A 114,325-nucleotide genomic window follows, 5' to 3' on the forward strand; every position below is an offset into this window, starting at 1 on the left:
AATGTTGCAAACGGTCCAGTGAAACTGAGCAAATTGCTACATTTGCCACCTGAAACGTGCTTCTTTGACCCTGAAAAGAATTCTCAGAAAGTGTTAAATGACAACTTGCTGGGCTGATTTCAATTCAATCTGTTTTTGGAAACCGGATCAGAGAAGGGGTGCACTGTTCCCGGAGATACTGCAATAACGGGTCAATGCGTGGAGTGGACAGAGCAAGCTCCATTTCCAGCTCCCTGTTCTAAAAATCCATTTAATATATGGTCCCCAAATAGGGGACGTATCAGATATTAAACTGATAAGAACAGATACTACACTTGATCTTAGCCAAAAGGCCGAGAAGCGATAGCCTGAAATGGTTTGCCACTCCAGACGCCCCATGGCCCACAACCAGGACTCACTGTGGAGAGAGCCCAAAAGATGATTGCCCAGGGGAAGACATTTTTTTTCTAAACTCTGGATGCCTTCTCAAATGGCAGTTCTGGTGTGTGTGGGGGCGTGTGGGGGGTGTGTGGGGGTGTGTGGGGGTGTGTTCAATTTGGGCCCAACGCGTTTTTAAAAAATCTGCCTAACTCCGCCTAATCTGCATAACGCCGCCTGATCTGCATAACTCCGCCCATCTGAACACACCCTCCATCCCTTTGGCGCTCCAGAGTGCAACTATTAGTGCAAGTCTGCAAATTGCCCCTTTAAAAAAAAAAAAGACAATCCCCCTACCATGTGGTCTGCTGCTGTTCCAGCAGCAGACTGAAGACGGCGCCATTTTTCTCTGCCTTAGATAAGTCCAGAGCCCATTGTGACACGTGAGAGTTCCGGAGTCAATGGCTGAAGGCCCCATTGTGACAGCAGCAGCAGGTGAAGGTTCCGTGCATAGATTCTATCTACTGCAGGCGGGCAGGCAGCAGCAGCGCACCCAGTTGGTCAAAAGCATTAGAATACTACTCACACAGTACAAGACAAAATAGACAAGACTAGCACATTCAAGATCATCACAGACACCATTTTTCCTTCTTTATTGAAATACATATCATACACCACATAATTAAAAGTCAGTGGTCCACAAGAGGGAGCCAATGTTTTACAAAGGAATTTGTGCATGCGGTCACAAATGTAGTATGTATGGCCGAACTACTCGTAGGATACTTCAATTTAAACACTTCATGCTGACAGACAGCAGGCAGGCAGGCAGGCAGGCAGGCAGGCAGGCAGGCAGGCAGGCAGGCAGGCAGGGGCCTAATTTTGTAGATGGCACAATATATTAGCAACACTGTTACAAAGGCCTCATTCGGGCCTACATCTTAACACACCTGTTGCAACCAGCAAAGATTGCTTGATTGCTTGATTGATTGATTGCATATTGGATGCAATCCAATGCTGAACATGCACAGGTGAAAGCAAGGCACAGGAAATGTTGCAAACGGTCCAGTGAAACTGAGCAAATTGCTACATTTGCCACCTGAAACGTGCTTCTTTGACCCTGAAAAGAATTCTCAGAAAGTGTTAAATGACAACTTGCTGGGCTGATTTCAATTCAATCTGTTTTTGGAAACCGGATCAGAGAAGGGGTGCACTGTTCCCGGAGATACTGCAATAACGGGTCAATGCGTGGAGTGGACAGAGCAAGCTCCATTTCCAGCTCCCTGTTCTAAAAATCCATTTAATATATGGTCCCCAAATAGGGGACGTATCAGATATTAAACTGATAAGAACAGATACTACACTTGATCTTAGCCAAAAGGCCGAGAAGCGATAGCCTGAAATGGTTTGCCACTCCAGACGCCCCATGGCCCACAACCAGGACTCACTGTGGAGAGAGCCCAAAAGATGATTGCCCAGGGGAAGACATTTTTTTTCTAAACTCTGGATGCCTTCTCAAATGGCAGTTCTGGTGTGTGTGGGGGCGTGTGGGGGGTGTGTGGGGGTGTGTGGGGGTGTGTTCAATTTGGGCCCAACGCGTTTTTAAAAAATCTGCCTAACTCCGCCTAATCTGCATAACGCCGCCTGATCTGCATAACTCCGCCCATCTGAACACACCCTCCATCCCTTTGGCGCTCCAGAGTGCAACTATTAGTGCAAGTCTGCAAATTGCCCCTTTAAAAAAAAAAAAGACAATCCCCCTACCATGTGGTCTGCTGCTGTTCCAGCAGCAGACTGAAGACGGCGCCATTTTTCTCTGCCTTAGATAAGTCCAGAGCCCATTGTGACACGTGAGAGTTCCGGAGTCAATGGCTGAAGGCCCCATTGTGACAGCAGCAGCAGGTGAAGGTTCCGTGCATAGATTCTATCTACTGCAGGCGGGCAGGCAGCAGCAGCGCACCCAGTTGGTCAAAAGCATTAGAATACTACTCACACAGTACAAGACAAAATAGACAAGACTAGCACATTCAAGATCATCACAGACACCATTTTTCCTTCTTTATTGAAATACATATCATACACCACATAATTAAAAGTCAGTGGTCCACAAGAGGGAGCCAATGTTTTACAAAGGAATTTGTGCATGCGGTCACAAATGTAGTATGTATGGCCGAACTACTCGTAGGATACTTCAATTTAAACACTTCATGCTGACAGACAGCAGGCAGGCAGGCAGGCAGGCAGGCAGGCAGGCAGGCAGGCAGGCAGGCAGGCAGGGGCCTAATTTTGTAGATGGCACAATATATTAGCAACACTGTTACAAAGGCCTCATTCGGGCCTACATCTTAACACACCTGTTGCAACCAGCAAAGATTGCTTGATTGCTTGATTGATTGATTGCATATTGGATGCAATCCAATGCTGAACATGCACAGGTGAAAGCAAGGCACAGGAAATGTTGCAAACGGTCCAGTGAAACTGAGCAAATTGCTACATTTGCCACCTGAAACGTGCTTCTTTGACCCTGAAAAGAATTCTCAGAAAGTGTTAAATGACAACTTGCTGGGCTGATTTCAATTCAATCTGTTTTTGGAAACCGGATCAGAGAAGGGGTGCACTGTTCCCGGAGATACTGCAATAACGGGTCAATGCGTGGAGTGGACAGAGCAAGCTCCATTTCCAGCTCCCTGTTCTAAAAATCCATTTAATATATGGTCCCCAAATAGGGGACGTATCAGATATTAAACTGATAAGAACAGATACTACACTTGATCTTAGCCAAAAGGCCGAGAAGCGATAGCCTGAAATGGTTTGCCACTCCAGACGCCCCATGGCCCACAACCAGGACTCACTGTGGAGAGAGCCCAAAAGATGATTGCCCAGGGGAAGACATTTTTTTTCTAAACTCTGGATGCCTTCTCAAATGGCAGTTCTGGTGTGTGTGGGGGCGTGTGGGGGGTGTGTGGGGGTGTGTGGGGGTGTGTTCAATTTGGGCCCAACGCGTTTTTAAAAAATCTGCCTAACTCCGCCTAATCTGCATAACGCCGCCTGATCTGCATAACTCCGCCCATCTGAACACACCCTCCATCCCTTTGGCGCTCCAGAGTGCAACTATTAGTGCAAGTCTGCAAATTGCCCCTTTAAAAAAAAAAAAGACAATCCCCCTACCATGTGGTCTGCTGCTGTTCCAGCAGCAGACTGAAGACGGCGCCATTTTTCTCTGCCTTAGATAAGTCCAGAGCCCATTGTGACACGTGAGAGTTCCGGAGTCAATGGCTGAAGGCCCCATTGTGACAGCAGCAGCAGGTGAAGGTTCCGTGCATAGATTCTATCTACTGCAGGCGGGCAGGCAGCAGCAGCGCACCCAGTTGGTCAAAAGCATTAGAATACTACTCACACAGTACAAGACAAAATAGACAAGACTAGCACATTCAAGATCATCACAGACACCATTTTTCCTTCTTTATTGAAATACATATCATACACCACATAATTAAAAGTCAGTGGTCCACAAGAGGGAGCCAATGTTTTACAAAGGAATTTGTGCATGCGGTCACAAATGTAGTATGTATGGCCGAACTACTCGTAGGATACTTCAATTTAAACACTTCATGCTGACAGACAGCAGGCAGGCAGGCAGGCAGGCAGGCAGGCAGGCAGGCAGGCAGGCAGGCAGGCAGGGGCCTAATTTTGTAGATGGCACAATATATTAGCAACACTGTTACAAAGGCCTCATTCGGGCCTACATCTTAACACACCTGTTGCAACCAGCAAAGATTGCTTGATTGCTTGATTGATTGATTGCATATTGGATGCAATCCAATGCTGAACATGCACAGGTGAAAGCAAGGCACAGGAAATGTTGCAAACGGTCCAGTGAAACTGAGCAAATTGCTACATTTGCCACCTGAAACGTGCTTCTTTGACCCTGAAAAGAATTCTCAGAAAGTGTTAAATGACAACTTGCTGGGCTGATTTCAATTCAATCTGTTTTTGGAAACCGGATCAGAGAAGGGGTGCACTGTTCCCGGAGATACTGCAATAACGGGTCAATGCGTGGAGTGGACAGAGCAAGCTCCATTTCCAGCTCCCTGTTCTAAAAATCCATTTAATATATGGTCCCCAAATAGGGGACGTATCAGATATTAAACTGATAAGAACAGATACTACACTTGATCTTAGCCAAAAGGCCGAGAAGCGATAGCCTGAAATGGTTTGCCACTCCAGACGCCCCATGGCCCACAACCAGGACTCACTGTGGAGAGAGCCCAAAAGATGATTGCCCAGGGGAAGACATTTTTTTTCTAAACTCTGGATGCCTTCTCAAATGGCAGTTCTGGTGTGTGTGGGGGCGTGTGGGGGGTGTGTGGGGGTGTGTGGGGGTGTGTTCAATTTGGGCCCAACGCGTTTTTAAAAAATCTGCCTAACTCCGCCTAATCTGCATAACGCCGCCTGATCTGCATAACTCCGCCCATCTGAACACACCCTCCATCCCTTTGGCGCTCCAGAGTGCAACTATTAGTGCAAGTCTGCAAATTGCCCCTTTAAAAAAAAAAAGACAATCCCCCTACCATGTGGTCTGCTGCTGTTCCAGCAGCAGACTGAAGACGGCGCCATTTTTCTCTGCCTTAGATAAGTCCAGAGCCCATTGTGACACGTGAGAGTTCCGGAGTCAATGGCTGAAGGCCCCATTGTGACAGCAGCAGCAGGTGAAGGTTCCGTGCATAGATTCTATCTACTGCAGGCGGGCAGGCAGCAGCAGCGCACCCAGTTGGTCAAAAGCATTAGAATACTACTCACACAGTACAAGACAAAATAGACAAGACTAGCACATTCAAGATCATCACAGACACCATTTTTCCTTCTTTATTGAAATACATATCATACACCACATAATTAAAAGTCAGTGGTCCACAAGAGGGAGCCAATGTTTTACAAAGGAATTTGTGCATGCGGTCACAAATGTAGTATGTATGGCCGAACTACTCGTAGGATACTTCAATTTAAACACTTCATGCTGACAGACAGCAGGCAGGCAGGCAGGCAGGCAGGCAGGCAGGCAGGCAGGCAGGCAGGCAGGCAGGGGCCTAATTTTGTAGATGGCACAATATATTAGCAACACTGTTACAAAGGCCTCATTCGGGCCTACATCTTAACACACCTGTTGCAACCAGCAAAGATTGCTTGATTGCTTGATTGATTGATTGCATATTGGATGCAATCCAATGCTGAACATGCACAGGTGAAAGCAAGGCACAGGAAATGTTGCAAACGGTCCAGTGAAACTGAGCAAATTGCTACATTTGCCACCTGAAACGTGCTTCTTTGACCCTGAAAAGAATTCTCAGAAAGTGTTAAATGACAACTTGCTGGGCTGATTTCAATTCAATCTGTTTTTGGAAACCGGATCAGAGAAGGGGTGCACTGTTCCCGGAGATACTGCAATAACGGGTCAATGCGTGGAGTGGACAGAGCAAGCTCCATTTCCAGCTCCCTGTTCTAAAAATCCATTTAATATATGGTCCCCAAATAGGGGACGTATCAGATATTAAACTGATAAGAACAGATACTACACTTGATCTTAGCCAAAAGGCCGAGAAGCGATAGCCTGAAATGGTTTGCCACTCCAGACGCCCCATGGCCCACAACCAGGACTCACTGTGGAGAGAGCCCAAAAGATGATTGCCCAGGGGAAGACATTTTTTTTCTAAACTCTGGATGCCTTCTCAAATGGCAGTTCTGGTGTGTGTGGGGGCGTGTGGGGGGTGTGTGGGGGTGTGTGGGGGTGTGTTCAATTTGGGCCCAACGCGTTTTTAAAAAATCTGCCTAACTCCGCCTAATCTGCATAACGCCGCCTGATCTGCATAACTCCGCCCATCTGAACACACCCTCCATCCCTTTGGCGCTCCAGAGTGCAACTATTAGTGCAAGTCTGCAAATTGCCCCTTTAAAAAAAAAAAAGACAATCCCCCTACCATGTGGTCTGCTGCTGTTCCAGCAGCAGACTGAAGACGGCGCCATTTTTCTCTGCCTTAGATAAGTCCAGAGCCCATTGTGACACGTGAGAGTTCCGGAGTCAATGGCTGAAGGCCCCATTGTGACAGCAGCAGCAGGTGAAGGTTCCGTGCATAGATTCTATCTACTGCAGGCGGGCAGGCAGCAGCAGCGCACCCAGTTGGTCAAAAGCATTAGAATACTACTCACACAGTACAAGACAAAATAGACAAGACTAGCACATTCAAGATCATCACAGACACCATTTTTCCTTCTTTATTGAAATACATATCATACACCACATAATTAAAAGTCAGTGGTCCACAAGAGGGAGCCAATGTTTTACAAAGGAATTTGTGCATGCGGTCACAAATGTAGTATGTATGGCCGAACTACTCGTAGGATACTTCAATTTAAACACTTCATGCTGACAGACAGCAGGCAGGCAGGCAGGCAGGCAGGCAGGCAGGCAGGCAGGCAGGCAGGCAGGCAGGGGCCTAATTTTGTAGATGGCACAATATATTAGCAACACTGTTACAAAGGCCTCATTCGGGCCTACATCTTAACACACCTGTTGCAACCAGCAAAGATTGCTTGATTGCTTGATTGATTGATTGCATATTGGATGCAATCCAATGCTGAACATGCACAGGTGAAAGCAAGGCACAGGAAATGTTGCAAACGGTCCAGTGAAACTGAGCAAATTGCTACATTTGCCACCTGAAACGTGCTTCTTTGACCCTGAAAAGAATTCTCAGAAAGTGTTAAATGACAACTTGCTGGGCTGATTTCAATTCAATCTGTTTTTGGAAACCGGATCAGAGAAGGGGTGCACTGTTCCCGGAGATACTGCAATAACGGGTCAATGCGTGGAGTGGACAGAGCAAGCTCCATTTCCAGCTCCCTGTTCTAAAAATCCATTTAATATATGGTCCCCAAATAGGGGACGTATCAGATATTAAACTGATAAGAACAGATACTACACTTGATCTTAGCCAAAAGGCCGAGAAGCGATAGCCTGAAATGGTTTGCCACTCCAGACGCCCCATGGCCCACAACCAGGACTCACTGTGGAGAGAGCCCAAAAGATGATTGCCCAGGGGAAGACATTTTTTTTCTAAACTCTGGATGCCTTCTCAAATGGCAGTTCTGGTGTGTGTGGGGGCGTGTGGGGGGTGTGTGGGGGGGTGTGTGGGGGTGTGTTCAATTTGGGCCCAACGCGTTTTTAAAAAATCTGCCTAACTCCGCCTAATCTGCATAACGCCGCCTGATCTGCATAACTCCGCCCATCTGAACACACCCTCCATCCCTTTGGCGCTCCAGAGTGCAACTATTAGTGCAAGTCTGCAAATTGCCCCTTTAAAAAAAAAAAAGACAATCCCCCTACCATGTGGTCTGCTGCTGTTCCAGCAGCAGACTGAAGACGGCGCCATTTTTCTCTGCCTTAGATAAGTCCAGAGCCCATTGTGACACGTGAGAGTTCCGGAGTCAATGGCTGAAGGCCCCATTGTGACAGCAGCAGCAGGTGAAGGTTCCGTGCATAGATTCTATCTACTGCAGGCGGGCAGGCAGCAGCAGCGCACCCAGTTGGTCAAAAGCATTAGAATACTACTCACACAGTACAAGACAAAATAGACAAGACTAGCACATTCAAGATCATCACAGACACCATTTTTCCTTCTTTATTGAAATACATATCATACACCACATAATTAAAAGTCAGTGGTCCACAAGAGGGAGCCAATGTTTTACAAAGGAATTTGTGCATGCGGTCACAAATGTAGTATGTATGGCCGAACTACTCGTAGGATACTTCAATTTAAACACTTCATGCTGACAGACAGCAGGCAGGCAGGCAGGCAGGCAGGCAGGCAGGCAGGCAGGCAGGCAGGCAGGCAGGGGCCTAATTTTGTAGATGGCACAATATATTAGCAACACTGTTACAAAGGCCTCATTCGGGCCTACATCTTAACACACCTGTTGCAACCAGCAAAGATTGCTTGATTGCTTGATTGATTGATTGCATATTGGATGCAATCCAATGCTGAACATGCACAGGTGAAAGCAAGGCACAGGAAATGTTGCAAACGGTCCAGTGAAACTGAGCAAATTGCTACATTTGCCACCTGAAACGTGCTTCTTTGACCCTGAAAAGAATTCTCAGAAAGTGTTAAATGACAACTTGCTGGGCTGATTTCAATTCAATCTGTTTTTGGAAACCGGATCAGAGAAGGGGTGCACTGTTCCCGGAGATACTGCAATAACGGGTCAATGCGTGGAGTGGACAGAGCAAGCTCCATTTCCAGCTCCCTGTTCTAAAAATCCATTTAATATATGGTCCCCAAATAGGGGACGTATCAGATATTAAACTGATAAGAACAGATACTACACTTGATCTTAGCCAAAAGGCCGAGAAGCGATAGCCTGAAATGGTTTGCCACTCCAGACGCCCCATGGCCCACAACCAGGACTCACTGTGGAGAGAGCCCAAAAGATGATTGCCCAGGGGAAGACATTTTTTTTCTAAACTCTGGATGCCTTCTCAAATGGCAGTTCTGGTGTGTGTGGGGGCGTGTGGGGGGTGTGTGGGGGTGTGTGGGGGTGTGTTCAATTTGGGCCCAACGCGTTTTTAAAAAATCTGCCTAACTCCGCCTAATCTGCATAACGCCGCCTGATCTGCATAACTCCGCCCATCTGAACACACCCTCCATCCCTTTGGCGCTCCAGAGTGCAACTATTAGTGCAAGTCTGCAAATTGCCCCTTTAAAAAAAAAAAAGACAATCCCCCTACCATGTGGTCTGCTGCTGTTCCAGCAGCAGACTGAAGACGGCGCCATTTTTCTCTGCCTTAGATAAGTCCAGAGCCCATTGTGACACGTGAGAGTTCCGGAGTCAATGGCTGAAGGCCCCATTGTGACAGCAGCAGCAGGTGAAGGTTCCGTGCATAGATTCTATCTACTGCAGGCGGGCAGGCAGCAGCAGCGCACCCAGTTGGTCAAAAGCATTAGAATACTACTCACACAGTACAAGACAAAATAGACAAGACTAGCACATTCAAGATCATCACAGACACCATTTTTCCTTCTTTATTGAAATACATATCATACACCACATAATTAAAAGTCAGTGGTCCACAAGAGGGAGCCAATGTTTTACAAAGGAATTTGTGCATGCGGTCACAAATGTAGTATGTATGGCCGAACTACTCGTAGGATACTTCAATTTAAACACTTCATGCTGACAGACAGCAGGCAGGCAGGCAGGCAGGCAGGCAGGCAGGCAGGCAGGCAGGCAGGCAGGCAGGGGCCTAATTTTGTAGATGGCACAATATATTAGCAACACTGTTACAAAGGCCTCATTCGGGCCTACATCTTAACACACCTGTTGCAACCAGCAAAGATTGCTTGATTGCTTGATTGATTGATTGCATATTGGATGCAATCCAATGCTGAACATGCACAGGTGAAAGCAAGGCACAGGAAATGTTGCAAACGGTCCAGTGAAACTGAGCAAATTGCTACATTTGCCACCTGAAACGTGCTTCTTTGACCCTGAAAAGAATTCTCAGAAAGTGTTAAATGACAACTTGCTGGGCTGATTTCAATTCAATCTGTTTTTGGAAACCGGATCAGAGAAGGGGTGCACTGTTCCCGGAGATACTGCAATAACGGGTCAATGCGTGGAGTGGACAGAGCAAGCTCCATTTCCAGCTCCCTGTTCTAAAAATCCATTTAATATATGGTCCCCAAATAGGGGACGTATCAGATATTAAACTGATAAGAACAGATACTACACTTGATCTTAGCCAAAAGGCCGAGAAGCGATAGCCTGAAATGGTTTGCCACTCCAGACGCCCCATGGCCCACAACCAGGACTCACTGTGGAGAGAGCCCAAAAGATGATTGCCCAGGGGAAGACATTTTTTTTCTAAACTCTGGATGCCTTCTCAAATGGCAGTTCTGGTGTGTGTGGGGGCGTGTGGGGGGTGTGTGGGGGTGTGTGGGGGTGTGTTCAATTTGGGCCCAACGCGTTTTTAAAAAATCTGCCTAACTCCGCCTAATCTGCATAACGCCGCCTGATCTGCATAACTCCGCCCATCTGAACACACCCTCCATCCCTTTGGCGCTCCAGAGTGCAACTATTAGTGCAAGTCTGCAAATTGCCCCTTTAAAAAAAAAAAAGACAATCCCCCTACCATGTGGTCTGCTGCTGTTCCAGCAGCAGACTGAAGACGGCGCCATTTTTCTCTGCCTTAGATAAGTCCAGAGCCCATTGTGACACGTGAGAGTTCCGGAGTCAATGGCTGAAGGCCCCATTGTGACAGCAGCAGCAGGTGAAGGTTCCGTGCATAGATTCTATCTACTGCAGGCGGGCAGGCAGCAGCAGCGCACCCAGTTGGTCAAAAGCATTAGAATACTACTCACACAGTACAAGACAAAATAGACAAGACTAGCACATTCAAGATCATCACAGACACCATTTTTCCTTCTTTATTGAAATACATATCATACACCACATAATTAAAAGTCAGTGGTCCACAAGAGGGAGCCAATGTTTTACAAAGGAATTTGTGCATGCGGTCACAAATGTAGTATGTATGGCCGAACTACTCGTAGGATACTTCAATTTAAACACTTCATGCTGACAGACAGCAGGCAGGCAGGCAGGCAGGCAGGCAGGCAGGCAGGCAGGCAGGCAGGCAGGCAGGGGCCTAATTTTGTAGATGGCACAATATATTAGCAACACTGTTACAAAGGCCTCATTCGGGCCTACATCTTAACACACCTGTTGCAACCAGCAAAGATTGCTTGATTGCTTGATTGATTGATTGCATATTGGATGCAATCCAATGCTGAACATGCACAGGTGAAAGCAAGGCACAGGAAATGTTGCAAACGGTCCAGTGAAACTGAGCAAATTGCTACATTTGCCACCTGAAACGTGCTTCTTTGACCCTGAAAAGAATTCTCAGAAAGTGTTAAATGACAACTTGCTGGGCTGATTTCAATTCAATCTGTTTTTGGAAACCGGATCAGAGAAGGGGTGCACTGTTCCCGGAGATACTGCAATAACGGGTCAATGCGTGGAGTGGACAGAGCAAGCTCCATTTCCAGCTCCCTGTTCTAAAAATCCATTTAATATATGGTCCCCAAATAGGGGACGTATCAGATATTAAACTGATAAGAACAGATACTACACTTGATCTTAGCCAAAAGGCCGAGAAGCGATAGCCTGAAATGGTTTGCCACTCCAGACGCCCCATGGCCCACAACCAGGACTCACTGTGGAGAGAGCCCAAAAGATGATTGCCCAGGGGAAGACATTTTTTTTCTAAACTCTGGATGCCTTCTCAAATGGCAGTTCTGGTGTGTGTGGGGGCGTGTGGGGGGTGTGTGGGGGTGTGTGGGGGTGTGTTCAATTTGGGCCCAACGCGTTTTTAAAAAATCTGCCTAACTCCGCCTAATCTGCATAACGCCGCCTGATCTGCATAACTCCGCCCATCTGAACACACCCTCCATCCCTTTGGCGCTCCAGAGTGCAACTATTAGTGCAAGTCTGCAAATTGCCCCTTTAAAAAAAAAAAAGACAATCCCCCTACCATGTGGTCTGCTGCTGTTCCAGCAGCAGACTGAAGACGGCGCCATTTTTCTCTGCCTTAGATAAGTCCAGAGCCCATTGTGACACGTGAGAGTTCCGGAGTCAATGGCTGAAGGCCCCATTGTGACAGCAGCAGCAGGTGAAGGTTCCGTGCATAGATTCTATCTACTGCAGGCGGGCAGGCAGCAGCAGCGCACCCAGTTGGTCAAAAGCATTAGAATACTACTCACACAGTACAAGACAAAATAGACAAGACTAGCACATTCAAGATCATCACAGACACCATTTTTCCTTCTTTATTGAAATACATATCATACACCACATAATTAAAAGTCAGTGGTCCACAAGAGGGAGCCAATGTTTTACAAAGGAATTTGTGCATGCGGTCACAAATGTAGTATGTATGGCCGAACTACTCGTAGGATACTTCAATTTAAACACTTCATGCTGACAGACAGCAGGCAGGCAGGCAGGCAGGCAGGCAGGCAGGCAGGCAGGCAGGCAGGCAGGCAGGGGCCTAATTTTGTAGATGGCACAATATATTAGCAACACTGTTACAAAGGCCTCATTCGGGCCTACATCTTAACACACCTGTTGCAACCAGCAAAGATTGCTTGATTGCTTGATTGATTGATTGCATATTGGATGCAATCCAATGCTGAACATGCACAGGTGAAAGCAAGGCACAGGAAATGTTGCAAACGGTCCAGTGAAACTGAGCAAATTGCTACATTTGCCACCTGAAACGTGCTTCTTTGACCCTGAAAAGAATTCTCAGAAAGTGTTAAATGACAACTTGCTGGGCTGATTTCAATTCAATCTGTTTTTGGAAACCGGATCAGAGAAGGGGTGCACTGTTCCCGGAGATACTGCAATAACGGGTCAATGCGTGGAGTGGACAGAGCAAGCTCCATTTCCAGCTCCCTGTTCTAAAAATCCATTTAATATATGGTCCCCAAATAGGGGACGTATCAGATATTAAACTGATAAGAACAGATACTACACTTGATCTTAGCCAAAAGGCCGAGAAGCGATAGCCTGAAATGGTTTGCCACTCCAGACGCCCCATGGCCCACAACCAGGACTCACTGTGGAGAGAGCCCAAAAGATGATTGCCCAGGGGAAGACATTTTTTTTCTAAACTCTGGATGCCTTCTCAAATGGCAGTTCTGGTGTGTGTGGGGGCGTGTGGGGGGTGTGTGGGGGTGTGTGGGGGTGTGTTCAATTTGGGCCCAACGCGTTTTTAAAAAATCTGCCTAACTCCGCCTAATCTGCATAACGCCGCCTGATCTGCATAACTCCGCCCATCTGAACACACCCTCCATCCCTTTGGCGCTCCAGAGTGCAACTATTAGTGCAAGTCTGCAAATTGCCCCTTTAAAAAAAAAAAAGACAATCCACCCTACCATGTGGTCTGCTGCTGTTCCAGCAGCAGACTGAAGACGGCGCCATTTTTCTCTGCCTTAGATAAGTCCAGAGCCCATTGTGACACGTGAGAGTTCCGGAGTCAATGGCTGAAGGCCCCATTGTGACAGCAGCAGCAGGTGAAGGTTCCGTGCATAGATTCTATCTACTGCAGGCGGGCAGGCAGCAGCAGCGCACCCAGTTGGTCAAAAGCATTAGAATACTACTCACACAGTACAAGACAAAATAGACAAGACTAGCACATTCAAGATCATCACAGACACCATTTTTCCTTCTTTATTGAAATACATATCATACACCACATAATTAAAAGTCAGTGGTCCACAAGAGGGAGCCAATGTTTTACAAAGGAATTTGTGCATGCGGTCACAAATGTAGTATGTATGGCCGAACTACTCGTAGGATACTTCAATTTAAACACTTCATGCTGACAGACAGCAGGCAGGCAGGCAGGCAGGCAGGCAGGCAGGCAGGCAGGCAGGCAGGCAGGCAGGGGCCTAATTTTGTAGATGGCACAATATATTAGCAACACTGTTACAAAGGCCTCATTCGGGCCTACATCTTAACACACCTGTTGCAACCAGCAAAGATTGCTTGATTGCTTGATTGATTGATTGCATATTGGATGCAATCCAATGCTGAACATGCACAGGTGAAAGCAAGGCACAGGAAATGTTGCAAACGGTCCAGTGAAACTGAGCAAATTGCTACATTTGCCACCTGAAACGTGCTTCTTTGACCCTGAAAAGAATTCTCAGAAAGTGTTAAATGACAACTTGCTGGGCTGATTTCAATTCAATCTGTTTTTGGAAACCGGATCAGAGAAGGGGTGCACTGTTCCCGGAGATACTGCAATAACGGGTCAATGCGTGGAGTGGACAGAGCAAGCTCCATTTCCAGCTCCCTGTTCTAAAAATCCATTTAATATATGGTCCCCAAATAGGGGACGTATCAGATATTAAACTGATAAGAACAGATACTACACTTGATCTTAGCCAAAAGGCCGAGAAGCGATAGCCTGAAATGGTTTGCCACTCCAGACGCCCCATGGCCCACAACCAGGACTCACTGTGGAGAGAGCCCAAAAGATGATTGCCCAGGGGAAGACATTTTTTTTCTAAACTCTGGATGCCTTCTCAAATGGCAGTTCTGGTGTGTGTGGGGGCGTGTGGGGGGTGTGTGGGGGTGTGTGGGGGTGTGTTCAATTTGGGCCCAACGCGTTTTTAAAAAATCTGCCTAACTCCGCCTAATCTGCATAACGCCGCCTGATCTGCATAACTCCGCCCATCTGAACACACCCTCCATCCCTTTGGCGCTCCAGAGTGCAACTATTAGTGCAAGTCTGCAAATTGCCCCTTTAAAAAAAAAAAAGACAATCCCCCTACCATGTGGTCTGCTGCTGTTCCAGCAGCAGACTGAAGACGGCGCCATTTTTCTCTGCCTTAGATAAGTCCAGAGCCCATTGTGACACGTGAGAGTTCCGGAGTCAATGGCTGAAGGCCCCATTGTGACAGCAGCAGCAGGTGAAGGTTCCGTGCATAGATTCTATCTACTGCAGGCGGGCAGGCAGCAGCAGCGCACCCAGTTGGTCAAAAGCATTAGAATACTACTCACACAGTACAAGACAAAATAGACAAGACTAGCACATTCAAGATCATCACAGACACCATTTTTCCTTCTTTATTGAAATACATATCATACACCACATAATTAAAAGTCAGTGGTCCACAAGAGGGAGCCAATGTTTTACAAAGGAATTTGTGCATGCGGTCACAAATGTAGTATGTATGGCCGAACTACTCGTAGGATACTTCAATTTAAACACTTCATGCTGACAGACAGCAGGCAGGCAGGCAGGCAGGCAGGCAGGCAGGCAGGCAGGCAGGCAGGCAGGCAGGGGCCTAATTTTGTAGATGGCACAATATATTAGCAACACTGTTACAAAGGCCTCATTCGGGCCTACATCTTAACACACCTGTTGCAACCAGCAAAGATTGCTTGATTGCTTGATTGATTGATTGCATATTGGATGCAATCCAATGCTGAACATGCACAGGTGAAAGCAAGGCACAGGAAATGTTGCAAACGGTCCAGTGAAACTGAGCAAATTGCTACATTTGCCACCTGAAACGTGCTTCTTTGACCCTGAAAAGAATTCTCAGAAAGTGTTAAATGACAACTTGCTGGGCTGATTTCAATTCAATCTGTTTTTGGAAACCGGATCAGAGAAGGGGTGCACTGTTCCCGGAGATACTGCAATAACGGGTCAATGCGTGGAGTGGACAGAGCAAGCTCCATTTCCAGCTCCCTGTTCTAAAAATCCATTTAATATATGGTCCCCAAATAGGGGACGTATCAGATATTAAACTGATAAGAACAGATACTACACTTGATCTTAGCCAAAAGGCCGAGAAGCGATAGCCTGAAATGGTTTGCCACTCCAGACGCCCCATGGCCCACAACCAGGACTCACTGTGGAGAGAGCCCAAAAGATGATTGCCCAGGGGAAGACATTTTTTTTCTAAACTCTGGATGCCTTCTCAAATGGCAGTTCTGGTGTGTGTGGGGGCGTGTGGGGGGTGTGTGGGGGTGTGTGGGGGTGTGTTCAATTTGGGCCCAACGCGTTTTTAAAAAATCTGCCTAACTCCGCCTAATCTGCATAACGCCGCCTGATCTGCATAACTCCGCCCATCTGAACACACCCTCCATCCCTTTGGCGCTCCAGAGTGCAACTATTAGTGCAAGTCTGCAAATTGCCCCTTTAAAAAAAAAAAAGACAATCCCCCTACCATGTGGTCTGCTGCTGTTCCAGCAGCAGACTGAAGACGGCGCCATTTTTCTCTGCCTTAGATAAGTCCAGAGCCCATTGTGACACGTGAGAGTTCCGGAGTCAATGGCTGAAGGCCCCATTGTGACAGCAGCAGCAGGTGAAGGTTCCGTGCATAGATTCTATCTACTGCAGGCGGGCAGGCAGCAGCAGCGCACCCAGTTGGTCAAAAGCATTAGAATACTACTCACACAGTACAAGACAAAATAGACAAGACTAGCACATTCAAGATCATCACAGACACCATTTTTCCTTCTTTATTGAAATACATATCATACACCACATAATTAAAAGTCAGTGGTCCACAAGAGGGAGCCAATGTTTTACAAAGGAATTTGTGCATGCGGTCACAAATGTAGTATGTATGGCCGAACTACTCGTAGGATACTTCAATTTAAACACTTCATGCTGACAGACAGCAGGCAGGCAGGCAGGCAGGCAGGCAGGCAGGCAGGCAGGCAGGCAGGCAGGCAGGGGCCTAATTTTGTAGATGGCACAATATATTAGCAACACTGTTACAAAGGCCTCATTCGGGCCTACATCTTAACACACCTGTTGCAACCAGCAAAGATTGCTTGATTGCTTGATTGATTGATTGCATATTGGATGCAATCCAATGCTGAACATGCACAGGTGAAAGCAAGGCACAGGAAATGTTGCAAACGGTCCAGTGAAACTGAGCAAATTGCTACATTTGCCACCTGAAACGTGCTTCTTTGACCCTGAAAAGAATTCTCAGAAAGTGTTAAATGACAACTTGCTGGGCTGATTTCAATTCAATCTGTTTTTGGAAACCGGATCAGAGAAGGGGTGCACTGTTCCCGGAGATACTGCAATAACGGGTCAATGCGTGGAGTGGACAGAGCAAGCTCCATTTCCAGCTCCCTGTTCTAAAAATCCATTTAATATATGGTCCCCAAATAGGGGACGTATCAGATATTAAACTGATAAGAACAGATACTACACTTGATCTTAGCCAAAAGGCCGAGAAGCGATAGCCTGAAATGGTTTGCCACTCCAGACGCCCCATGGCCCACAACCAGGACTCACTGTGGAGAGAGCCCAAAAGATGATTGCCCAGGGGAAGACATTTTTTTTCTAAACTCTGGATGCCTTCTCAAATGGCAGTTCTGGTGTGTGTGGGGGCGTGTGGGGGGTGTGTGGGGGTGTGTGGGGGTGTGTTCAATTTGGGCCCAACGCGTTTTTAAAAAATCTGCCTAACTCCGCCTAATCTGCATAACGCCGCCTGATCTGCATAACTCCGCCCATCTGAACACACCCTCCATCCCTTTGGCGCTCCAGAGTGCAACTATTAGTGCAAGTCTGCAAATTGCCCCTTTAAAAAAAAAAAAGACAATCCCCCTACCATGTGGTCTGCTGCTGTTCCAGCAGCAGACTGAAGACGGCGCCATTTTTCTCTGCCTTAGATAAGTCCAGAGCCCATTGTGACACGTGAGAGTTCCGGAGTCAATGGCTGAAGGCCCCATTGTGACAGCAGCAGCAGGTGAAGGTTCCGTGCATAGATTCTATCTACTGCAGGCGGGCAGGCAGCAGCAGCGCACCCAGTTGGTCAAAAGCATTAGAATACTACTCACACAGTACAAGACAAAATAGACAAGACTAGCACATTCAAGATCATCACAGACACCATTTTTCCTTCTTTATTGAAATACATATCATACACCACATAATTAAAAGTCAGTGGTCCACAAGAGGGAGCCAATGTTTTACAAAGGAATTTGTGCATGCGGTCACAAATGTAGTATGTATGGCCGAACTACTCGTAGGATACTTCAATTTAAACACTTCATGCTGACAGACAGCAGGCAGGCAGGCAGGCAGGCAGGCAGGCAGGCAGGCAGGCAGGCAGGCAGGCAGGGGCCTAATTTTGTAGATGGCACAATATATTAGCAACACTGTTACAAAGGCCTCATTCGGGCCTACATCTTAACACACCTGTTGCAACCAGCAAAGATTGCTTGATTGCTTGATTGATTGATTGCATATTGGATGCAATCCAATGCTGAACATGCACAGGTGAAAGCAAGGCACAGGAAATGTTGCAAACGGTCCAGTGAAACTGAGCAAATTGCTACATTTGCCACCTGAAACGTGCTTCTTTGACCCTGAAAAGAATTCTCAGAAAGTGTTAAATGACAACTTGCTGGGCTGATTTCAATTCAATCTGTTTTTGGAAACCGGATCAGAGAAGGGGTGCACTGTTCCCGGAGATACTGCAATAACGGGTCAATGCGTGGAGTGGACAGAGCAAGCTCCATTTCCAGCTCCCTGTTCTAAAAATCCATTTAATATATGGTCCCCAAATAGGGGACGTATCAGATATTAAACTGATAAGAACAGATACTACACTTGATCTTAGCCAAAAGGCCGAGAAGCGATAGCCTGAAATGGTTTGCCACTCCAGACGCCCCATGGCCCACAACCAGGACTCACTGTGGAGAGAGCCCAAAAGATGATTGCCCAGGGGAAGACATTTTTTTTCTAAACTCTGGATGCCTTCTCAAATGGCAGTTCTGGTGTGTGTGGGGGCGTGTGGGGGGTGTGTGGGGGTGTGTGGGGGTGTGTTCAATTTGGGCCCAACGCGTTTTTAAAAAATCTGCCTAACTCCGCCTAATCTGCATAACGCCGCCTGATCTGCATAACTCCGCCCATCTGAACACACCCTCCATCCCTTTGGCGCTCCAGAGTGCAACTATTAGTGCAAGTCTGCAAATTGCCCCTTTAAAAAAAAAAAAGACAATCCCCCTACCATGTGGTCTGCTGCTGTTCCAGCAGCAGACTGAAGACGGCGCCATTTTTCTCTGCCTTAGATAAGTCCAGAGCCCATTGTGACACGTGAGAGTTCCGGAGTCAATGGCTGAAGGCCCCATTGTGACAGCAGCAGCAGGTGAAGGTTCCGTGCATAGATTCTATCTACTGCAGGCGGGCAGGCAGCAGCAGCGCACCCAGTTGGTCAAAAGCATTAGAATACTACTCACACAGTACAAGACAAAATAGACAAGACTAGCACATTCAAGATCATCACAGACACCATTTTTCCTTCTTTATTGAAATACATATCATACACCACATAATTAAAAGTCAGTGGTCCACAAGAGGGAGCCAATGTTTTACAAAGGAATTTGTGCATGCGGTCACAAATGTAGTATGTATGGCCGAACTACTCGTAGGATACTTCAATTTAAACACTTCATGCTGACAGACAGCAGGCAGGCAGGCAGGCAGGCAGGCAGGCAGGCAGGCAGGCAGGCAGGCAGGCAGGGGCCTAATTTTGTAGATGGCACAATATATTAGCAACACTGTTACAAAGGCCTCATTCGGGCCTACATCTTAACACACCTGTTGCAACCAGCAAAGATTGCTTGATTGCTTGATTGATTGATTGCATATTGGATGCAATCCAATGCTGAACATGCACAGGTGAAAGCAAGGCACAGGAAATGTTGCAAACGGTCCAGTGAAACTGAGCAAATTGCTACATTTGCCACCTGAAACGTGCTTCTTTGACCCTGAAAAGAATTCTCAGAAAGTGTTAAATGACAACTTGCTGGGCTGATTTCAATTCAATCTGTTTTTGGAAACCGGATCAGAGAAGGGGTGCACTGTTCCCGGAGATACTGCAATAACGGGTCAATGCGTGGAGTGGACAGAGCAAGCTCCATTTCCAGCTCCCTGTTCTAAAAATCCATTTAATATATGGTCCCCAAATAGGGGACGTATCAGATATTAAACTGATAAGAACAGATACTACACTTGATCTTAGCCAAAAGGCCGAGAAGCGATAGCCTGAAATGGTTTGCCACTCCAGACGCCCCATGGCCCACAACCAGGACTCACTGTGGAGAGAGCCCAAAAGATGATTGCCCAGGGGAAGACATTTTTTTTCTAAACTCTGGATGCCTTCTCAAATGGCAGTTCTGGTGTGTGTGGGGGCGTGTGGGGGGTGTGTGGGGGTGTGTGGGGGTGTGTTCAATTTGGGCCCAACGCGTTTTTAAAAAATCTGCCTAACTCCGCCTAATCTGCATAACGCCGCCTGATCTGCATAACTCCGCCCATCTGAACACACCCTCCATCCCTTTGGCGCTCCAGAGTGCAACTATTAGTGCAAGTCTGCAAATTGCCCCTTTAAAAAAAAAAAAGACAATCCCCCTACCATGTGGTCTGCTGCTGTTCCAGCAGCAGACTGAAGACGGCGCCATTTTTCTCTGCCTTAGATAAGTCCAGAGCCCATTGTGACACGTGAGAGTTCCGGAGTCAATGGCTGAAGGCCCCATTGTGACAGCAGCAGCAGGTGAAGGTTCCGTGCATAGATTCTATCTACTGCAGGCGGGCAGGCAGCAGCAGCGCACCCAGTTGGTCAAAAGCATTAGAATACTACTCACACAGTACAAGACAAAATAGACAAGACTAGCACATTCAAGATCATCACAGACACCATTTTTCCTTCTTTATTGAAATACATATCATACACCACATAATTAAAAGTCAGTGGTCCACAAGAGGGAGCCAATGTTTTACAAAGGAATTTGTGCATGCGGTCACAAATGTAGTATGTATGGCCGAACTACTCGTAGGATACTTCAATTTAAACACTTCATGCTGACAGACAGCAGGCAGGCAGGCAGGCAGGCAGGCAGGCAGGCAGGCAGGCAGGCAGGCAGGCAGGGGCCTAATTTTGTAGATGGCACAATATATTAGCAACACTGTTACAAAGGCCTCATTCGGGCCTACATCTTAACACACCTGTTGCAACCAGCAAAGATTGCTTGATTGCTTGATTGATTGATTGCATATTGGATGCAATCCAATGCTGAACATGCACAGGTGAAAGCAAGGCACAGGAAATGTTGCAAACGGTCCAGTGAAACTGAGCAAATTGCTACATTTGCCACCTGAAACGTGCTTCTTTGACCCTGAAAAGAATTCTCAGAAAGTGTTAAAATGACAACTTGCTGGGCTGATTTCAATTCAATCTGTTTTTGGAAACCGGATCAGAGAAGGGGTGCACTGTTCCCGGAGATACTGCAATAACGGGTCAATGCGTGGAGTGGACAGAGCAAGCTCCATTTCCAGCTCCCTGTTCTAAAAATCCATTTAATATATGGTCCCCAAATAGGGGACGTATCAGATATTAAACTGATAAGAACAGATACTACACTTGATCTTAGCCAAAAGGCCGAGAAGCGATAGCCTGAAATGGTTTGCCACTCCAGACGCCCCATGGCCCACAACCAGGACTCACTGTGGAGAGAGCCCAAAAGATGATTGCCCAGGGGAAGACATTTTTTTTCTAAACTCTGGATGCCTTCTCAAATGGCAGTTCTGGTGTGTGTGGGGGCGTGTGGGGGGTGTGTGGGGGTGTGTGGGGGTGTGTTCAATTTGGGCCCAACGCGTTTTTAAAAAATCTGCCTAACTCCGCCTAATCTGCATAACGCCGCCTGATCTGCATAACTCCGCCCATCTGAACACACCCTCCATCCCTTTGGCGCTCCAGAGTGCAACTATTAGTGCAAGTCTGCAAATTGCCCCTTTAAAAAAAAAAAAGACAATCCCCCTACCATGTGGTCTGCTGCTGTTCCAGCAGCAGACTGAAGACGGCGCCATTTTTCTCTGCCTTAGATAAGTCCAGAGCCCATTGTGACACGTGAGAGTTCCGGAGTCAATGGCTGAAGGCCCCATTGTGACAGCAGCAGCAGGTGAAGGTTCCGTGCATAGATTCTATCTACTGCAGGCGGGCAGGCAGCAGCAGCGCACCCAGTTGGTCAAAAGCATTAGAATACTACTCACACAGTACAAGACAAAATAGACAAGACTAGCACATTCAAGATCATCACAGACACCATTTTTCCTTCTTTATTGAAATACATATCATACACCACATAATTAAAAGTCAGTGGTCCACAAGAGGGAGCCAATGTTTTACAAAGGAATTTGTGCATGCGGTCACAAATGTAGTATGTATGGCCGAACTACTCGTAGGATACTTCAATTTAAACACTTCATGCTGACAGACAGCAGGCAGGCAGGCAGGCAGGCAGGCAGGCAGGCAGGCAGGCAGGCAGGCAGGCAGGGGCCTAATTTTGTAGATGGCACAATATATTAGCAACACTGTTACAAAGGCCTCATTCGGGCCTACATCTTAACACACCTGTTGCAACCAGCAAAGATTGCTTGATTGCTTGATTGATTGATTGCATATTGGATGCAATCCAATGCTGAACATGCACAGGTGAAAGCAAGGCACAGGAAATGTTGCAAACGGTCCAGTGAAACTGAGCAAATTGCTACATTTGCCACCTGAAACGTGCTTCTTTGACCCTGAAAAGAATTCTCAGAAAGTGTTAAATGACAACTTGCTGGGCTGATTTCAATTCAATCTGTTTTTGGAAACCGGATCAGAGAAGGGGTGCACTGTTCCCGGAGATACTGCAATAACGGGTCAATGCGTGGAGTGGACAGAGCAAGCTCCATTTCCAGCTCCCTGTTCTAAAAATCCATTTAATATATGGTCCCCAAATAGGGGACGTATCAGATATTAAACTGATAAGAACAGATACTACACTTGATCTTAGCCAAAAGGCCGAGAAGCGATAGCCTGAAATGGTTTGCCACTCCAGACGCCCCATGGCCCACAACCAGGACTCACTGTGGAGAGAGCCCAAAAGATGATTGCCCAGGGGAAGACATTTTTTTTCTAAACTCTGGATGCCTTCTCAAATGGCAGTTCTGGTGTGTGTGGGGGCGTGTGGGGGGTGTGTGGGGGTGTGTGGGGGTGTGTTCAATTTGGGCCCAACGCGTTTTTAAAAAATCTGCCTAACTCCGCCTAATCTGCATAACGCCGCCTGATCTGCATAACTCCGCCCATCTGAACACACCCTCCATCCCTTTGGCGCTCCAGAGTGCAACTATTAGTGCAAGTCTGCAAATTGCCCCTTTAAAAAAAAAAAAGACAATCCCCCTACCATGTGGTCTGCTGCTGTTCCAGCAGCAGACTGAAGACGGCGCCATTTTTCTCTGCCTTAGATAAGTCCAGAGCCCATTGTGACACGTGAGAGTTCCGGAGTCAATGGCTGAAGGCCCCATTGTGACAGCAGCAGCAGGTGAAGGTTCCGTGCATAGATTCTATCTACTGCAGGCGGGCAGGCAGCAGCAGCGCACCCAGTTGGTCAAAAGCATTAGAATACTACTCACACAGTACAAGACAAAATAGACAAGACTAGCACATTCAAGATCATCACAGACACCATTTTTCCTTCTTTATTGAAATACATATCATACACCACATAATTAAAAGTCAGTGGTCCACAAGAGGGAGCCAATGTTTTACAAAGGAATTTGTGCATGCGGTCACAAATGTAGTATGTATGGCCGAACTACTCGTAGGATACTTCAATTTAAACACTTCATGCTGACAGACAGCAGGCAGGCAGGCAGGCAGGCAGGCAGGCAGGCAGGCAGGCAGGCAGGCAGGCAGGGGCCTAATTTTGTAGATGGCACAATATATTAGCAACACTGTTACAAAGGCCTCATTCGGGCCTACATCTTAACACACCTGTTGCAACCAGCAAAGATTGCTTGATTGCTTGATTGATTGATTGCATATTGGATGCAATCCAATGCTGAACATGCACAGGTGAAAGCAAGGCACAGGAAATGTTGCAAACGGTCCAGTGAAACTGAGCAAATTGCTACATTTGCCACCTGAAACGTGCTTCTTTGACCCTGAAAAGAATTCTCAGAAAGTGTTAAATGACAACTTGCTGGGCTGATTTCAATTCAATCTGTTTTTGGAAACCGGATCAGAGAAGGGGTGCACTGTTCCCGGAGATACTGCAATAACGGGTCAATGCGTGGAGTGGACAGAGCAAGCTCCATTTCCAGCTCCCTGTTCTAAAAATCCATTTAATATATGGTCCCCAAATAGGGGACGTATCAGATATTAAACTGATAAGAACAGATACTACACTTGATCTTAGCCAAAAGGCCGAGAAGCGATAGCCTGAAATGGTTTGCCACTCCAGACGCCCCATGGCCCACAACCAGGACTCACTGTGGAGAGAGCCCAAAAGATGATTGCCCAGGGGAAGACATTTTTTTTCTAAACTCTGGATGCCTTCTCAAATGGCAGTTCTGGTGTGTGTGGGGGCGTGTGGGGGGTGTGTGGGGGTGTGTGGGGGTGTGTTCAATTTGGGCCCAACGCGTTTTTAAAAAATCTGCCTAACTCCGCCTAATCTGCATAACGCCGCCTGATCTGCATAACTCCGCCCATCTGAACACACCCTCCATCCCTTTGGCGCTCCAGAGTGCAACTATTAGTGCAAGTCTGCAAATTGCCCCTTTAAAAAAAAAAAAGACAATCCCCCTACCATGTGGTCTGCTGCTGTTCCAGCAGCAGACTGAAGACGGCGCCATTTTTCTCTGCCTTAGATAAGTCCAGAGCCCATTGTGACACGTGAGAGTTCCGGAGTCAATGGCTGAAGGCCCCATTGTGACAGCAGCAGCAGGTGAAGGTTCCGTGCATAGATTCTATCTACTGCAGGCGGGCAGGCAGCAGCAGCGCACCCAGTTGGTCAAAAGCATTAGAATACTACTCACACAGTACAAGACAAAATAGACAAGACTAGCACATTCAAGATCATCACAGACACCATTTTTCCTTCTTTATTGAAATACATATCATACACCACATAATTAAAAGTCAGTGGTCCACAAGAGGGAGCCAATGTTTTACAAAGGAATTTGTGCATGCGGTCACAAATGTAGTATGTATGGCCGAACTACTCGTAGGATACTTCAATTTAAACACTTCATGCTGACAGACAGCAGGCAGGCAGGCAGGCAGGCAGGCAGGCAGGCAGGCAGGCAGGCAGGCAGGCAGGGGCCTAATTTTGTAGATGGCACAATATATTAGCAACACTGTTACAAAGGCCTCATTCGGGCCTACATCTTAACACACCTGTTGCAACCAGCAAAGATTGCTTGATTGCTTGATTGATTGATTGCATATTGGATGCAATCCAATGCTGAACATGCACAGGTGAAAGCAAGGCACAGGAAATGTTGCAAACGGTCCAGTGAAACTGAGCAAATTGCTACATTTGCCACCTGAAACGTGCTTCTTTGACCCTGAAAAGAATTCTCAGAAAGTGTTAAATGACAACTTGCTGGGCTGATTTCAATTCAATCTGTTTTTGGAAACCGGATCAGAGAAGGGGTGCACTGTTCCCGGAGATACTGCAATAACGGGTCAATGCGTGGAGTGGACAGAGCAAGCTCCATTTCCAGCTCCCTGTTCTAAAAATCCATTTAATATATGGTCCCCAAATAGGGGACGTATCAGATATTAAACTGATAAGAACAGATACTACACTTGATCTTAGCCAAAAGGCCGAGAAGCGATAGCCTGAAATGGTTTGCCACTCCAGACGCCCCATGGCCCACAACCAGGACTCACTGTGGAGAGAGCCCAAAAGATGATTGCCCAGGGGAAGACATTTTTTTTCTAAACTCTGGATGCCTTCTCAAATGGCAGTTCTGGTGTGTGTGGGGGCGTGTGGGGGGTGTGTGGGGGTGTGTGGGGGTGTGTTCAATTTGGGCCCAACGCGTTTTTAAAAAATCTGCCTAACTCCGCCTAATCTGCATAACGCCGCCTGATCTGCATAACTCCGCCCATCTGAACACACCCTCCATCCCTTTGGCGCTCCAGAGTGCAACTATTAGTGCAAGTCTGCAAATTGCCCCTTTAAAAAAAAAAAAGACAATCCCCCTACCATGTGGTCTGCTGCTGTTCCAGCAGCAGACTGAAGACGGCGCCATTTTTCTCTGCCTTAGATAAGTCCAGAGCCCATTGTGACACGTGAGAGTTCCGGAGTCAATGGCTGAAGGCCCCATTGTGACAGCAGCAGCAGGTGAAGGTTCCGTGCATAGATTCTATCTACTGCAGGCGGGCAGGCAGCAGCAGCGCACCCAGTTGGTCAAAAGCATTAGAATACTACTCACACAGTACAAGACAAAATAGACAAGACTAGCACATTCAAGATCATCACAGACACCATTTTTCCTTCTTTATTGAAATACATATCATACACCACATAATTAAAAGTCAGTGGTCCACAAGAGGGAGCCAATGTTTTACAAAGGAATTTGTGCATGCGGTCACAAATGTAGTATGTATGGCCGAACTACTCGTAGGATACTTCAATTTAAACACTTCATGCTGACAGACAGCAGGCAGGCAGGCAGGCAGGCAGGCAGGCAGGCAGGCAGGCAGGCAGGCAGGCAGGGGCCTAATTTTGTAGATGGCACAATATATTAGCAACACTGTTACAAAGGCCTCATTCGGGCCTACATCTTAACACACCTGTTGCAACCAGCAAAGATTGCTTGATTGCTTGATTGATTGATTGCATATTGGATGCAATCCAATGCTGAACATGCACAGGTGAAAGCAAGGCACAGGAAATGTTGCAAACGGTCCAGTGAAACTGAGCAAATTGCTACATTTGCCACCTGAAACGTGCTTCTTTGACCCTGAAAAGAATTCTCAGAAAGTGTTAAATGACAACTTGCTGGGCTGATTTCAATTCAATCTGTTTTTGGAAACCGGATCAGAGAAGGGGTGCACTGTTCCCGGAGATACTGCAATAACGGGTCAATGCGTGGAGTGGACAGAGCAAGCTCCATTTCCAGCTCCCTGTTCTAAAAATCCATTTAATATATGGTCCCCAAATAGGGGACGTATCAGATATTAAACTGATAAGAACAGATACTACACTTGATCTTAGCCAAAAGGCCGAGAAGCGATAGCCTGAAATGGTTTGCCACTCCAGACGCCCCATGGCCCACAACCAGGACTCACTGTGGAGAGAGCCCAAAAGATGATTGCCCAGGGGAAGACATTTTTTTTCTAAACTCTGGATGCCTTCTCAAATGGCAGTTCTGGTGTGTGTGGGGGCGTGTGGGGGGTGTGTGGGGGTGTGTGGGGGTGTGTTCAATTTGGGCCCAACGCGTTTTTAAAAAATCTGCCTAACTCCGCCTAATCTGCATAACGCCGCCTGATCTGCATAACTCCGCCCATCTGAACACACCCTCCATCCCTTTGGCGCTCCAGAGTGCAACTATTAGTGCAAGTCTGCAAATTGCCCCTTTAAAAAAAAAAAAGACAATCCCCCTACCATGTGGTCTGCTGCTGTTCCAGCAGCAGACTGAAGACGGCGCCATTTTTCTCTGCCTTAGATAAGTCCAGAGCCCATTGTGACACGTGAGAGTTCCGGAGTCAATGGCTGAAGGCCCCATTGTGACAGCAGCAGCAGGTGAAGGTTCCGTGCATAGATTCTATCTACTGCAGGCGGGCAGGCAGCAGCAGCGCACCCAGTTGGTCAAAAGCATTAGAATACTACTCACACAGTACAAGACAAAATAGACAAGACTAGCACATTCAAGATCATCACAGACACCATTTTTCCTTCTTTATTGAAATACATATCATACACCACATAATTAAAAGTCAGTGGTCCACAAGAGGGAGCCAATGTTTTACAAAGGAATTTGTGCATGCGGTCACAAATGTAGTATGTATGGCCGAACTACTCGTAGGATACTTCAATTTAAACACTTCATGCTGACAGCAGCAGGCAGGCAGGCAGGCAGGCAGGCAGGCAGGCAGGCAGGCAGGCAGGCAGGCAGGGGCCTAATTTTGTAGATGGCACAATATATTAGCAACACTGTTACAAAGGCCTCATTCGGGCCTACATCTTAACACACCTGTTGCAACCAGCAAAGATTGCTTGATTGCTTGATTGATTGATTGCATATTGGATGCAATCCAATGCTGAACATGCACAGGTGAAAGCAAGGCACAGGAAATGTTGCAAACGGTCCAGTGAAACTGAGCAAATTGCTACATTTGCCACCTGAAACGTGCTTCTTTGACCCTGAAAAGAATTCTCAGAAAGTGTTAAATGACAACTTGCTGGGCTGATTTCAATTCAATCTGTTTTTGGAAACCGGATCAGAGAAGGGGTGCACTGTTCCCGGAGATACTGCAATAACGGGTCAATGCGTGGAGTGGACAGAGCAAGCTCCATTTCCAGCTCCCTGTTCTAAAAATCCATTTAATATATGGTCCCCAAATAGGGGACGTATCAGATATTAAACTGATAAGAACAGATACTACACTTGATCTTAGCCAAAAGGCCGAGAAGCGATAGCCTGAAATGGTTTGCCACTCCAGACGCCCCATGGCCCACAACCAGGACTCACTGTGGAGAGAGCCCAAAAGATGATTGCCCAGGGGAAGACATTTTTTTTCTAAACTCTGGATGCCTTCTCAAATGGCAGTTCTGGTGTGTGTGGGGGCGTGTGGGGGGTGTGTGGGGGTGTGTGGGGGTGTGTTCAATTTGGGCCCAACGCGTTTTTAAAAAATCTGCCTAACTCCGCCTAATCTGCATAACGCCGCCTGATCTGCATAACTCCGCCCATCTGAACACACCCTCCATCCCTTTGGCGCTCCAGAGTGCAACTATTAGTGCAAGTCTGCAAATTGCCCCTTTAAAAAAAAAAAAGACAATCCCCCTACCATGTGGTCTGCTGCTGTTCCAGCAGCAGACTGAAGACGGCGCCATTTTTCTCTGCCTTAGATAAGTCCAGAGCCCATTGTGACACGTGAGAGTTCCGGAGTCAATGGCTGAAGGCCCCATTGTGACAGCAGCAGCAGGTGAAGGTTCCGTGCATAGATTCTATCTACTGCAGGCGGGCAGGCAGCAGCAGCGCACCCAGTTGGTCAAAAGCATTAGAATACTACTCACACAGTACAAGACAAAATAGACAAGACTAGCACATTCAAGATCATCACAGACACCATTTTTCCTTCTTTATTGAAATACATATCATACACCACATAATTAAAAGTCAGTGGTCCACAAGAGGGAGCCAATGTTTTACAAAGGAATTTGTGCATGCGGTCACAAATGTAGTATGTATGGCCGAACTACTCGTAGGATACTTCAATTTAAACACTTCATGCTGACAGACAGCAGGCAGGCAGGCAGGCAGGCAGGCAGGCAGGCAGGCAGGCAGGCAGGCAGGCAGGGGCCTAATTTTGTAGATGGCACAATATATTAGCAACACTGTTACAAAGGCCTCATTCGGGCCTACATCTTAACACACCTGTTGCAACCAGCAAAGATTGCTTGATTGCTTGATTGATTGATTGCATATTGGATATGCAATCCAATGCTGAACATGCACAGGTGAAAGCAAGGCACAGGAAATGTTGCAAACGGTCCAGTGAAACTGAGCAAATTGCTACATTTGCCACCTGAAACGTGCTTCTTTGACCCTGAAAAGAATTCTCAGAAAGTGTTAAATGACAACTTGCTGGGCTGATTTCAATTCAATCTGTTTTTGGAAACCGGATCAGAGAAGGGGTGCACTGTTCCCGGAGATACTGCAATAACGGGTCAATGCGTGGAGTGGACAGAGCAAGCTCCATTTCCAGCTCCCTGTTCTAAAAATCCATTTAATATATGGTCCCCAAATAGGGGACGTATCAGATATTAAACTGATAAGAACAGATACTACACTTGATCTTAGCCAAAAGGCCGAGAAGCGATAGCCTGAAATGGTTTGCCACTCCAGACGCCCCATGGCCCACAACCAGGACTCACTGTGGAGAGAGCCCAAAAGATGATTGCCCAGGGGAAGACATTTTTTTTCTAAACTCTGGATGCCTTCTCAAATGGCAGTTCTGGTGTGTGTGGGGGCGTGTGGGGGGTGTGTGGGGGTGTGTGGGGGTGTGTTCAATTTGGGCCCAACGCGTTTTTAAAAAATCTGCCTAACTCCGCCTAATCTGCATAACGCCGCCTGATCTGCATAACTCCGCCCATCTGAACACACCCTCCATCCCTTTGGCGCTCCAGAGTGCAACTATTAGTGCAAGTCTGCAAATTGCCCCTTTAAAAAAAAAAAAGACAATCCCCCTACCATGTGGTCTGCTGCTGTTCCAGCAGCAGACTGAAGACGGCGCCATTTTTCTCTGCCTTAGATAAGTCCAGAGCCCATTGTGACACGTGAGAGTTCCGGAGTCAATGGCTGAAGGCCCCATTGTGACAGCAGCAGCAGGTGAAGGTTCCGTGCATAGATTCTATCTACTGCAGGCGGGCAGGCAGCAGCAGCGCACCCAGTTGGTCAAAAGCATTAGAATACTACTCACACAGTACAAGACAAAATAGACAAGACTAGCACATTCAAGATCATCACAGACACCATTTTTCCTTCTTTATTGAAATACATATCATACACCACATAATTAAAAGTCAGTGGTCCACAAGAGGGAGCCAATGTTTTACAAAGGAATTTGTGCATGCGGTCACAAATGTAGTATGTATGGCCGAACTACTCGTAGGATACTTCAATTTAAACACTTCATGCTGACAGACAGCAGGCAGGCAGGCAGGCAGGCAGGCAGGCAGGCAGGCAGGCAGGCAGGCAGGCAGGGGCCTAATTTTGTAGATGGCACAATATATTAGCAACACTGTTACAAAGGCCTCATTCGGGCCTACATCTTAACACACCTGTTGCAACCAGCAAAGATTGCTTGATTGCTTGATTGATTGATTGCATATTGGATGCAATCCAATGCTGAACATGCACAGGTGAAAGCAAGGCACAGGAAATGTTGCAAACGGTCCAGTGAAACTGAGCAAATTGCTACATTTGCCACCTGAAACGTGCTTCTTTGACCCTGAAAAGAATTCTCAGAAAGTGTTAAATGACAACTTGCTGGGCTGATTTCAATTCAATCTGTTTTTGGAAACCGGATCAGAGAAGGGGTGCACTGTTCCCGGAGATACTGCAATAACGGGTCAATGCGTGGAGTGGACAGAGCAAGCTCCATTTCCAGCTCCCTGTTCTAAAAATCCATTTAATATATGGTCCCCAAATAGGGGACGTATCAGATATTAAACTGATAAGAACAGATACTACACTTGATCTTAGCCAAAAGGCCGAGAAGCGATAGCCTGAAATGGTTTGCCACTCCAGACGCCCCATGGCCCACAACCAGGACTCACTGTGGAGAGAGCCCAAAAGATGATTGCCCAGGGGAAGACATTTTTTTTCTAAACTCTGGATGCCTTCTCAAATGGCAGTTCTGGTGTGTGTGGGGGCGTGTGGGGGGTGTGTGGGGGTGTGTGGGGGTGTGTTCAATTTGGGCCCAACGCGTTTTTAAAAAATCTGCCTAACTCCGCCTAATCTGCATAACGCCGCCTGATCTGCATAACTCCGCCCATCTGAACACACCCTCCATCCCTTTGGCGCTCCAGAGTGCAACTATTAGTGCAAGTCTGCAAATTGCCCCTTTAAAAAAAAAAAAGACAATCCCCCTACCATGTGGTCTGCTGCTGTTCCAGCAGCAGACTGAAGACGGCGCCATTTTTCTCTGCCTTAGATAAGTCCAGAGCCCATTGTGACACGTGAGAGTTCCGGAGTCAATGGCTGAAGGCCCCATTGTGACAGCAGCAGCAGGTGAAGGTTCCGTGCATAGATTCTATCTACTGCAGGCGGGCAGGCAGCAGCAGCGCACCCAGTTGGTCAAAAGCATTAGAATACTACTCACACAGTACAAGACAAAATAGACAAGACTAGCACATTCAAGATCATCACAGACACCATTTTTCCTTCTTTATTGAAATACATATCATACACCACATAATTAAAAGTCAGTGGTCCACAAGAGGGAGCCAATGTTTTACAAAGGAATTTGTGCATGCGGTCACAAATGTAGTATGTATGGCCGAACTACTCGTAGGATACTTCAATTTAAACACTTCATGCTGACAGACAGCAGGCAGGCAGGCAGGCAGGCAGGCAGGCAGGCAGGCAGGCAGGCAGGCAGGCAGGGGCCTAATTTTGTAGATGGCACAATATATTAGCAACACTGTTACAAAGGCCTCATTCGGGCCTACATCTTAACACACCTGTTGCAACCAGCAAAGATTGCTTGATTGCTTGATTGATTGATTGCATATTGGATGCAATCCAATGCTGAACATGCACAGGTGAAAGCAAGGCACAGGAAATGTTGCAAACGGTCCAGTGAAACTGAGCAAATTGCTACATTTGCCACCTGAAACGTGCTTCTTTGACCCTGAAAAGAATTCTCAGAAAGTGTTAAATGACAACTTGCTGGGCTGATTTCAATTCAATCTGTTTTTGGAAACCGGATCAGAGAAGGGGTGCACTGTTCCCGGAGATACTGCAATAACGGGTCAATGCGTGGAGTGGACAGAGCAAGCTCCATTTCCAGCTCCCTGTTCTAAAAATCCATTTAATATATGGTCCCCAAATAGGGGACGTATCAGATATTAAACTGATAAGAACAGATACTACACTTGATCTTAGCCAAAAGGCCGAGAAGCGATAGCCTGAAATGGTTTGCCACTCCAGACGCCCCATGGCCCACAACCAGGACTCACTGTGGAGAGAGCCCAAAAGATGATTGCCCAGGGGAAGACATTTTTTTTCTAAACTCTGGATGCCTTCTCAAATGGCAGTTCTGGTGTGTGTGGGGGCGTGTGGGGGGTGTGTGGGGGTGTGTGGGGGTGTGTTCAATTTGGGCCCAACGCGTTTTTAAAAAATCTGCCTAACTCCGCCTAATCTGCATAACGCCGCCTGATCTGCATAACTCCGCCCATCTGAACACACCCTCCATCCCTTTGGCGCTCCAGAGTGCAACTATTAGTGCAAGTCTGCAAATTGCCCCTTTAAAAAAAAAAAAGACAATCCCCCTACCATGTGGTCTGCTGCTGTTCCAGCAGCAGACTGAAGACGGCGCCATTTTTCTCTGCCTTAGATAAGTCCAGAGCCCATTGTGACACGTGAGAGTTCCGGAGTCAATGGCTGAAGGCCCCATTGTGACAGCAGCAGCAGGTGAAGGTTCCGTGCATAGATTCTATCTACTGCAGGCGGGCAGGCAGCAGCAGCGCACCCAGTTGGTCAAAAGCATTAGAATACTACTCACACAGTACAAGACAAAATAGACAAGACTAGCACATTCAAGATCATCACAGACACCATTTTTCCTTCTTTATTGAAATACATATCATACACCACATAATTAAAAGTCAGTGGTCCACAAGAGGGAGCCAATGTTTTACAAAGGAATTTGTGCATGCGGTCACAAATGTAGTATGTATGGCCGAACTACTCGTAGGATACTTCAATTTAAACACTTCATGCTGACAGACAGCAGGCAGGCAGGCAGGCAGGCAGGCAGGCAGGCAGGCAGGCAGGCAGGCAGGCAGGGGCCTAATTTTGTAGATGGCACAATATATTAGCAACACTGTTACAAAGGCCTCATTCGGGCCTACATCTTAACACACCTGTTGCAACCAGCAAAGATTGCTTGATTGCTTGATTGATTGATTGCATATTGGATGCAATCCAATGCTGAACATGCACAGGTGAAAGCAAGGCACAGGAAATGTTGCAAACGGTCCAGTGAAACTGAGCAAATTGCTACATTTGCCACCTGAAACGTGCTTCTTTGACCCTGAAAAGAATTCTCAGAAAGTGTTAAATGACAACTTGCTGGGCTGATTTCAATTCAATCTGTTTTTGGAAACCGGATCAGAGAAGGGGTGCACTGTTCCCGGAGATACTGCAATAACGGGTCAATGCGTGGAGTGGACAGAGCAAGCTCCATTTCCAGCTCCCTGTTCTAAAAATCCATTTAATATATGGTCCCCAAATAGGGGACGTATCAGATATTAAACTGATAAGAACAGATACTACACTTGATCTTAGCCAAAAGGCCGAGAAGCGATAGCCTGAAATGGTTTGCCACTCCAGACGCCCCATGGCCCACAACCAGGACTCACTGTGGAGAGAGCCCAAAAGATGATTGCCCAGGGGAAGACATTTTTTTTCTAAACTCTGGATGCCTTCTCAAATGGCAGTTCTGGTGTGTGTGGGGGCGTGTGGGGGGTGTGTGGGGGTGTGTGGGGGTGTGTTCAATTTGGGCCCAACGCGTTTTTAAAAAATCTGCCTAACTCCGCCTAATCTGCATAACGCCGCCTGATCTGCATAACTCCGCCCATCTGAACACACCCTCCATCCCTTTGGCGCTCCAGAGTGCAACTATTAGTGCAAGTCTGCAAATTGCCCCTTTAAAAAAAAAAAAGACAATCCCCCTACCATGTGGTCTGCTGCTGTTCCAGCAGCAGACTGAAGACGGCGCCATTTTTCTCTGCCTTAGATAAGTCCAGAGCCCATTGTGACACGTGAGAGTTCCGGAGTCAATGGCTGAAGGCCCCATTGTGACAGCAGCAGCAGGTGAAGGTTCCGTGCATAGATTCTATCTACTGCAGGCGGGCAGGCAGCAGCAGCGCACCCAGTTGGTCAAAAGCATTAGAATACTACTCACACAGTACAAGACAAAATAGACAAGACTAGCACATTCAAGATCATCACAGACACCATTTTTCCTTCTTTATTGAAATACATATCATACACCACATAATTAAAAGTCAGTGGTCCACAAGAGGGAGCCAATGTTTTACAAAGGAATTTGTGCATGCGGTCACAAATGTAGTATGTATGGCCGAACTACTCGTAGGATACTTCAATTTAAACACTTCATGCTGACAGACAGCAGGCAGGCAGGCAGGCAGGCAGGCAGGCAGGCAGGCAGGCAGGCAGGCAGGCAGGGGCCTAATTTTGTAGATGGCACAATATATTAGCAACACTGTTACAAAGGCCTCATTCGGGCCTACATCTTAACACACCTGTTGCAACCAGCAAAGATTGCTTGATTGCTTGATTGATTGATTGCATATTGGATGCAATCCAATGCTGAACATGCACAGGTGAAAGCAAGGCACAGGAAATGTTGCAAACGGTCCAGTGAAACTGAGCAAATTGCTACATTTGCCACCTGAAACGTGCTTCTTTGACCCTGAAAAGAATTCTCAGAAAGTGTTAAATGACAACTTGCTGGGCTGATTTCAATTCAATCTGTTTTTGGAAACCGGATCAGAGAAGGGGTGCACTGTTCCCGGAGATACTGCAATAACGGGTCAATGCGTGGAGTGGACAGAGCAAGCTCCATTTCCAGCTCCCTGTTCTAAAAATCCATTTAATATATGGTCCCCAAATAGGGGACGTATCAGATATTAAACTGATAAGAACAGATACTACACTTGATCTTAGCCAAAAGGCCGAGAAGCGATAGCCTGAAATGGTTTGCCACTCCAGACGCCCCATGGCCCACAACCAGGACTCACTGTGGAGAGAGCCCAAAAGATGATTGCCCAGGGGAAGACATTTTTTTTCTAAACTCTGGATGCCTTCTCAAATGGCAGTTCTGGTGTGTGTGGGGGCGTGTGGGGGGTGTGTGGGGGTGTGTGGGGGTGTGTTCAATTTGGGCCCAACGCGTTTTTAAAAAATCTGCCTAACTCCGCCTAATCTGCATAACGCCGCCTGATCTGCATAACTCCGCCCATCTGAACACACCCTCCATCCCTTTGGCGCTCCAGAGTGCAACTATTAGTGCAAGTCTGCAAATTGCCCCTTTAAAAAAAAAAAAGACAATCCCCCTACCATGTGGTCTGCTGCTGTTCCAGCAGCAGACTGAAGACGGCGCCATTTTTCTCTGCCTTAGATAAGTCCAGAGCCCATTGTGACACGTGAGAGTTCCGGAGTCAATGGCTGAAGGCCCCATTGTGACAGCAGCAGCAGGTGAAGGTTCCGTGCATAGATTCTATCTACTGCAGGCGGGCAGGCAGCAGCAGCGCACCCAGTTGGTCAAAAGCATTAGAATACTACTCACACAGTACAAGACAAAATAGACAAGACTAGCACATTCAAGATCATCACAGACACCATTTTTCCTTCTTTATTGAAATACATATCATACACCACATAATTAAAAGTCAGTGGTCCACAAGAGGGAGCCAATGTTTTACAAAGGAATTTGTGCATGCGGTCACAAATGTAGTATGTATGGCCGAACTACTCGTAGGATACTTCAATTTAAACACTTCATGCTGACAGACAGCAGGCAGGCAGGCAGGCAGGCAGGCAGGCAGGCAGGCAGGCAGGCAGGCAGGCAGGGGCCTAATTTTGTAGATGGCACAATATATTAGCAACACTGTTACAAAGGCCTCATTCGGGCCTACATCTTAACACACCTGTTGCAACCAGCAAAGATTGCTTGATTGCTTGATTGATTGATTGCATATTGGATGCAATCCAATGCTGAACATGCACAGGTGAAAGCAAGGCACAGGAAATGTTGCAAACGGTCCAGTGAAACTGAGCAAATTGCTACATTTGCCACCTGAAACGTGCTTCTTTGACCCTGAAAAGAATTCTCAGAAAGTGTTAAATGACAACTTGCTGGGCTGATTTCAATTCAATCTGTTTTTGGAAACCGGATCAGAGAAGGGGTGCACTGTTCCCGGAGATACTGCAATAACGGGTCAATGCGTGGAGTGGACAGAGCAAGCTCCATTTCCAGCTCCCTGTTCTAAAAATCCATTTAATATATGGTCCCCAAATAGGGGACGTATCAGATATTAAACTGATAAGAACAGATACTACACTTGATCTTAGCCAAAAGGCCGAGAAGCGATAGCCTGAAATGGTTTGCCACTCCAGACGCCCCATGGCCCACAACCAGGACTCACTGTGGAGAGAGCCCAAAAGATGATTGCCCAGGGGAAGACATTTTTTTTCTAAACTCTGGATGCCTTCTCAAATGGCAGTTCTGGTGTGTGTGGGGGCGTGTGGGGGGTGTGTGGGGGTGTGTGGGGGTGTGTTCAATTTGGGCCCAACGCGTTTTTAAAAAATCTGCCTAACTCCGCCTAATCTGCATAACGCCGCCTGATCTGCATAACTCCGCCCATCTGAACACACCCTCCATCCCTTTGGCGCTCCAGAGTGCAACTATTAGTGCAAGTCTGCAAATTGCCCCTTTAAAAAAAAAAAAGACAATCCCCCTACCATGTGGTCTGCTGCTGTTCCAGCAGCAGACTGAAGACGGCGCCATTTTTCTCTGCCTTAGATAAGTCCAGAGCCCATTGTGACACGTGAGAGTTCCGGAGTCAATGGCTGAAGGCCCCATTGTGACAGCAGCAGCAGGTGAAGGTTCCGTGCATAGATTCTATCTACTGCAGGCGGGCAGGCAGCAGCAGCGCACCCAGTTGGTCAAAAGCATTAGAATACTACTCACACAGTACAAGACAAAATAGACAAGACTAGCACATTCAAGATCATCACAGACACCATTTTTCCTTCTTTATTGAAATACATATCATACACCACATAATTAAAAGTCAGTGGTCCACAAGAGGGAGCCAATGTTTTACAAAGGAATTTGTGCATGCGGTCACAAATGTAGTATGTATGGCCGAACTACTCGTAGGATACTTCAATTTAAACACTTCATGCTGACAGACAGCAGGCAGGCAGGCAGGCAGGCAGGCAGGCAGGCAGGCAGGCAGGCAGGCAGGCAGGGGCCTAATTTTGTAGATGGCACAATATATTAGCAACACTGTTACAAAGGCCTCATTCGGGCCTACATCTTAACACACCTGTTGCAACCAGCAAAGATTGCTTGATTGCTTGATTGATTGATTGCATATTGGATGCAATCCAATGCTGAACATGCACAGGTGAAAGCAAGGCACAGGAAATGTTGCAAACGGTCCAGTGAAACTGAGCAAATTGCTACATTTGCCACCTGAAACGTGCTTCTTTGACCCTGAAAAGAATTCTCAGAAAGTGTTAAATGACAACTTGCTGGGCTGATTTCAATTCAATCTGTTTTTGGAAACCGGATCAGAGAAGGGGTGCACTGTTCCCGGAGATACTGCAATAACGGGTCAATGCGTGGAGTGGACAGAGCAAGCTCCATTTCCAGCTCCCTGTTCTAAAAATCCATTTAATATATGGTCCCCAAATAGGGGACGTATCAGATATTAAACTGATAAGAACAGATACTACACTTGATCTTAGCCAAAAGGCCGAGAAGCGATAGCCTGAAATGGTTTGCCACTCCAGACGCCCCATGGCCCACAACCAGGACTCACTGTGGAGAGAGCCCAAAAGATGATTGCCCAGGGGAAGACATTTTTTTTCTAAACTCTGGATGCCTTCTCAAATGGCAGTTCTGGTGTGTGTGGGGGCGTGTGGGGGGTGTGTGGGGGTGTGTGGGGGTGTGTTCAATTTGGGCCCAACGCGTTTTTAAAAAATCTGCCTAACTCCGCCTAATCTGCATAACGCCGCCTGATCTGCATAACTCCGCCCATCTGAACACACCCTCCATCCCTTTGGCGCTCCAGAGTGCAACTATTAGTGCAAGTCTGCAAATTGCCCCTTTAAAAAAAAAAAAGACAATCCCCCTACCATGTGGTCTGCTGCTGTTCCAGCAGCAGACTGAAGACGGCGCCATTTTTCTCTGCCTTAGATAAGTCCAGAGCCCATTGTGACACGTGAGAGTTCCGGAGTCAATGGCTGAAGGCCCCATTGTGACAGCAGCAGCAGGTGAAGGTTCCGTGCATAGATTCTATCTACTGCAGGCGGGCAGGCAGCAGCAGCGCACCCAGTTGGTCAAAAGCATTAGAATACTACTCACACAGTACAAGACAAAATAGACAAGACTAGCACATTCAAGATCATCACAGACACCATTTTTCCTTCTTTATTGAAATACATATCATACACCACATAATTAAAAGTCAGTGGTCCACAAGAGGGAGCCAATGTTTTACAAAGGAATTTGTGCATGCGGTCACAAATGTAGTATGTATGGCCGAACTACTCGTAGGATACTTCAATTTAAACACTTCATGCTGACAGACAGCAGGCAGGCAGGCAGGCAGGCAGGCAGGCAGGCAGGCAGGCAGGCAGGCAGGCAGGGGCCTAATTTTGTAGATGGCACAATATATTAGCAACACTGTTACAAAGGCCTCATTCGGGCCTACATCTTAACACACCTGTTGCAACCAGCAAAGATTGCTTGATTGCTTGATTGATTGATTGCATATTGGATGCAATCCAATGCTGAACATGCACAGGTGAAAGCAAGGCACAGGAAATGTTGCAAACGGTCCAGTGAAACTGAGCAAATTGCTACATTTGCCACCTGAAACGTGCTTCTTTGACCCTGAAAAGAATTCTCAGAAAGTGTTAAATGACAACTTGCTGGGCTGATTTCAATTCAATCTGTTTTTGGAAACCGGATCAGAGAAGGGGTGCACTGTTCCCGGAGATACTGCAATAACGGGTCAATGCGTGGAGTGGACAGAGCAAGCTCCATTTCCAGCTCCCTGTTCTAAAAATCCATTTAATATATGGTCCCCAAATAGGGGACGTATCAGATATTAAACTGATAAGAACAGATACTACACTTGATCTTAGCCAAAAGGCCGAGAAGCGATAGCCTGAAATGGTTTGCCACTCCAGACGCCCCATGGCCCACAACCAGGACTCACTGTGGAGAGAGCCCAAAAGATGATTGCCCAGGGGAAGACATTTTTTTTCTAAACTCTGGATGCCTTCTCAAATGGCAGTTCTGGTGTGTGTGGGGGCGTGTGGGGGGTGTGTGGGGGTGTGTGGGGGTGTGTTCAATTTGGGCCCAACGCGTTTTTAAAAAATCTGCCTAACTCCGCCTAATCTGCATAACGCCGCCTGATCTGCATAACTCCGCCCATCTGAACACACCCTCCATCCCTTTGGCGCTCCAGAGTGCAACTATTAGTGCAAGTCTGCAAATTGCCCCTTTAAAAAAAAAAAAGACAATCCCCCTACCATGTGGTCTGCTGCTGTTCCAGCAGCAGACTGAAGACGGCGCCATTTTTCTCTGCCTTAGATAAGTCCAGAGCCCATTGTGACACGTGAGAGTTCCGGAGTCAATGGCTGAAGGCCCCATTGTGACAGCAGCAGCAGGTGAAGGTTCCGTGCATAGATTCTATCTACTGCAGGCGGGCAGGCAGCAGCAGCGCACCCAGTTGGTCAAAAGCATTAGAATACTACTCACACAGTACAAGACAAAATAGACAAGACTAGCACATTCAAGATCATCACAGACACCATTTTTCCTTCTTTATTGAAATACATATCATACACCACATAATTAAAAGTCAGTGGTCCACAAGAGGGAGCCAATGTTTTACAAAGGAATTTGTGCATGCGGTCACAAATGTAGTATGTATGGCCGAACTACTCGTAGGATACTTCAATTTAAACACTTCATGCTGACAGACAGCAGGCAGGCAGGCAGGCAGGCAGGCAGGCAGGCAGGCAGGCAGGCAGGCAGGCAGGGGCCTAATTTTGTAGATGGCACAATATATTAGCAACACTGTTACAAAGGCCTCATTCGGGCCTACATCTTAACACACCTGTTGCAACCAGCAAAGATTGCTTGATTGCTTGATTGATTGATTGCATATTGGATGCAATCCAATGCTGAACATGCACAGGTGAAAGCAAGGCACAGGAAATGTTGCAAACGGTCCAGTGAAACTGAGCAAATTGCTACATTTGCCACCTGAAACGTGCTTCTTTGACCCTGAAAAGAATTCTCAGAAAGTGTTAAATGACAACTTGCTGGGCTGATTTCAATTCAATCTGTTTTTGGAAACCGGATCAGAGAAGGGGTGCACTGTTCCCGGAGATACTGCAATAACGGGTCAATGCGTGGAGTGGACAGAGCAAGCTCCATTTCCAGCTCCCTGTTCTAAAAATCCATTTAATATATGGTCCCCAAATAGGGGACGTATCAGATATTAAACTGATAAGAACAGATACTACACTTGATCTTAGCCAAAAGGCCGAGAAGCGATAGCCTGAAATGGTTTGCCACTCCAGACGCCCCATGGCCCACAACCAGGACTCACTGTGGAGAGAGCCCAAAAGATGATTGCCCAGGGGAAGACATTTTTTTTCTAAACTCTGGATGCCTTCTCAAATGGCAGTTCTGGTGTGTGTGGGGGCGTGTGGGGGGTGTGTGGGGGTGTGTGGGGGTGTGTTCAATTTGGGCCCAACGCGTTTTTAAAAAATCTGCCTAACTCCGCCTAATCTGCATAACGCCGCCTGATCTGCATAACTCCGCCCATCTGAACACACCCTCCATCCCTTTGGCGCTCCAGAGTGCAACTATTAGTGCAAGTCTGCAAATTGCCCCTTTAAAAAAAAAAAAGACAATCCCCCTACCATGTGGTCTGCTGCTGTTCCAGCAGCAGACTGAAGACGGCGCCATTTTTCTCTGCCTTAGATAAGTCCAGAGCCCATTGTGACACGTGAGAGTTCCGGAGTCAATGGCTGAAGGCCCCATTGTGACAGCAGCAGCAGGTGAAGGTTCCGTGCATAGATTCTATCTACTGCAGGCGGGCAGGCAGCAGCAGCGCACCCAGTTGGTCAAAAGCATTAGAATACTACTCACACAGTACAAGACAAAATAGACAAGACTAGCACATTCAAGATCATCACAGACACCATTTTTCCTTCTTTATTGAAATACATATCATACACCACATAATTAAAAGTCAGTGGTCCACAAGAGGGAGCCAATGTTTTACAAAGGAATTTGTGCATGCGGTCACAAATGTAGTATGTATGGCCGAACTACTCGTAGGATACTTCAATTTAAACACTTCATGCTGACAGCAGCAGGCAGGCAGGCAGGCAGGCAGGCAGGCAGGCAGGCAGGCAGGCAGGCAGGCAGGGGCCTAATTTTGTAGATGGCACAATATATTAGCAACACTGTTACAAAGGCCTCATTCGGGCCTACATCTTAACACACCTGTTGCAACCAGCAAAGATTGCTTGATTGCTTGATTGATTGATTGCATATTGGATGCAATCCAATGCTGAACATGCACAGGTGAAAGCAAGGCACAGGAAATGTTGCAAACGGTCCAGTGAAACTGAGCAAATTGCTACATTTGCCACCTGAAACGTGCTTCTTTGACCCTGAAAAGAATTCTCAGAAAGTGTTAAATGACAACTTGCTGGGCTGATTTCAATTCAATCTGTTTTTGGAAACCGGATCAGAGAAGGGGTGCACTGTTCCCGGAGATACTGCAATAACGGGTCAATGCGTGGAGTGGACAGAGCAAGCTCCATTTCCAGCTCCCTGTTCTAAAAATCCATTTAATATATGGTCCCCAAATAGGGGACGTATCAGATATTAAACTGATAAGAACAGATACTACACTTGATCTTAGCCAAAAGGCCGAGAAGCGATAGCCTGAAATGGTTTGCCACTCCAGACGCCCCATGGCCCACAACCAGGACTCACTGTGGAGAGAGCCCAAAAGATGATTGCCCAGGGGAAGACATTTTTTTTCTAAACTCTGGATGCCTTCTCAAATGGCAGTTCTGGTGTGTGTGGGGGCGTGTGGGGGGTGTGTGGGGGTGTGTGGGGGTGTGTTCAATTTGGGCCCAACGCGTTTTTAAAAAATCTGCCTAACTCCGCCTAATCTGCATAACGCCGCCTGATCTGCATAACTCCGCCCATCTGAACACACCCTCCATCCCTTTGGCGCTCCAGAGTGCAACTATTAGTGCAAGTCTGCAAATTGCCCCTTTAAAAAAAAAAAAGACAATCCCCCTACCATGTGGTCTGCTGCTGTTCCAGCAGCAGACTGAAGACGGCGCCATTTTTCTCTGCCTTAGATAAGTCCAGAGCCCATTGTGACACGTGAGAGTTCCGGAGTCAATGGCTGAAGGCCCCATTGTGACAGCAGCAGCAGGTGAAGGTTCCGTGCATAGATTCTATCTACTGCAGGCGGGCAGGCAGCAGCAGCGCACCCAGTTGGTCAAAAGCATTAGAATACTACTCACACAGTACAAGACAAAATAGACAAGACTAGCACATTCAAGATCATCACAGACACCATTTTTCCTTCTTTATTGAAATACATATCATACACCACATAATTAAAAGTCAGTGGTCCACAAGAGGGAGCCAATGTTTTACAAAGGAATTTGTGCATGCGGTCACAAATGTAGTATGTATGGCCGAACTACTCGTAGGATACTTCAATTTAAACACTTCATGCTGACAGACAGCAGGCAGGCAGGCAGGCAGGCAGGCAGGCAGGCAGGCAGGCAGGCAGGCAGGCAGGGGCCTAATTTTGTAGATGGCACAATATATTAGCAACACTGTTACAAAGGCCTCATTCGGGCCTACATCTTAACACACCTGTTGCAACCAGCAAAGATTGCTTGATTGCTTGATTGATTGATTGCATATTGGATGCAATCCAATGCTGAACATGCACAGGTGAAAGCAAGGCACAGGAAATGTTGCAAACGGTCCAGTGAAACTGAGCAAATTGCTACATTTGCCACCTGAAACGTGCTTCTTTGACCCTGAAAAGAATTCTCAGAAAGTGTTAAATGACAACTTGCTGGGCTGATTTCAATTCAATCTGTTTTTGGAAACCGGATCAGAGAAGGGGTGCACTGTTCCCGGAGATACTGCAATAACGGGTCAATGCGTGGAGTGGACAGAGCAAGCTCCATTTCCAGCTCCCTGTTCTAAAAATCCATTTAATATATGGTCCCCAAATAGGGGACGTATCAGATATTAAACTGATAAGAACAGATACTACACTTGATCTTAGCCAAAAGGCCGAGAAGCGATAGCCTGAAATGGTTTGCCACTCCAGACGCCCCATGGCCCACAACCAGGACTCACTGTGGAGAGAGCCCAAAAGATGATTGCCCAGGGGAAGACATTTTTTTTCTAAACTCTGGATGCCTTCTCAAATGGCAGTTCTGGTGTGTGTGGGGGCGTGTGGGGGGTGTGTGGGGGTGTGTGGGGGTGTGTTCAATTTGGGCCCAACGCGTTTTTAAAAAATCTGCCTAACTCCGCCTAATCTGCATAACGCCGCCTGATCTGCATAACTCCGCCCATCTGAACACACCCTCCATCCCTTTGGCGCTCCAGAGTGCAACTATTAGTGCAAGTCTGCAAATTGCCCCTTTAAAAAAAAAAAAGACAATCCCCCTACCATGTGGTCTGCTGCTGTTCCAGCAGCAGACTGAAGACGGCGCCATTTTTCTCTGCCTTAGATAAGTCCAGAGCCCATTGTGACACGTGAGAGTTCCGGAGTCAATGGCTGAAGGCCCCATTGTGACAGCAGCAGCAGGTGAAGGTTCCGTGCATAGATTCTATCTACTGCAGGCGGGCAGGCAGCAGCAGCGCACCCAGTTGGTCAAAAGCATTAGAATACTACTCACACAGTACAAGACAAAATAGACAAGACTAGCACATTCAAGATCATCACAGACACCATTTTTCCTTCTTTATTGAAATACATATCATACACCACATAATTAAAAGTCAGTGGTCCACAAGAGGGAGCCAATGTTTTACAAAGGAATTTGTGCATGCGGTCACAAATGTAGTATGTATGGCCGAACTACTCGTAGGATACTTCAATTTAAACACTTCATGCTGACAGACAGCAGGCAGGCAGGCAGGCAGGCAGGCAGGCAGGCAGGCAGGCAGGCAGGCAGGCAGGGGCCTAATTTTGTAGATGGCACAATATATTAGCAACACTGTTACAAAGGCCTCATTCGGGCCTACATCTTAACACACCTGTTGCAACCAGCAAAGATTGCTTGATTGCTTGATTGATTGATTGCATATTGGATGCAATCCAATGCTGAACATGCACAGGTGAAAGCAAGGCACAGGAAATGTTGCAAACGGTCCAGTGAAACTGAGCAAATTGCTACATTTGCCACCTGAAACGTGCTTCTTTGACCCTGAAAAGAATTCTCAGAAAGTGTTAAATGACAACTTGCTGGGCTGATTTCAATTCAATCTGTTTTTGGAAACCGGATCAGAGAAGGGGTGCACTGTTCCCGGAGATACTGCAATAACGGGTCAATGCGTGGAGTGGACAGAGCAAGCTCCATTTCCAGCTCCCTGTTCTAAAAATCCATTTAATATATGGTCCCCAAATAGGGGACGTATCAGATATTAAACTGATAAGAACAGATACTACACTTGATCTTAGCCAAAAGGCCGAGAAGCGATAGCCTGAAATGGTTTGCCACTCCAGACGCCCCATGGCCCACAACCAGGACTCACTGTGGAGAGAGCCCAAAAGATGATTGCCCAGGGGAAGACATTTTTTTTCTAAACTCTGGATGCCTTCTCAAATGGCAGTTCTGGTGTGTGTGGGGGCGTGTGGGGGGTGTGTGGGGGTGTGTGGGGGTGTGTTCAATTTGGGCCCAACGCGTTTTTAAAAAATCTGCCTAACTCCGCCTAATCTGCATAACGCCGCCTGATCTGCATAACTCCGCCCATCTGAACACACCCTCCATCCCTTTGGCGCTCCAGAGTGCAACTATTAGTGCAAGTCTGCAAATTGCCCCTTTAAAAAAAAAAAAGACAATCCCCCTACCATGTGGTCTGCTGCTGTTCCAGCAGCAGACTGAAGACGGCGCCATTTTTCTCTGCCTTAGATAAGTCCAGAGCCCATTGTGACACGTGAGAGTTCCGGAGTCAATGGCTGAAGGCCCCATTGTGACAGCAGCAGCAGGTGAAGGTTCCGTGCATAGATTCTATCTACTGCAGGCGGGCAGGCAGCAGCAGCGCACCCAGTTGGTCAAAAGCATTAGAATACTACTCACACAGTACAAGACAAAATAGACAAGACTAGCACATTCAAGATCATCACAGACACCATTTTTCCTTCTTTATTGAAATACATATCATACACCACATAATTAAAAGTCAGTGGTCCACAAGAGGGAGCCAATGTTTTACAAAGGAATTTGTGCATGCGGTCACAAATGTAGTATGTATGGCCGAACTACTCGTAGGATACTTCAATTTAAACACTTCATGCTGACAGACAGCAGGCAGGCAGGCAGGCAGGCAGGCAGGCAGGCAGGCAGGCAGGCAGGCAGGCAGGGGCCTAATTTTGTAGATGGCACAATATATTAGCAACACTGTTACAAAGGCCTCATTCGGGCCTACATCTTAACACACCTGTTGCAACCAGCAAAGATTGCTTGATTGCTTGATTGATTGATTGCATATTGGATGCAATCCAATGCTGAACATGCACAGGTGAAAGCAAGGCACAGGAAATGTTGCAAACGGTCCAGTGAAACTGAGCAAATTGCTACATTTGCCACCTGAAACGTGCTTCTTTGACCCTGAAAAGAATTCTCAGAAAGTGTTAAATGACAACTTGCTGGGCTGATTTCAATTCAATCTGTTTTTGGAAACCGGATCAGAGAAGGGGTGCACTGTTCCCGGAGATACTGCAATAACGGGTCAATGCGTGGAGTGGACAGAGCAAGCTCCATTTCCAGCTCCCTGTTCTAAAAATCCATTTAATATATGGTCCCCAAATAGGGGACGTATCAGATATTAAACTGATAAGAACAGATACTACACTTGATCTTAGCCAAAAGGCCGAGAAGCGATAGCCTGAAATGGTTTGCCACTCCAGACGCCCCATGGCCCACAACCAGGACTCACTGTGGAGAGAGCCCAAAAGATGATTGCCCAGGGGAAGACATTTTTTTTCTAAACTCTGGATGCCTTCTCAAATGGCAGTTCTGGTGTGTGTGGGGGCGTGTGGGGGGTGTGTGGGGGTGTGTGGGGGTGTGTTCAATTTGGGCCCAACGCGTTTTTAAAAAATCTGCCTAACTCCGCCTAATCTGCATAACGCCGCCTGATCTGCATAACTCCGCCCATCTGAACACACCCTCCATCCCTTTGGCGCTCCAGAGTGCAACTATTAGTGCAAGTCTGCAAATTGCCCCTTTAAAAAAAAAAAAGACAATCCCCCTACCATGTGGTCTGCTGCTGTTCCAGCAGCAGACTGAAGACGGCGCCATTTTTCTCTGCCTTAGATAAGTCCAGAGCCCATTGTGACACGTGAGAGTTCCGGAGTCAATGGCTGAAGGCCCCATTGTGACAGCAGCAGCAGGTGAAGGTTCCGTGCATAGATTCTATCTACTGCAGGCGGGCAGGCAGCAGCAGCGCACCCAGTTGGTCAAAAGCATTAGAATACTACTCACACAGTACAAGACAAAATAGACAAGACTAGCACATTCAAGATCATCACAGACACCATTTTTCCTTCTTTATTGAAATACATATCATACACCACATAATTAAAAGTCAGTGGTCCACAAGAGGGAGCCAATGTTTTACAAAGGAATTTGTGCATGCGGTCACAAATGTAGTATGTATGGCCGAACTACTCGTAGGATACTTCAATTTAAACACTTCATGCTGACAGACAGCAGGCAGGCAGGCAGGCAGGCAGGCAGGCAGGCAGGCAGGCAGGCAGGCAGGCAGGGGCCTAATTTTGTAGATGGCACAATATATTAGCAACACTGTTACAAAGGCCTCATTCGGGCCTACATCTTAACACACCTGTTGCAACCAGCAAAGATTGCTTGATTGCTTGATTGATTGATTGCATATTGGATGCAATCCAATGCTGAACATGCACAGGTGAAAGCAAGGCACAGGAAATGTTGCAAACGGTCCAGTGAAACTGAGCAAATTGCTACATTTGCCACCTGAAACGTGCTTCTTTGACCCTGAAAAGAATTCTCAGAAAGTGTTAAATGACAACTTGCTGGGCTGATTTCAATTCAATCTGTTTTTGGAAACCGGATCAGAGAAGGGGTGCACTGTTCCCGGAGATACTGCAATAACGGGTCAATGCGTGGAGTGGACAGAGCAAGCTCCATTTCCAGCTCCCTGTTCTAAAAATCCATTTAATATATGGTCCCCAAATAGGGGACGTATCAGATATTAAACTGATAAGAACAGATACTACACTTGATCTTAGCCAAAAGGCCGAGAAGCGATAGCCTGAAATGGTTTGCCACTCCAGACGCCCCATGGCCCACAACCAGGACTCACTGTGGAGAGAGCCCAAAAGATGATTGCCCAGGGGAAGACATTTTTTTTCTAAACTCTGGATGCCTTCTCAAATGGCAGTTCTGGTGTGTGTGGGGGCGTGTGGGGGGTGTGTGGGGGTGTGTGGGGGTGTGTTCAATTTGGGCCCAACGCGTTTTTAAAAAATCTGCCTAACTCCGCCTAATCTGCATAACGCCGCCTGATCTGCATAACTCCGCCCATCTGAACACACCCTCCATCCCTTTGGCGCTCCAGAGTGCAACTATTAGTGCAAGTCTGCAAATTGCCCCTTTAAAAAAAAAAAAGACAATCCCCCTACCATGTGGTCTGCTGCTGTTCCAGCAGCAGACTGAAGACGGCGCCATTTTTCTCTGCCTTAGATAAGTCCAGAGCCCATTGTGACACGTGAGAGTTCCGGAGTCAATGGCTGAAGGCCCCATTGTGACAGCAGCAGCAGGTGAAGGTTCCGTGCATAGATTCTATCTACTGCAGGCGGGCAGGCAGCAGCAGCGCACCCAGTTGGTCAAAAGCATTAGAATACTACTCACACAGTACAAGACAAAATAGACAAGACTAGCACATTCAAGATCATCACAGACACCATTTTTCCTTCTTTATTGAAATACATATCATACACCACATAATTAAAAGTCAGTGGTCCACAAGAGGGAGCCAATGTTTTACAAAGGAATTTGTGCATGCGGTCACAAATGTAGTATGTATGGCCGAACTACTCGTAGGATACTTCAATTTAAACACTTCATGCTGACAGACAGCAGGCAGGCAGGCAGGCAGGCAGGCAGGCAGGCAGGCAGGCAGGCAGGCAGGCAGGGGCCTAATTTTGTAGATGGCACAATATATTAGCAACACTGTTACAAAGGCCTCATTCGGGCCTACATCTTAACACACCTGTTGCAACCAGCAAAGATTGCTTGATTGCTTGATTGATTGATTGCATATTGGATGCAATCCAATGCTGAACATGCACAGGTGAAAGCAAGGCACAGGAAATGTTGCAAACGGTCCAGTGAAACTGAGCAAATTGCTACATTTGCCACCTGAAACGTGCTTCTTTGACCCTGAAAAGAATTCTCAGAAAGTGTTAAATGACAACTTGCTGGGCTGATTTCAATTCAATCTGTTTTTGGAAACCGGATCAGAGAAGGGGTGCACTGTTCCCGGAGATACTGCAATAACGGGTCAATGCGTGGAGTGGACAGAGCAAGCTCCATTTCCAGCTCCCTGTTCTAAAAATCCATTTAATATATGGTCCCCAAATAGGGGACGTATCAGATATTAAACTGATAAGAACAGATACTACACTTGATCTTAGCCAAAAGGCCGAGAAGCGATAGCCTGAAATGGTTTGCCACTCCAGACGCCCCATGGCCCACAACCAGGACTCACTGTGGAGAGAGCCCAAAAGATGATTGCCCAGGGGAAGACATTTTTTTTCTAAACTCTGGATGCCTTCTCAAATGGCAGTTCTGGTGTGTGTGGGGGCGTGTGGGGGGTGTGTGGGGGTGTGTGGGGGTGTGTTCAATTTGGGCCCAACGCGTTTTTAAAAAATCTGCCTAACTCCGCCTAATCTGCATAACGCCGCCTGATCTGCATAACTCCGCCCATCTGAACACACCCTCCATCCCTTTGGCGCTCCAGAGTGCAACTATTAGTGCAAGTCTGCAAATTGCCCCTTTAAAAAAAAAAAAGACAATCCCCCTACCATGTGGTCTGCTGCTGTTCCAGCAGCAGACTGAAGACGGCGCCATTTTTCTCTGCCTTAGATAAGTCCAGAGCCCATTGTGACACGTGAGAGTTCCGGAGTCAATGGCTGAAGGCCCCATTGTGACAGCAGCAGCAGGTGAAGGTTCCGTGCATAGATTCTATCTACTGCAGGCGGGCAGGCAGCAGCAGCGCACCCAGTTGGTCAAAAGCATTAGAATACTACTCACACAGTACAAGACAAAATAGACAAGACTAGCACATTCAAGATCATCACAGACACCATTTTTCCTTCTTTATTGAAATACATATCATACACCACATAATTAAAAGTCAGTGGTCCACAAGAGGGAGCCAATGTTTTACAAAGGAATTTGTGCATGCGGTCACAAATGTAGTATGTATGGCCGAACTACTCGTAGGATACTTCAATTTAAACACTTCATGCTGACAGACAGCAGGCAGGCAGGCAGGCAGGCAGGCAGGCAGGCAGGCAGGCAGGCAGGCAGGCAGGGGCCTAATTTTGTAGATGGCACAATATATTAGCAACACTGTTACAAAGGCCTCATTCGGGCCTACATCTTAACACACCTGTTGCAACCAGCAAAGATTGCTTGATTGCTTGATTGATTGATTGCATATTGGATGCAATCCAATGCTGAACATGCACAGGTGAAAGCAAGGCACAGGAAATGTTGCAAACGGTCCAGTGAAACTGAGCAAATTGCTACATTTGCCACCTGAAACGTGCTTCTTTGACCCTGAAAAGAATTCTCAGAAAGTGTTAAATGACAACTTGCTGGGCTGATTTCAATTCAATCTGTTTTTGGAAACCGGATCAGAGAAGGGGTGCACTGTTCCCGGAGATACTGCAATAACGGGTCAATGCGTGGAGTGGACAGAGCAAGCTCCATTTCCAGCTCCCTGTTCTAAAAATCCATTTAATATATGGTCCCCAAATAGGGGACGTATCAGATATTAAACTGATAAGAACAGATACTACACTTGATCTTAGCCAAAAGGCCGAGAAGCGATAGCCTGAAATGGTTTGCCACTCCAGACGCCCCATGGCCCACAACCAGGACTCACTGTGGAGAGAGCCCAAAAGATGATTGCCCAGGGGAAGACATTTTTTTTCTAAACTCTGGATGCCTTCTCAAATGGCAGTTCTGGTGTGTGTGGGGGCGTGTGGGGGGTGTGTGGGGGTGTGTGGGGGTGTGTTCAATTTGGGCCCAACGCGTTTTTAAAAAATCTGCCTAACTCCGCCTAATCTGCATAACGCCGCCTGATCTGCATAACTCCGCCCATCTGAACACACCCTCCATCCCTTTGGCGCTCCAGAGTGCAACTATTAGTGCAAGTCTGCAAATTGCCCCTTTAAAAAAAAAAAAGACAATCCCCCTACCATGTGGTCTGCTGCTGTTCCAGCAGCAGACTGAAGACGGCGCCATTTTTCTCTGCCTTAGATAAGTCCAGAGCCCATTGTGACACGTGAGAGTTCCGGAGTCAATGGCTGAAGGCCCCATTGTGACAGCAGCAGCAGGTGAAGGTTCCGTGCATAGATTCTATCTACTGCAGGCGGGCAGGCAGCAGCAGCGCACCCAGTTGGTCAAAAGCATTAGAATACTACTCACACAGTACAAGACAAAATAGACAAGACTAGCACATTCAAGATCATCACAGACACCATTTTTCCTTCTTTATTGAAATACATATCATACACCACATAATTAAAAGTCAGTGGTCCACAAGAGGGAGCCAATGTTTTACAAAGGAATTTGTGCATGCGGTCACAAATGTAGTATGTATGGCCGAACTACTCGTAGGATACTTCAATTTAAACACTTCATGCTGACAGACAGCAGGCAGGCAGGCAGGCAGGCAGGCAGGCAGGCAGGCAGGCAGGCAGGCAGGCAGGGGCCTAATTTTGTAGATGGCACAATATATTAGCAACACTGTTACAAAGGCCTCATTCGGGCCTACATCTTAACACACCTGTTGCAACCAGCAAAGATTGCTTGATTGCTTGATTGATTGATTGCATATTGGATGCAATCCAATGCTGAACATGCACAGGTGAAAGCAAGGCACAGGAAATGTTGCAAACGGTCCAGTGAAACTGAGCAAATTGCTACATTTGCCACCTGAAACGTGCTTCTTTGACCCTGAAAAGAATTCTCAGAAAGTGTTAAATGACAACTTGCTGGGCTGATTTCAATTCAATCTGTTTTTGGAAACCGGATCAGAGAAGGGGTGCACTGTTCCCGGAGATACTGCAATAACGGGTCAATGCGTGGAGTGGACAGAGCAAGCTCCATTTCCAGCTCCCTGTTCTAAAAATCCATTTAATATATGGTCCCCAAATAGGGGACGTATCAGATATTAAACTGATAAGAACAGATACTACACTTGATCTTAGCCAAAAGGCCGAGAAGCGATAGCCTGAAATGGTTTGCCACTCCAGACGCCCCATGGCCCACAACCAGGACTCACTGTGGAGAGAGCCCAAAAGATGATTGCCCAGGGGAAGACATTTTTTTTCTAAACTCTGGATGCCTTCTCAAATGGCAGTTCTGGTGTGTGTGGGGGCGTGTGGGGGGTGTGTGGGGGTGTGTGGGGGTGTGTTCAATTTGGGCCCAACGCGTTTTTAAAAAATCTGCCTAACTCCGCCTAATCTGCATAACGCCGCCTGATCTGCATAACTCCGCCCATCTGAACACACCCTCCATCCCTTTGGCGCTCCAGAGTGCAACTATTAGTGCAAGTCTGCAAATTGCCCCTTTAAAAAAAAAAAAGACAATCCCCCTACCATGTGGTCTGCTGCTGTTCCAGCAGCAGACTGAAGACGGCGCCATTTTTCTCTGCCTTAGATAAGTCCAGAGCCCATTGTGACACGTGAGAGTTCCGGAGTCAATGGCTGAAGGCCCCATTGTGACAGCAGCAGCAGGTGAAGGTTCCGTGCATAGATTCTATCTACTGCAGGCGGGCAGGCAGCAGCAGCGCACCCAGTTGGTCAAAAGCATTAGAATACTACTCACACAGTACAAGACAAAATAGACAAGACTAGCACATTCAAGATCATCACAGACACCATTTTTCCTTCTTTATTGAAATACATATCATACACCACATAATTAAAAGTCAGTGGTCCACAAGAGGGAGCCAATGTTTTACAAAGGAATTTGTGCATGCGGTCACAAATGTAGTATGTATGGCCGAACTACTCGTAGGATACTTCAATTTAAACACTTCATGCTGACAGACAGCAGGCAGGCAGGCAGGCAGGCAGGCAGGCAGGCAGGCAGGCAGGCAGGCAGGCAGGGGCCTAATTTTGTAGATGGCACAATATATTAGCAACACTGTTACAAAGGCCTCATTCGGGCCTACATCTTAACACACCTGTTGCAACCAGCAAAGATTGCTTGATTGCTTGATTGATTGATTGCATATTGGATGCAATCCAATGCTGAACATGCACAGGTGAAAGCAAGGCACAGGAAATGTTGCAAACGGTCCAGTGAAACTGAGCAAATTGCTACATTTGCCACCTGAAACGTGCTTCTTTGACCCTGAAAAGAATTCTCAGAAAGTGTTAAATGACAACTTGCTGGGCTGATTTCAATTCAATCTGTTTTTGGAAACCGGATCAGAGAAGGGGTGCACTGTTCCCGGAGATACTGCAATAACGGGTCAATGCGTGGAGTGGACAGAGCAAGCTCCATTTCCAGCTCCCTGTTCTAAAAATCCATTTAATATATGGTCCCCAAATAGGGGACGTATCAGATATTAAACTGATAAGAACAGATACTACACTTGATCTTAGCCAAAAGGCCGAGAAGCGATAGCCTGAAATGGTTTGCCACTCCAGACGCCCCATGGCCCACAACCAGGACTCACTGTGGAGAGAGCCCAAAAGATGATTGCCCAGGGGAAGACATTTTTTTTCTAAACTCTGGATGCCTTCTCAAATGGCAGTTCTGGTGTGTGTGGGGGCGTGTGGGGGGTGTGTGGGGGTGTGTGGGGGTGTGTTCAATTTGGGCCCAACGCGTTTTTAAAAAATCTGCCTAACTCCGCCTAATCTGCATAACGCCGCCTGATCTGCATAACTCCGCCCATCTGAACACACCCTCCATCCCTTTGGCGCTCCAGAGTGCAACTATTAGTGCAAGTCTGCAAATTGCCCCTTTAAAAAAAAAAAAGACAATCCCCCTACCATGTGGTCTGCTGCTGTTCCAGCAGCAGACTGAAGACGGCGCCATTTTTCTCTGCCTTAGATAAGTCCAGAGCCCATTGTGACACGTGAGAGTTCCGGAGTCAATGGCTGAAGGCCCCATTGTGACAGCAGCAGCAGGTGAAGGTTCCGTGCATAGATTCTATCTACTGCAGGCGGGCAGGCAGCAGCAGCGCACCCAGTTGGTCAAAAGCATTAGAATACTACTCACACAGTACAAGACAAAATAGACAAGACTAGCACATTCAAGATCATCACAGACACCATTTTTCCTTCTTTATTGAAATACATATCATACACCACATAATTAAAAGTCAGTGGTCCACAAGAGGGAGCCAATGTTTTACAAAGGAATTTGTGCATGCGGTCACAAATGTAGTATGTATGGCCGAACTACTCGTAGGATACTTCAATTTAAACACTTCATGCTGACAGCAGCAGGCAGGCAGGCAGGCAGGCAGGCAGGCAGGCAGGCAGGCAGGCAGGCAGGCAGGGGCCTAATTTTGTAGATGGCACAATATATTAGCAACACTGTTACAAAGGCCTCATTCGGGCCTACATCTTAACACACCTGTTGCAACCAGCAAAGATTGCTTGATTGCTTGATTGATTGATTGCATATTGGATGCAATCCAATGCTGAACATGCACAGGTGAAAGCAAGGCACAGGAAATGTTGCAAACGGTCCAGTGAAACTGAGCAAATTGCTACATTTGCCACCTGAAACGTGCTTCTTTGACCCTGAAAAGAATTCTCAGAAAGTGTTAAATGACAACTTGCTGGGCTGATTTCAATTCAATCTGTTTTTGGAAACCGGATCAGAGAAGGGGTGCACTGTTCCCGGAGATACTGCAATAACGGGTCAATGCGTGGAGTGGACAGAGCAAGCTCCATTTCCAGCTCCCTGTTCTAAAAATCCATTTAATATATGGTCCCCAAATAGGGGACGTATCAGATATTAAACTGATAAGAACAGATACTACACTTGATCTTAGCCAAAAGGCCGAGAAGCGATAGCCTGAAATGGTTTGCCACTCCAGACGCCCCATGGCCCACAACCAGGACTCACTGTGGAGAGAGCCCAAAAGATGATTGCCCAGGGGAAGACATTTTTTTTCTAAACTCTGGATGCCTTCTCAAATGGCAGTTCTGGTGTGTGTGGGGGCGTGTGGGGGGTGTGTGGGGGTGTGTGGGGGTGTGTTCAATTTGGGCCCAACGCGTTTTTAAAAAATCTGCCTAACTCCGCCTAATCTGCATAACGCCGCCTGATCTGCATAACTCCGCCCATCTGAACACACCCTCCATCCCTTTGGCGCTCCAGAGTGCAACTATTAGTGCAAGTCTGCAAATTGCCCCTTTAAAAAAAAAAAAGACAATCCCCCTACCATGTGGTCTGCTGCTGTTCCAGCAGCAGACTGAAGACGGCGCCATTTTTCTCTGCCTTAGATAAGTCCAGAGCCCATTGTGACACGTGAGAGTTCCGGAGTCAATGGCTGAAGGCCCCATTGTGACAGCAGCAGCAGGTGAAGGTTCCGTGCATAGATTCTATCTACTGCAGGCGGGCAGGCAGCAGCAGCGCACCCAGTTGGTCAAAAGCATTAGAATACTACTCACACAGTACAAGACAAAATAGACAAGACTAGCACATTCAAGATCATCACAGACACCATTTTTCCTTCTTTATTGAAATACATATCATACACCACATAATTAAAAGTCAGTGGTCCACAAGAGGGAGCCAATGTTTTACAAAGGAATTTGTGCATGCGGTCACAAATGTAGTATGTATGGCCGAACTACTCGTAGGATACTTCAATTTAAACACTTCATGCTGACAGACAGCAGGCAGGCAGGCAGGCAGGCAGGCAGGCAGGCAGGCAGGCAGGCAGGCAGGCAGGGGCCTAATTTTGTAGATGGCACAATATATTAGCAACACTGTTACAAAGGCCTCATTCGGGCCTACATCTTAACACACCTGTTGCAACCAGCAAAGATTGCTTGATTGCTTGATTGATTGATTGCATATTGGATGCAATCCAATGCTGAACATGCACAGGTGAAAGCAAGGCACAGGAAATGTTGCAAACGGTCCAGTGAAACTGAGCAAATTGCTACATTTGCCACCTGAAACGTGCTTCTTTGACCCTGAAAAGAATTCTCAGAAAGTGTTAAATGACAACTTGCTGGGCTGATTTCAATTCAATCTGTTTTTGGAAACCGGATCAGAGAAGGGGTGCACTGTTCCCGGAGATACTGCAATAACGGGTCAATGCGTGGAGTGGACAGAGCAAGCTCCATTTCCAGCTCCCTGTTCTAAAAATCCATTTAATATATGGTCCCCAAATAGGGGACGTATCAGATATTAAACTGATAAGAACAGATACTACACTTGATCTTAGCCAAAAGGCCGAGAAGCGATAGCCTGAAATGGTTTGCCACTCCAGACGCCCCATGGCCCACAACCAGGACTCACTGTGGAGAGAGCCCAAAAGATGATTGCCCAGGGGAAGACATTTTTTTTCTAAACTCTGGATGCCTTCTCAAATGGCAGTTCTGGTGTGTGTGGGGGCGTGTGGGGGGTGTGTGGGGGTGTGTGGGGGTGTGTTCAATTTGGGCCCAACGCGTTTTTAAAAAATCTGCCTAACTCCGCCTAATCTGCATAACGCCGCCTGATCTGCATAACTCCGCCCATCTGAACACACCCTCCATCCCTTTGGCGCTCCAGAGTGCAACTATTAGTGCAAGTCTGCAAATTGCCCCTTTAAAAAAAAAAAAGACAATCCCCCTACCATGTGGTCTGCTGCTGTTCCAGCAGCAGACTGAAGACGGCGCCATTTTTCTCTGCCTTAGATAAGTCCAGAGCCCATTGTGACACGTGAGAGTTCCGGAGTCAATGGCTGAAGGCCCCATTGTGACAGCAGCAGCAGGTGAAGGTTCCGTGCATAGATTCTATCTACTGCAGGCGGGCAGGCAGCAGCAGCGCACCCAGTTGGTCAAAAGCATTAGAATACTACTCACACAGTACAAGACAAAATAGACAAGACTAGCACATTCAAGATCATCACAGACACCATTTTTCCTTCTTTATTGAAATACATATCATACACCACATAATTAAAAGTCAGTGGTCCACAAGAGGGAGCCAATGTTTTACAAAGGAATTTGTGCATGCGGTCACAAATGTAGTATGTATGGCCGAACTACTCGTAGGATACTTCAATTTAAACACTTCATGCTGACAGACAGCAGGCAGGCAGGCAGGCAGGCAGGCAGGCAGGCAGGCAGGCAGGCAGGCAGGCAGGGGCCTAATTTTGTAGATGGCACAATATATTAGCAACACTGTTACAAAGGCCTCATTCGGGCCTACATCTTAACACACCTGTTGCAACCAGCAAAGATTGCTTGATTGCTTGATTGATTGATTGCATATTGGATGCAATCCAATGCTGAACATGCACAGGTGAAAGCAAGGCACAGGAAATGTTGCAAACGGTCCAGTGAAACTGAGCAAATTGCTACATTTGCCACCTGAAACGTGCTTCTTTGACCCTGAAAAGAATTCTCAGAAAGTGTTAAATGACAACTTGCTGGGCTGATTTCAATTCAATCTGTTTTTGGAAACCGGATCAGAGAAGGGGTGCACTGTTCCCGGAGATACTGCAATAACGGGTCAATGCGTGGAGTGGACAGAGCAAGCTCCATTTCCAGCTCCCTGTTCTAAAAATCCATTTAATATATGGTCCCCAAATAGGGGACGTATCAGATATTAAACTGATAAGAACAGATACTACACTTGATCTTAGCCAAAAGGCCGAGAAGCGATAGCCTGAAATGGTTTGCCACTCCAGACGCCCCATGGCCCACAACCAGGACTCACTGTGGAGAGAGCCCAAAAGATGATTGCCCAGGGGAAGACATTTTTTTTCTAAACTCTGGATGCCTTCTCAAATGGCAGTTCTGGTGTGTGTGGGGGCGTGTGGGGGGTGTGTGGGGGTGTGTGGGGGTGTGTTCAATTTGGGCCCAACGCGTTTTTAAAAAATCTGCCTAACTCCGCCTAATCTGCATAACGCCGCCTGATCTGCATAACTCCGCCCATCTGAACACACCCTCCATCCCTTTGGCGCTCCAGAGTGCAACTATTAGTGCAAGTCTGCAAATTGCCCCTTTAAAAAAAAAAAAGACAATCCCCCTACCATGTGGTCTGCTGCTGTTCCAGCAGCAGACTGAAGACGGCGCCATTTTTCTCTGCCTTAGATAAGTCCAGAGCCCATTGTGACACGTGAGAGTTCCGGAGTCAATGGCTGAAGGCCCCATTGTGACAGCAGCAGCAGGTGAAGGTTCCGTGCATAGATTCTATCTACTGCAGGCGGGCAGGCAGCAGCAGCGCACCCAGTTGGTCAAAAGCATTAGAATACTACTCACACAGTACAAGACAAAATAGACAAGACTAGCACATTCAAGATCATCACAGACACCATTTTTCCTTCTTTATTGAAATACATATCATACACCACATAATTAAAAGTCAGTGGTCCACAAGAGGGAGCCAATGTTTTACAAAGGAATTTGTGCATGCGGTCACAAATGTAGTATGTATGGCCGAACTACTCGTAGGATACTTCAATTTAAACACTTCATGCTGACAGACAGCAGGCAGGCAGGCAGGCAGGCAGGCAGGCAGGCAGGCAGGCAGGCAGGCAGGCAGGGGCCTAATTTTGTAGATGGCACAATATATTAGCAACACTGTTACAAAGGCCTCATTCGGGCCTACATCTTAACACACCTGTTGCAACCAGCAAAGATTGCTTGATTGCTTGATTGATTGATTGCATATTGGATGCAATCCAATGCTGAACATGCACAGGTGAAAGCAAGGCACAGGAAATGTTGCAAACGGTCCAGTGAAACTGAGCAAATTGCTACATTTGCCACCTGAAACGTGCTTCTTTGACCCTGAAAAGAATTCTCAGAAAGTGTTAAATGACAACTTGCTGGGCTGATTTCAATTCAATCTGTTTTTGGAAACCGGATCAGAGAAGGGGTGCACTGTTCCCGGAGATACTGCAATAACGGGTCAATGCGTGGAGTGGACAGAGCAAGCTCCATTTCCAGCTCCCTGTTCTAAAAATCCATTTAATATATGGTCCCCAAATAGGGGACGTATCAGATATTAAACTGATAAGAACAGATACTACACTTGATCTTAGCCAAAAGGCCGAGAAGCGATAGCCTGAAATGGTTTGCCACTCCAGACGCCCCATGGCCCACAACCAGGACTCACTGTGGAGAGAGCCCAAAAGATGATTGCCCAGGGGAAGACATTTTTTTTCTAAACTCTGGATGCCTTCTCAAATGGCAGTTCTGGTGTGTGTGGGGGCGTGTGGGGGGTGTGTGGGGGTGTGTGGGGGTGTGTTCAATTTGGGCCCAACGCGTTTTTAAAAAATCTGCCTAACTCCGCCTAATCTGCATAACGCCGCCTGATCTGCATAACTCCGCCCATCTGAACACACCCTCCATCCCTTTGGCGCTCCAGAGTGCAACTATTAGTGCAAGTCTGCAAATTGCCCCTTTAAAAAAAAAAAAGACAATCCCCCTACCATGTGGTCTGCTGCTGTTCCAGCAGCAGACTGAAGACGGCGCCATTTTTCTCTGCCTTAGATAAGTCCAGAGCCCATTGTGACACGTGAGAGTTCCGGAGTCAATGGCTGAAGGCCCCATTGTGACAGCAGCAGCAGGTGAAGGTTCCGTGCATAGATTCTATCTACTGCAGGCGGGCAGGCAGCAGCAGCGCACCCAGTTGGTCAAAAGCATTAGAATACTACTCACACAGTACAAGACAAAATAGACAAGACTAGCACATTCAAGATCATCACAGACACCATTTTTCCTTCTTTATTGAAATACATATCATACACCACATAATTAAAAGTCAGTGGTCCACAAGAGGGAGCCAATGTTTTACAAAGGAATTTGTGCATGCGGTCACAAATGTAGTATGTATGGCCGAACTACTCGTAGGATACTTCAATTTAAACACTTCATGCTGACAGACAGCAGGCAGGCAGGCAGGCAGGCAGGCAGGCAGGCAGGCAGGCAGGCAGGCAGGCAGGGGCCTAATTTTGTAGATGGCACAATATATTAGCAACACTGTTACAAAGGCCTCATTCGGGCCTACATCTTAACACACCTGTTGCAACCAGCAAAGATTGCTTGATTGCTTGATTGATTGATTGCATATTGGATGCAATCCAATGCTGAACATGCACAGGTGAAAGCAAGGCACAGGAAATGTTGCAAACGGTCCAGTGAAACTGAGCAAATTGCTACATTTGCCACCTGAAACGTGCTTCTTTGACCCTGAAAAGAATTCTCAGAAAGTGTTAAATGACAACTTGCTGGGCTGATTTCAATTCAATCTGTTTTTGGAAACCGGATCAGAGAAGGGGTGCACTGTTCCCGGAGATACTGCAATAACGGGTCAATGCGTGGAGTGGACAGAGCAAGCTCCATTTCCAGCTCCCTGTTCTAAAAATCCATTTAATATATGGTCCCCAAATAGGGGACGTATCAGATATTAAACTGATAAGAACAGATACTACACTTGATCTTAGCCAAAAGGCCGAGAAGCGATAGCCTGAAATGGTTTGCCACTCCAGACGCCCCATGGCCCACAACCAGGACTCACTGTGGAGAGAGCCCAAAAGATGATTGCCCAGGGGAAGACATTTTTTTTCTAAACTCTGGATGCCTTCTCAAATGGCAGTTCTGGTGTGTGTGGGGGCGTGTGGGGGGTGTGTGGGGGTGTGTGGGGGTGTGTTCAATTTGGGCCCAACGCGTTTTTAAAAAATCTGCCTAACTCCGCCTAATCTGCATAACGCCGCCTGATCTGCATAACTCCGCCCATCTGAACACACCCTCCATCCCTTTGGCGCTCCAGAGTGCAACTATTAGTGCAAGTCTGCAAATTGCCCCTTTAAAAAAAAAAAAGACAATCCCCCTACCATGTGGTCTGCTGCTGTTCCAGCAGCAGACTGAAGACGGCGCCATTTTTCTCTGCCTTAGATAAGTCCAGAGCCCATTGTGACACGTGAGAGTTCCGGAGTCAATGGCTGAAGGCCCCATTGTGACAGCAGCAGCAGGTGAAGGTTCCGTGCATAGATTCTATCTACTGCAGGCGGGCAGGCAGCAGCAGCGCACCCAGTTGGTCAAAAGCATTAGAATACTACTCACACAGTACAAGACAAAATAGACAAGACTAGCACATTCAAGATCATCACAGACACCATTTTTCCTTCTTTATTGAAATACATATCATACACCACATAATTAAAAGTCAGTGGTCCACAAGAGGGAGCCAATGTTTTACAAAGGAATTTGTGCATGCGGTCACAAATGTAGTATGTATGGCCGAACTACTCGTAGGATACTTCAATTTAAACACTTCATGCTGACAGACAGCAGGCAGGCAGGCAGGCAGGCAGGCAGGCAGGCAGGCAGGCAGGCAGGCAGGCAGGGGCCTAATTTTGTAGATGGCACAATATATTAGCAACACTGTTACAAAGGCCTCATTCGGGCCTACATCTTAACACACCTGTTGCAACCAGCAAAGATTGCTTGATTGCTTGATTGATTGATTGCATATTGGATGCAATCCAATGCTGAACATGCACAGGTGAAAGCAAGGCACAGGAAATGTTGCAAACGGTCCAGTGAAACTGAGCAAATTGCTACATTTGCCACCTGAAACGTGCTTCTTTGACCCTGAAAAGAATTCTCAGAAAGTGTTAAATGACAACTTGCTGGGCTGATTTCAATTCAATCTGTTTTTGGAAACCGGATCAGAGAAGGGGTGCACTGTTCCCGGAGATACTGCAATAACGGGTCAATGCGTGGAGTGGACAGAGCAAGCTCCATTTCCAGCTCCCTGTTCTAAAAATCCATTTAATATATGGTCCCCAAATAGGGGACGTATCAGATATTAAACTGATAAGAACAGATACTACACTTGATCTTAGCCAAAAGGCCGAGAAGCGATAGCCTGAAATGGTTTGCCACTCCAGACGCCCCATGGCCCACAACCAGGACTCACTGTGGAGAGAGCCCAAAAGATGATTGCCCAGGGGAAGACATTTTTTTTCTAAACTCTGGATGCCTTCTCAAATGGCAGTTCTGGTGTGTGTGGGGGCGTGTGGGGGGTGTGTGGGGGTGTGTGGGGGTGTGTTCAATTTGGGCCCAACGCGTTTTTAAAAAATCTGCCTAACTCCGCCTAATCTGCATAACGCCGCCTGATCTGCATAACTCCGCCCATCTGAACACACCCTCCATCCCTTTGGCGCTCCAGAGTGCAACTATTAGTGCAAGTCTGCAAATTGCCCCTTTAAAAAAAAAAAAGACAATCCCCCTACCATGTGGTCTGCTGCTGTTCCAGCAGCAGACTGAAGACGGCGCCATTTTTCTCTGCCTTAGATAAGTCCAGAGCCCATTGTGACACGTGAGAGTTCCGGAGTCAATGGCTGAAGGCCCCATTGTGACAGCAGCAGCAGGTGAAGGTTCCGTGCATAGATTCTATCTACTGCAGGCGGGCAGGCAGCAGCAGCGCACCCAGTTGGTCAAAAGCATTAGAATACTACTCACACAGTACAAGACAAAATAGACAAGACTAGCACATTCAAGATCATCACAGACACCATTTTTCCTTCTTTATTGAAATACATATCATACACCACATAATTAAAAGTCAGTGGTCCACAAGAGGGAGCCAATGTTTTACAAAGGAATTTGTGCATGCGGTCACAAATGTAGTATGTATGGCCGAACTACTCGTAGGATACTTCAATTTAAACACTTCATGCTGACAGCAGCAGGCAGGCAGGCAGGCAGGCAGGCAGGCAGGCAGGCAGGCAGGCAGGCAGGCAGGGGCCTAATTTTGTAGATGGCACAATATATTAGCAACACTGTTACAAAGGCCTCATTCGGGCCTACATCTTAACACACCTGTTGCAACCAGCAAAGATTGCTTGATTGCTTGATTGATTGATTGCATATTGGATGCAATCCAATGCTGAACATGCACAGGTGAAAGCAAGGCACAGGAAATGTTGCAAACGGTCCAGTGAAACTGAGCAAATTGCTACATTTGCCACCTGAAACGTGCTTCTTTGACCCTGAAAAGAATTCTCAGAAAGTGTTAAATGACAACTTGCTGGGCTGATTTCAATTCAATCTGTTTTTGGAAACCGGATCAGAGAAGGGGTGCACTGTTCCCGGAGATACTGCAATAACGGGTCAATGCGTGGAGTGGACAGAGCAAGCTCCATTTCCAGCTCCCTGTTCTAAAAATCCATTTAATATATGGTCCCCAAATAGGGGACGTATCAGATATTAAACTGATAAGAACAGATACTACACTTGATCTTAGCCAAAAGGCCGAGAAGCGATAGCCTGAAATGGTTTGCCACTCCAGACGCCCCATGGCCCACAACCAGGACTCACTGTGGAGAGAGCCCAAAAGATGATTGCCCAGGGGAAGACATTTTTTTTCTAAACTCTGGATGCCTTCTCAAATGGCAGTTCTGGTGTGTGTGGGGGCGTGTGGGGGGTGTGTGGGGGTGTGTGGGGGTGTGTTCAATTTGGGCCCAACGCGTTTTTAAAAAATCTGCCTAACTCCGCCTAATCTGCATAACGCCGCCTGATCTGCATAACTCCGCCCATCTGAACACACCCTCCATCCCTTTGGCGCTCCAGAGTGCAACTATTAGTGCAAGTCTGCAAATTGCCCCTTTAAAAAAAAAAAAGACAATCCCCCTACCATGTGGTCTGCTGCTGTTCCAGCAGCAGACTGAAGACGGCGCCATTTTTCTCTGCCTTAGATAAGTCCAGAGCCCATTGTGACACGTGAGAGTTCCGGAGTCAATGGCTGAAGGCCCCATTGTGACAGCAGCAGCAGGTGAAGGTTCCGTGCATAGATTCTATCTACTGCAGGCGGGCAGGCAGCAGCAGCGCACCCAGTTGGTCAAAAGCATTAGAATACTACTCACACAGTACAAGACAAAATAGACAAGACTAGCACATTCAAGATCATCACAGACACCATTTTTCCTTCTTTATTGAAATACATATCATACACCACATAATTAAAAGTCAGTGGTCCACAAGAGGGAGCCAATGTTTTACAAAGGAATTTGTGCATGCGGTCACAAATGTAGTATGTATGGCCGAACTACTCGTAGGATACTTCAATTTAAACACTTCATGCTGACAGACAGCAGGCAGGCAGGCAGGCAGGCAGGCAGGCAGGCAGGCAGGCAGGCAGGCAGGCAGGGGCCTAATTTTGTAGATGGCACAATATATTAGCAACACTGTTACAAAGGCCTCATTCGGGCCTACATCTTAACACACCTGTTGCAACCAGCAAAGATTGCTTGATTGCTTGATTGATTGATTGCATATTGGATGCAATCCAATGCTGAACATGCACAGGTGAAAGCAAGGCACAGGAAATGTTGCAAACGGTCCAGTGAAACTGAGCAAATTGCTACATTTGCCACCTGAAACGTGCTTCTTTGACCCTGAAAAGAATTCTCAGAAAGTGTTAAATGACAACTTGCTGGGCTGATTTCAATTCAATCTGTTTTTGGAAACCGGATCAGAGAAGGGGTGCACTGTTCCCGGAGATACTGCAATAACGGGTCAATGCGTGGAGTGGACAGAGCAAGCTCCATTTCCAGCTCCCTGTTCTAAAAATCCATTTAATATATGGTCCCCAAATAGGGGACGTATCAGATATTAAACTGATAAGAACAGATACTACACTTGATCTTAGCCAAAAGGCCGAGAAGCGATAGCCTGAAATGGTTTGCCACTCCAGACGCCCCATGGCCCACAACCAGGACTCACTGTGGAGAGAGCCCAAAAGATGATTGCCCAGGGGAAGACATTTTTTTTCTAAACTCTGGATGCCTTCTCAAATGGCAGTTCTGGTGTGTGTGGGGGCGTGTGGGGGGTGTGTGGGGGTGTGTGGGGGTGTGTTCAATTTGGGCCCAACGCGTTTTTAAAAAATCTGCCTAACTCCGCCTAATCTGCATAACGCCGCCTGATCTGCATAACTCCGCCCATCTGAACACACCCTCCATCCCTTTGGCGCTCCAGAGTGCAACTATTAGTGCAAGTCTGCAAATTGCCCCTTTAAAAAAAAAAAAGACAATCCCCCTACCATGTGGTCTGCTGCTGTTCCAGCAGCAGACTGAAGACGGCGCCATTTTTCTCTGCCTTAGATAAGTCCAGAGCCCATTGTGACACGTGAGAGTTCCGGAGTCAATGGCTGAAGGCCCCATTGTGACAGCAGCAGCAGGTGAAGGTTCCGTGCATAGATTCTATCTACTGCAGGCGGGCAGGCAGCAGCAGCGCACCCAGTTGGTCAAAAGCATTAGAATACTACTCACACAGTACAAGACAAAATAGACAAGACTAGCACATTCAAGATCATCACAGACACCATTTTTCCTTCTTTATTGAAATACATATCATACACCACATAATTAAAAGTCAGTGGTCCACAAGAGGGAGCCAATGTTTTACAAAGGAATTTGTGCATGCGGTCACAAATGTAGTATGTATGGCCGAACTACTCGTAGGATACTTCAATTTAAACACTTCATGCTGACAGACAGCAGGCAGGCAGGCAGGCAGGCAGGCAGGCAGGCAGGCAGGCAGGCAGGCAGGCAGGGGCCTAATTTTGTAGATGGCACAATATATTAGCAACACTGTTACAAAGGCCTCATTCGGGCCTACATCTTAACACACCTGTTGCAACCAGCAAAGATTGCTTGATTGCTTGATTGATTGATTGCATATTGGATGCAATCCAATGCTGAACATGCACAGGTGAAAGCAAGGCACAGGAAATGTTGCAAACGGTCCAGTGAAACTGAGCAAATTGCTACATTTGCCACCTGAAACGTGCTTCTTTGACCCTGAAAAGAATTCTCAGAAAGTGTTAAATGACAACTTGCTGGGCTGATTTCAATTCAATCTGTTTTTGGAAACCGGATCAGAGAAGGGGTGCACTGTTCCCGGAGATACTGCAATAACGGGTCAATGCGTGGAGTGGACAGAGCAAGCTCCATTTCCAGCTCCCTGTTCTAAAAATCCATTTAATATATGGTCCCCAAATAGGGGACGTATCAGATATTAAACTGATAAGAACAGATACTACACTTGATCTTAGCCAAAAGGCCGAGAAGCGATAGCCTGAAATGGTTTGCCACTCCAGACGCCCCATGGCCCACAACCAGGACTCACTGTGGAGAGAGCCCAAAAGATGATTGCCCAGGGGAAGACATTTTTTTTCTAAACTCTGGATGCCTTCTCAAATGGCAGTTCTGGTGTGTGTGGGGGCGTGTGGGGGGTGTGTGGGGGTGTGTGGGGGTGTGTTCAATTTGGGCCCAACGCGTTTTTAAAAAATCTGCCTAACTCCGCCTAATCTGCATAACGCCGCCTGATCTGCATAACTCCGCCCATCTGAACACACCCTCCATCCCTTTGGCGCTCCAGAGTGCAACTATTAGTGCAAGTCTGCAAATTGCCCCTTTAAAAAAAAAAAAGACAATCCCCCTACCATGTGGTCTGCTGCTGTTCCAGCAGCAGACTGAAGACGGCGCCATTTTTCTCTGCCTTAGATAAGTCCAGAGCCCATTGTGACACGTGAGAGTTCCGGAGTCAATGGCTGAAGGCCCCATTGTGACAGCAGCAGCAGGTGAAGGTTCCGTGCATAGATTCTATCTACTGCAGGCGGGCAGGCAGCAGCAGCGCACCCAGTTGGTCAAAAGCATTAGAATACTACTCACACAGTACAAGACAAAATAGACAAGACTAGCACATTCAAGATCATCACAGACACCATTTTTCCTTCTTTATTGAAATACATATCATACACCACATAATTAAAAGTCAGTGGTCCACAAGAGGGAGCCAATGTTTTACAAAGGAATTTGTGCATGCGGTCACAAATGTAGTATGTATGGCCGAACTACTCGTAGGATACTTCAATTTAAACACTTCATGCTGACAGACAGCAGGCAGGCAGGCAGGCAGGCAGGCAGGCAGGCAGGCAGGCAGGCAGGCAGGCAGGGGCCTAATTTTGTAGATGGCACAATATATTAGCAACACTGTTACAAAGGCCTCATTCGGGCCTACATCTTAACACACCTGTTGCAACCAGCAAAGATTGCTTGATTGCTTGATTGATTGATTGCATATTGGATGCAATCCAATGCTGAACATGCACAGGTGAAAGCAAGGCACAGGAAATGTTGCAAACGGTCCAGTGAAACTGAGCAAATTGCTACATTTGCCACCTGAAACGTGCTTCTTTGACCCTGAAAAGAATTCTCAGAAAGTGTTAAATGACAACTTGCTGGGCTGATTTCAATTCAATCTGTTTTTGGAAACCGGATCAGAGAAGGGGTGCACTGTTCCCGGAGATACTGCAATAACGGGTCAATGCGTGGAGTGGACAGAGCAAGCTCCATTTCCAGCTCCCTGTTCTAAAAATCCATTTAATATATGGTCCCCAAATAGGGGACGTATCAGATATTAAACTGATAAGAACAGATACTACACTTGATCTTAGCCAAAAGGCCGAGAAGCGATAGCCTGAAATGGTTTGCCACTCCAGACGCCCCATGGCCCACAACCAGGACTCACTGTGGAGAGAGCCCAAAAGATGATTGCCCAGGGGAAGACATTTTTTTTCTAAACTCTGGATGCCTTCTCAAATGGCAGTTCTGGTGTGTGTGGGGGCGTGTGGGGGGTGTGTGGGGGTGTGTGGGGGTGTGTTCAATTTGGGCCCAACGCGTTTTTAAAAAATCTGCCTAACTCCGCCTAATCTGCATAACGCCGCCTGATCTGCATAACTCCGCCCATCTGAACACACCCTCCATCCCTTTGGCGCTCCAGAGTGCAACTATTAGTGCAAGTCTGCAAATTGCCCCTTTAAAAAAAAAAAAGACAATCCCCCTACCATGTGGTCTGCTGCTGTTCCAGCAGCAGACTGAAGACGGCGCCATTTTTCTCTGCCTTAGATAAGTCCAGAGCCCATTGTGACACGTGAGAGTTCCGGAGTCAATGGCTGAAGGCCCCATTGTGACAGCAGCAGCAGGTGAAGGTTCCGTGCATAGATTCTATCTACTGCAGGCGGGCAGGCAGCAGCAGCGCACCCAGTTGGTCAAAAGCATTAGAATACTACTCACACAGTACAAGACAAAATAGACAAGACTAGCACATTCAAGATCATCACAGACACCATTTTTCCTTCTTTATTGAAATACATATCATACACCACATAATTAAAAGTCAGTGGTCCACAAGAGGGAGCCAATGTTTTACAAAGGAATTTGTGCATGCGGTCACAAATGTAGTATGTATGGCCGAACTACTCGTAGGATACTTCAATTTAAACACTTCATGCTGACAGACAGCAGGCAGGCAGGCAGGCAGGCAGGCAGGCAGGCAGGCAGGCAGGCAGGCAGGCAGGGGCCTAATTTTGTAGATGGCACAATATATTAGCAACACTGTTACAAAGGCCTCATTCGGGCCTACATCTTAACACACCTGTTGCAACCAGCAAAGATTGCTTGATTGCTTGATTGATTGATTGCATATTGGATGCAATCCAATGCTGAACATGCACAGGTGAAAGCAAGGCACAGGAAATGTTGCAAACGGTCCAGTGAAACTGAGCAAATTGCTACATTTGCCACCTGAAACGTGCTTCTTTGACCCTGAAAAGAATTCTCAGAAAGTGTTAAATGACAACTTGCTGGGCTGATTTCAATTCAATCTGTTTTTGGAAACCGGATCAGAGAAGGGGTGCACTGTTCCCGGAGATACTGCAATAACGGGTCAATGCGTGGAGTGGACAGAGCAAGCTCCATTTCCAGCTCCCTGTTCTAAAAATCCATTTAATATATGGTCCCCAAATAGGGGACGTATCAGATATTAAACTGATAAGAACAGATACTACACTTGATCTTAGCCAAAAGGCCGAGAAGCGATAGCCTGAAATGGTTTGCCAGCCACTCCAGACGCCCCATGGCCCACAACCAGGACTCACTGTGGAGAGAGCCCAAAAGATGATTGCCCAGGGGAAGACATTTTTTTTCTAAACTCTGGATGCCTTCTCAAATGGCAGTTCTGGTGTGTGTGGGGGCGTGTGGGGGGTGTGTGGGGGTGTGTGGGGGTGTGTTCAATTTGGGCCCAACGCGTTTTTAAAAAATCTGCCTAACTCCGCCTAATCTGCATAACGCCGCCTGATCTGCATAACTCCGCCCATCTGAACACACCCTCCATCCCTTTGGCGCTCCAGAGTGCAACTATTAGTGCAAGTCTGCAAATTGCCCCTTTAAAAAAAAAAAAGACAATCCCCCTACCATGTGGTCTGCTGCTGTTCCAGCAGCAGACTGAAGACGGCGCCATTTTTCTCTGCCTTAGATAAGTCCAGAGCCCATTGTGACACGTGAGAGTTCCGGAGTCAATGGCTGAAGGCCCCATTGTGACAGCAGCAGCAGGTGAAGGTTCCGTGCATAGATTCTATCTACTGCAGGCGGGCAGGCAGCAGCAGCGCACCCAGTTGGTCAAAAGCATTAGAATACTACTCACACAGTACAAGACAAAATAGACAAGACTAGCACATTCAAGATCATCACAGACACCATTTTTCCTTCTTTATTGAAATACATATCATACACCACATAATTAAAAGTCAGTGGTCCACAAGAGGGAGCCAATGTTTTACAAAGGAATTTGTGCATGCGGTCACAAATGTAGTATGTATGGCCGAACTACTCGTAGGATACTTCAATTTAAACACTTCATGCTGACAGACAGCAGGCAGGCAGGCAGGCAGGCAGGCAGGCAGGCAGGCAGGCAGGCAGGCAGGCAGGGGCCTAATTTTGTAGATGGCACAATATATTAGCAACACTGTTACAAAGGCCTCATTCGGGCCTACATCTTAACACACCTGTTGCAACCAGCAAAGATTGCTTGATTGCTTGATTGATTGATTGCATATTGGATGCAATCCAATGCTGAACATGCACAGGTGAAAGCAAGGCACAGGAAATGTTGCAAACGGTCCAGTGAAACTGAGCAAATTGCTACATTTGCCACCTGAAACGTGCTTCTTTGACCCTGAAAAGAATTCTCAGAAAGTGTTAAATGACAACTTGCTGGGCTGATTTCAATTCAATCTGTTTTTGGAAACCGGATCAGAGAAGGGGTGCACTGTTCCCGGAGATACTGCAATAACGGGTCAATGCGTGGAGTGGACAGAGCAAGCTCCATTTCCAGCTCCCTGTTCTAAAAATCCATTTAATATATGGTCCCCAAATAGGGGACGTATCAGATATTAAACTGATAAGAACAGATACTACACTTGATCTTAGCCAAAAGGCCGAGAAGCGATAGCCTGAAATGGTTTGCCACTCCAGACGCCCCATGGCCCACAACCAGGACTCACTGTGGAGAGAGCCCAAAAGATGATTGCCCAGGGGAAGACATTTTTTTTCTAAACTCTGGATGCCTTCTCAAATGGCAGTTCTGGTGTGTGTGGGGGCGTGTGGGGGGTGTGTGGGGGTGTGTGGGGGTGTGTTCAATTTGGGCCCAACGCGTTTTTAAAAAATCTGCCTAACTCCGCCTAATCTGCATAACGCCGCCTGATCTGCATAACTCCGCCCATCTGAACACACCCTCCATCCCTTTGGCGCTCCAGAGTGCAACTATTAGTGCAAGTCTGCAAATTGCCCCTTTAAAAAAAAAAAAGACAATCCCCCTACCATGTGGTCTGCTGCTGTTCCAGCAGCAGACTGAAGACGGCGCCATTTTTCTCTGCCTTAGATAAGTCCAGAGCCCATTGTGACACGTGAGAGTTCCGGAGTCAATGGCTGAAGGCCCCATTGTGACAGCAGCAGCAGGTGAAGGTTCCGTGCATAGATTCTATCTACTGCAGGCGGGCAGGCAGCAGCAGCGCACCCAGTTGGTCAAAAGCATTAGAATACTACTCACACAGTACAAGACAAAATAGACAAGACTAGCACATTCAAGATCATCACAGACACCATTTTTCCTTCTTTATTGAAATACATATCATACACCACATAATTAAAAGTCAGTGGTCCACAAGAGGGAGCCAATGTTTTACAAAGGAATTTGTGCATGCGGTCACAAATGTAGTATGTATGGCCGAACTACTCGTAGGATACTTCAATTTAAACACTTCATGCTGACAGACAGCAGGCAGGCAGGCAGGCAGGCAGGCAGGCAGGCAGGCAGGCAGGCAGGCAGGCAGGGGCCTAATTTTGTAGATGGCACAATATATTAGCAACACTGTTACAAAGGCCTCATTCGGGCCTACATCTTAACACACCTGTTGCAACCAGCAAAGATTGCTTGATTGCTTGATTGATTGATTGCATATTGGATGCAATCCAATGCTGAACATGCACAGGTGAAAGCAAGGCACAGGAAATGTTGCAAACGGTCCAGTGAAACTGAGCAAATTGCTACATTTGCCACCTGAAACGTGCTTCTTTGACCCTGAAAAGAATTCTCAGAAAGTGTTAAATGACAACTTGCTGGGCTGATTTCAATTCAATCTGTTTTTGGAAACCGGATCAGAGAAGGGGTGCACTGTTCCCGGAGATACTGCAATAACGGGTCAATGCGTGGAGTGGACAGAGCAAGCTCCATTTCCAGCTCCCTGTTCTAAAAATCCATTTAATATATGGTCCCCAAATAGGGGACGTATCAGATATTAAACTGATAAGAACAGATACTACACTTGATCTTAGCCAAAAGGCCGAGAAGCGATAGCCTGAAATGGTTTGCCACTCCAGACGCCCCATGGCCCACAACCAGGACTCACTGTGGAGAGAGCCCAAAAGATGATTGCCCAGGGGAAGACATTTTTTTTCTAAACTCTGGATGCCTTCTCAAATGGCAGTTCTGGTGTGTGTGGGGGCGTGTGGGGGGTGTGTGGGGGTGTGTGGGGGTGTGTTCAATTTGGGCCCAACGCGTTTTTAAAAAATCTGCCTAACTCCGCCTAATCTGCATAACGCCGCCTGATCTGCATAACTCCGCCCATCTGAACACACCCTCCATCCCTTTGGCGCTCCAGAGTGCAACTATTAGTGCAAGTCTGCAAATTGCCCCTTTAAAAAAAAAAAAGACAATCCCCCTACCATGTGGTCTGCTGCTGTTCCAGCAGCAGACTGAAGACGGCGCCATTTTTCTCTGCCTTAGATAAGTCCAGAGCCCATTGTGACACGTGAGAGTTCCGGAGTCAATGGCTGAAGGCCCCATTGTGACAGCAGCAGCAGGTGAAGGTTCCGTGCATAGATTCTATCTACTGCAGGCGGGCAGGCAGCAGCAGCGCACCCAGTTGGTCAAAAGCATTAGAATACTACTCACACAGTACAAGACAAAATAGACAAGACTAGCACATTCAAGATCATCACAGACACCATTTTTCCTTCTTTATTGAAATACATATCATACACCACATAATTAAAAGTCAGTGGTCCACAAGAGGGAGCCAATGTTTTACAAAGGAATTTGTGCATGCGGTCACAAATGTAGTATGTATGGCCGAACTACTCGTAGGATACTTCAATTTAAACACTTCATGCTGACAGACAGCAGGCAGGCAGGCAGGCAGGCAGGCAGGCAGGCAGGCAGGCAGGCAGGCAGGCAGGGGCCTAATTTTGTAGATGGCACAATATATTAGCAACACTGTTACAAAGGCCTCATTCGGGCCTACATCTTAACACACCTGTTGCAACCAGCAAAGATTGCTTGATTGCTTGATTGATTGATTGCATATTGGATGCAATCCAATGCTGAACATGCACAGGTGAAAGCAAGGCACAGGAAATGTTGCAAACGGTCCAGTGAAACTGAGCAAATTGCTACATTTGCCACCTGAAACGTGCTTCTTTGACCCTGAAAAGAATTCTCAGAAAGTGTTAAATGACAACTTGCTGGGCTGATTTCAATTCAATCTGTTTTTGGAAACCGGATCAGAGAAGGGGTGCACTGTTCCCGGAGATACTGCAATAACGGGTCAATGCGTGGAGTGGACAGAGCAAGCTCCATTTCCAGCTCCCTGTTCTAAAAATCCATTTAATATATGGTCCCCAAATAGGGGACGTATCAGATATTAAACTGATAAGAACAGATACTACACTTGATCTTAGCCAAAAGGCCGAGAAGCGATAGCCTGAAATGGTTTGCCACTCCAGACGCCCCATGGCCCACAACCAGGACTCACTGTGGAGAGAGCCCAAAAGATGATTGCCCAGGGGAAGACATTTTTTTTCTAAACTCTGGATGCCTTCTCAAATGGCAGTTCTGGTGTGTGTGGGGGCGTGTGGGGGGTGTGTGGGGGTGTGTGGGGGTGTGTTCAATTTGGGCCCAACGCGTTTTTAAAAAATCTGCCTAACTCCGCCTAATCTGCATAACGCCGCCTGATCTGCATAACTCCGCCCATCTGAACACACCCTCCATCCCTTTGGCGCTCCAGAGTGCAACTATTAGTGCAAGTCTGCAAATTGCCCCTTTAAAAAAAAAAAAGACAATCCCCCTACCATGTGGTCTGCTGCTGTTCCAGCAGCAGACTGAAGACGGCGCCATTTTTCTCTGCCTTAGATAAGTCCAGAGCCCATTGTGACACGTGAGAGTTCCGGAGTCAATGGCTGAAGGCCCCATTGTGACAGCAGCAGCAGGTGAAGGTTCCGTGCATAGATTCTATCTACTGCAGGCGGGCAGGCAGCAGCAGCGCACCCAGTTGGTCAAAAGCATTAGAATACTACTCACACAGTACAAGACAAAATAGACAAGACTAGCACATTCAAGATCATCACAGACACCATTTTTCCTTCTTTATTGAAATACATATCATACACCACATAATTAAAAGTCAGTGGTCCACAAGAGGGAGCCAATGTTTTACAAAGGAATTTGTGCATGCGGTCACAAATGTAGTATGTATGGCCGAACTACTCGTAGGATACTTCAATTTAAACACTTCATGCTGACAGACAGCAGGCAGGCAGGCAGGCAGGCAGGCAGGCAGGCAGGCAGGCAGGCAGGCAGGCAGGGGCCTAATTTTGTAGATGGCACAATATATTAGCAACACTGTTACAAAGGCCTCATTCGGGCCTACATCTTAACACACCTGTTGCAACCAGCAAAGATTGCTTGATTGCTTGATTGATTGATTGCATATTGGATGCAATCCAATGCTGAACATGCACAGGTGAAAGCAAGGCACAGGAAATGTTGCAAACGGTCCAGTGAAACTGAGCAAATTGCTACATTTGCCACCTGAAACGTGCTTCTTTGACCCTGAAAAGAATTCTCAGAAAGTGTTAAATGACAACTTGCTGGGCTGATTTCAATTCAATCTGTTTTTGGAAACCGGATCAGAGAAGGGGTGCACTGTTCCCGGAGATACTGCAATAACGGGTCAATGCGTGGAGTGGACAGAGCAAGCTCCATTTCCAGCTCCCTGTTCTAAAAATCCATTTAATATATGGTCCCCAAATAGGGGACGTATCAGATATTAAACTGATAAGAACAGATACTACACTTGATCTTAGCCAAAAGGCCGAGAAGCGATAGCCTGAAATGGTTTGCCACTCCAGACGCCCCATGGCCCACAACCAGGACTCACTGTGGAGAGAGCCCAAAAGATGATTGCCCAGGGGAAGACATTTTTTTTCTAAACTCTGGATGCCTTCTCAAATGGCAGTTCTGGTGTGTGTGGGGGCGTGTGGGGGGTGTGTGGGGGTGTGTGGGGGTGTGTTCAATTTGGGCCCAACGCGTTTTTAAAAAATCTGCCTAACTCCGCCTAATCTGCATAACGCCGCCTGATCTGCATAACTCCGCCCATCTGAACACACCCTCCATCCCTTTGGCGCTCCAGAGTGCAACTATTAGTGCAAGTCTGCAAATTGCCCCTTTAAAAAAAAAAAAGACAATCCCCCTACCATGTGGTCTGCTGCTGTTCCAGCAGCAGACTGAAGACGGCGCCATTTTTCTCTGCCTTAGATAAGTCCAGAGCCCATTGTGACACGTGAGAGTTCCGGAGTCAATGGCTGAAGGCCCCATTGTGACAGCAGCAGCAGGTGAAGGTTCCGTGCATAGATTCTATCTACTGCAGGCGGGCAGGCAGCAGCAGCGCACCCAGTTGGTCAAAAGCATTAGAATACTACTCACACAGTACAAGACAAAATAGACAAGACTAGCACATTCAAGATCATCACAGACACCATTTTTCCTTCTTTATTGAAATACATATCATACACCACATAATTAAAAGTCAGTGGTCCACAAGAGGGAGCCAATGTTTTACAAAGGAATTTGTGCATGCGGTCACAAATGTAGTATGTATGGCCGAACTACTCGTAGGATACTTCAATTTAAACACTTCATGCTGACAGACAGCAGGCAGGCAGGCAGGCAGGCAGGCAGGCAGGCAGGCAGGCAGGCAGGCAGGCAGGGGCCTAATTTTGTAGATGGCACAATATATTAGCAACACTGTTACAAAGGCCTCATTCGGGCCTACATCTTAACACACCTGTTGCAACCAGCAAAGATTGCTTGATTGCTTGATTGATTGATTGCATATTGGATGCAATCCAATGCTGAACATGCACAGGTGAAAGCAAGGCACAGGAAATGTTGCAAACGGTCCAGTGAAACTGAGCAAATTGCTACATTTGCCACCTGAAACGTGCTTCTTTGACCCTGAAAAGAATTCTCAGAAAGTGTTAAATGACAACTTGCTGGGCTGATTTCAATTCAATCTGTTTTTGGAAACCGGATCAGAGAAGGGGTGCACTGTTCCCGGAGATACTGCAATAACGGGTCAATGCGTGGAGTGGACAGAGCAAGCTCCATTTCCAGCTCCCTGTTCTAAAAATCCATTTAATATATGGTCCCCAAATAGGGGACGTATCAGATATTAAACTGATAAGAACAGATACTACACTTGATCTTAGCCAAAAGGCCGAGAAGCGATAGCCTGAAATGGTTTGCCACTCCAGACGCCCCATGGCCCACAACCAGGACTCACTGTGGAGAGAGCCCAAAAGATGATTGCCCAGGGGAAGACATTTTTTTTCTAAACTCTGGATGCCTTCTCAAATGGCAGTTCTGGTGTGTGTGGGGGCGTGTGGGGGGTGTGTGGGGGTGTGTGGGGGTGTGTTCAATTTGGGCCCAACGCGTTTTTAAAAAATCTGCCTAACTCCGCCTAATCTGCATAACGCCGCCTGATCTGCATAACTCCGCCCATCTGAACACACCCTCCATCCCTTTGGCGCTCCAGAGTGCAACTATTAGTGCAAGTCTGCAAATTGCCCCTTTAAAAAAAAAAAAGACAATCCCCCTACCATGTGGTCTGCTGCTGTTCCAGCAGCAGACTGAAGACGGCGCCATTTTTCTCTGCCTTAGATAAGTCCAGAGCCCATTGTGACACGTGAGAGTTCCGGAGTCAATGGCTGAAGGCCCCATTGTGACAGCAGCAGCAGGTGAAGGTTCCGTGCATAGATTCTATCTACTGCAGGCGGGCAGGCAGCAGCAGCGCACCCAGTTGGTCAAAAGCATTAGAATACTACTCACACAGTACAAGACAAAATAGACAAGACTAGCACATTCAAGATCATCACAGACACCATTTTTCCTTCTTTATTGAAATACATATCATACACCACATAATTAAAAGTCAGTGGTCCACAAGAGGGAGCCAATGTTTTACAAAGGAATTTGTGCATGCGGTCACAAATGTAGTATGTATGGCCGAACTACTCGTAGGATACTTCAATTTAAACACTTCATGCTGACAGACAGCAGGCAGGCAGGCAGGCAGGCAGGCAGGCAGGCAGGCAGGCAGGCAGGCAGGCAGGGGCCTAATTTTGTAGATGGCACAATATATTAGCAACACTGTTACAAAGGCCTCATTCGGGCCTACATCTTAACACACCTGTTGCAACCAGCAAAGATTGCTTGATTGCTTGATTGATTGATTGCATATTGGATGCAATCCAATGCTGAACATGCACAGGTGAAAGCAAGGCACAGGAAATGTTGCAAACGGTCCAGTGAAACTGAGCAAATTGCTACATTTGCCACCTGAAACGTGCTTCTTTGACCCTGAAAAGAATTCTCAGAAAGTGTTAAATGACAACTTGCTGGGCTGATTTCAATTCAATCTGTTTTTGGAAACCGGATCAGAGAAGGGGTGCACTGTTCCCGGAGATACTGCAATAACGGGTCAATGCGTGGAGTGGACAGAGCAAGCTCCATTTCCAGCTCCCTGTTCTAAAAATCCATTTAATATATGGTCCCCAAATAGGGGACGTATCAGATATTAAACTGATAAGAACAGATACTACACTTGATCTTAGCCAAAAGGCCGAGAAGCGATAGCCTGAAATGGTTTGCCACTCCAGACGCCCCATGGCCCACAACCAGGACTCACTGTGGAGAGAGCCCAAAAGATGATTGCCCAGGGGAAGACATTTTTTTTCTAAACTCTGGATGCCTTCTCAAATGGCAGTTCTGGTGTGTGTGGGGGCGTGTGGGGGGTGTGTGGGGGTGTGTGGGGGTGTGTTCAATTTGGGCCCAACGCGTTTTTAAAAAATCTGCCTAACTCCGCCTAATCTGCATAACGCCGCCTGATCTGCATAACTCCGCCCATCTGAACACACCCTCCATCCCTTTGGCGCTCCAGAGTGCAACTATTAGTGCAAGTCTGCAAATTGCCCCTTTAAAAAAAAAAAAGACAATCCCCCTACCATGTGGTCTGCTGCTGTTCCAGCAGCAGACTGAAGACGGCGCCATTTTTCTCTGCCTTAGATAAGTCCAGAGCCCATTGTGACACGTGAGAGTTCCGGAGTCAATGGCTGAAGGCCCCATTGTGACAGCAGCAGCAGGTGAAGGTTCCGTGCATAGATTCTATCTACTGCAGGCGGGCAGGCAGCAGCAGCGCACCCAGTTGGTCAAAAGCATTAGAATACTACTCACACAGTACAAGACAAAATAGACAAGACTAGCACATTCAAGATCATCACAGACACCATTTTTCCTTCTTTATTGAAATACATATCATACACCACATAATTAAAAGTCAGTGGTCCACAAGAGGGAGCCAATGTTTTACAAAGGAATTTGTGCATGCGGTCACAAATGTAGTATGTATGGCCGAACTACTCGTAGGATACTTCAATTTAAACACTTCATGCTGACAGACAGCAGGCAGGCAGGCAGGCAGGCAGGCAGGCAGGCAGGCAGGCAGGCAGGCAGGCAGGGGCCTAATTTTGTAGATGGCACAATATATTAGCAACACTGTTACAAAGGCCTCATTCGGGCCTACATCTTAACACACCTGTTGCAACCAGCAAAGATTGCTTGATTGCTTGATTGATTGATTGCATATTGGATGCAATCCAATGCTGAACATGCACAGGTGAAAGCAAGGCACAGGAAATGTTGCAAACGGTCCAGTGAAACTGAGCAAATTGCTACATTTGCCACCTGAAACGTGCTTCTTTGACCCTGAAAAGAATTCTCAGAAAGTGTTAAATGACAACTTGCTGGGCTGATTTCAATTCAATCTGTTTTTGGAAACCGGATCAGAGAAGGGGTGCACTGTTCCCGGAGATACTGCAATAACGGGTCAATGCGTGGAGTGGACAGAGCAAGCTCCATTTCCAGCTCCCTGTTCTAAAAATCCATTTAATATATGGTCCCCAAATAGGGGACGTATCAGATATTAAACTGATAAGAACAGATACTACACTTGATCTTAGCCAAAAGGCCGAGAAGCGATAGCCTGAAATGGTTTGCCACTCCAGACGCCCCATGGCCCACAACCAGGACTCACTGTGGAGAGAGCCCAAAAGATGATTGCCCAGGGGAAGACATTTTTTTTCTAAACTCTGGATGCCTTCTCAAATGGCAGTTCTGGTGTGTGTGGGGGCGTGTGGGGGGTGTGTGGGGGTGTGTGGGGGTGTGTTCAATTTGGGCCCAACGCGTTTTTAAAAAATCTGCCTAACTCCGCCTAATCTGCATAACGCCGCCTGATCTGCATAACTCCGCCCATCTGAACACACCCTCCATCCCTTTGGCGCTCCAGAGTGCAACTATTAGTGCAAGTCTGCAAATTGCCCCTTTAAAAAAAAAAAAGACAATCCCCCTACCATGTGGTCTGCTGCTGTTCCAGCAGCAGACTGAAGACGGCGCCATTTTTCTCTGCCTTAGATAAGTCCAGAGCCCATTGTGACACGTGAGAGTTCCGGAGTCAATGGCTGAAGGCCCCATTGTGACAGCAGCAGCAGGTGAAGGTTCCGTGCATAGATTCTATCTACTGCAGGCGGGCAGGCAGCAGCAGCGCACACCAGTTGGTCAAAAGCATTAGAATACTACTCACACAGTACAAGACAAAATAGACAAGACTAGCACATTCAAGATCATCACAGACACCATTTTTCCTTCTTTATTGAAATACATATCATACACCACATAATTAAAAGTCAGTGGTCCACAAGAGGGAGCCAATGTTTTACAAAGGAATTTGTGCATGCGGTCACAAATGTAGTATGTATGGCCGAACTACTCGTAGGATACTTCAATTTAAACACTTCATGCTGACAGACAGCAGGCAGGCAGGCAGGCAGGCAGGCAGGCAGGCAGGCAGGCAGGCAGGCAGGCAGGGGCCTAATTTTGTAGATGGCACAATATATTAGCAACACTGTTACAAAGGCCTCATTCGGGCCTACATCTTAACACACCTGTTGCAACCAGCAAAGATTGCTTGATTGCTTGATTGATTGATTGCATATTGGATGCAATCCAATGCTGAACATGCACAGGTGAAAGCAAGGCACAGGAAATGTTGCAAACGGTCCAGTGAAACTGAGCAAATTGCTACATTTGCCACCTGAAACGTGCTTCTTTGACCCTGAAAAGAATTCTCAGAAAGTGTTAAATGACAACTTGCTGGGCTGATTTCAATTCAATCTGTTTTTGGAAACCGGATCAGAGAAGGGGTGCACTGTTCCCGGAGATACTGCAATAACGGGTCAATGCGTGGAGTGGACAGAGCAAGCTCCATTTCCAGCTCCCTGTTCTAAAAATCCATTTAATATATGGTCCCCAAATAGGGGACGTATCAGATATTAAACTGATAAGAACAGATACTACACTTGATCTTAGCCAAAAGGCCGAGAAGCGATAGCCTGAAATGGTTTGCCACTCCAGACGCCCCATGGCCCACAACCAGGACTCACTGTGGAGAGAGCCCAAAAGATGATTGCCCAGGGGAAGACATTTTTTTTCTAAACTCTGGATGCCTTCTCAAATGGCAGTTCTGGTGTGTGTGGGGGCGTGTGGGGGGTGTGTGGGGGTGTGTGGGGGTGTGTTCAATTTGGGCCCAACGCGTTTTTAAAAAATCTGCCTAACTCCGCCTAATCTGCATAACGCCGCCTGATCTGCATAACTCCGCCCATCTGAACACACCCTCCATCCCTTTGGCGCTCCAGAGTGCAACTATTAGTGCAAGTCTGCAAATTGCCCCTTTAAAAAAAAAAAAGACAATCCCCCTACCATGTGGTCTGCTGCTGTTCCAGCAGCAGACTGAAGACGGCGCCATTTTTCTCTGCCTTAGATAAGTCCAGAGCCCATTGTGACACGTGAGAGTTCCGGAGTCAATGGCTGAAGGCCCCATTGTGACAGCAGCAGCAGGTGAAGGTTCCGTGCATAGATTCTATCTACTGCAGGCGGGCAGGCAGCAGCAGCGCACCCAGTTGGTCAAAAGCATTAGAATACTACTCACACAGTACAAGACAAAATAGACAAGACTAGCACATTCAAGATCATCACAGACACCATTTTTCCTTCTTTATTGAAATACATATCATACACCACATAATTAAAAGTCAGTGGTCCACAAGAGGGAGCCAATGTTTTACAAAGGAATTTGTGCATGCGGTCACAAATGTAGTATGTATGGCCGAACTACTCGTAGGATACTTCAATTTAAACACTTCATGCTGACAGACAGCAGGCAGGCAGGCAGGCAGGCAGGCAGGCAGGCAGGCAGGCAGGCAGGCAGGCAGGGGCCTAATTTTGTAGATGGCACAATATATTAGCAACACTGTTACAAAGGCCTCATTCGGGCCTACATCTTAACACACCTGTTGCAACCAGCAAAGATTGCTTGATTGCTTGATTGATTGATTGCATATTGGATGCAATCCAATGCTGAACATGCACAGGTGAAAGCAAGGCACAGGAAATGTTGCAAACGGTCCAGTGAAACTGAGCAAATTGCTACATTTGCCACCTGAAACGTGCTTCTTTGACCCTGAAAAGAATTCTCAGAAAGTGTTAAATGACAACTTGCTGGGCTGATTTCAATTCAATCTGTTTTTGGAAACCGGATCAGAGAAGGGGTGCACTGTTCCCGGAGATACTGCAATAACGGGTCAATGCGTGGAGTGGACAGAGCAAGCTCCATTTCCAGCTCCCTGTTCTAAAAATCCATTTAATATATGGTCCCCAAATAGGGGACGTATCAGATATTAAACTGATAAGAACAGATACTACACTTGATCTTAGCCAAAAGGCCGAGAAGCGATAGCCTGAAATGGTTTGCCACTCCAGACGCCCCATGGCCCACAACCAGGACTCACTGTGGAGAGAGCCCAAAAGATGATTGCCCAGGGGAAGACATTTTTTTTCTAAACTCTGGATGCCTTCTCAAATGGCAGTTCTGGTGTGTGTGGGGGCGTGTGGGGGGTGTGTGGGGGTGTGTGGGGGTGTGTTCAATTTGGGCCCAACGCGTTTTTAAAAAATCTGCCTAACTCCGCCTAATCTGCATAACGCCGCCTGATCTGCATAACTCCGCCCATCTGAACACACCCTCCATCCCTTTGGCGCTCCAGAGTGCAACTATTAGTGCAAGTCTGCAAATTGCCCCTTTAAAAAAAAAAAAGACAATCCCCCTACCATGTGGTCTGCTGCTGTTCCAGCAGCAGACTGAAGACGGCGCCATTTTTCTCTGCCTTAGATAAGTCCAGAGCCCATTGTGACACGTGAGAGTTCCGGAGTCAATGGCTGAAGGCCCCATTGTGACAGCAGCAGCAGGTGAAGGTTCCGTGCATAGATTCTATCTACTGCAGGCGGGCAGGCAGCAGCAGCGCACCCAGTTGGTCAAAAGCATTAGAATACTACTCACACAGTACAAGACAAAATAGACAAGACTAGCACATTCAAGATCATCACAGACACCATTTTTCCTTCTTTATTGAAATACATATCATACACCACATAATTAAAAGTCAGTGGTCCACAAGAGGGAGCCAATGTTTTACAAAGGAATTTGTGCATGCGGTCACAAATGTAGTATGTATGGCCGAACTACTCGTAGGATACTTCAATTTAAACACTTCATGCTGACAGACAGCAGGCAGGCAGGCAGGCAGGCAGGCAGGCAGGCAGGCAGGCAGGCAGGCAGGCAGGGGCCTAATTTTGTAGATGGCACAATATATTAGCAACACTGTTACAAAGGCCTCATTCGGGCCTACATCTTAACACACCTGTTGCAACCAGCAAAGATTGCTTGATTGCTTGATTGATTGATTGCATATTGGATGCAATCCAATGCTGAACATGCACAGGTGAAAGCAAGGCACAGGAAATGTTGCAAACGGTCCAGTGAAACTGAGCAAATTGCTACATTTGCCACCTGAAACGTGCTTCTTTGACCCTGAAAAGAATTCTCAGAAAGTGTTAAATGACAACTTGCTGGGCTGATTTCAATTCAATCTGTTTTTGGAAACCGGATCAGAGAAGGGGTGCACTGTTCCCGGAGATACTGCAATAACGGGTCAATGCGTGGAGTGGACAGAGCAAGCTCCATTTCCAGCTCCCTGTTCTAAAAATCCATTTAATATATGGTCCCCAAATAGGGGACGTATCAGATATTAAACTGATAAGAACAGATACTACACTTGATCTTAGCCAAAAGGCCGAGAAGCGATAGCCTGAAATGGTTTGCCACTCCAGACGCCCCATGGCCCACAACCAGGACTCACTGTGGAGAGAGCCCAAAAGATGATTGCCCAGGGGAAGACATTTTTTTTCTAAACTCTGGATGCCTTCTCAAATGGCAGTTCTGGTGTGTGTGGGGGCGTGTGGGGGGTGTGTGGGGGTGTGTGGGGGTGTGTTCAATTTGGGCCCAACGCGTTTTTAAAAAATCTGCCTAACTCCGCCTAATCTGCATAACGCCGCCTGATCTGCATAACTCCGCCCATCTGAACACACCCTCCATCCCTTTGGCGCTCCAGAGTGCAACTATTAGTGCAAGTCTGCAAATTGCCCCTTTAAAAAAAAAAAAGACAATCCCCCTACCATGTGGTCTGCTGCTGTTCCAGCAGCAGACTGAAGACGGCGCCATTTTTCTCTGCCTTAGATAAGTCCAGAGCCCATTGTGACACGTGAGAGTTCCGGAGTCAATGGCTGAAGGCCCCATTGTGACAGCAGCAGCAGGTGAAGGTTCCGTGCATAGATTCTATCTACTGCAGGCGGGCAGGCAGCAGCAGCGCACCCAGTTGGTCAAAAGCATTAGAATACTACTCACACAGTACAAGACAAAATAGACAAGACTAGCACATTCAAGATCATCACAGACACCATTTTTCCTTCTTTATTGAAATACATATCATACACCACATAATTAAAAGTCAGTGGTCCACAAGAGGGAGCCAATGTTTTACAAAGGAATTTGTGCATGCGGTCACAAATGTAGTATGTATGGCCGAACTACTCGTAGGATACTTCAATTTAAACACTTCATGCTGACAGACAGCAGGCAGGCAGGCAGGCAGGCAGGCAGGCAGGCAGGCAGGCAGGCAGGCAGGCAGGGGCCTAATTTTGTAGATGGCACAATATATTAGCAACACTGTTACAAAGGCCTCATTCGGGCCTACATCTTAACACACCTGTTGCAACCAGCAAAGATTGCTTGATTGCTTGATTGATTGATTGCATATTGGATGCAATCCAATGCTGAACATGCACAGGTGAAAGCAAGGCACAGGAAATGTTGCAAACGGTCCAGTGAAACTGAGCAAATTGCTACATTTGCCACCTGAAACGTGCTTCTTTGACCCTGAAAAGAATTCTCAGAAAGTGTTAAATGACAACTTGCTGGGCTGATTTCAATTCAATCTGTTTTTGGAAACCGGATCAGAGAAGGGGTGCACTGTTCCCGGAGATACTGCAATAACGGGTCAATGCGTGGAGTGGACAGAGCAAGCTCCATTTCCAGCTCCCTGTTCTAAAAATCCATTTAATATATGGTCCCCAAATAGGGGACGTATCAGATATTAAACTGATAAGAACAGATACTACACTTGATCTTAGCCAAAAGGCCGAGAAGCGATAGCCTGAAATGGTTTGCCACTCCAGACGCCCCATGGCCCACAACCAGGACTCACTGTGGAGAGAGCCCAAAAGATGATTGCCCAGGGGAAGACATTTTTTTTCTAAACTCTGGATGCCTTCTCAAATGGCAGTTCTGGTGTGTGTGGGGGCGTGTGGGGGGTGTGTGGGGGTGTGTGGGGGTGTGTTCAATTTGGGCCCAACGCGTTTTTAAAAAATCTGCCTAACTCCGCCTAATCTGCATAACGCCGCCTGATCTGCATAACTCCGCCCATCTGAACACACCCTCCATCCCTTTGGCGCTCCAGAGTGCAACTATTAGTGCAAGTCTGCAAATTGCCCCTTTAAAAAAAAAAAAGACAATCCCCCTACCATGTGGTCTGCTGCTGTTCCAGCAGCAGACTGAAGACGGCGCCATTTTTCTCTGCCTTAGATAAGTCCAGAGCCCATTGTGACACGTGAGAGTTCCGGAGTCAATGGCTGAAGGCCCCATTGTGACAGCAGCAGCAGGTGAAGGTTCCGTGCATAGATTCTATCTACTGCAGGCGGGCAGGCAGCAGCAGCGCACCCAGTTGGTCAAAAGCATTAGAATACTACTCACACAGTACAAGACAAAATAGACAAGACTAGCACATTCAAGATCATCACAGACACCATTTTTCCTTCTTTATTGAAATACATATCATACACCACATAATTAAAAGTCAGTGGTCCACAAGAGGGAGCCAATGTTTTACAAAGGAATTTGTGCATGCGGTCACAAATGTAGTATGTATGGCCGAACTACTCGTAGGATACTTCAATTTAAACACTTCATGCTGACAGACAGCAGGCAGGCAGGCAGGCAGGCAGGCAGGCAGGCAGGCAGGCAGGCAGGCAGGCAGGGGCCTAATTTTGTAGATGGCACAATATATTAGCAACACTGTTACAAAGGCCTCATTCGGGCCTACATCTTAACACACCTGTTGCAACCAGCAAAGATTGCTTGATTGCTTGATTGATTGATTGCATATTGGATGCAATCCAATGCTGAACATGCACAGGTGAAAGCAAGGCACAGGAAATGTTGCAAACGGTCCAGTGAAACTGAGCAAATTGCTACATTTGCCACCTGAAACGTGCTTCTTTGACCCTGAAAAGAATTCTCAGAAAGTGTTAAATGACAACTTGCTGGGCTGATTTCAATTCAATCTGTTTTTGGAAACCGGATCAGAGAAGGGGTGCACTGTTCCCGGAGATACTGCAATAACGGGTCAATGCGTGGAGTGGACAGAGCAAGCTCCATTTCCAGCTCCCTGTTCTAAAAATCCATTTAATATATGGTCCCCAAATAGGGGACGTATCAGATATTAAACTGATAAGAACAGATACTACACTTGATCTTAGCCAAAAGGCCGAGAAGCGATAGCCTGAAATGGTTTGCCACTCCAGACGCCCCATGGCCCACAACCAGGACTCACTGTGGAGAGAGCCCAAAAGATGATTGCCCAGGGGAAGACATTTTTTTTCTAAACTCTGGATGCCTTCTCAAATGGCAGTTCTGGTGTGTGTGGGGGCGTGTGGGGGGTGTGTGGGGGTGTGTGGGGGTGTGTTCAATTTGGGCCCAACGCGTTTTTAAAAAATCTGCCTAACTCCGCCTAATCTGCATAACGCCGCCTGATCTGCATAACTCCGCCCATCTGAACACACCCTCCATCCCTTTGGCGCTCCAGAGTGCAACTATTAGTGCAAGTCTGCAAATTGCCCCTTTAAAAAAAAAAAAGACAATCCCCCTACCATGTGGTCTGCTGCTGTTCCAGCAGCAGACTGAAGACGGCGCCATTTTTCTCTGCCTTAGATAAGTCCAGAGCCCATTGTGACACGTGAGAGTTCCGGAGTCAATGGCTGAAGGCCCCATTGTGACAGCAGCAGCAGGTGAAGGTTCCGTGCATAGATTCTATCTACTGCAGGCGGGCAGGCAGCAGCAGCGCACCCAGTTGGTCAAAAGCATTAGAATACTACTCACACAGTACAAGACAAAATAGACAAGACTAGCACATTCAAGATCATCACAGACACCATTTTTCCTTCTTTATTGAAATACATATCATACACCACATAATTAAAAGTCAGTGGTCCACAAGAGGGAGCCAATGTTTTACAAAGGAATTTGTGCATGCGGTCACAAATGTAGTATGTATGGCCGAACTACTCGTAGGATACTTCAATTTAAACACTTCATGCTGACAGACAGCAGGCAGGCAGGCAGGCAGGCAGGCAGGCAGGCAGGCAGGCAGGCAGGCAGGCAGGGGCCTAATTTTGTAGATGGCACAATATATTAGCAACACTGTTACAAAGGCCTCATTCGGGCCTACATCTTAACACACCTGTTGCAACCAGCAAAGATTGCTTGATTGCTTGATTGATTGATTGCATATTGGATGCAATCCAATGCTGAACATGCACAGGTGAAAGCAAGGCACAGGAAATGTTGCAAACGGTCCAGTGAAACTGAGCAAATTGCTACATTTGCCACCTGAAACGTGCTTCTTTGACCCTGAAAAGAATTCTCAGAAAGTGTTAAATGACAACTTGCTGGGCTGATTTCAATTCAATCTGTTTTTGGAAACCGGATCAGAGAAGGGGTGCACTGTTCCCGGAGATACTGCAATAACGGGTCAATGCGTGGAGTGGACAGAGCAAGCTCCATTTCCAGCTCCCTGTTCTAAAAATCCATTTAATATATGGTCCCCAAATAGGGGACGTATCAGATATTAAACTGATAAGAACAGATACTACACTTGATCTTAGCCAAAAGGCCGAGAAGCGATAGCCTGAAATGGTTTGCCACTCCAGACGCCCCATGGCCCACAACCAGGACTCACTGTGGAGAGAGCCCAAAAGATGATTGCCCAGGGGAAGACATTTTTTTTCTAAACTCTGGATGCCTTCTCAAATGGCAGTTCTGGTGTGTGTGGGGGCGTGTGGGGGGTGTGTGGGGGTGTGTGGGGGTGTGTTCAATTTGGGCCCAACGCGTTTTTAAAAAATCTGCCTAACTCCGCCTAATCTGCATAACGCCGCCTGATCTGCATAACTCCGCCCATCTGAACACACCCTCCATCCCTTTGGCGCTCCAGAGTGCAACTATTAGTGCAAGTCTGCAAATTGCCCCTTTAAAAAAAAAAAAGACAATCCCCCTACCATGTGGTCTGCTGCTGTTCCAGCAGCAGACTGAAGACGGCGCCATTTTTCTCTGCCTTAGATAAGTCCAGAGCCCATTGTGACACGTGAGAGTTCCGGAGTCAATGGCTGAAGGCCCCATTGTGACAGCAGCAGCAGGTGAAGGTTCCGTGCATAGATTCTATCTACTGCAGGCGGGCAGGCAGCAGCAGCGCACCCAGTTGGTCAAAAGCATTAGAATACTACTCACACAGTACAAGACAAAATAGACAAGACTAGCACATTCAAGATCATCACAGACACCATTTTTCCTTCTTTATTGAAATACATATCATACACCACATAATTAAAAGTCAGTGGTCCACAAGAGGGAGCCAATGTTTTACAAAGGAATTTGTGCATGCGGTCACAAATGTAGTATGTATGGCCGAACTACTCGTAGGATACTTCAATTTAAACACTTCATGCTGACAGACAGCAGGCAGGCAGGCAGGCAGGCAGGCAGGCAGGCAGGCAGGCAGGCAGGCAGGCAGGGGCCTAATTTTGTAGATGGCACAATATATTAGCAACACTGTTACAAAGGCCTCATTCGGGCCTACATCTTAACACACCTGTTGCAACCAGCAAAGATTGCTTGATTGCTTGATTGATTGATTGCATATTGGATGCAATCCAATGCTGAACATGCACAGGTGAAAGCAAGGCACAGGAAATGTTGCAAACGGTCCAGTGAAACTGAGCAAATTGCTACATTTGCCACCTGAAACGTGCTTCTTTGACCCTGAAAAGAATTCTCAGAAAGTGTTAAATGACAACTTGCTGGGCTGATTTCAATTCAATCTGTTTTTGGAAACCGGATCAGAGAAGGGGTGCACTGTTCCCGGAGATACTGCAATAACGGGTCAATGCGTGGAGTGGACAGAGCAAGCTCCATTTCCAGCTCCCTGTTCTAAAAATCCATTTAATATATGGTCCCCAAATAGGGGACGTATCAGATATTAAACTGATAAGAACAGATACTACACTTGATCTTAGCCAAAAGGCCGAGAAGCGATAGCCTGAAATGGTTTGCCACTCCAGACGCCCCATGGCCCACAACCAGGACTCACTGTGGAGAGAGCCCAAAAGATGATTGCCCAGGGGAAGACATTTTTTTTCTAAACTCTGGATGCCTTCTCAAATGGCAGTTCTGGTGTGTGTGGGGGCGTGTGGGGGGTGTGTGGGGGTGTGTGGGGGTGTGTTCAATTTGGGCCCAACGCGTTTTTAAAAAATCTGCCTAACTCCGCCTAATCTGCATAACGCCGCCTGATCTGCATAACTCCGCCCATCTGAACACACCCTCCATCCCTTTGGCGCTCCAGAGTGCAACTATTAGTGCAAGTCTGCAAATTGCCCCTTTAAAAAAAAAAAAGACAATCCCCCTACCATGTGGTCTGCTGCTGTTCCAGCAGCAGACTGAAGACGGCGCCATTTTTCTCTGCCTTAGATAAGTCCAGAGCCCATTGTGACACGTGAGAGTTCCGGAGTCAATGGCTGAAGGCCCCATTGTGACAGCAGCAGCAGGTGAAGGTTCCGTGCATAGATTCTATCTACTGCAGGCGGGCAGGCAGCAGCAGCAGCGCACCCAGTTGGTCAAAAGCATTAGAATACTACTCACACAGTACAAGACAAAATAGACAAGACTAGCACATTCAAGATCATCACAGACACCATTTTTCCTTCTTTATTGAAATACATATCATACACCACATAATTAAAAGTCAGTGGTCCACAAGAGGGAGCCAATGTTTTACAAAGGAATTTGTGCATGCGGTCACAAATGTAGTATGTATGGCCGAACTACTCGTAGGATACTTCAATTTAAACACTTCATGCTGACAGACAGCAGGCAGGCAGGCAGGCAGGCAGGCAGGCAGGCAGGCAGGCAGGCAGGCAGGCAGGGGCCTAATTTTGTAGATGGCACAATATATTAGCAACACTGTTACAAAGGCCTCATTCGGGCCTACATCTTAACACACCTGTTGCAACCAGCAAAGATTGCTTGATTGCTTGATTGATTGATTGCATATTGGATGCAATCCAATGCTGAACATGCACAGGTGAAAGCAAGGCACAGGAAATGTTGCAAACGGTCCAGTGAAACTGAGCAAATTGCTACATTTGCCACCTGAAACGTGCTTCTTTGACCCTGAAAAGAATTCTCAGAAAGTGTTAAATGACAACTTGCTGGGCTGATTTCAATTCAATCTGTTTTTGGAAACCGGATCAGAGAAGGGGTGCACTGTTCCCGGAGATACTGCAATAACGGGTCAATGCGTGGAGTGGACAGAGCAAGCTCCATTTCCAGCTCCCTGTTCTAAAAATCCATTTAATATATGGTCCCCAAATAGGGGACGTATCAGATATTAAACTGATAAGAACAGATACTACACTTGATCTTAGCCAAAAGGCCGAGAAGCGATAGCCTGAAATGGTTTGCCACTCCAGACGCCCCATGGCCCACAACCAGGACTCACTGTGGAGAGAGCCCAAAAGATGATTGCCCAGGGGAAGACATTTTTTTTCTAAACTCTGGATGCCTTCTCAAATGGCAGTTCTGGTGTGTGTGGGGGCGTGTGGGGGGTGTGTGGGGGTGTGTGGGGGTGTGTTCAATTTGGGCCCAACGCGTTTTTAAAAAATCTGCCTAACTCCGCCTAATCTGCATAACGCCGCCTGATCTGCATAACTCCGCCCATCTGAACACACCCTCCATCCCTTTGGCGCTCCAGAGTGCAACTATTAGTGCAAGTCTGCAAATTGCCCCTTTAAAAAAAAAAAAGACAATCCCCCTACCATGTGGTCTGCTGCTGTTCCAGCAGCAGACTGAAGACGGCGCCATTTTTCTCTGCCTTAGATAAGTCCAGAGCCCATTGTGACACGTGAGAGTTCCGGAGTCAATGGCTGAAGGCCCCATTGTGACAGCAGCAGCAGGTGAAGGTTCCGTGCATAGATTCTATCTACTGCAGGCGGGCAGGCAGCAGCAGCGCACCCAGTTGGTCAAAAGCATTAGAATACTACTCACACAGTACAAGACAAAATAGACAAGACTAGCACATTCAAGATCATCACAGACACCATTTTTCCTTCTTTATTGAAATACATATCATACACCACATAATTAAAAGTCAGTGGTCCACAAGAGGGAGCCAATGTTTTACAAAGGAATTTGTGCATGCGGTCACAAATGTAGTATGTATGGCCGAACTACTCGTAGGATACTTCAATTTAAACACTTCATGCTGACAGACAGCAGGCAGGCAGGCAGGCAGGCAGGCAGGCAGGCAGGCAGGCAGGCAGGCAGGCAGGGGCCTAATTTTGTAGATGGCACAATATATTAGCAACACTGTTACAAAGGCCTCATTCGGGCCTACATCTTAACACACCTGTTGCAACCAGCAAAGATTGCTTGATTGCTTGATTGATTGATTGCATATTGGATGCAATCCAATGCTGAACATGCACAGGTGAAAGCAAGGCACAGGAAATGTTGCAAACGGTCCAGTGAAACTGAGCAAATTGCTACATTTGCCACCTGAAACGTGCTTCTTTGACCCTGAAAAGAATTCTCAGAAAGTGTTAAATGACAACTTGCTGGGCTGATTTCAATTCAATCTGTTTTTGGAAACCGGATCAGAGAAGGGGTGCACTGTTCCCGGAGATACTGCAATAACGGGTCAATGCGTGGAGTGGACAGAGCAAGCTCCATTTCCAGCTCCCTGTTCTAAAAATCCATTTAATATATGGTCCCCAAATAGGGGACGTATCAGATATTAAACTGATAAGAACAGATACTACACTTGATCTTAGCCAAAAGGCCGAGAAGCGATAGCCTGAAATGGTTTGCCACTCCAGACGCCCCATGGCCCACAACCAGGACTCACTGTGGAGAGAGCCCAAAAGATGATTGCCCAGGGGAAGACATTTTTTTTCTAAACTCTGGATGCCTTCTCAAATGGCAGTTCTGGTGTGTGTGGGGGCGTGTGGGGGGTGTGTGGGGGTGTGTGGGGGTGTGTTCAATTTGGGCCCAACGCGTTTTTAAAAAATCTGCCTAACTCCGCCTAATCTGCATAACGCCGCCTGATCTGCATAACTCCGCCCATCTGAACACACCCTCCATCCCTTTGGCGCTCCAGAGTGCAACTATTAGTGCAAGTCTGCAAATTGCCCCTTTAAAAAAAAAAAAGACAATCCCCCTACCATGTGGTCTGCTGCTGTTCCAGCAGCAGACTGAAGACGGCGCCATTTTTCTCTGCCTTAGATAAGTCCAGAGCCCATTGTGACACGTGAGAGTTCCGGAGTCAATGGCTGAAGGCCCCATTGTGACAGCAGCAGCAGGTGAAGGTTCCGTGCATAGATTCTATCTACTGCAGGCGGGCAGGCAGCAGCAGCGCACCCAGTTGGTCAAAAGCATTAGAATACTACTCACACAGTACAAGACAAAATAGACAAGACTAGCACATTCAAGATCATCACAGACACCATTTTTCCTTCTTTATTGAAATACATATCATACACCACATAATTAAAAGTCAGTGGTCCACAAGAGGGAGCCAATGTTTTACAAAGGAATTTGTGCATGCGGTCACAAATGTAGTATGTATGGCCGAACTACTCGTAGGATACTTCAATTTAAACACTTCATGCTGACAGACAGCAGGCAGGCAGGCAGGCAGGCAGGCAGGCAGGCAGGCAGGCAGGCAGGCAGGCAGGGGCCTAATTTTGTAGATGGCACAATATATTAGCAACACTGTTACAAAGGCCTCATTCGGGCCTACATCTTAACACACCTGTTGCAACCAGCAAAGATTGCTTGATTGCTTGATTGATTGATTGCATATTGGATGCAATCCAATGCTGAACATGCACAGGTGAAAGCAAGGCACAGGAAATGTTGCAAACGGTCCAGTGAAACTGAGCAAATTGCTACATTTGCCACCTGAAACGTGCTTCTTTGACCCTGAAAAGAATTCTCAGAAAGTGTTAAATGACAACTTGCTGGGCTGATTTCAATTCAATCTGTTTTTGGAAACCGGATCAGAGAAGGGGTGCACTGTTCCCGGAGATACTGCAATAACGGGTCAATGCGTGGAGTGGACAGAGCAAGCTCCATTTCCAGCTCCCTGTTCTAAAAATCCATTTAATATATGGTCCCCAAATAGGGGACGTATCAGATATTAAACTGATAAGAACAGATACTACACTTGATCTTAGCCAAAAGGCCGAGAAGCGATAGCCTGAAATGGTTTGCCACTCCAGACGCCCCATGGCCCACAACCAGGACTCACTGTGGAGAGAGCCCAAAAGATGATTGCCCAGGGGAAGACATTTTTTTTCTAAACTCTGGATGCCTTCTCAAATGGCAGTTCTGGTGTGTGTGGGGGCGTGTGGGGGGTGTGTGGGGGTGTGTGGGGGTGTGTTCAATTTGGGCCCAACGCGTTTTTAAAAAATCTGCCTAACTCCGCCTAATCTGCATAACGCCGCCTGATCTGCATAACTCCGCCCATCTGAACACACCCTCCATCCCTTTGGCGCTCCAGAGTGCAACTATTAGTGCAAGTCTGCAAATTGCCCCTTTAAAAAAAAAAAAGACAATCCCCCTACCATGTGGTCTGCTGCTGTTCCAGCAGCAGACTGAAGACGGCGCCATTTTTCTCTGCCTTAGATAAGTCCAGAGCCCATTGTGACACGTGAGAGTTCCGGAGTCAATGGCTGAAGGCCCCATTGTGACAGCAGCAGCAGGTGAAGGTTCCGTGCATAGATTCTATCTACTGCAGGCGGGCAGGCAGCAGCAGCGCACCCAGTTGGTCAAAAGCATTAGAATACTACTCACACAGTACAAGACAAAATAGACAAGACTAGCACATTCAAGATCATCACAGACACCATTTTTCCTTCTTTATTGAAATACATATCATACACCACATAATTAAAAGTCAGTGGTCCACAAGAGGGAGCCAATGTTTTACAAAGGAATTTGTGCATGCGGTCACAAATGTAGTATGTATGGCCGAACTACTCGTAGGATACTTCAATTTAAACACTTCATGCTGACAGACAGCAGGCAGGCAGGCAGGCAGGCAGGCAGGCAGGCAGGCAGGCAGGCAGGCAGGCAGGGGCCTAATTTTGTAGATGGCACAATATATTAGCAACACTGTTACAAAGGCCTCATTCGGGCCTACATCTTAACACACCTGTTGCAACCAGCAAAGATTGCTTGATTGCTTGATTGATTGATTGCATATTGGATGCAATCCAATGCTGAACATGCACAGGTGAAAGCAAGGCACAGGAAATGTTGCAAACGGTCCAGTGAAACTGAGCAAATTGCTACATTTGCCACCTGAAACGTGCTTCTTTGACCCTGAAAAGAATTCTCAGAAAGTGTTAAATGACAACTTGCTGGGCTGATTTCAATTCAATCTGTTTTTGGAAACCGGATCAGAGAAGGGGTGCACTGTTCCCGGAGATACTGCAATAACGGGTCAATGCGTGGAGTGGACAGAGCAAGCTCCATTTCCAGCTCCCTGTTCTAAAAATCCATTTAATATATGGTCCCCAAATAGGGGACGTATCAGATATTAAACTGATAAGAACAGATACTACACTTGATCTTAGCCAAAAGGCCGAGAAGCGATAGCCTGAAATGGTTTGCCACTCCAGACGCCCCATGGCCCACAACCAGGACTCACTGTGGAGAGAGCCCAAAAGATGATTGCCCAGGGGAAGACATTTTTTTTCTAAACTCTGGATGCCTTCTCAAATGGCAGTTCTGGTGTGTGTGGGGGCGTGTGGGGGGTGTGTGGGGGTGTGTGGGGGTGTGTTCAATTTGGGCCCAACGCGTTTTTAAAAAATCTGCCTAACTCCGCCTAATCTGCATAACGCCGCCTGATCTGCATAACTCCGCCCATCTGAACACACCCTCCATCCCTTTGGCGCTCCAGAGTGCAACTATTAGTGCAAGTCTGCAAATTGCCCCTTTAAAAAAAAAAAAGACAATCCCCCTACCATGTGGTCTGCTGCTGTTCCAGCAGCAGACTGAAGACGGCGCCATTTTTCTCTGCCTTAGATAAGTCCAGAGCCCATTGTGACACGTGAGAGTTCCGGAGTCAATGGCTGAAGGCCCCATTGTGACAGCAGCAGCAGGTGAAGGTTCCGTGCATAGATTCTATCTACTGCAGGCGGGCAGGCAGCAGCAGCGCACCCAGTTGGTCAAAAGCATTAGAATACTACTCACACAGTACAAGACAAAATAGACAAGACTAGCACATTCAAGATCATCACAGACACCATTTTTCCTTCTTTATTGAAATACATATCATACACCACATAATTAAAAGTCAGTGGTCCACAAGAGGGAGCCAATGTTTTACAAAGGAATTTGTGCATGCGGTCACAAATGTAGTATGTATGGCCGAACTACTCGTAGGATACTTCAATTTAAACACTTCATGCTGACAGACAGCAGGCAGGCAGGCAGGCAGGCAGGCAGGCAGGCAGGCAGGCAGGCAGGCAGGCAGGGGCCTAATTTTGTAGATGGCACAATATATTAGCAACACTGTTACAAAGGCCTCATTCGGGCCTACATCTTAACACACCTGTTGCAACCAGCAAAGATTGCTTGATTGCTTGATTGATTGATTGCATATTGGATGCAATCCAATGCTGAACATGCACAGGTGAAAGCAAGGCACAGGAAATGTTGCAAACGGTCCAGTGAAACTGAGCAAATTGCTACATTTGCCACCTGAAACGTGCTTCTTTGACCCTGAAAAGAATTCTCAGAAAGTGTTAAATGACAACTTGCTGGGCTGATTTCAATTCAATCTGTTTTTGGAAACCGGATCAGAGAAGGGGTGCACTGTTCCCGGAGATACTGCAATAACGGGTCAATGCGTGGAGTGGACAGAGCAAGCTCCATTTCCAGCTCCCTGTTCTAAAAATCCATTTAATATATGGTCCCCAAATAGGGGACGTATCAGATATTAAACTGATAAGAACAGATACTACACTTGATCTTAGCCAAAAGGCCGAGAAGCGATAGCCTGAAATGGTTTGCCACTCCAGACGCCCCATGGCCCACAACCAGGACTCACTGTGGAGAGAGCCCAAAAGATGATTGCCCAGGGGAAGACATTTTTTTTCTAAACTCTGGATGCCTTCTCAAATGGCAGTTCTGGTGTGTGTGGGGGCGTGTGGGGGGTGTGTGGGGGTGTGTGGGGGTGTGTTCAATTTGGGCCCAACGCGTTTTTAAAAAATCTGCCTAACTCCGCCTAATCTGCATAACGCCGCCTGATCTGCATAACTCCGCCCATCTGAACACACCCTCCATCCCTTTGGCGCTCCAGAGTGCAACTATTAGTGCAAGTCTGCAAATTGCCCCTTTAAAAAAAAAAAAGACAATCCCCCTACCATGTGGTCTGCTGCTGTTCCAGCAGCAGACTGAAGACGGCGCCATTTTTCTCTGCCTTAGATAAGTCCAGAGCCCATTGTGACACGTGAGAGTTCCGGAGTCAATGGCTGAAGGCCCCATTGTGACAGCAGCAGCAGGTGAAGGTTCCGTGCATAGATTCTATCTACTGCAGGCGGGCAGGCAGCAGCAGCGCACCCAGTTGGTCAAAAGCATTAGAATACTACTCACACAGTACAAGACAAAATAGACAAGACTAGCACATTCAAGATCATCACAGACACCATTTTTCCTTCTTTATTGAAATACATATCATACACCACATAATTAAAAGTCAGTGGTCCACAAGAGGGAGCCAATGTTTTACAAAGGAATTTGTGCATGCGGTCACAAATGTAGTATGTATGGCCGAACTACTCGTAGGATACTTCAATTTAAACACTTCATGCTGACAGACAGCAGGCAGGCAGGCAGGCAGGCAGGCAGGCAGGCAGGCAGGCAGGCAGGCAGGCAGGGGCCTAATTTTGTAGATGGCACAATATATTAGCAACACTGTTACAAAGGCCTCATTCGGGCCTACATCTTAACACACCTGTTGCAACCAGCAAAGATTGCTTGATTGCTTGATTGATTGATTGCATATTGGATGCAATCCAATGCTGAACATGCACAGGTGAAAGCAAGGCACAGGAAATGTTGCAAACGGTCCAGTGAAACTGAGCAAATTGCTACATTTGCCACCTGAAACGTGCTTCTTTGACCCTGAAAAGAATTCTCAGAAAGTGTTAAATGACAACTTGCTGGGCTGATTTCAATTCAATCTGTTTTTGGAAACCGGATCAGAGAAGGGGTGCACTGTTCCCGGAGATACTGCAATAACGGGTCAATGCGTGGAGTGGACAGAGCAAGCTCCATTTCCAGCTCCCTGTTCTAAAAATCCATTTAATATATGGTCCCCAAATAGGGGACGTATCAGATATTAAACTGATAAGAACAGATACTACACTTGATCTTAGCCAAAAGGCCGAGAAGCGATAGCCTGAAATGGTTTGCCACTCCAGACGCCCCATGGCCCACAACCAGGACTCACTGTGGAGAGAGCCCAAAAGATGATTGCCCAGGGGAAGACATTTTTTTTCTAAACTCTGGATGCCTTCTCAAATGGCAGTTCTGGTGTGTGTGGGGGCGTGTGGGGGGTGTGTGGGGGTGTGTGGGGGTGTGTTCAATTTGGGCCCAACGCGTTTTTAAAAAATCTGCCTAACTCCGCCTAATCTGCATAACGCCGCCTGATCTGCATAACTCCGCCCATCTGAACACACCCTCCATCCCTTTGGCGCTCCAGAGTGCAACTATTAGTGCAAGTCTGCAAATTGCCCCTTTAAAAAAAAAAAAGACAATCCCCCTACCATGTGGTCTGCTGCTGTTCCAGCAGCAGACTGAAGACGGCGCCATTTTTCTCTGCCTTAGATAAGTCCAGAGCCCATTGTGACACGTGAGAGTTCCGGAGTCAATGGCTGAAGGCCCCATTGTGACAGCAGCAGCAGGTGAAGGTTCCGTGCATAGATTCTATCTACTGCAGGCGGGCAGGCAGCAGCAGCAGCGCACCCAGTTGGTCAAAAGCATTAGAATACTACTCACACAGTACAAGACAAAATAGACAAGACTAGCACATTCAAGATCATCACAGACACCATTTTTCCTTCTTTATTGAAATACATATCATACACCACATAATTAAAAGTCAGTGGTCCACAAGAGGGAGCCAATGTTTTACAAAGGAATTTGTGCATGCGGTCACAAATGTAGTATGTATGGCCGAACTACTCGTAGGATACTTCAATTTAAACACTTCATGCTGACAGACAGCAGGCAGGCAGGCAGGCAGGCAGGCAGGCAGGCAGGCAGGCAGGCAGGCAGGCAGGGGCCTAATTTTGTAGATGGCACAATATATTAGCAACACTGTTACAAAGGCCTCATTCGGGCCTACATCTTAACACACCTGTTGCAACCAGCAAAGATTGCTTGATTGCTTGATTGATTGATTGCATATTGGATGCAATCCAATGCTGAACATGCACAGGTGAAAGCAAGGCACAGGAAATGTTGCAAACGGTCCAGTGAAACTGAGCAAATTGCTACATTTGCCACCTGAAACGTGCTTCTTTGACCCTGAAAAGAATTCTCAGAAAGTGTTAAATGACAACTTGCTGGGCTGATTTCAATTCAATCTGTTTTTGGAAACCGGATCAGAGAAGGGGTGCACTGTTCCCGGAGATACTGCAATAACGGGTCAATGCGTGGAGTGGACAGAGCAAGCTCCATTTCCAGCTCCCTGTTCTAAAAATCCATTTAATATATGGTCCCCAAATAGGGGACGTATCAGATATTAAACTGATAAGAACAGATACTACACTTGATCTTAGCCAAAAGGCCGAGAAGCGATAGCCTGAAATGGTTTGCCACTCCAGACGCCCCATGGCCCACAACCAGGACTCACTGTGGAGAGAGCCCAAAAGATGATTGCCCAGGGGAAGACATTTTTTTTCTAAACTCTGGATGCCTTCTCAAATGGCAGTTCTGGTGTGTGTGGGGGCGTGTGGGGGGTGTGTGGGGGTGTGTGGGGGTGTGTTCAATTTGGGCCCAACGCGTTTTTAAAAAATCTGCCTAACTCCGCCTAATCTGCATAACGCCGCCTGATCTGCATAACTCCGCCCATCTGAACACACCCTCCATCCCTTTGGCGCTCCAGAGTGCAACTATTAGTGCAAGTCTGCAAATTGCCCCTTTAAAAAAAAAAAAGACAATCCCCCTACCATGTGGTCTGCTGCTGTTCCAGCAGCAGACTGAAGACGGCGCCATTTTTCTCTGCCTTAGATAAGTCCAGAGCCCATTGTGACACGTGAGAGTTCCGGAGTCAATGGCTGAAGGCCCCATTGTGACAGCAGCAGCAGGTGAAGGTTCCGTGCATAGATTCTATCTACTGCAGGCGGGCAGGCAGCAGCAGCGCACCCAGTTGGTCAAAAGCATTAGAATACTACTCACACAGTACAAGACAAAATAGACAAGACTAGCACATTCAAGATCATCACAGACACCATTTTTCCTTCTTTATTGAAATACATATCATACACCACATAATTAAAAGTCAGTGGTCCACAAGAGGGAGCCAATGTTTTACAAAGGAATTTGTGCATGCGGTCACAAATGTAGTATGTATGGCCGAACTACTCGTAGGATACTTCAATTTAAACACTTCATGCTGACAGACAGCAGGCAGGCAGGCAGGCAGGCAGGCAGGCAGGCAGGCAGGCAGGCAGGCAGGCAGGGGCCTAATTTTGTAGATGGCACAATATATTAGCAACACTGTTACAAAGGCCTCATTCGGGCCTACATCTTAACACACCTGTTGCAACCAGCAAAGATTGCTTGATTGCTTGATTGATTGATTGCATATTGGATGCAATCCAATGCTGAACATGCACAGGTGAAAGCAAGGCACAGGAAATGTTGCAAACGGTCCAGTGAAACTGAGCAAATTGCTACATTTGCCACCTGAAACGTGCTTCTTTGACCCTGAAAAGAATTCTCAGAAAGTGTTAAATGACAACTTGCTGGGCTGATTTCAATTCAATCTGTTTTTGGAAACCGGATCAGAGAAGGGGTGCACTGTTCCCGGAGATACTGCAATAACGGGTCAATGCGTGGAGTGGACAGAGCAAGCTCCATTTCCAGCTCCCTGTTCTAAAAATCCATTTAATATATGGTCCCCAAATAGGGGACGTATCAGATATTAAACTGATAAGAACAGATACTACACTTGATCTTAGCCAAAAGGCCGAGAAGCGATAGCCTGAAATGGTTTGCCACTCCAGACGCCCCATGGCCCACAACCAGGACTCACTGTGGAGAGAGCCCAAAAGATGATTGCCCAGGGGAAGACATTTTTTTTCTAAACTCTGGATGCCTTCTCAAATGGCAGTTCTGGTGTGTGTGGGGGCGTGTGGGGGGTGTGTGGGGGTGTGTGGGGGTGTGTTCAATTTGGGCCCAACGCGTTTTTAAAAAATCTGCCTAACTCCGCCTAATCTGCATAACGCCGCCTGATCTGCATAACTCCGCCCATCTGAACACACCCTCCATCCCTTTGGCGCTCCAGAGTGCAACTATTAGTGCAAGTCTGCAAATTGCCCCTTTAAAAAAAAAAAAGACAATCCCCCTACCATGTGGTCTGCTGCTGTTCCAGCAGCAGACTGAAGACGGCGCCATTTTTCTCTGCCTTAGATAAGTCCAGAGCCCATTGTGACACGTGAGAGTTCCGGAGTCAATGGCTGAAGGCCCCATTGTGACAGCAGCAGCAGGTGAAGGTTCCGTGCATAGATTCTATCTACTGCAGGCGGGCAGGCAGCAGCAGCGCACCCAGTTGGTCAAAAGCATTAGAATACTACTCACACAGTACAAGACAAAATAGACAAGACTAGCACATTCAAGATCATCACAGACACCATTTTTCCTTCTTTATTGAAATACATATCATACACCACATAATTAAAAGTCAGTGGTCCACAAGAGGGAGCCAATGTTTTACAAAGGAATTTGTGCATGCGGTCACAAATGTAGTATGTATGGCCGAACTACTCGTAGGATACTTCAATTTAAACACTTCATGCTGACAGACAGCAGGCAGGCAGGCAGGCAGGCAGGCAGGCAGGCAGGCAGGCAGGCAGGCAGGCAGGGGCCTAATTTTGTAGATGGCACAATATATTAGCAACACTGTTACAAAGGCCTCATTCGGGCCTACATCTTAACACACCTGTTGCAACCAGCAAAGATTGCTTGATTGCTTGATTGATTGATTGCATATTGGATGCAATCCAATGCTGAACATGCACAGGTGAAAGCAAGGCACAGGAAATGTTGCAAACGGTCCAGTGAAACTGAGCAAATTGCTACATTTGCCACCTGAAACGTGCTTCTTTGACCCTGAAAAGAATTCTCAGAAAGTGTTAAATGACAACTTGCTGGGCTGATTTCAATTCAATCTGTTTTTGGAAACCGGATCAGAGAAGGGGTGCACTGTTCCCGGAGATACTGCAATAACGGGTCAATGCGTGGAGTGGACAGAGCAAGCTCCATTTCCAGCTCCCTGTTCTAAAAATCCATTTAATATATGGTCCCCAAATAGGGGACGTATCAGATATTAAACTGATAAGAACAGATACTACACTTGATCTTAGCCAAAAGGCCGAGAAGCGATAGCCTGAAATGGTTTGCCACTCCAGACGCCCCATGGCCCACAACCAGGACTCACTGTGGAGAGAGCCCAAAAGATGATTGCCCAGGGGAAGACATTTTTTTTCTAAACTCTGGATGCCTTCTCAAATGGCAGTTCTGGTGTGTGTGGGGGCGTGTGGGGGGTGTGTGGGGGTGTGTGGGGGTGTGTTCAATTTGGGCCCAACGCGTTTTTAAAAAATCTGCCTAACTCCGCCTAATCTGCATAACGCCGCCTGATCTGCATAACTCCGCCCATCTGAACACACCCTCCATCCCTTTGGCGCTCCAGAGTGCAACTATTAGTGCAAGTCTGCAAATTGCCCCTTTAAAAAAAAAAAAGACAATCCCCCTACCATGTGGTCTGCTGCTGTTCCAGCAGCAGACTGAAGACGGCGCCATTTTTCTCTGCCTTAGATAAGTCCAGAGCCCATTGTGACACGTGAGAGTTCCGGAGTCAATGGCTGAAGGCCCCATTGTGACAGCAGCAGCAGGTGAAGGTTCCGTGCATAGATTCTATCTACTGCAGGCGGGCAGGCAGCAGCAGCGCACCCAGTTGGTCAAAAGCATTAGAATACTACTCACACAGTACAAGACAAAATAGACAAGACTAGCACATTCAAGATCATCACAGACACCATTTTTCCTTCTTTATTGAAATACATATCATACACCACATAATTAAAAGTCAGTGGTCCACAAGAGGGAGCCAATGTTTTACAAAGGAATTTGTGCATGCGGTCACAAATGTAGTATGTATGGCCGAACTACTCGTAGGATACTTCAATTTAAACACTTCATGCTGACAGACAGCAGGCAGGCAGGCAGGCAGGCAGGCAGGCAGGCAGGCAGGCAGGCAGGCAGGCAGGGGCCTAATTTTGTAGATGGCACAATATATTAGCAACACTGTTACAAAGGCCTCATTCGGGCCTACATCTTAACACACCTGTTGCAACCAGCAAAGATTGCTTGATTGCTTGATTGATTGATTGCATATTGGATGCAATCCAATGCTGAACATGCACAGGTGAAAGCAAGGCACAGGAAATGTTGCAAACGGTCCAGTGAAACTGAGCAAATTGCTACATTTGCCACCTGAAACGTGCTTCTTTGACCCTGAAAAGAATTCTCAGAAAGTGTTAAATGACAACTTGCTGGGCTGATTTCAATTCAATCTGTTTTTGGAAACCGGATCAGAGAAGGGGTGCACTGTTCCCGGAGATACTGCAATAACGGGTCAATGCGTGGAGTGGACAGAGCAAGCTCCATTTCCAGCTCCCTGTTCTAAAAATCCATTTAATATATGGTCCCCAAATAGGGGACGTATCAGATATTAAACTGATAAGAACAGATACTACACTTGATCTTAGCCAAAAGGCCGAGAAGCGATAGCCTGAAATGGTTTGCCACTCCAGACGCCCCATGGCCCACAACCAGGACTCACTGTGGAGAGAGCCCAAAAGATGATTGCCCAGGGGAAGACATTTTTTTTCTAAACTCTGGATGCCTTCTCAAATGGCAGTTCTGGTGTGTGTGGGGGCGTGTGGGGGGTGTGTGGGGGTGTGTGGGGGTGTGTTCAATTTGGGCCCAACGCGTTTTTAAAAAATCTGCCTAACTCCGCCTAATCTGCATAACGCCGCCTGATCTGCATAACTCCGCCCATCTGAACACACCCTCCATCCCTTTGGCGCTCCAGAGTGCAACTATTAGTGCAAGTCTGCAAATTGCCCCTTTAAAAAAAAAAAAGACAATCCCCCTACCATGTGGTCTGCTGCTGTTCCAGCAGCAGACTGAAGACGGCGCCATTTTTCTCTGCCTTAGATAAGTCCAGAGCCCATTGTGACACGTGAGAGTTCCGGAGTCAATGGCTGAAGGCCCCATTGTGACAGCAGCAGCAGGTGAAGGTTCCGTGCATAGATTCTATCTACTGCAGGCGGGCAGGCAGCAGCAGCGCACCCAGTTGGTCAAAAGCATTAGAATACTACTCACACAGTACAAGACAAAATAGACAAGACTAGCACATTCAAGATCATCACAGACACCATTTTTCCTTCTTTATTGAAATACATATCATACACCACATAATTAAAAGTCAGTGGTCCACAAGAGGGAGCCAATGTTTTACAAAGGAATTTGTGCATGCGGTCACAAATGTAGTATGTATGGCCGAACTACTCGTAGGATACTTCAATTTAAACACTTCATGCTGACAGACAGCAGGCAGGCAGGCAGGCAGGCAGGCAGGCAGGCAGGCAGGCAGGCAGGCAGGCAGGGGCCTAATTTTGTAGATGGCACAATATATTAGCAACACTGTTACAAAGGCCTCATTCGGGCCTACATCTTAACACACCTGTTGCAACCAGCAAAGATTGCTTGATTGCTTGATTGATTGATTGCATATTGGATGCAATCCAATGCTGAACATGCACAGGTGAAAGCAAGGCACAGGAAATGTTGCAAACGGTCCAGTGAAACTGAGCAAATTGCTACATTTGCCACCTGAAACGTGCTTCTTTGACCCTGAAAAGAATTCTCAGAAAGTGTTAAATGACAACTTGCTGGGCTGATTTCAATTCAATCTGTTTTTGGAAACCGGATCAGAGAAGGGGTGCACTGTTCCCGGAGATACTGCAATAACGGGTCAATGCGTGGAGTGGACAGAGCAAGCTCCATTTCCAGCTCCCTGTTCTAAAAATCCATTTAATATATGGTCCCCAAATAGGGGACGTATCAGATATTAAACTGATAAGAACAGATACTACACTTGATCTTAGCCAAAAGGCCGAGAAGCGATAGCCTGAAATGGTTTGCCACTCCAGACGCCCCATGGCCCACAACCAGGACTCACTGTGGAGAGAGCCCAAAAGATGATTGCCCAGGGGAAGACATTTTTTTTCTAAACTCTGGATGCCTTCTCAAATGGCAGTTCTGGTGTGTGTGGGGGCGTGTGGGGGGTGTGTGGGGGTGTGTGGGGGTGTGTTCAATTTGGGCCCAACGCGTTTTTAAAAAATCTGCCTAACTCCGCCTAATCTGCATAACGCCGCCTGATCTGCATAACTCCGCCCATCTGAACACACCCTCCATCCCTTTGGCGCTCCAGAGTGCAACTATTAGTGCAAGTCTGCAAATTGCCCCTTTAAAAAAAAAAAAGACAATCCCCCTACCATGTGGTCTGCTGCTGTTCCAGCAGCAGACTGAAGACGGCGCCATTTTTCTCTGCCTTAGATAAGTCCAGAGCCCATTGTGACACGTGAGAGTTCCGGAGTCAATGGCTGAAGGCCCCATTGTGACAGCAGCAGCAGGTGAAGGTTCCGTGCATAGATTCTATCTACTGCAGGCGGGCAGGCAGCAGCAGCGCACCCAGTTGGTCAAAAGCATTAGAATACTACTCACACAGTACAAGACAAAATAGACAAGACTAGCACATTCAAGATCATCACAGACACCATTTTTCCTTCTTTATTGAAATACATATCATACACCACATAATTAAAAGTCAGTGGTCCACAAGAGGGAGCCAATGTTTTACAAAGGAATTTGTGCATGCGGTCACAAATGTAGTATGTATGGCCGAACTACTCGTAGGATACTTCAATTTAAACACTTCATGCTGACAGACAGCAGGCAGGCAGGCAGGCAGGCAGGCAGGCAGGCAGGCAGGCAGGCAGGCAGGCAGGGGCCTAATTTTGTAGATGGCACAATATATTAGCAACACTGTTACAAAGGCCTCATTCGGGCCTACATCTTAACACACCTGTTGCAACCAGCAAAGATTGCTTGATTGCTTGATTGATTGATTGCATATTGGATGCAATCCAATGCTGAACATGCACAGGTGAAAGCAAGGCACAGGAAATGTTGCAAACGGTCCAGTGAAACTGAGCAAATTGCTACATTTGCCACCTGAAACGTGCTTCTTTGACCCTGAAAAGAATTCTCAGAAAGTGTTAAATGACAACTTGCTGGGCTGATTTCAATTCAATCTGTTTTTGGAAACCGGATCAGAGAAGGGGTGCACTGTTCCCGGAGATACTGCAATAACGGGTCAATGCGTGGAGTGGACAGAGCAAGCTCCATTTCCAGCTCCCTGTTCTAAAAATCCATTTAATATATGGTCCCCAAATAGGGGACGTATCAGATATTAAACTGATAAGAACAGATACTACACTTGATCTTAGCCAAAAGGCCGAGAAGCGATAGCCTGAAATGGTTTGCCACTCCAGACGCCCCATGGCCCACAACCAGGACTCACTGTGGAGAGAGCCCAAAAGATGATTGCCCAGGGGAAGACATTTTTTTTCTAAACTCTGGATGCCTTCTCAAATGGCAGTTCTGGTGTGTGTGGGGGCGTGTGGGGGGTGTGTGGGGGTGTGTGGGGGTGTGTTCAATTTGGGCCCAACGCGTTTTTAAAAAATCTGCCTAACTCCGCCTAATCTGCATAACGCCGCCTGATCTGCATAACTCCGCCCATCTGAACACACCCTCCATCCCTTTGGCGCTCCAGAGTGCAACTATTAGTGCAAGTCTGCAAATTGCCCCTTTAAAAAAAAAAAAGACAATCCCCCTACCATGTGGTCTGCTGCTGTTCCAGCAGCAGACTGAAGACGGCGCCATTTTTCTCTGCCTTAGATAAGTCCAGAGCCCATTGTGACACGTGAGAGTTCCGGAGTCAATGGCTGAAGGCCCCATTGTGACAGCAGCAGCAGGTGAAGGTTCCGTGCATAGATTCTATCTACTGCAGGCGGGCAGGCAGCAGCAGCGCACCCAGTTGGTCAAAAGCATTAGAATACTACTCACACAGTACAAGACAAAATAGACAAGACTAGCACATTCAAGATCATCACAGACACCATTTTTCCTTCTTTATTGAAATACATATCATACACCACATAATTAAAAGTCAGTGGTCCACAAGAGGGAGCCAATGTTTTACAAAGGAATTTGTGCATGCGGTCACAAATGTAGTATGTATGGCCGAACTACTCGTAGGATACTTCAATTTAAACACTTCATGCTGACAGACAGCAGGCAGGCAGGCAGGCAGGCAGGCAGGCAGGCAGGCAGGCAGGCAGGCAGGCAGGGGCCTAATTTTGTAGATGGCACAATATATTAGCAACACTGTTACAAAGGCCTCATTCGGGCCTACATCTTAACACACCTGTTGCAACCAGCAAAGATTGCTTGATTGCTTGATTGATTGATTGCATATTGGATGCAATCCAATGCTGAACATGCACAGGTGAAAGCAAGGCACAGGAAATGTTGCAAACGGTCCAGTGAAACTGAGCAAATTGCTACATTTGCCACCTGAAACGTGCTTCTTTGACCCTGAAAAGAATTCTCAGAAAGTGTTAAATGACAACTTGCTGGGCTGATTTCAATTCAATCTGTTTTTGGAAACCGGATCAGAGAAGGGGTGCACTGTTCCCGGAGATACTGCAATAACGGGTCAATGCGTGGAGTGGACAGAGCAAGCTCCATTTCCAGCTCCCTGTTCTAAAAATCCATTTAATATATGGTCCCCAAATAGGGGACGTATCAGATATTAAACTGATAAGAACAGATACTACACTTGATCTTAGCCAAAAGGCCGAGAAGCGATAGCCTGAAATGGTTTGCCACTCCAGACGCCCCATGGCCCACAACCAGGACTCACTGTGGAGAGAGCCCAAAAGATGATTGCCCAGGGGAAGACATTTTTTTTCTAAACTCTGGATGCCTTCTCAAATGGCAGTTCTGGTGTGTGTGGGGGCGTGTGGGGGGTGTGTGGGGGTGTGTGGGGGTGTGTTCAATTTGGGCCCAACGCGTTTTTAAAAAATCTGCCTAACTCCGCCTAATCTGCATAACGCCGCCTGATCTGCATAACTCCGCCCATCTGAACACACCCTCCATCCCTTTGGCGCTCCAGAGTGCAACTATTAGTGCAAGTCTGCAAATTGCCCCTTTAAAAAAAAAAAAGACAATCCCCCTACCATGTGGTCTGCTGCTGTTCCAGCAGCAGACTGAAGACGGCGCCATTTTTCTCTGCCTTAGATAAGTCCAGAGCCCATTGTGACACGTGAGAGTTCCGGAGTCAATGGCTGAAGGCCCCATTGTGACAGCAGCAGCAGGTGAAGGTTCCGTGCATAGATTCTATCTACTGCAGGCGGGCAGGCAGCAGCAGCGCACCCAGTTGGTCAAAAGCATTAGAATACTACTCACACAGTACAAGACAAAATAGACAAGACTAGCACATTCAAGATCATCACAGACACCATTTTTCCTTCTTTATTGAAATACATATCATACACCACATAATTAAAAGTCAGTGGTCCACAAGAGGGAGCCAATGTTTTACAAAGGAATTTGTGCATGCGGTCACAAATGTAGTATGTATGGCCGAACTACTCGTAGGATACTTCAATTTAAACACTTCATGCTGACAGACAGCAGGCAGGCAGGCAGGCAGGCAGGCAGGCAGGCAGGCAGGCAGGCAGGCAGGCAGGGGCCTAATTTTGTAGATGGCACAATATATTAGCAACACTGTTACAAAGGCCTCATTCGGGCCTACATCTTAACACACCTGTTGCAACCAGCAAAGATTGCTTGATTGCTTGATTGATTGATTGCATATTGGATGCAATCCAATGCTGAACATGCACAGGTGAAAGCAAGGCACAGGAAATGTTGCAAACGGTCCAGTGAAACTGAGCAAATTGCTACATTTGCCACCTGAAACGTGCTTCTTTGACCCTGAAAAGAATTCTCAGAAAGTGTTAAATGACAACTTGCTGGGCTGATTTCAATTCAATCTGTTTTTGGAAACCGGATCAGAGAAGGGGTGCACTGTTCCCGGAGATACTGCAATAACGGGTCAATGCGTGGAGTGGACAGAGCAAGCTCCATTTCCAGCTCCCTGTTCTAAAAATCCATTTAATATATGGTCCCCAAATAGGGGACGTATCAGATATTAAACTGATAAGAACAGATACTACACTTGATCTTAGCCAAAAGGCCGAGAAGCGATAGCCTGAAATGGTTTGCCACTCCAGACGCCCCATGGCCCACAACCAGGACTCACTGTGGAGAGAGCCCAAAAGATGATTGCCCAGGGGAAGACATTTTTTTTCTAAACTCTGGATGCCTTCTCAAATGGCAGTTCTGGTGTGTGTGGGGGCGTGTGGGGGGTGTGTGGGGGTGTGTGGGGGTGTGTTCAATTTGGGCCCAACGCGTTTTTAAAAAATCTGCCTAACTCCGCCTAATCTGCATAACGCCGCCTGATCTGCATAACTCCGCCCATCTGAACACACCCTCCATCCCTTTGGCGCTCCAGAGTGCAACTATTAGTGCAAGTCTGCAAATTGCCCCTTTAAAAAAAAAAAAGACAATCCCCCTACCATGTGGTCTGCTGCTGTTCCAGCAGCAGACTGAAGACGGCGCCATTTTTCTCTGCCTTAGATAAGTCCAGAGCCCATTGTGACACGTGAGAGTTCCGGAGTCAATGGCTGAAGGCCCCATTGTGACAGCAGCAGCAGGTGAAGGTTCCGTGCATAGATTCTATCTACTGCAGGCGGGCAGGCAGCAGCAGCGCACCCAGTTGGTCAAAAGCATTAGAATACTACTCACACAGTACAAGACAAAATAGACAAGACTAGCACATTCAAGATCATCACAGACACCATTTTTCCTTCTTTATTGAAATACATATCATACACCACATAATTAAAAGTCAGTGGTCCACAAGAGGGAGCCAATGTTTTACAAAGGAATTTGTGCATGCGGTCACAAATGTAGTATGTATGGCCGAACTACTCGTAGGATACTTCAATTTAAACACTTCATGCTGACAGACAGCAGGCAGGCAGGCAGGCAGGCAGGCAGGCAGGCAGGCAGGCAGGCAGGCAGGCAGGGGCCTAATTTTGTAGATGGCACAATATATTAGCAACACTGTTACAAAGGCCTCATTCGGGCCTACATCTTAACACACCTGTTGCAACCAGCAAAGATTGCTTGATTGCTTGATTGATTGATTGCATATTGGATGCAATCCAATGCTGAACATGCACAGGTGAAAGCAAGGCACAGGAAATGTTGCAAACGGTCCAGTGAAACTGAGCAAATTGCTACATTTGCCACCTGAAACGTGCTTCTTTGACCCTGAAAAGAATTCTCAGAAAGTGTTAAATGACAACTTGCTGGGCTGATTTCAATTCAATCTGTTTTTGGAAACCGGATCAGAGAAGGGGTGCACTGTTCCCGGAGATACTGCAATAACGGGTCAATGCGTGGAGTGGACAGAGCAAGCTCCATTTCCAGCTCCCTGTTCTAAAAATCCATTTAATATATGGTCCCCAAATAGGGGACGTATCAGATATTAAACTGATAAGAACAGATACTACACTTGATCTTAGCCAAAAGGCCGAGAAGCGATAGCCTGAAATGGTTTGCCACTCCAGACGCCCCATGGCCCACAACCAGGACTCACTGTGGAGAGAGCCCAAAAGATGATTGCCCAGGGGAAGACATTTTTTTTCTAAACTCTGGATGCCTTCTCAAATGGCAGTTCTGGTGTGTGTGGGGGCGTGTGGGGGGTGTGTGGGGGTGTGTGGGGGTGTGTTCAATTTGGGCCCAACGCGTTTTTAAAAAATCTGCCTAACTCCGCCTAATCTGCATAACGCCGCCTGATCTGCATAACTCCGCCCATCTGAACACACCCTCCATCCCTTTGGCGCTCCAGAGTGCAACTATTAGTGCAAGTCTGCAAATTGCCCCTTTAAAAAAAAAAAAGACAATCCCCCTACCATGTGGTCTGCTGCTGTTCCAGCAGCAGACTGAAGACGGCGCCATTTTTCTCTGCCTTAGATAAGTCCAGAGCCCATTGTGACACGTGAGAGTTCCGGAGTCAATGGCTGAAGGCCCCATTGTGACAGCAGCAGCAGGTGAAGGTTCCGTGCATAGATTCTATCTACTGCAGGCGGGCAGGCAGCAGCAGCGCACCCAGTTGGTCAAAAGCATTAGAATACTACTCACACAGTACAAGACAAAATAGACAAGACTAGCACATTCAAGATCATCACAGACACCATTTTTCCTTCTTTATTGAAATACATATCATACACCACATAATTAAAAGTCAGTGGTCCACAAGAGGGAGCCAATGTTTTACAAAGGAATTTGTGCATGCGGTCACAAATGTAGTATGTATGGCCGAACTACTCGTAGGATACTTCAATTTAAACACTTCATGCTGACAGACAGCAGGCAGGCAGGCAGGCAGGCAGGCAGGCAGGCAGGCAGGCAGGCAGGCAGGCAGGGGCCTAATTTTGTAGATGGCACAATATATTAGCAACACTGTTACAAAGGCCTCATTCGGGCCTACATCTTAACACACCTGTTGCAACCAGCAAAGATTGCTTGATTGCTTGATTGATTGATTGCATATTGGATGCAATCCAATGCTGAACATGCACAGGTGAAAGCAAGGCACAGGAAATGTTGCAAACGGTCCAGTGAAACTGAGCAAATTGCTACATTTGCCACCTGAAACGTGCTTCTTTGACCCTGAAAAGAATTCTCAGAAAGTGTTAAATGACAACTTGCTGGGCTGATTTCAATTCAATCTGTTTTTGGAAACCGGATCAGAGAAGGGGTGCACTGTTCCCGGAGATACTGCAATAACGGGTCAATGCGTGGAGTGGACAGAGCAAGCTCCATTTCCAGCTCCCTGTTCTAAAAATCCATTTAATATATGGTCCCCAAATAGGGGACGTATCAGATATTAAACTGATAAGAACAGATACTACACTTGATCTTAGCCAAAAGGCCGAGAAGCGATAGCCTGAAATGGTTTGCCACTCCAGACGCCCCATGGCCCACAACCAGGACTCACTGTGGAGAGAGCCCAAAAGATGATTGCCCAGGGGAAGACATTTTTTTTCTAAACTCTGGATGCCTTCTCAAATGGCAGTTCTGGTGTGTGTGGGGGCGTGTGGGGGGTGTGTGGGGGTGTGTGGGGGTGTGTTCAATTTGGGCCCAACGCGTTTTTAAAAAATCTGCCTAACTCCGCCTAATCTGCATAACGCCGCCTGATCTGCATAACTCCGCCCATCTGAACACACCCTCCATCCCTTTGGCGCTCCAGAGTGCAACTATTAGTGCAAGTCTGCAAATTGCCCCTTTAAAAAAAAAAAAGACAATCCCCCTACCATGTGGTCTGCTGCTGTTCCAGCAGCAGACTGAAGACGGCGCCATTTTTCTCTGCCTTAGATAAGTCCAGAGCCCATTGTGACACGTGAGAGTTCCGGAGTCAATGGCTGAAGGCCCCATTGTGACAGCAGCAGCAGGTGAAGGTTCCGTGCATAGATTCTATCTACTGCAGGCGGGCAGGCAGCAGCAGCGCACCCAGTTGGTCAAAAGCATTAGAATACTACTCACACAGTACAAGACAAAATAGACAAGACTAGCACATTCAAGATCATCACAGACACCATTTTTCCTTCTTTATTGAAATACATATCATACACCACATAATTAAAAGTCAGTGGTCCACAAGAGGGAGCCAATGTTTTACAAAGGAATTTGTGCATGCGGTCACAAATGTAGTATGTATGGCCGAACTACTCGTAGGATACTTCAATTTAAACACTTCATGCTGACAGACAGCAGGCAGGCAGGCAGGCAGGCAGGCAGGCAGGCAGGCAGGCAGGCAGGCAGGGGCCTAATTTTGTAGATGGCACAATATATTAGCAACACTGTTACAAAGGCCTCATTCGGGCCTACATCTTAACACACCTGTTGCAACCAGCAAAGATTGCTTGATTGCTTGATTGATTGATTGCATATTGGATGCAATCCAATGCTGAACATGCACAGGTGAAAGCAAGGCACAGGAAATGTTGCAAACGGTCCAGTGAAACTGAGCAAATTGCTACATTTGCCACCTGAAACGTGCTTCTCTTTGACCCTGAAAAGAATTCTCAGAAAGTGTTAAATGACAACTTGCTGGGCTGATTTCAATTCAATCTGTTTTTGGAAACCGGATCAGAGAAGGGGTGCACTGTTCCCGGAGATACTGCAATAACGGGTCAATGCGTGGAGTGGACAGAGCAAGCTCCATTTCCAGCTCCCTGTTCTAAAAATCCATTTAATATATGGTCCCCAAATAGGGGACGTATCAGATATTAAACTGATAAGAACAGATTTTTTTTTTTTTTTTTTTTTTTTTTTTTTTTTTTTTCTCCCTCAGATGGGGAATTTCACGGTCTAGAAATCCAAAACCGAAGAAACATACCCAAACAGCTGTGTCAAAATTGAAACACAAAAAGCCGTTCCCATCATCATCGGAAAAATCTTTCTTTTTTCAAAATACATATTTACATAACAAAAGAACAAATCAAGAAGTATTAACAAAATATCTCACTTTTTAACCTTCCAAATTCCTTCCGCATCCACCTCCCCCTTCCTTTTCTTATCCCACAAAAAACAAACATATATCTTCCCCAAAATCACCTTCACGGTATTTCTAACCTCAATATTCTTCCTCTTGAACACATGCACATTTCTCACATCCCATAACACTTCCTTTATACATGCAAGCATTAACCACAACACTCTCTCCTTCACTCCATCACACAACCCTAAACCAAACATGAACAACTCAAAGGATAAAAAATTCACACCACACAGTTCTTTGCACAAAGGACCCATTCTTCCAATCACATCTCTAGCGTACTGACAATTCCAAAACACATGTATTACACTTTCACACCCACCACAACCTTCTCTCGGACACCTCTCACTCCTCACTAAACCCTATTTCTCTGAAACTCTCTTACTGGTAACACTCCATGCAATGACTGCCACACAATCTCACTCTGTCTGTTTGTCATACCATCCATCCGTACTTTCTTCCACACCTTTTGTACATCAGCTCCTCTAACCATATTGATATCACACTCTATCTCTCTACACTCAATCATTCTATACACAGCCTTCTTCTTTTCCACTAGTCTTACATCCACATCACACAACTCATACTTCACCAAAAACTTATAAACCCACACATACCATACAGGAACCTCAAAAGCAACCGGACACCTCAAATCCCTTTCTCTCCATTTCAACTTAAACAGATACGCTCCAAATAAATACCTACACATAGATGAAAATTTCCCATCCGCCCTTATCACTTTCAGCACATACACAACAATATTCACACCAAAAAAAACTTCCAAATTTGGAAAACCCAACCCACCTTTCTCCAATCTCTTCACCAAAATTTCTCTCCTAGCCCTCTCCATCTTTGAATTCCATAAAAAACACAAACAGAATCCTATTCAAACTCCTCACACACATATACCCTGGTGGAAACACTACTGCTACATACAAAAAAATCGGCAACACCACACTCTTTATAACCAAGATCTTTCCAAAAAACGTAAGGTTTCTCAACCTCCAAAAACACAGCTTCCGCTCAACCTTCTCTTTCGCATCATTCCAACTTTCCTTCCCATCCAACTTTCTCTGAAAACTTCACACCCAATATTTTAATAGGCCCATTAACCACATTCACTCCAACATCCCTACTTAAAACACCATTTCCAAATACCTTACACTCACTCTTTTCCCAATTAACCTTAAATGCAGACGCACCACAAAAAAGGACACTAATAACTTCACCCGCCTCACCGAACATTCTGAATCGCACAATACACACACATCATCCATATAACCACTAACTTTCCACTCTCTACCCCCTCCTCCTGGCACTTGCACGCCCCTAACCACCTTATCTTTCCTCAGCATACACAACAAAGGCTCAATTGCACAAATAAAGGCCACAGGTGACAAAGGACACCCTTGACGAACCCCTGAAAAGACATTCACTCT

General features: G+C 46.9%; 80 non-coding genes and 1 pseudogene across 80 annotated transcripts; all 81 read right to left on the reverse strand.

The window, feature by feature from the left end:
- Positions 1–153: 153 nt before the first annotated feature.
- On the reverse strand, positions 154–344 carry LOC138656148 (U2 spliceosomal RNA). Its single transcript, XR_011316740.1, has one exon. It is a non-coding gene; the product is annotated as a U2 spliceosomal RNA (small nuclear RNA).
- A 1,213-nt stretch (positions 345–1,557) lies between these two features.
- On the reverse strand, positions 1,558–1,748 carry LOC138656192 (U2 spliceosomal RNA). The gene has a single exon (XR_011316782.1). It is a non-coding gene; the product is annotated as a U2 spliceosomal RNA (small nuclear RNA).
- A 1,213-nt stretch (positions 1,749–2,961) lies between these two features.
- Positions 2,962–3,152, reverse strand: LOC138656203 (U2 spliceosomal RNA). Its single transcript, XR_011316793.1, has one exon. It is a non-coding gene; the product is annotated as a U2 spliceosomal RNA (small nuclear RNA).
- A 1,213-nt stretch (positions 3,153–4,365) lies between these two features.
- On the reverse strand, positions 4,366–4,556 carry LOC138656215 (U2 spliceosomal RNA). Its single transcript, XR_011316804.1, has one exon. It is a non-coding gene; the product is annotated as a U2 spliceosomal RNA (small nuclear RNA).
- A 1,212-nt stretch (positions 4,557–5,768) lies between these two features.
- On the reverse strand, positions 5,769–5,959 carry LOC138656227 (U2 spliceosomal RNA). Its single transcript, XR_011316815.1, has one exon. It is a non-coding gene; the product is annotated as a U2 spliceosomal RNA (small nuclear RNA).
- Positions 5,960–7,172: 1,213 nt separating this feature from the next.
- LOC138656155 (U2 spliceosomal RNA) lies at positions 7,173–7,363 on the reverse strand. Its single transcript, XR_011316746.1, has one exon. It is a non-coding gene; the product is annotated as a U2 spliceosomal RNA (small nuclear RNA).
- Positions 7,364–8,578: 1,215 nt separating this feature from the next.
- Positions 8,579–8,769, reverse strand: LOC138656166 (U2 spliceosomal RNA). The gene has a single exon (XR_011316758.1). It is a non-coding gene; the product is annotated as a U2 spliceosomal RNA (small nuclear RNA).
- A 1,213-nt stretch (positions 8,770–9,982) lies between these two features.
- Positions 9,983–10,173, reverse strand: LOC138656178 (U2 spliceosomal RNA). Its single transcript, XR_011316769.1, has one exon. It is a non-coding gene; the product is annotated as a U2 spliceosomal RNA (small nuclear RNA).
- A 1,213-nt stretch (positions 10,174–11,386) lies between these two features.
- On the reverse strand, positions 11,387–11,577 carry LOC138656185 (U2 spliceosomal RNA). Its single transcript, XR_011316775.1, has one exon. It is a non-coding gene; the product is annotated as a U2 spliceosomal RNA (small nuclear RNA).
- A 1,213-nt stretch (positions 11,578–12,790) lies between these two features.
- LOC138656186 (U2 spliceosomal RNA) lies at positions 12,791–12,981 on the reverse strand. The gene has a single exon (XR_011316776.1). It is a non-coding gene; the product is annotated as a U2 spliceosomal RNA (small nuclear RNA).
- A 1,214-nt stretch (positions 12,982–14,195) lies between these two features.
- Positions 14,196–14,386, reverse strand: LOC138656187 (U2 spliceosomal RNA). The gene has a single exon (XR_011316777.1). It is a non-coding gene; the product is annotated as a U2 spliceosomal RNA (small nuclear RNA).
- A 1,213-nt stretch (positions 14,387–15,599) lies between these two features.
- On the reverse strand, positions 15,600–15,790 carry LOC138656188 (U2 spliceosomal RNA). The gene has a single exon (XR_011316778.1). It is a non-coding gene; the product is annotated as a U2 spliceosomal RNA (small nuclear RNA).
- Positions 15,791–17,003: 1,213 nt separating this feature from the next.
- Positions 17,004–17,194, reverse strand: LOC138656189 (U2 spliceosomal RNA). The gene has a single exon (XR_011316779.1). It is a non-coding gene; the product is annotated as a U2 spliceosomal RNA (small nuclear RNA).
- A 1,213-nt stretch (positions 17,195–18,407) lies between these two features.
- On the reverse strand, positions 18,408–18,598 carry LOC138656190 (U2 spliceosomal RNA). Its single transcript, XR_011316780.1, has one exon. It is a non-coding gene; the product is annotated as a U2 spliceosomal RNA (small nuclear RNA).
- A 1,213-nt stretch (positions 18,599–19,811) lies between these two features.
- Positions 19,812–20,002, reverse strand: LOC138656191 (U2 spliceosomal RNA). Its single transcript, XR_011316781.1, has one exon. It is a non-coding gene; the product is annotated as a U2 spliceosomal RNA (small nuclear RNA).
- A 1,214-nt stretch (positions 20,003–21,216) lies between these two features.
- On the reverse strand, positions 21,217–21,407 carry LOC138656193 (U2 spliceosomal RNA). The gene has a single exon (XR_011316783.1). It is a non-coding gene; the product is annotated as a U2 spliceosomal RNA (small nuclear RNA).
- Positions 21,408–22,620: 1,213 nt separating this feature from the next.
- Positions 22,621–22,811, reverse strand: LOC138656194 (U2 spliceosomal RNA). The gene has a single exon (XR_011316784.1). It is a non-coding gene; the product is annotated as a U2 spliceosomal RNA (small nuclear RNA).
- Positions 22,812–24,024: 1,213 nt separating this feature from the next.
- On the reverse strand, positions 24,025–24,215 carry LOC138656195 (U2 spliceosomal RNA). The gene has a single exon (XR_011316785.1). It is a non-coding gene; the product is annotated as a U2 spliceosomal RNA (small nuclear RNA).
- A 1,213-nt stretch (positions 24,216–25,428) lies between these two features.
- Positions 25,429–25,619, reverse strand: LOC138656196 (U2 spliceosomal RNA). The gene has a single exon (XR_011316786.1). It is a non-coding gene; the product is annotated as a U2 spliceosomal RNA (small nuclear RNA).
- A 1,213-nt stretch (positions 25,620–26,832) lies between these two features.
- On the reverse strand, positions 26,833–27,023 carry LOC138656197 (U2 spliceosomal RNA). The gene has a single exon (XR_011316787.1). It is a non-coding gene; the product is annotated as a U2 spliceosomal RNA (small nuclear RNA).
- Positions 27,024–28,235: 1,212 nt separating this feature from the next.
- LOC138656198 (U2 spliceosomal RNA) lies at positions 28,236–28,426 on the reverse strand. The gene has a single exon (XR_011316788.1). It is a non-coding gene; the product is annotated as a U2 spliceosomal RNA (small nuclear RNA).
- Positions 28,427–29,641: 1,215 nt separating this feature from the next.
- On the reverse strand, positions 29,642–29,832 carry LOC138656199 (U2 spliceosomal RNA). The gene has a single exon (XR_011316789.1). It is a non-coding gene; the product is annotated as a U2 spliceosomal RNA (small nuclear RNA).
- A 1,213-nt stretch (positions 29,833–31,045) lies between these two features.
- Positions 31,046–31,236, reverse strand: LOC138656200 (U2 spliceosomal RNA). The gene has a single exon (XR_011316790.1). It is a non-coding gene; the product is annotated as a U2 spliceosomal RNA (small nuclear RNA).
- A 1,213-nt stretch (positions 31,237–32,449) lies between these two features.
- LOC138656201 (U2 spliceosomal RNA) lies at positions 32,450–32,640 on the reverse strand. Its single transcript, XR_011316791.1, has one exon. It is a non-coding gene; the product is annotated as a U2 spliceosomal RNA (small nuclear RNA).
- A 1,213-nt stretch (positions 32,641–33,853) lies between these two features.
- Positions 33,854–34,044, reverse strand: LOC138656202 (U2 spliceosomal RNA). Its single transcript, XR_011316792.1, has one exon. It is a non-coding gene; the product is annotated as a U2 spliceosomal RNA (small nuclear RNA).
- Positions 34,045–35,257: 1,213 nt separating this feature from the next.
- Positions 35,258–35,448, reverse strand: LOC138656204 (U2 spliceosomal RNA). The gene has a single exon (XR_011316794.1). It is a non-coding gene; the product is annotated as a U2 spliceosomal RNA (small nuclear RNA).
- Positions 35,449–36,661: 1,213 nt separating this feature from the next.
- Positions 36,662–36,852, reverse strand: LOC138656205 (U2 spliceosomal RNA). The gene has a single exon (XR_011316795.1). It is a non-coding gene; the product is annotated as a U2 spliceosomal RNA (small nuclear RNA).
- A 1,213-nt stretch (positions 36,853–38,065) lies between these two features.
- On the reverse strand, positions 38,066–38,256 carry LOC138656207 (U2 spliceosomal RNA). Its single transcript, XR_011316796.1, has one exon. It is a non-coding gene; the product is annotated as a U2 spliceosomal RNA (small nuclear RNA).
- A 1,213-nt stretch (positions 38,257–39,469) lies between these two features.
- On the reverse strand, positions 39,470–39,660 carry LOC138656208 (U2 spliceosomal RNA). Its single transcript, XR_011316797.1, has one exon. It is a non-coding gene; the product is annotated as a U2 spliceosomal RNA (small nuclear RNA).
- A 1,213-nt stretch (positions 39,661–40,873) lies between these two features.
- LOC138656209 (U2 spliceosomal RNA) lies at positions 40,874–41,064 on the reverse strand. Its single transcript, XR_011316798.1, has one exon. It is a non-coding gene; the product is annotated as a U2 spliceosomal RNA (small nuclear RNA).
- Positions 41,065–42,276: 1,212 nt separating this feature from the next.
- On the reverse strand, positions 42,277–42,467 carry LOC138656210 (U2 spliceosomal RNA). Its single transcript, XR_011316799.1, has one exon. It is a non-coding gene; the product is annotated as a U2 spliceosomal RNA (small nuclear RNA).
- A 1,213-nt stretch (positions 42,468–43,680) lies between these two features.
- LOC138656211 (U2 spliceosomal RNA) lies at positions 43,681–43,871 on the reverse strand. The gene has a single exon (XR_011316800.1). It is a non-coding gene; the product is annotated as a U2 spliceosomal RNA (small nuclear RNA).
- A 1,213-nt stretch (positions 43,872–45,084) lies between these two features.
- LOC138656212 (U2 spliceosomal RNA) lies at positions 45,085–45,275 on the reverse strand. The gene has a single exon (XR_011316801.1). It is a non-coding gene; the product is annotated as a U2 spliceosomal RNA (small nuclear RNA).
- Positions 45,276–46,488: 1,213 nt separating this feature from the next.
- On the reverse strand, positions 46,489–46,679 carry LOC138656213 (U2 spliceosomal RNA). The gene has a single exon (XR_011316802.1). It is a non-coding gene; the product is annotated as a U2 spliceosomal RNA (small nuclear RNA).
- A 1,213-nt stretch (positions 46,680–47,892) lies between these two features.
- Positions 47,893–48,083, reverse strand: LOC138656214 (U2 spliceosomal RNA). The gene has a single exon (XR_011316803.1). It is a non-coding gene; the product is annotated as a U2 spliceosomal RNA (small nuclear RNA).
- A 1,213-nt stretch (positions 48,084–49,296) lies between these two features.
- Positions 49,297–49,487, reverse strand: LOC138656216 (U2 spliceosomal RNA). The gene has a single exon (XR_011316805.1). It is a non-coding gene; the product is annotated as a U2 spliceosomal RNA (small nuclear RNA).
- A 1,213-nt stretch (positions 49,488–50,700) lies between these two features.
- LOC138656217 (U2 spliceosomal RNA) lies at positions 50,701–50,891 on the reverse strand. Its single transcript, XR_011316806.1, has one exon. It is a non-coding gene; the product is annotated as a U2 spliceosomal RNA (small nuclear RNA).
- Positions 50,892–52,104: 1,213 nt separating this feature from the next.
- LOC138656218 (U2 spliceosomal RNA) lies at positions 52,105–52,295 on the reverse strand. Its single transcript, XR_011316807.1, has one exon. It is a non-coding gene; the product is annotated as a U2 spliceosomal RNA (small nuclear RNA).
- A 1,213-nt stretch (positions 52,296–53,508) lies between these two features.
- LOC138656219 (U2 spliceosomal RNA) lies at positions 53,509–53,699 on the reverse strand. Its single transcript, XR_011316808.1, has one exon. It is a non-coding gene; the product is annotated as a U2 spliceosomal RNA (small nuclear RNA).
- Positions 53,700–54,911: 1,212 nt separating this feature from the next.
- On the reverse strand, positions 54,912–55,102 carry LOC138656220 (U2 spliceosomal RNA). The gene has a single exon (XR_011316809.1). It is a non-coding gene; the product is annotated as a U2 spliceosomal RNA (small nuclear RNA).
- Positions 55,103–56,315: 1,213 nt separating this feature from the next.
- On the reverse strand, positions 56,316–56,506 carry LOC138656221 (U2 spliceosomal RNA). Its single transcript, XR_011316810.1, has one exon. It is a non-coding gene; the product is annotated as a U2 spliceosomal RNA (small nuclear RNA).
- A 1,213-nt stretch (positions 56,507–57,719) lies between these two features.
- LOC138656223 (U2 spliceosomal RNA) lies at positions 57,720–57,910 on the reverse strand. The gene has a single exon (XR_011316811.1). It is a non-coding gene; the product is annotated as a U2 spliceosomal RNA (small nuclear RNA).
- Positions 57,911–59,123: 1,213 nt separating this feature from the next.
- LOC138656224 (U2 spliceosomal RNA) lies at positions 59,124–59,314 on the reverse strand. The gene has a single exon (XR_011316812.1). It is a non-coding gene; the product is annotated as a U2 spliceosomal RNA (small nuclear RNA).
- Positions 59,315–60,527: 1,213 nt separating this feature from the next.
- On the reverse strand, positions 60,528–60,718 carry LOC138656225 (U2 spliceosomal RNA). The gene has a single exon (XR_011316813.1). It is a non-coding gene; the product is annotated as a U2 spliceosomal RNA (small nuclear RNA).
- Positions 60,719–61,931: 1,213 nt separating this feature from the next.
- Positions 61,932–62,122, reverse strand: LOC138656226 (U2 spliceosomal RNA). Its single transcript, XR_011316814.1, has one exon. It is a non-coding gene; the product is annotated as a U2 spliceosomal RNA (small nuclear RNA).
- Positions 62,123–63,334: 1,212 nt separating this feature from the next.
- On the reverse strand, positions 63,335–63,525 carry LOC138656228 (U2 spliceosomal RNA). Its single transcript, XR_011316816.1, has one exon. It is a non-coding gene; the product is annotated as a U2 spliceosomal RNA (small nuclear RNA).
- A 1,213-nt stretch (positions 63,526–64,738) lies between these two features.
- LOC138656229 (U2 spliceosomal RNA) lies at positions 64,739–64,929 on the reverse strand. Its single transcript, XR_011316817.1, has one exon. It is a non-coding gene; the product is annotated as a U2 spliceosomal RNA (small nuclear RNA).
- Positions 64,930–66,142: 1,213 nt separating this feature from the next.
- LOC138656230 (U2 spliceosomal RNA) lies at positions 66,143–66,333 on the reverse strand. The gene has a single exon (XR_011316818.1). It is a non-coding gene; the product is annotated as a U2 spliceosomal RNA (small nuclear RNA).
- A 1,213-nt stretch (positions 66,334–67,546) lies between these two features.
- LOC138656231 (U2 spliceosomal RNA) lies at positions 67,547–67,737 on the reverse strand. The gene has a single exon (XR_011316819.1). It is a non-coding gene; the product is annotated as a U2 spliceosomal RNA (small nuclear RNA).
- Positions 67,738–68,950: 1,213 nt separating this feature from the next.
- LOC138656232 (U2 spliceosomal RNA) lies at positions 68,951–69,141 on the reverse strand. The gene has a single exon (XR_011316820.1). It is a non-coding gene; the product is annotated as a U2 spliceosomal RNA (small nuclear RNA).
- A 1,217-nt stretch (positions 69,142–70,358) lies between these two features.
- Positions 70,359–70,549, reverse strand: LOC138656150 (U2 spliceosomal RNA). The gene has a single exon (XR_011316741.1). It is a non-coding gene; the product is annotated as a U2 spliceosomal RNA (small nuclear RNA).
- Positions 70,550–71,762: 1,213 nt separating this feature from the next.
- Positions 71,763–71,953, reverse strand: LOC138656151 (U2 spliceosomal RNA). Its single transcript, XR_011316742.1, has one exon. It is a non-coding gene; the product is annotated as a U2 spliceosomal RNA (small nuclear RNA).
- A 1,213-nt stretch (positions 71,954–73,166) lies between these two features.
- LOC138656152 (U2 spliceosomal RNA) lies at positions 73,167–73,357 on the reverse strand. The gene has a single exon (XR_011316743.1). It is a non-coding gene; the product is annotated as a U2 spliceosomal RNA (small nuclear RNA).
- Positions 73,358–74,570: 1,213 nt separating this feature from the next.
- Positions 74,571–74,761, reverse strand: LOC138656153 (U2 spliceosomal RNA). The gene has a single exon (XR_011316744.1). It is a non-coding gene; the product is annotated as a U2 spliceosomal RNA (small nuclear RNA).
- Positions 74,762–75,974: 1,213 nt separating this feature from the next.
- Positions 75,975–76,165, reverse strand: LOC138656154 (U2 spliceosomal RNA). Its single transcript, XR_011316745.1, has one exon. It is a non-coding gene; the product is annotated as a U2 spliceosomal RNA (small nuclear RNA).
- A 1,213-nt stretch (positions 76,166–77,378) lies between these two features.
- On the reverse strand, positions 77,379–77,569 carry LOC138656156 (U2 spliceosomal RNA). Its single transcript, XR_011316747.1, has one exon. It is a non-coding gene; the product is annotated as a U2 spliceosomal RNA (small nuclear RNA).
- A 1,213-nt stretch (positions 77,570–78,782) lies between these two features.
- LOC138656157 (U2 spliceosomal RNA) lies at positions 78,783–78,973 on the reverse strand. The gene has a single exon (XR_011316748.1). It is a non-coding gene; the product is annotated as a U2 spliceosomal RNA (small nuclear RNA).
- A 1,214-nt stretch (positions 78,974–80,187) lies between these two features.
- Positions 80,188–80,378, reverse strand: LOC138656158 (U2 spliceosomal RNA). Its single transcript, XR_011316749.1, has one exon. It is a non-coding gene; the product is annotated as a U2 spliceosomal RNA (small nuclear RNA).
- A 1,213-nt stretch (positions 80,379–81,591) lies between these two features.
- LOC138656159 (U2 spliceosomal RNA) lies at positions 81,592–81,782 on the reverse strand. Its single transcript, XR_011316750.1, has one exon. It is a non-coding gene; the product is annotated as a U2 spliceosomal RNA (small nuclear RNA).
- Positions 81,783–82,995: 1,213 nt separating this feature from the next.
- LOC138656160 (U2 spliceosomal RNA) lies at positions 82,996–83,186 on the reverse strand. Its single transcript, XR_011316751.1, has one exon. It is a non-coding gene; the product is annotated as a U2 spliceosomal RNA (small nuclear RNA).
- Positions 83,187–84,399: 1,213 nt separating this feature from the next.
- On the reverse strand, positions 84,400–84,590 carry LOC138656161 (U2 spliceosomal RNA). The gene has a single exon (XR_011316752.1). It is a non-coding gene; the product is annotated as a U2 spliceosomal RNA (small nuclear RNA).
- A 1,213-nt stretch (positions 84,591–85,803) lies between these two features.
- LOC138656162 (U2 spliceosomal RNA) lies at positions 85,804–85,994 on the reverse strand. Its single transcript, XR_011316753.1, has one exon. It is a non-coding gene; the product is annotated as a U2 spliceosomal RNA (small nuclear RNA).
- Positions 85,995–87,207: 1,213 nt separating this feature from the next.
- On the reverse strand, positions 87,208–87,398 carry LOC138656163 (U2 spliceosomal RNA). Its single transcript, XR_011316754.1, has one exon. It is a non-coding gene; the product is annotated as a U2 spliceosomal RNA (small nuclear RNA).
- A 1,213-nt stretch (positions 87,399–88,611) lies between these two features.
- On the reverse strand, positions 88,612–88,802 carry LOC138656164 (U2 spliceosomal RNA). Its single transcript, XR_011316756.1, has one exon. It is a non-coding gene; the product is annotated as a U2 spliceosomal RNA (small nuclear RNA).
- Positions 88,803–90,018: 1,216 nt separating this feature from the next.
- On the reverse strand, positions 90,019–90,209 carry LOC138656165 (U2 spliceosomal RNA). The gene has a single exon (XR_011316757.1). It is a non-coding gene; the product is annotated as a U2 spliceosomal RNA (small nuclear RNA).
- A 1,213-nt stretch (positions 90,210–91,422) lies between these two features.
- Positions 91,423–91,613, reverse strand: LOC138656167 (U2 spliceosomal RNA). The gene has a single exon (XR_011316759.1). It is a non-coding gene; the product is annotated as a U2 spliceosomal RNA (small nuclear RNA).
- A 1,213-nt stretch (positions 91,614–92,826) lies between these two features.
- LOC138656168 (U2 spliceosomal RNA) lies at positions 92,827–93,017 on the reverse strand. Its single transcript, XR_011316760.1, has one exon. It is a non-coding gene; the product is annotated as a U2 spliceosomal RNA (small nuclear RNA).
- A 1,213-nt stretch (positions 93,018–94,230) lies between these two features.
- Positions 94,231–94,421, reverse strand: LOC138656169 (U2 spliceosomal RNA). The gene has a single exon (XR_011316761.1). It is a non-coding gene; the product is annotated as a U2 spliceosomal RNA (small nuclear RNA).
- Positions 94,422–95,634: 1,213 nt separating this feature from the next.
- LOC138656171 (U2 spliceosomal RNA) lies at positions 95,635–95,825 on the reverse strand. Its single transcript, XR_011316762.1, has one exon. It is a non-coding gene; the product is annotated as a U2 spliceosomal RNA (small nuclear RNA).
- Positions 95,826–97,038: 1,213 nt separating this feature from the next.
- On the reverse strand, positions 97,039–97,229 carry LOC138656172 (U2 spliceosomal RNA). Its single transcript, XR_011316763.1, has one exon. It is a non-coding gene; the product is annotated as a U2 spliceosomal RNA (small nuclear RNA).
- A 1,216-nt stretch (positions 97,230–98,445) lies between these two features.
- Positions 98,446–98,636, reverse strand: LOC138656173 (U2 spliceosomal RNA). Its single transcript, XR_011316764.1, has one exon. It is a non-coding gene; the product is annotated as a U2 spliceosomal RNA (small nuclear RNA).
- Positions 98,637–99,849: 1,213 nt separating this feature from the next.
- LOC138656174 (U2 spliceosomal RNA) lies at positions 99,850–100,040 on the reverse strand. The gene has a single exon (XR_011316765.1). It is a non-coding gene; the product is annotated as a U2 spliceosomal RNA (small nuclear RNA).
- Positions 100,041–101,253: 1,213 nt separating this feature from the next.
- LOC138656175 (U2 spliceosomal RNA) lies at positions 101,254–101,444 on the reverse strand. The gene has a single exon (XR_011316766.1). It is a non-coding gene; the product is annotated as a U2 spliceosomal RNA (small nuclear RNA).
- Positions 101,445–102,657: 1,213 nt separating this feature from the next.
- LOC138656176 (U2 spliceosomal RNA) lies at positions 102,658–102,848 on the reverse strand. The gene has a single exon (XR_011316767.1). It is a non-coding gene; the product is annotated as a U2 spliceosomal RNA (small nuclear RNA).
- Positions 102,849–104,061: 1,213 nt separating this feature from the next.
- Positions 104,062–104,252, reverse strand: LOC138656177 (U2 spliceosomal RNA). The gene has a single exon (XR_011316768.1). It is a non-coding gene; the product is annotated as a U2 spliceosomal RNA (small nuclear RNA).
- Positions 104,253–105,465: 1,213 nt separating this feature from the next.
- On the reverse strand, positions 105,466–105,656 carry LOC138656179 (U2 spliceosomal RNA). Its single transcript, XR_011316770.1, has one exon. It is a non-coding gene; the product is annotated as a U2 spliceosomal RNA (small nuclear RNA).
- Positions 105,657–106,869: 1,213 nt separating this feature from the next.
- LOC138656180 (U2 spliceosomal RNA) lies at positions 106,870–107,060 on the reverse strand. The gene has a single exon (XR_011316771.1). It is a non-coding gene; the product is annotated as a U2 spliceosomal RNA (small nuclear RNA).
- Positions 107,061–108,273: 1,213 nt separating this feature from the next.
- Positions 108,274–108,464, reverse strand: LOC138656181 (U2 spliceosomal RNA). Its single transcript, XR_011316772.1, has one exon. It is a non-coding gene; the product is annotated as a U2 spliceosomal RNA (small nuclear RNA).
- Positions 108,465–109,677: 1,213 nt separating this feature from the next.
- LOC138656182 (U2 spliceosomal RNA) lies at positions 109,678–109,868 on the reverse strand. Its single transcript, XR_011316773.1, has one exon. It is a non-coding gene; the product is annotated as a U2 spliceosomal RNA (small nuclear RNA).
- A 1,213-nt stretch (positions 109,869–111,081) lies between these two features.
- LOC138656183 (U2 spliceosomal RNA) lies at positions 111,082–111,272 on the reverse strand. Its single transcript, XR_011316774.1, has one exon. It is a non-coding gene; the product is annotated as a U2 spliceosomal RNA (small nuclear RNA).
- Positions 111,273–112,483: 1,211 nt separating this feature from the next.
- Positions 112,484–112,718, reverse strand: LOC138656184 (U2 spliceosomal RNA; annotated as a pseudogene).
- Positions 112,719–114,325: the final 1,607 nt, after the last annotated feature.

This window comes from Ranitomeya imitator, unplaced genomic scaffold (assembly GCF_032444005.1).
Source record: "Ranitomeya imitator isolate aRanImi1 unplaced genomic scaffold, aRanImi1.pri SCAFFOLD_486, whole genome shotgun sequence".
Classification (NCBI taxonomy): Eukaryota; Metazoa; Chordata; class Amphibia; order Anura; family Dendrobatidae; genus Ranitomeya; species Ranitomeya imitator.